We start from the raw sequence: 126,626 nt of genomic DNA, 5'->3' as shown, positions 1-126,626 counted from the left end.
TGAGGGCAGGATGGAAGAATCATCACTAAGCCTGTCACCATCCTGGGGTGGAGTCAGCTTTCTTAATGTAGCCCCGACATACATCTCCTACATCAAGGTGTACAAGGCCTACATTCCCCCAGGCACCGTGCCCAGTGCCAGTGACTAGATAGGCATCTACAAGATATGTCTGGAACACTTTTGGCTCAGATTTATGGATCATGGGTTGACTGGAATTGGGGGAATGACTCAGTTCTTGGGTTCTCAACCTCATGTTGGTAAAGAAGGGTGAAAAATGTCACAAATGACAGAGGCCATCTGTGTAAGCAAAACTCATCTTCTCCTGATCTTAGCCTTGCTCTCTCATGCCACATTAGTGTCCCTCCACTTTCCCTGTCTGTCATCATTCTTGAAACTGTAACAGCATCCTCTCTCCCCATTCAATCCCTCAGTCCTTTCTGCCATCCCCAGGTGGTAGTTCCATCACCATAGCCCTCTACCACGGTGGGCTTTCACAGGTGGAGGCTGCATGTGTTCAAGATTACCACATGTTTGTGTGGACTTCATTGTCTGAAAGTGCAACTGATTGCTCCTTGGTCCATGCCAGGGTCCAGTTCTAAGGTACAGGGAAGATGGAAAACCAGGAGGGAAGAGGCAAGGGGATAGAGACTTGGAGGAAGGTATGGGATCAGAAACAAAAGTTAGGCACAGAGGACAAGGAAAAATAAGTGCAAATAAATAAGAACCCTAGCGTTCAGCAGACATAGAATCCACAGGGCTAAGCAGAATCAGGGGCTTAGAGACAACAGGAACTGTCGAAGGACACTAGTCCTGCCTCCTACCAAAACAAAGGAGGAAGTCCTTTTAGGGAACCACGGGTAGGGAAGAGGTGTCCTAGATTGAGAAGAAGGCGGTCATTAGATTCTGAAGGACCTGGGTTCAAATCTCAGTTCTAATACTTACAAGTTGTTTGACCTTGGACAAATTACTTGATCTCTCTGTGTCTGTTATCTTAACAGTAACAGAGGATGCCTGACTTACAGGGACAATATGAGGTTTAAAGAGATGCAGATAAAGGGTTAGTATATGCCTGCTACATGGTGGGCCCTCAGTAAGTGCTAGCTATTATTATTATTATTATTATACAGGAGGGTAGGTTTGGGAAAGAGAGGAAGGTTGGGGCTAGGCAGAAAGGATGGAGAAGAGTATCCCAGGGAACAGAAATAGCCTGTGGGAGGTGGAGAGGAAAGTAAACAGTATATGGAACAGGGAACAAGGGACTGGAGCCAAGGACAGTGGGTGATAAGACACATCAAGGAGAAAGGGGAACTGCCAAACAAGCACTTGAGGGCCTGGGATCATTTTGGAGTCCTGGGTCCATTCCTCTTTCCACATCCAGCTACCTGTCCAGTCCCACAGCCCAGCTCTACTTGTTCCGATATGTGAAACCCCAGGGTCAGCTGTGTCGGCAGAGCCCCCCGTTTCCATTTCTGAAAGCCAAAACCCATGGTGAACTGATGACCCTGAGGGAGACTGTAGGTGACACTGACATCCTGCCAGTTGTCCCCAAGGCCTCTGTGCTGCCAGTGAAAACAGAACAACAGAGCTGCTCCTGGGCAAGGAAGTGGGAGGACAGCATAGCAAGGACCCCTTCTCACTTTACCCTCTGCTCAGCTATGTCCTCAACTGAGGACCTCACTGGGAGTTACGCATTAAGAAAGTCTCCATCTAACACAGACAGAAACATGGAAACAGGAAAGTAAGCCACCCACAGGCCAATGTCACTCAAGATTTCATAACTGCTTTTCAAGCATTCCTTCTCCCACGTGTGATGTCCTGTCCTAGGCTCTAGAGGAAGATACAAAGGGTGGAGGGAGGCCACTCCAGAGGAAGGGGAGGGTAAGGCACGCTTCCAGGACAGGTGGGAAGTGAGAGCAGATAGTAGGGCCCCAGACCTGCACCATCCAATACTGGAGGGGCTGCCCACAGGTGGTTCTTGAGGGCTTGAAATGCGACTGGCCCAAACTGAGATGTGTTGTGTGGATATAATACACAAAAGATTTTGAAAACTTCATATTTTAAAAAATTCAAAATTTTTTAATGATTTTTACATAGATTACATTTTGAAATTATAACATTTTGGATTGACTAGGTAAAATATCATTAAAATGAATTTCACCTGTTTCTTATTACTTTTTATAAGTGTGTACTAGAAAAATTTAAATTTTTTTTTTTAATTTTTTTTTCAACGTTTTTAATTTATTTTTGGGACAGAGAGAGAGAGCATGAACGGGGGAGGGGCAGAGAGAGAGGGAGACACAGAATCGGAAACAGGCTCCAGGCTCCGAGCCATCAGCCCAGAGCCTGACGCGGGGCTCGAACTCACGGACCGCGAGATCGTGACCTGGCTGAAGTCGGACGCTTAACCGACTGCGCCACCCAGGCGCCCCTTTTTTTTTTTTTTTTTTTTTTAAATTTTTTTTCAACGTTTTTAATTTATTTTTGGGACAGAGAGAGAGAGCATGAACGGGGGAGGGGCAGAGAGAGAGGGAGACACAGAATCGGAAACAGGCTCCAGGCTCCGAGCCAGAAAAATTTAAATTTATATGTGGCCTGTATTCTTATTCTGTAGGGAAGAATTAGAGAGTGGGCACAGATGTTGGCAAGGACTTCCTGAAGGAAAAGAAGGGACAAGGACAGGTGGGGACAACATCCATTCCCCAGACAAGAGAACAGACTTGAGGAAGGCTCAGGAGGTAACAATGAGTAACTTGCCTGTGATGTAGGTAATTTCTTACCTTCTAGAACCCTCTAAACACATGGAACCAACACAAGAATAGGAAGAAAATCTTTACATCTTACATAAGTCTGAGATGTACGAGCTCCTACCCTGTGTTCTGTTTTTACATTTTTCCGTTACTCTCGTTAAAATTACCTCTCATCAACTCAGGCTAAGAGATAACTTTACAAATGAGAACAGAGACTCAGAGAAGTTAAGTAAAGCATTCAAGGTGACATAGCTAGTAAGAATTGTATTGGAGATTTAAACTCATATATCTGACTCAAGAATAGATTGAGGAAAATTAGGGGAGCCATCCCTTTTGTCTGTATGGATTGAGAAAGATTTCTTCCAAGAGTGTCAGAGCTGGTGCATGAGATTGGTGGTGGGCAGGATTTAGTAGTGCAACCAAGCCTCCCCTTACTCACCTCTGTATAGCCTGTACTGATGCAACTTCCCAGTCCCAGAATGCATCAGCAGCAGCAGAGTGATGGGGATGGGACCTGAATGGGTGCTTCACAAGCACAAGCATAAACACCTCCTCATCCTGCCCCCTGTTGTATACCAGCTGGATGAGAATTAGCATGAGAGGAAGGACCCTTGCATGTGAAGCTACAGCTGGAGTGTCCAGTGACCAAGCTGAGGAGCCAAGTACAGGGGCTCCAGAAGACCCTGGCAGCCACCAGGCAGGAGCACGCAGAGCTGAGAATAGCCCTGCAAGGGGAGTTGGGCCAGGTGGGTGATGGTGCCTGGCTGCTCACCCAGGACTCAAAATCTGAACTCCATTAAAAGGGGAAAGAGAAGATGTTCATGAGCTTAAGATGGTTCTGGCATAAGGGCACCTGGGTGGCCCCATTGATTAAATGACCAACTTCAGCTCAGGTCATGATCTCACGGTTCATGGGTTCGAGCCCCGTGTTTGCCTCTGTGCTGACAGCTTGGAGCCTGGAGCCTGCTTTGGATTCTGTGTCTCCCTTGTTCTCTGCCCCTTCCCTGCTCATGCACTTGATATCTCTCTCTCTCTCTCTCTCTCTCTCTCTCTCTCTCAAAAATAAATAAGCATTAAAAAAAATTTTAAATAGCTTTTAAAGGGCAACAAGCAGAATTAAACTTGATATCACAGGAGACACCTCCCAAATGTAATGAGACTCAGTTCTTTGAGTACGGGAGGGCTGAGGTAGGGTGGAGATGGCTGTATTCACCAGTAAGGGAATGTTACCTTCCAGTGTCTTTTTGAAGGAAGGTGACAGAGAAGGGGGTGAGAACAGTCAAACTCTGGTATGCTCTACCGAAGCCCGTGTTCCATTTTTTGAGAGATAGTCTCAAACTCTCTCTTGTGAGAGAAGCTTCATTCCAGGGACTTTCTCAGTTTCATAGGTAGCTCATGGAAGAGAAGGACACCCTGAGCTGGCAACAAGGAGGCCATAAGGCATGCATCCTGGAGCTGGAAAGTGACATCTTGGCCATCAGTGAGAAAGTGCTGACAGAGAAGGTACAGTTGGAAAGGTGAGGGTACCTCCTCTACCCCCATCACTTCCCTTCATTTGCTGTTACCTCCAAACTCCAGCCTCCTGTTTCAGGCAGGTGAACCTGCTCTGTATTCTTATTTGTTTTTTTCCCTTTTTTTACCCTCACTCAGGGTATTTCAATTACTGGGGATATTTTCCCTTGCCTAGCTCTCTTCCATTTTTCCTAAGCCTATTCTATGTTACTCACCTTGAGAAGTAATCATTGTTACCACTTATGGTGCAGCAAAGGCTAAACAGGAGCTAGGAGCAGAGGATTTGGAAGAGGAGAATAAATAAAACAGCACAAGAGAGGATGGATTTCAGATATGACCACAGCAAAGAAGATCAGACTCCTTTCTCGCTGTTAGGAAATGTGAGAACTGGTGATCCAGGAATGTTATGGAATCTCTCCTCTGAAAAAAAGTATAAATCATAGAATCTGAGCAGCAGGAAGAGTGTAAGATACTTAAGAAGGTATGTGAGAGAGGATCGCTACCTCAGAAGGCAGCTTCTTTCAATAGCAGATAGCTATCATTTTTGTATCTCTTATATTGAACAAAACACCTCCATCCTATGACTTTCTTCCATTGGTCCTGGTTTAGACCTCTGGAGCCACACAAATGAATTTCTTTCCTTTGCTGGATAACTATTATTTCTATCAAATAGCACAAATATTGACCTCTTCCCATGCCTGTCCTTCAAATTTTCTCCAGGAGAAATCATACTAGTTCTTTCTTTCATTGAATAACATAATCAGTCAGGAAAGGACATTCTAGGAAAGAGACATTCTACCCAAGGCCCAGAGTAAAAAGTGAGTTGCTCCCTGAGGCTTCTTCAGTGCAGGATATGCTAGTTTTTCCCCAAGGAAATACTATTGCGAGGTAAGAATAGTTTTAACAATTATTAACGGTTAAACAACAAAAGAAGAAAAATACTTTGTGATGTGAAAATTATATGAAATTCAAATCCCAGTGTTCATAAATAAAGTTTTATTGGAACTTTAAGCCATGCTTATCCTTGTACATGTTGTCTGTCACTGCTTTCACACTACAGTGGCAGAATTGACGAGTTGCCACAGAATCCACATGGCCTGTCTAAAATATTGACTGTCAGCCCCTTTACAGAAAAAGTCTGCCAACTTCTGACCTAGATCCAAAGTTTATGATCAATAACAGCTGCCTCTTGTCTAGAAAAGATTAGATTCTGATCTCTTAATTGAGTGAAAACAACTAGGAAGCCATCTTAATTGAGTGAAAACAACTTGGAAGCAATCAGCAGAAACTTTCTTAAAGTGATACCTAGAGAGAAAAGAAAAACTGTTTCTAGATTGTGCTCTAGAACGAGGAATCTTGGGTACTCAGGGTTGACAACAGGATCACCTTCATCTGGGGATTTGAGCATAGCATCCCAGAAATAAGTGGAAGTCTGGGCACAGAGGAGCACCAGTAGAAGAGCTCAAGACAGAAGTCCGAGTCCTTCATTTCTTCTGTGGTGACCAACTGGTTACCTGACATTCATGTCCCCACACACCAGATGAGAGACATGGTGAAGGCCCTGACTCAAGAACAGGAGAAGCTCCTTGTCGACGGAAAGACGTGCAAACAGACAAGGAACAAAGCAAGGTAAGGGCTCAGAGTCAGTTTGCTTTCTCAATTGTTCTTCCAGTGTCTGTTGAGTCCCTTCTGCATGCTGGGCACCAAATGGGATGTAAATATAAAGAGGGCATTGTGTATGTTCTCCTAGGAAACATAAAATGTTTATCTAAATAGGGATTAGTCAAAGTGGAATATATTAAGCATCACTAGAGAAGAAGGAAATGTTATCATTCTCCACAGAGGTGGACGAGAGCACATCTCCTTAGGAACATCAGGAAGGGCCTTTAAAAAGGGGCATAAACTAGCAGTGCATTTTCAAACCTTTCTAGCAGCGAAACTCTCCTCCCCACCCCCTAGTAAACTTATGTGGAACCTCACTGATTAAATACAAGCAATATTTTATTGATATAAATTATTTTGATAAATCCAAATGTATAATGTTTACCTATAAAGTAACAAAAGTAATCAGGTAATTCTGATGAATGCCTCATCAGAATTGAAATTACTCAACAAATGTTTATTCAGCCCACTTTGGTATTTCTTGATACTTTAGTGGTCAGAATTGCAAGAACATCTGGAAGAGGTTTATAGCTTCTAACTTGTATTTTGTTTGTGTATGCCCACAGTTTATTTTTTCGTCTAGCCTATAAACTACCTGACAAGGCTGTATGAGTCATCTCTGTAATTGCCACATTATTTAAGCCATTTATTGAACACAACAGACATTCAATATATGTTGTTAAATAAATGTATTCAGACGTGCTAGCCATGGTAGGGATCTGGCTAAAGACCATGGGGAGAGTTTTCTCACAGATTTGGGACCTGATTGGGGCTGGGGTGTTGAGGAGACGCCCCTCTGGTTTGACATATATAACGCCTTTCCCCCACTGAGAGAGTTGGTCTTCCAAAGGCCCCGCTTGCAATATGACAAAGCCAAAGCTGCAATCCAGAACACGTTGTACCCCAAAGATTGGATTAGAGTGAAATTTTATTCAGTCACTAATCTGGTCAGAAAGCTTTTGATCTGTTCAATCCAAACTTCAAGTCTACCTGTCAACAGTTTGTAGAGAAGTACATTGAACTACAGAAACTCAGAGACTGTTTTATTAACAGAAGGTGTCATTTTAAGACAAGTAGGAGAAGCAAGGACTCAAAAGGAAGATAGTCATGTTTCCTGCGAATCTGAACCCACAGGTGTCAAACTTCAAACAGTATTGGGGTGGGAGGGTGGTAACAGCCTCTGGAAGAAGCTCCACAAGCCCACCATTTGGAAGAATCTGAATAACAGTCAAAGGGTCTCTCACCTCCCCGAAGAACAGGTATACCATGCATATTGACATCCAAACTGTAGCCACTAGATGAATGTTGAACTGTTTTTAACAGCTGAACTTGATCTCTAAGGCATTATGTTTGCCTTCTTTTAGTTCCTATTTCTAGGTTGTCATAAAGCTCAGTTTCATGGTTTGAATGAACTTTTATGTTATGACAGTATTAAATAAAGAATTCCCTGGTTGCTTGTAAAGTAAGTTTACTTTAAAATTGTAAATAGCACAAGGAAAACCTTATAAGTATGGTTTGAATGGGACTCGTTCTGTGTAGGTTTGCTTGGATTTCTGTGTTAACATGTGGGTTGGTTCTATTTAATCCTCTGGTATCTCTCTCATTTCTGACTCCTTCAGGCTTTTACTTGTGCATTACGGTATGTCCCCTGGCCAGCTCTTCCTGTCTGCAGATCATCTTTACATTTTGCTATAGAATTATGGATCTTCAACTTGAGCAGCCAAGCTGACTTGTGCTTCAAGGTAAGAGTGAGAGCCTATCATTGATGATAGACAAAGGTCAAAACTATAACTTTACTCTCATAGGTTGAGTATGCTGGAGATGATTAGCATAGGCCGAGCATAGTAGTTTGCTCAGTAAAGATTTGAATGAATAAGTGATTACATCCAGTTAAAGACTGAATACAGATGACATCTCTATAGATAACTGGATTGCCAACACGGAGCCAGTTAATTTAGATGCCATTCTCCACCAGCATCCACCTGCCTCCCTGGTGTTGAGATGTGCTTACAAGACCTTACTAACTGTTCTGCTTTCTTCATTTTCATATCTTATACTGAATAAATGAAATATTCCTCTGAAAAAAACATAAATGTATTCTATGAATAATGAACAAAAATGAAAAAGTGAACTTTAATATAAAGCTATGATTTAATACAGTGTGATAAAGTTGATAGGGCGTGGCAGCTTATACCCCTTGTAAAACAGGGATAATAATTGTAGGTATTTATTAAAGAGTAGAAATAAAATATGCAAAGTAATTGGTCATCTTTGGTGTTCAGTCAGTGATAGCTGTCATAGCTATGGTAACTGTACACAAACAAAGGAATGATATGGTATGATAGTGGGTAATTTTGTTATTGATAGCAAGTAAACAGGATATAAAAAGAGGTGGGTGGGGAGGTAAAGGTAGGTAACAAAGGTGAGCTGAAAACAATGTGGAGAAAACTTAAAAAAAACAAAAAGGAAATAGAATAATGACAATAATCTACCCAAATCCTAAATAGGATTTGTATCACAAGATACCTTTCCTGCTCCAATAACCAATGATGCAAAGGCATTTGTCCTGCACAACCACCAGAACCATACAAGATGCAGGTTCTGAAAATCCATCCTCTGTGATGTGAAAAACATTCCTTTTGTTAGTTAGAACAAAGGTCATGATCAGTAAGAAGTGGCACACAAGTCCTAATAAGGAAATCACAGACTATATAGAAAAAGCACATCTGGTAGAGTTTACCTGGGTCGGAAGTAGGTTAGAATAGCAGAAGCAAATTCTCAAACTTTTAAAGGATGGAATTTAAGTAGCCAGAAATGTCACCACGTATTTTAGAAAAAAAAAAAACTACATAAAAATAGATTCAATACTTTGAAACCAAAGATAACCTTTATTAAAAGGAAAATTAATTTCATCAAAAAATTATAGTAAAATTCTTTTTCCATCTTCATTTTGATTATCCTATAAACATGTGAATATGGGACCTATGTAACTGAATTGCTGAAATAATTAGTGTGAGCTTACCCGAGGGCTGGGGGCCTGTGGCCCCACACACATATAACTATGATAAAACTAGTTGTGATAATGGACTTTATTTTATTGAATACATGCCTCCACTTCCAGAAATATGAATGATATGAATAAGCAACAGGACTAGCCAAACTCCTACCCTAATTAACCCCCATACTTTCTATGACTTGAAATCCATAATTTTGCATTTTAAAGGGTTTTTACTTCAAAAGTCCCTCAATAAAAGACAAATCCCTCTTGATAGGGAAATCCTGACCATCAACTAACACCCTACCTGAAGTATGATACCAGCTAGCTAATAACAAACCCTCAGAGAATGGAGTAGGCACCTAAAGACAAGAAAAAAGGTGAGCTAAGGGGAGGGAAGAGGGGGAGGGCTTGAGCTGCAAAGAAGAGAAAAGAGAAGAAGCAAGAGGAAAAGACATAAAAGTGTCCTGGTTACCTTAGGACCTACATTCATTTGTAACCATTTTTTTGCACAGAGTTAGGCACGATCAGTATTGAAAGCACAGATTCTACTCTGGTTATAAAGGCCTTAAATGTTAGCCTGGGTCAGTGGGGTAGAGAAGGCTGACAGGATAAAACAGGGAAAAGAGCAAGACAACAGAAACCATTTGTTTCTCTGAAGCTTCCTCAGGCTTCCTCAGACAGTATTGGATCCTGGGGAACCCTTTTTCAAAGTCCCCCACCTACAAAAACAGAACTGGAAAGACACCTTGAAACAGAATCAAATTCTTTGAGTACCAGGACATTTGAAGTCAGTTTCTGGAGTTTTCTTTGAATTTGAATTTTAATTAGTAGATATCTAAACCCAGAAGATATTGTCTAAACATGTTTAACCTCCTTAATACCAAAGTAAAATCAAGCATTTAAAGGATGTCCTATCATTATGTTGAAAAACAAAAACTCACCAGGTCTCTGGAAGCTAGACTACAGTGAGGCTGCTGGTGTGGTGGGAAGGATAGGTTTTGGAATCACGCTGATCTTTGTTAGGATCCTGGTGCTTTTCAGAATTTCTTTAATTTCTTAATTTCTTTAACCTCAATTTCCTCATTTACATATGAAAAAGATAATATCTGTTCTGCAGAGATGAAAGGATAGAGATAATACACAGAAAGCACTTAGTATATAATTATATCTGGATAGAGGCACCTGGGTGGCTTAGTTGGTTGGGCGTCCGACTTTAGCCCACGTCATGATCTCACAGTTCATGGGTTCGAGCCCCACTTCAGGCTCTGTGGTAACAGCTCAGAACCTGGAGCCTGCTTTGAATTCTGTGTCTCCCTCTCTCTCTGCCCCTTCCCTACTCACACTCTGTCTCTCAAAAAAAAAATAAACATTGAAAAAAAATTTTAAAATAATTATACCTGGATATACTACCTTTAGCAACGTTGAGCTGTGATTATTATTAGCTCAATTCCAGGATACAGCCTTGACCAGAGCATGAGGTATTAAACACTGCTACAGCTTCACTCTGTTCACGTTTGGCTGCACTTTGATTCTAAGATTTCCAAGTAAAAAAATAAGAAAAGAGTAAATTCAAGTCAGGATGCTCAGGAGATCCTAACAGCTACAACTGAGAAAAGCTGCGAGTGTAGGATTGGTCTTCTAGAGCCTATTCGAATATAGAGAAGACCTGTTTGTTCTTCATCATCATGAACACCCTCATACAACAATCTAACGAACACTTGACTGTGGCTGTTTTAACACATCATGTGCTGAGGTACTTAACCATCCTTTACGTCTACACATCTCTAGTACGTGCTGCCCTTTTAGTATATTTGTGTTTAAGAGCAGAATCACCTAAAATGGATAACGTGCTGCTCTACCAAATGAGCTTAGTCACTGTGACCAGTAATCTGAGCTAAATTGTTTTTCATCTATAATACAGGAAAGCATCAGGATAAAATGTTTACATATCTAAAAATTGTTATATCAATACAGTTACACTTTATTGCAAGTTTTTATCTGGAACTTTGCCTCAGAAAACCTTAGGTATCATGACCTACACACCTCTTTTTCTAGCCTTTTCTAGAAATCTATATTTAAAACTTAATTTAGCTGGTAGAAATACACATAAATGTGACCACAATGACCAGACGCAGATGAGACTTATTAACAGATTAAGATCCACTGTTGACTTAAGAGGTTAGCAAATGATCCATGTCCCAGCTGGAAAATAGAAACTTGGAATACAGTGTATCCTCTGCCCTTTCCTTATGTATGTAAACAATTTCTTCTGTTCAGGTAAATATAGCAAAAGACAGTATAGAAAGATCAAAGATATGTTCTCTATTTCTGACATTGTAGCTTATTTAAGTAGTCCTACCGCTTAGCCCCATTTACATGGGTTTTAACACCAAAACTCACAGCATAAACAATAAGAATGCATAAACTACAAATGATGTGTCACTAGCAAATGAAGGAAACATCACACTCATGTAGAAATAAAAGAAAGAAAATGTATCAAAAAAGAATCAGGACTTTTTCAAAATGAGGTGTTTCTGGTGGGCTTTTCAAATTCCTATTTCACTGGCTGTTTTCCCATTTAAGAATGCAAGTAAATTATACAGTTTCACTGGATCACCATATAATATTCTCATAAAAGTTGGTGAAATCACAGATTGTTACTGTCAAAGATTTCTAATTTATAAGACAAAAATGTTGGTGAGCCAAACCAATGCAGAACCCGGTCTACATTCTCCTCTCCTGTTCTTTTCCTGCACTAGCAATACAATGCAATTTACATCACATATTTAGATGACATTTTACAACACCCAAGCTCCCACTGCCACATCTGAATTAATTCTAATTTTTAAACCCAAGTAATCTAAATACCTCGGATTTTCCAGAACTGCCAAGGGACCATCTAAGTAGATCTTCTCAGGCTTTCTAGCATTGACTCAAATAGGAGATATCTAAATCTTCTTGCTGGATCCTGAAAATATCAGACATCCACATGGCATGTAATGAAAAATGAGATGAATGGTGTAAAGTAACTGTCAGAAAGCCTGACACATTTTAAGTTTCAATAATTGGTATCTCTTGCTGCCTCTGTTGCTACACAAAATGACTAAAAAGCTGCCAAACTTGAGCTTCATCTTATCCTGTCCTGCCTCTGAATAGCTGTATTTAGTAACTTTTTTTAAGTAATGTCTACACCAACATGGGGCTTGAACTCATGACCCCGAGATCAAGAGTGGCATGTTTTACCAACTGAGCCAGCCAGGTACCCCTGTAGTAAGTAACTCTTAAGACATTTTCTACTTGCTGTCCTCATTTCAGATATAGGACATGGAATCCTATTTATATCCTGTCTTTCAAGAAATAAATGGCTATTTGGAGATTTAAAATACTATATACATTTGGAACTCCTGGGTGGCTCAGTCAGTTAAGTGTCTGACTTCGGTTCAGGTCATGATCTTGCAGTTTATGAGTTTGAGCCATACGTCAGGCTCTGTGCTGACAGCTTAGAGCCTGGAGCCTTCTTTGGATTCTGTGTCTCGCTCTCTCTCTGCCCCTCCCCCACTCATTCTCTCTCTCTTTCTCTCTCTCTCTCTCTTCCAAAAAATAAACATTAAAAATATATTAAAATACTATGTAAATTTCTGAAATTATTACCATTATTATAAATGATAAATTCTACTTTTAAAAATCTCCCTTTTTAACATGGCCCAGATTTGATTCACATGCTTTGACTGTCCTCACCAATCCCCTATCCTGTGACATTGATGACCTACTTTCAAAGCTAAATCTATTCCCATGATTCATAAAGATGTCTTTAGGTTAAATGGTAAAATACTACGTATGTGTAGAAAATACTTCAGTAGAGCAACTAGCAACAACATACTGAAGTAAAGGGAAGGTTGAAGGCAGGCAAATATATAATCCTGGTGTCTTTCTGAGAAGAAGGCCAATGTTTACTGAAAGGAATATGTTGTTGAGAAAAGACTTTAAAGTTTAAATAATCCACCCTTGTGCTCCTGACCAGTATTTACATTAGAAATTGATCACAAGTACAAGCCCCTTGAACAAATGGTCTTTTTGATATCAGAGAAAAAGCCTTATTCTTCTCCCTCCACTGCCTATAAAATTTATTTTATGGGGCCAGTTCTTCTCCTAATACGAAACGGAATTTCAGGTCACACTACTTTCTGTTAACTTTCAAAAGAAAAGAAAAAAAAAAAGCCCTCTGGTCACGTTAGTCCCACAAAAAGGACTTTGGACTTAATTTAAACTGAAGCTTCTTCCATCCCACTACAACATATCCAAATCCTCCAGTTGGGAAGAAGGGTCCTGGTTGTGTCTCTATGTGCTGCACCAACTTCTCCTGGCCTCTCTCCCCAGCCCCACTCCAGCTTTCCCCCGACAGCTGAGGAAAGCTGCTTCTGTGTCCTCCAGAGTTGAAACTTGCAGGGGGTAGTTAAGGAGTCAAGAAATGTCATTTTTTCTTTCTCTGGCCTAGAGAATAATTTAAAACAGACTCTCCTGGCCATTTCTGTGGGTCTTTGGACATGCTACCCTTCATTTGTGATCTCTAACGTGCAGTATCTTCGGTGGGGTAAATGCACTTCATCTGACTAGTCACACACAAGTTTTCCTTCAAATTTTTACATGCATGACACACTTTTAGCCTCTCTACTCAGGTCTCATCACTGCTCCATATAATCCAATCAGTCAGAAGTAAGACAGACCCAGTGCCAGTGGACCCACCCTTGACTGGGATGTTGCTCCTTTTCAAATGTAGCCCTTGTTTCCTTCCACCTCCTGGCAGGAGGATCCACCCATGCTCTTTGCCTTCTAGACCTTTTAGCAAGAATCAGACAACAGTCCCTGCATCCTCCAAACTGCAGAGGACAAATATAAAGTGCTCTCAGAAAACCTCAAAAAGTCATGCTCACTAAGCTTGAGGTTGGTCAAAACAATGTCTTACTCTGCCCTGAAACTGAAAAGGATTGTGGGCACCTGCCATAGGAGATGCTAAAACCTTCTGTAGCACTAATGTGATTCAAAAAGAAAGTCATGAGCAAAAAAGCAGGCAAACAAGTCACTGGTACAAAACTGAGTCCATTACTAGATCCAGTAAAAATGAAAATGTAGTATATGATAAATACTTCAGTTATAGTTTATTAGGAAAAAATGCAGCTTATTTAAAAATGATACTGATATCATAATCAGATCTCATCTGGAAAGAAAATAGTGTTAGCCCTTCTTAATGTCATGTTCAAAAGTGAAAAGAGCAATGGATTGAGGATTTAATGTAAAAAATGAAAATATTTAAAAAATAAGAAAGTATTAGAGTCAGGAAAAAACTCTTCAAAATTAAAAAAAAAAAAAACCAAGAAACTATAATGGAAAAAATTTACAGAGTTGAATTCATAATAATACAAATTATACAAAGACAAAAAATATGATAAGTAAGGTAAATAAAAAAGGGAAAAAGATAGAGAAAAGGCTTGAAATATATATGAGGCAGAAATATATAAAGAAATATATAAATATATATTATAGATAGATGAAGAATATGTATTACATATGTAAAGAAGTATATAAAAGAGGAAATGCAAATGGATGAAAAAATTTATGAAAAGTTTTTTGTAAAAGGTGCCACAGCTCACTAGCAGCTGAGAAATGCAGCTCAACACAACCCAATACCCTCATTTTTTCATATATTAAGTTAACAAAATATTTGATAATTCATAACATTTAGTGAAACGGACTATAAAAATGGTGAAGTTGTGAATTGCAGTACACATTGTTTCTGTAAATGGAAACAATTTTGGAAATCTGTTCTGTAGAAACGGACATGTTTCTTTCTAAGAGATAAATGATTTAGATACATGTGCTGGCCTAGAGGAATGTTCATGGTACACAGTTCAATGAATACAGCAATGAGGTAAGAAACATATATAATAATGATTCTATTCTTGTGACTAAAAGTATGGGGTACATATGTATATAAATATGTATAATTATATATGTCATATTTTTATGTGAGTATAGAAAGAAATGTAAATGATAGGCACCAAATTGACTTTTTCTTTTTATAATTTTGTGTCATTTGGCTTTTTAAAAACATAACTCCCATTTTTGAATTTTGAAAGAAAACACCATTTTGTGTGTGTTGTGTGTGTGTATAGTATAGACAACTAGTGCTCTAAGATTTCAGGGGAGAAAGAGAGGGATATGGGAGACATGTGGCTTGATCAGAACTAGAAGGATGGGTTTGGAGAAATCAGATAAACAAAAAGAAGTCTTTCAGACCATGGACAAAACAGGAGGAAAGCAGTATTATCTTGAATCACTTAGACTCACTTCAAATGCTCCACACCAATTGTAACTACATATTTGAAAAAAATCAAAGTATATATCCATGTGTTTGTGAACAAGCAATATTATTATGATTGCATGATCCTGCATTACACAGAATTTTTGTCACTACCAGGAAATTATAGACAAGATAATTAGAAAACCAAAGAGTCTTATATTTCTGAGTATTAAATTGACCTTACATTTTTCCCAAGCAAAAATAACTGAATTGCAACTCACAACAACCTAAATCAAAGAACTCCCTTTACGTTAGCATTCACCATCATCTCTATTCACTGCTGCTTTTACACTTGCGTCTGATCATCAATTTTTTTTAAAAAATTACTCATTGAGTAACCAATATGTATAAAGCTCTGCACACATGTAATCTGGAGCTTCTTGCTCTGCAGAGAATCAGAGTTATAAATAAAGAGATCTTTGTTTATGTAAATTTTAATCCTTTGATAAAGTTTCCTTGGCTCTGAGGGTTACATAAAACAGGTTATAGAAAAGATTAGTCACTTGGAACCAGAGGCTCCTCCCTTGCTCTTTCCTTGTTTGTTTGTTTGTTTGTTTGTTTGTTTTTTAACAATTAAGCCTTATATGGTTGTGGCTCTGACTATAACATCATATTAAAAAACTAAAGAAAAACTCAGTGAATAAGTATAAGTTAAGTAATAAGTAGTTCACTTGCTGAGCTTTCAGTGTTTTTCTTTTGTACTTTAACAAGGCATTTGTAAGTCAAAGAATTACTTACCAATTTGCTCACATATTAAACAAAATGCTAACATGTTGTTCGATTTTCTGGATAACTGTATAAGCTAAGAAAAGATGATACCAAAATAGGAATAAACTTGGAAGCAATAAACTTGAAGCAATGCTGTGGACAGGAGCATTAATTTCTATGAAACATTGGTTTTCTCCCATTGGCCACCAACATTTCTGAACAGTAGGCCAATGGGAGAAAACCAATGTTTACCAGTTAATCCACCTTGGTAACTTGCCAGCCATATTGGATGAGTGAAAGATCAGGGGCTATGTCATGTGGTGAAATAGTCAGATGCAGGTAAAATTTGGGATGAAGTAGAAAGGATGGTTTGGATTAAAATGATACAAATGCTATGGAATGTTTACAAACATCAGCTAAACCAGCTCCAGCACTGACGAGTTGTGATCTTTGACAAATTCATTTGCCTCAGTTTCTAACCTATTCTAAGGGATAATTATAGGACCTACCTCAAATAATTATAGGACCTACCTCAAACAAAAAGAGATTATTGTTTTTTCATTTAACAAATATTTGCTGAGTGCTTGTTCTATGTCAAATACTATCCTAGGTGGTAAAATGTCTAGAAGCTACTGTTTGGATCTTGAGGCAATCATCGTGGTAGAGTGTTAAGATGAAGGCTCAGACCCTAAGTTCTGTAAAATTTGAATCTTAGTCCCTGACCATGACAACGGAAGAACTGGTGCTTTCCCAGTAATGAATGGCATAGTAAAGGAATAGGAATAGGGGCGCCTGGGTGGCTCGGTCGGTTAGGTGTCCGACTTCGGCTCAAGTCACGATCTCACAGTCCGTGGATTCGAGCCCCGTGTCTGGCTCTGTGCTGACTGCTCAGAGCCTGGAGCCTGTTTCAGATTCTGTGTCTCCCTCTCTCTCTGACCCTCCCCTGTTCATGCTCTGTCTCACTCTGTCTCAAAAATAAATAAACATTAAAAAAAAAAAAAGGAATAGGAATAAAGGCCAAGATTTTACAATGTTATAGTGCTGTGACTTGCACTTTTGGACTTCAGTCCTTGAACATGCCAGGAAAAAGGTCTTATGACTTCTTAAGATACTTAGTTCACTGATTGTGATGCTTTCTTCTTTTCTTTATTTCTTTCTTTCTTTCTTCTTTTTTTAATGTTTATTTACTTGTGAGAGAGAGAGTGCACAAGCAGGGGAAGGGCCGAGAGAGAAGGGGACAGAGGATCCCAAGCAGGCTCCATGCTGACAGCAGAGAGTCCAATGCAGGGCTTGAACTAGTGAACCACAAGACATTACCTGAGCAGAAATTGGATGCTTAACTAACTGAGCCACCCAAGCACACTGCTTTCTTCTTTGCTAATGTAAGTCCTTATGGTTATAAATTTCTCTTGAAGTACCACAGGTTTTGATAAATAGTATTTTTCTTACAAGTCAATTCTAGGCCATTTTTTTATGATTTTTTTAACCTATGATTTATTTGATAGCACTTTTTTTTAAATATGCAAATATGTGGGGAATTTTATATATGTTTTGTTTCACTTCTAACTTGTCCTGGCTTGCTAATAGTATTGTTCAGATATTTTAAATCTTTCTAACCTTTTATATATCTGGCGTATCAATAATCAGAAGAGTGTACTGACATTTCAGTACTGTTAATTTGTATGTCAGGACCCACAAAATGGAGGTCACCCCAGGAACCTAGCCCATGTCACAAATGTAAACCTAAGTCCACCTACTCATACAGGAAGCACCTGTCAAAGAATCCTTACACCAATCACAATCCTCCAACCTAGCTTTAGCTAGCTTCCCTTACTTTAGAAAACAGGACCCTGTTTCTGAGTTGCCCCTTCTAAAGTTCTACAAAACTCCCTCTTGCCTCAAATCCCTTGGGAAGAGTGTTCCACTGCTTGTGAGGCACTGTAATCCCATAACCTATGAATTGGTTTTCCTTGAAAACAGGGCATCAGACTTGTCACTAAATTATTTTAGTTTTATCATTTTACAGTACAATAGTGGATGATATATTAATGTCTCTAATGTCTATCAATTGTGATTAATGTATTTTAAGTTTTAAAATTTATACATTTTCAAGGCATATTGAATCTTTTTCATTGTGTGATGATTTATTTTAGTTTTAGTAATTATTTTTTACCTTAAAGTCTATTTTATCTGATATAAATAACGATAAAAACTTAATCTCGGCTAACATTTGCCTGATATAAATTGTTTTCATATTTTTACTTTTGATCTTTGCATGTTGTTATACTTGGTGTTTCTTTTGTAAACACTATACATTTAGATTATTTGTCCTATTTATCCCCAAAATTTTAAGGTTTTTTTTTTTTTTTTTTTTTTTTTTTTTTTTTTTTTTTGAGAGAGAGAGAGAGCGAGCATGCAAGTGGTGGAAGGGCAGAGAAAGAGAATCCCAAGCAGGTTCCACACTGTCACTGCAGAGCTCGATGCAGGGCTCAATCCCCTGAACTGTGAGATCATGACCTGAGCCAAAGTCAGATGTTTAACCAACTGAGCCACTCAGACACCCCTTTATTTTCCCTATTTATCAATCTGTATCTTTTAACTGGTGAGTTTAGTCTAATTGTATTTTTTTTAATTACTAATATATTTGGACCTGCTTCTACCTTCTTAATTCATTATTTCAATTTTTTTCCTTTTACTAAGTTTGTTATTAATTCAGTTCAACTGGGTCAGGGGAATAAAGGACTCAAAGAAAGAGAATTCTAAGGAAAAATGAAACCCAATACATTACTAACGGGTTTGAAGTTATTGAGTTGGAATATTAAGTGTTTGAACTTACTGATCTAGAATGTTAACTCCAAAAGAGAAGTAAATAGCACATAGCAGTTACCCAATATATTAATTTTCTATATTCCTGTCATATTTTAATTTTTTGGACAGTTTGGGAAGAAAGTAAGTGATTGGAACCAAGAAAACTAAGCAAATAAAAAAGCAAAGCAATTATTAACCCCAGGGAAAACAAAAAGTTTGTACAGGAGAAGAAATGTAGTCTTAGTGTAATAGCAGCTATGACCAATATTTATATAGTTTTAACTATATAAGCATTGAATACATATTTAATCAAAATTATAATTGTATTGGGATGCTATCAAAAGTAGTATTATATGTATAGATATATGTATAATGAGTTATTTAAGAGAGTTACATCTTCCATAGGGAGAAGTAGGTAACAACCATAAAGCCAGTTACTTAGTTTAAAAAAAAAAAAAGCCAATTACCAGAAAAAAACAAAAAAAAACAGTGAAAAATATTAAAAATAGTTTTCTTTAATAAGGGGTATTTGGAAATGGGAAAAATTAACACGTGCTATATTTTTGTTGCAAGTTTTGTAAAACTTGACATTTATACATGTGTAATTTTGATACTTATAAAAATAACTTATTAAAAATTTTAAAACAAAATATAAAAATAAAAACTATGTGAACTAGTATACTTGCTCAATGACCAAAACTATGAATAAGATAGGAATTGGTGCATATCAAAGAGAAGTTAAACCATGGTAAATTTCCTGAATTGTTTGGGAGGGTGGTGAAAAAACATACATTTCAGAAAAGTATGTACATATGTATTGAAATGTAAGGATAATCAATAAACTTATAGAAATAGAATGTTGAGCTTTGCTTCCATTATTATATCAGATTAGAGCACTTAGAGACTGTACCACTGCACAATATCTTTTCAAGAACACTTCCAGCTTCTGGAAAGAAAACATAATTTTTTCAACATGCCATGGGTCTATACAGGTAGAGGAGGTGTATAAGAATGGTAAACTTTATGACCCTATCCATTCCCAACCTACACCTGGGTTGCCCTAAGGATGAAGACAAGAGCAATACTAGTATTGGGATGCTATACCATAGTCCACAAGCAACAGAGGGAAACTAAACATGAGTCTCCGTCATTGAGCCAAAACTCTAGAGAAAGGTTCCAAGTCAGCAGTGCCCCCGGGTGCCCACAGAAGCAGAAGAAATCCTACCTGCAGAAAAATGTTCCTCAATTTAGTTTCATGATTAAGATAAAATAATTAGCTCCACACACAGTGGAAAGACAGATACCTTTGAGTGAGAGTCAGAGAAATAAACAGAATCAGACTACTGAGAGCCACAGATACTGGAAATTTCAGGCACAGAATATAGAACAGTCATATATAAAGATTTAAAGAGGTAAGGGGGGTTCCACTTAGAACATTTAACTATTGGTAAATGCAACAAGCTAGATGAACCTCCAGAGAATTATGCTGAGTGAAAAAAAAGCCAATCCTAAAAGGTTACTTATTGTCTTATTCCATTTTTATAAAGTTCTTTAAATAATGAAATTATGGAAGTAGAGAACAAATTAGTGGTTATTAGGAGTTAAAGCATCATGAGGGTGGCAGAGAAGTGGGTGTGGCTATAAAAAGGAAGTATGAACAATCCTGTGGTGATGGAAATGTTCTGTATGGTCGTGACATTGTATTATAGTTTTTCAAGAAGTTACCATTGGGGAAAACTGGGTAAAGGGAACATAGATTTTTCTGTAGTATTTCCTAATACTACATGTGATCTTCCATTATTGCAATATAAAATGCTTAATATTTTTAAAGTATGAAAATTTTATATGATTTTCAGTGTCCATAAATAAAGTTATATGGGAAGTCAGTCAGGCTAATTTGTTTATATATTTTCTATAACCGCTTTGCTGCTTTAATGAGAGAGTTAAGTAGTCATGAGAGAGACCATATGTCCTGCAAAGCCAAAATATTTTTTATCTTGACCTTTACAAGGAACGTTTGCTGACTCCTGACCTAGGTAAATCAGATCAACTTACACATTGAAGTAAATTTATCCACTAAAATCAAAATCTAGCAGAAAATACAATATGATGTAATCCTAGCATTCAATCATTCAATGCTGCTTTTGTCCAGAACACATTTGTTTTTTACCTAAGATAAACAATTGCAAAACTAATCAATTTCTATAAAATGTGGGTGCAAAAGTCTGACTTGGTCAAATTTAAGAGAAAAGGTGAGGGGCACCTGGGTGGCTCAGTCAGTTAAGCGTCTGACTTCAGCTCAGGTCATGATCTCACAGTCTGTGAGTTTGAGCCCCGCGTTAGGCTCTGTGCTGACAGCTCAGAGCCTGGAGACTGCTTCAGATTCTGTGTCTCCCTCTCTCTGCCCCTCCCCTGCTCATTCTCTGTCTCAAAAATAAATAAAAACATTTTTTAAAAAAAGAGAGAAAAAGAGGGGCGCCTGGGTGGCTCAGTTGGTTAAGCATCCGACTTCAGCTCAAGTCACGATCTCACTGTCCGTGAGTTTGAGCCCCGCATCGGGCTCTGTGCTGACTGCTCATAGCCTGGAGCCTGTTTCAGATTCTGTGTCTCCCTCTCTCTCTGACCCTCCCCCATTCATGCTCTGTCTCTCTCTGTCTCAAAAATAAATAAACATTAAAAAAAATTTTTTTTAAAAGAGAGAAAAGGAAAAAAGAAGTAGTATTTCTGTAAAGGGGTCACTAATGACTAGGATTAACTTATGTCCAGTCTTACCCAGGTCAGTTCTGACTTGCTCTTATTGTCTTAGCATCATAGTTATATCCACCCTCCCTTTTGGTTTTAGAAAAGCCAATTTTGAATAACTTATATGGTCAACCTACCGACGACCTTTCCATCACTAAATCTAACGGACATCTTCCCGTCTTCTCTTATTTGACTTATCAGTGGCATTTGACAAAGTCTATGATTCTTTTCTTTTGGAAACTCTTTTCACTTGGCCTCCAGGACACCATATTTCCTGGTTTTCCTCCTATCTTATGGGTGATTTATTTATGTCTCCTCTGAAGGACCCCCCTCTTCTGCATGATCTTCTAACACTGGAATACCTCATGACTCAGTCCTTGGTCTTCTTCTCTATTTCATCTATATTTACTTCCTTAGGGATATTGCCTAGTTCACTGGCTTATAAACATTCCCCACAGGTGGACCATTCCCAAACAGATGTATCCAGCCTGGGTATTACTACTAAACTTCAGATATATGTCTACTCAACATCTCTAATGGATCTCTAGTGGACATATTAAAGTTAACATGCACAAAACAGAATTGATCTTCCCTTTGCCCCTTCTCTCCCTCAAAATACATATGTACATACATACATACACACATATGTACCCTTGTTCTACATGCAGATTTCCCCATCTCTTGTTCTTCTATTTAAGCAAGAACTATTCCTGGAGCAATACTTGCTTCTCTTTCTCTTCCAGCATATCTCTCCCGGCATTCAATGCTGATTTTGCCCAGAGGACATTTTTCTGAGCCAGGACAAACAATTGCAAAATGGATCACTTATTGTGGATGATGGGGCAAAGCCTGACTGGGGTGGGATTGAAAAGAAAGAAGAGCAGAAATTGTTCTGCAATGGGAGGGGGAAAAAAGCTCTTTCAAGGTCACTAATATCTGTAATGATTTTATGTCCAGTTTTCTCCACGACAGTTCTGGTTTATGTCTCTTGTCTTGGTGGAATACTTAATAGCATCATCCCTTTTCTATTTTAGAAATGTTTAGTATAATATAAAAGTATATGGTCAACCTCCCCAAATCCTGTTGATTCTTTCATCAAAATATATCTAGAATCCAAATACTTCTTCCTGATGCAAGGCACCATCTCCTCTCACCTGCTGCATTTTGTCTCTGCTCTTAGCCTTGCCTTCAGAGCAGGTCACTCTTATGTTCGAAGCCCTGCAATGACTCTACATTTCATTAAATAAATTCCAAAGTTCTCTCATGGCCTACAAAGCTCTACTTAATCTGTCCATCGCTTCCCTGATCCTTTCTCACCTCATATCTTATTATTTCCCCCTTGGGGCTCTGCTCCAGCCAGATTGGCCTGCTGGCATTGCCTTGTTCATGCCAGATATGTTCCCATTTAGGGGGCTTTGACTTACTGCCCACTACCTTGTCCTTGCCCTATCACCTATAATCTTTTTCTCCCAGACATTCATATAGATCTTTCACTCCCTTCATGTCTTAGCTCAAGTGCCATCTTTTCAATGAGACCTCCCTTTTCACTTTGATTAAAATTGTAAACAGCATACCTCTACATGTATTATTCATCCCACTTTTCTTGTTCAAAGTGTTTTCCATAAATTTAACACTTTTAAACATACAGCTCTGTATATTTTATTTATTTTACTATCTGTCTTTCACTGGTAAGACAGAAATTTTTGTTTGTTTTATTCACAGTTATCACCCAGGTGCCAAGAACTGTGTCTGGCTTATAACAAATGCTCAGTAAATATTTGTTAAATTAATAAATCAGTGAAAGTGTAATTATTTTTAAACTTTTAAATGACATCAGAATGATCATGCTTATTTCCATTTGTGTAACCTAAATGTACTTCTCTTAATTCACTTCATTATGTTCTTCATTATGGAAGTAAATGTTACTGAGCTTATTGAGCATATATAGCTAATTATGATTAATACAAACTTTTATGAAACTAAAGAAATATATTCAGACCTAGAAATTCACTACATTAAATTATTTAATAGGATCCATGATATTTGGGAGGGGGGGATAAAGCCATTGCCCTGGAAAGAGTTGTATTTATGTACCTATTTGATATCTCAATCAGAGTTAGACATAAATATAGACATGCAGATATAGATCCAGATGTGTACATACATATGGATACATATAGGTGTTAATTATACGTTAGTCTGTACGGTATCCTACTTCTTGTTCATTGCTAAGCAACCTCAGTGTAGAAAACGTAGTAAACTGAAATCTGTGTGTGATAAAATATGACACAGCCCCTCACAAGGTAAATTTACAAAAAGATTAATTTGGACTGGATTTGCAGGAACGGTTAACATGAATTGGCATCAGTGCGGCCAGGAATAGTATAAGAAAATCAAATTGTCAGGAGGGTCCCCAAAGTATAAATCACATCATGCCTACAGCAAAATGTTGCAGATAAATCACAGTGAGAAATACCACAATAAATCATTGAACTCCTTTGAACTATAAAAGCAATTTATTTGACTTTGAAAACAATATAAAATACTACCTTCAGTTTTGTATTCTTTCAAATACCACATAGAAAGTTAGTCAGAGATGAGCAATAGGAATAAATATAGCTGTAAGATATAACAGGAGTGAATCAAATGTTTCTGCCCTTAGGTAATAAAATAAAAGAGATCTAGGTTAGAAATATGTTCAGCAATAAGCACAGAAAACTAATAGTGGCTTAAGTATATAGATTTATTTGTCTTAAGCAACAAGAGGGCTGGAGACAGGCAATCCAGAGTTTTGAAAGGGGCTCAATTTAGCCTTAAGAGGAGGGTTTTTCCATCTCTCCCCTTACATCATTAGAAAATATATATTTATCTTCATATTTCTGATCTCATGGTCACAAGATGGTGTCTTTACCCCTAATCTCACATCCACATTCTGGACAGGAAAAAGGAGAAAGAGAAAAGGAGGAACTAGCAGTACCTGTATCAGGAGAACAAAGGTTTCCTGAATCTCTGGCTCACTTCCACTTACTTAATGGCCAGGATGTGTCACATGGCCACCTCAGCAGCAAAAGGGTATGGAAAGACAGCTATTTTTAGGTAGCACACTGTCAATTTACAAAATTGGGAATTTGTTCGTAAAGAAGAAGGGAGTAATGGATATTCAATAGGCAACAAGGAGCAGATGTGTTAAAAAGACAGTATAGAAAGACAAGAGAACTTCACAGAGAATAGGGTTTTGAGAAATGAGTACATTTAGGGACAGGTGAAAGAAATGGGTCATCATGGGACAGAGAACAAAAGGATCTAGAGATGTAAAAGGGAAATATGAATACTGGTAAAGGATTTATTTACGTTTTACAATATTGTTAGGTTTGTATAATATTTTGACACATTTCAAAATTACCTTTTTAATGTGAGGAAGATCATTACATTTTGATTCCATAAGTCATGGTTTTCTGATAATTGGCATTAACATTAACATTCCTATTTAAAAAAAAAAGGATAGTGTAGGTTCCTGGGGCAGATAGCTGGGGGAAAAGAAAGGAGGAAATCATGGTTGCCCAATTCTCCACCAACACCAGATGCTGTAACTATTCTGTAACCAGTAAGACATTAGATTACTTCAAAGATGTCAAAAAATGAATCATTGCACAGCCAGCTGATGTGTATCTTTAAATAAATGCCTCATCTTTCTGAGGAAAATCTTTTCCCTCTGTGAATGCAGTTTCACAGCCACAATAACAAACTTCATGTTATACAAAATGTTTTTTAAAACATTGTTCTTCAAAATGTGACCCATACAATAAATGACCTCACCAAAACCTAACCAGAAATCAGTTAAATTTGTGTCTCCCATTTTCTAATGATGAAATGCCAATTTCTTTTCACTTTTATCTTGATATGTTTGAGTCGGCATGATCAATGTGAATCATTGTTGCTACCAAGCATGATTTGATCAAAGATCATTTTGACAGCTGGAATTCCAAAGTTTCATGTAAACTTGAAAGTATTTTCCAGACTAAAAAGGATAAATTTACTTAAACTTTCATATAAATCTGTCTTGTATACAACATAATTTTTTTCTTTCTAAAATACATAAAATTATTTGATACAATCTAATGCTAAAAAAATTTTTTTTACGTTTATTTATTTTTTGAGAGACAGAGCACAAGCAGGGTAGGGGCAGAGAGAGAACGAGACACAGAATCCAAAGCAGTCTCCAGGCTCTGAGCTGTCAACACAGAGCCCCACGCGGGTCTCAAACTCACAAACTGTGAGATCAGGACCTGAGCCAAAGTCGGACGCTTAACCGACTGAGCCACCCAGGCACCCCTTAATACAACCTAATTATAATGTCAATATTTTATATCAACTAAAATGAATTAGCCACATCTATTTGATGCCATAATTTAGTCTTTTTTTTTCATTTTCAGGAAAATACGCTTCTTTATACCTTCACTTGTGTTATAGGAATTACAAGGGGTTTCAATAAACAAAAAGTATAAATATAAAGTGTTGTTCCTTACTTTTCCCTTAGTATAATAACCAGCTGTGGGAAATATTCTATTTATTTATTAGAAAACAACCTGAATTTCTCTTATCTTCAATGTAGCTGATGTTAAAATGTTGCCTTACACATCAAAATGGAAAAAGTTAAACATCAAAATAATTAAACAATAATTTCATCCCAGTGGCCTTTCTCCATTTCCTCTGGGAACTTGAGTTCCAGTCTATTCTTCTCTTTGCCCATCCTAAAGGGGGAGTAGCTTTCATAATATACAGGAAGACCTTTACCTTGGAAAATGAATGAAAGGTCTTGAGGGAACTTCCAGGCAGTCCCATGCTCCACCTAATTACATGTTCATTCAGGACATTTATATTAAGCACTCATTACTAATTAAAAATTGAGGATACAAAGGGAGACTAATAATCCCTGAGATTAAGGAGTTTATGTGGGTGGCGCATGGGAGTCAGGAGAGGTAGTAGGTAGTTTTAAAATAAGGTGATATGAATCTAAATTCAGCGAATGACAAGGTGCTATTGGAAAATATAGAGAGGACACCTAGCTCAGTCTTAAGGATATTCAATAAAGATTCTTAGGGAAGGTGATGGCTTCTTGAAACCAAAGGTCAGTGAGGATTTAGCGAGGGAAAATTAGTTGGAGGAAGAGCATCACAGAAAATGTTATGTGCAAATGCTCAGATAAGAAAGAACAAACCAGGGGCACCTGGGTGGCCCAGTCAGCTGAGCGTCCATCTCTTGATTTCTGCTGGTGTCACAATCCCATGGTCTTGGGAGTGAGCCCTACAAGCCCATGCTCAGTGTGAAGCCTGCTTAAGATTCTTTCTGTCTCTCTCAAAAATTAAATAAATAAATAAATAAATAAGCAAGCAAGCGAACGTTTGAAAATTAAAAAAAACAACCGAAAGAACATACCATATCCTGGGTGCTGCCAGCATAGTTCAATCTAGTTAGAGCACAGTGTGAGTGAGATTATGTGAAAATAAGAAGCTACAGAAGTAAACAAGACTGGATTGCAATGGCTTAAAATAACTAGTTCCTCCTATAAATATTTTGTTTGGTTGTCTAAGCTAGTAGTGGGAATTAGAATCATTATTGAACTGCCTACTATTAAGTTTATTAAATCAAAGCACAGTAATTGTTAGGTTATCAGTAAATATCAGTAATTACATGGTAGGTTTTCCTGTTTATATAGAATGGTTATTTCCAGAGTTCAAAGAATCAAACGGGGGTTCTAATTACCAGTTTTAGAGTGAGCTAGAGAAATTGTACCCTCTTAATATTATAATACAACCCAAGGGAAAATATTATATGAGATAGCAAACGCAAGAGTAAATAATGAAAATAGTGAATACTCTAATAATGTGCATATGGTAAAAAAAATATTTTTTTTAAAAAATTAGCCACTTCTCAAAACAAATGAATACCACAGAAAGGTGCTAGCAGTAAAATTAAGATTGGGAATATTTAATTCAGACTTCACACATGCTATTTACTGGAAAATTGGGAGGAACGTTAATTTATTTTGACAAAATGGCGAGCAACTCACTATAGTACTGGAAATTTTAGCCAAGGTCAAAACTGTAAACGGAAATAACTTCTGAGAGCAATTCACTAGTATTGCTTTGCTTTAATATGTCATGAATAATATGCTTCCAAAATACACAACCTTGGATTGCTAGGCGAAATGTAGGGAAGGATGATACTGCCTACGTCATTAAGAGTTTAAGAGCTGTCCCTATGCCAAATTTCTCGCAGGAATGAATAGTGAAAACTTCAGGGCAGTTCATTTATTCTGAGAGTGCTCTGTCCTGTGAGAACTCTGGTTTGTGTTTAGACAATTTGCCAAGCTTCTCTTGGCGACCCGTCTTCTTTGCTTTGTTTTAAGTTCTTTTTCCCCTTCCCCTTCTTCTTCTCTTTATCAAATCAACGTGGAGAAACCACAGTCAGGAGTAGTAACAGTAAAATGAAACCCCGGAATCAGAGATGTCTCTGCACTTCCGAATCGCAGCCGGAAGCGGATACGCAAGGAATTAAGTGTGAGCTACTGGGTACCCGTAGCTCAGAGTTTCACGTTAAGGCACAGGCACCGGAAGTAGCCGCCCAGCTTTGCTCCAGCCCTGTGAGTACAAATTATCCGGCCTGGGCAACCCGCGGTCAGTAAACCACTAGGAGTCTGACCTCATGGAGGCAGGACACCGTCTCTCGAGGCGGGGAAATTTGTGGTGGTTGGAGGTGGCATCGCGGGTGTCACCGGTGCTAAGCAGGTAAGCTGACCCGCAGACAGTTCCGCCTCTTCCCCGGCTCAGGTGGTGGCGATCAAGGCATCCTCCCGCCTCTCCCCAAGTCCTCGTTCCAGATTCCTCTATAGCCGCTGCCTTTTCTCCCGCCCCCTGCACTCCTTCTTCTTCTCAGTTATTAGAGACTGCGTAGTGGCCCTTGAGCGAAATTCTTAGTACCTCGCAAGGTTCGCCTTAGGCTCAGGGAGAAGTGGGGACAAGTTGTTGGGGGGACCCCAAAGCTGAGTGAACCAGACTGTGGTGATAGTTAACCTGAGCAGACAAGAGGGTTTAAAACTGATTAAGTACTTGGTCAGAACATTCAGCCTCCTTTCTTAATTAGCTGATTGAGTTCAGCTTCCAGGTAGATGCCAGAGCCTTAGTTTATCGTAAATAATTGATAAACTCATGTTGTTTCCTATACTTTGAATTTCCAAGATAGAAGAGGTTTCATCTCCAGTAATGTTTTATAAAACAACCAACAAGGGAATAGATGCAGCTGGGGAATAGTTTTCTGATTATAGTGAATAATCAGACCAAATATATACATGTATACATTCCAAAAAGGACTATTTTGTGGATATAAAGTAAACATAAGCAATCATTGAAGTCACAGAAGTAGTGCAGGAAATTCGAGAGTTGTTTTCACACTTTAAATCCTAGGTGTCTATTTTCCGTTTTTTCACAAAGTAAACACCTGTTATCCAGGTACTGTACTAAGGGCTGGTTAGTCAATTATAAACAGAGCCTTGTATTTCCTTTTTAGGGATTCACAGGCTAGTGGAAGAGACATGTAAATAAATCATTTCATCAATGTGTTTGCCAGCTTAAGGATATCAGTGGAGTTGGTAGGGCATGAATTAGGGGGGAGGTATCCTTTTGTCTCAGTGTAGAAAATGAGTAAAAGTTCACCAGGTGGACAAGAAGAATTAGATGGTTCAAAGGGAGGTGAGGATATAATCTTAGGTGGAAAGCATGGCAGTACTGAGAGCAGCAAAGCTTAAAGAACATGGTGCTTGGGAGGTGATCAGAGATGAAGCTGGGAAGGTTGGCAGAGACCAGAACATGAAGGGTCTTATAAGCCTTGATGAAAATGTAACAAGAACTGATGAGTAATGAGATGATTTTGAGCAGTGGCCTAATGTGATCAAATACATTTTGAAAGATCATTAGTTACAATGCTCTTGGGGGAGGGGTTAAAATGAGACTGGAAGGCCAGTTGAAAGGTGGTTTTAGTAGTACAAAGAAGTTTGAGGGGTGTCTGGCTGGCTCATTCTGTGGAGTATGCGACTCTTGATCTCAAGGTCCTGAGGTTGAGCACCATGTTGAGTGGCAGGATTACTTTAAAAAAAAGGTTTGAGAGCTAGATGTAGCAATGAAAAGAGAAAGTAGGTAAATAAATTGCAGAATATATACAGAAAAGAAAGATGGAGAGAGTGGTAATATTATCAAGTATTATAGAAAGTTCAAATAAGATGATATTAAAAAAGAATCTGGTGGGTTTTAAGGATGTATAGGTGAATGGAAGATGCTCAGGGTTTTGTTTTGTTTTTTTTTTTCTTTTTTAATATTTATTTATTTTTGAGAGAGAGAGAGACAGAGTACAAACAGAGGAGGAGCGGAGAGAGGGGAACACACAGAATCTGAAGCAGGCTCCAAGCTCTGAGCTGTCAGCACAGAGCCTGACACGGGGCTCTAACTCACAAACCATGAGATCATAACCTGCGCTGAAGTCAGATGCTTAACCAGCTGAGCCACCCAGGCACCCCCTCAGGGTTTTTTTCTTTATTGAATATTGACATACAATATTCTCTTACTGAGGTGTACATTGTAGTGATTGGATATTTTTATGCATTATGAAGTGATCACCTCAATAGGCATAGTTACCCTCTATCACTATACAAAGTTATTATACTATTATTGACTATATTCCCTGTGCTGTGTATTGCATCCTTATGACTTATTTATTTTATAACTGGAAGTTAGTTCTTCTTAATTTTTGTTTTGGCCACTCCCACCCCCTACCCCCCAACCCCTTCCCACTCTGGTAACCAGAGTTTGTTTGTTTCCTGTATCTTTGAGTCTGTTGTTTGTTTTTAGATTCCACAGATATTGAAATCATATGGTATTTGTCTTTCTCTGACTTATTTCTCTTGACATAATACCCTCTGGGTCCATTCATGTTGTCACAAATGTAAGGATTTCATTTATCTTATGACTGAATAGTATTTCATTGAATATTTATATACATATGCCACATCTTCTTTATCCATTCGTCTATCAGTGAACACTTAGGTTTCTCACCTACCTTGGCTATTGTAAATACTGCTGCAGTGAACATAGCAGTGCGTATATCTCTTTGAATTGGTGTTTTTGTTCTCTTTGGATAAATACCCAGAAGTGGAATTCCTGGATCATATGGTAGTTCTATTTTTAATTTTTTGAGGAAACTCCATAGTGTTTTCCATAGTGGCTACACCAGTTTATATTTCCACCATGACTGTACAGTGGTTCCCTTTTCTCCACATCCTCACCAACACTTGTGACTTCTTATCTTTCTAATTACAGCCAATCTGACAGGTGTGAGGTGGTATCTCATTGTGGTTTTGATTTGCATTTCCCTGATGATTAGTGATGTTGAGCATGTTTTCATGTGTCGACATGTGTTGGCCATGTGTATGTTTTTGGAAAAAATGTTCAATCTACCCATTTTTTTAATTGAGTTTTTTTTTTTATTCAGTTGTAGAACTTTTTAAAATATATTTTGGATATTAACCCATTATTGCATGTGTGATTTGCAAATATTCTCTCCCATTCAGGTTACCTTTTCGTTTTGTTGATGGTTTCCTTCTCTCCGCAAAAGCCTTTTAGTTTTATGTCATTTCATTTTACTTTACCTGAGGAAAATGGTTCAAAAAATATTGCTAAGACTGGTGTCAGAGAGCTTACTGCCTATGTTTTCTTCTAGGAATGTTATGGTTTCACATCTTATATTCAAGTCTTTAATCCATTTTGAATTTATTTTTGTATATGGTGTAAGATAGTGGTCTAGTTTCATTCTTCGGCATGTAAGCTGTCCAGTTTTCCCAAGACAATTTTCCATTGTATATTCTTACCTCCTTTGTCATAGACTAGTTGGCCATCTATGTGTGGGCTTATATGTGGGCTCTCTGTTTCATTCCATTAATCTGTGTGTCCATTTTTTTATGCCAGGACCATACCGTTTTGATTACTATAGCTTGGTAGTATGGTTTGAAATCGGGGAGCATAATACCTCCCACTCTGTTCTTTCTCAAGATTGCTTTGACTATTCAGGGTCTTTTTGTGGCTTCATACAAATTTTAGGATTCTTTGTTCCAGTTCTTTGAAAAATGCTGTTGGTATTTTGGTGGGGATTGTATTGAATCTGTAGATAGCTTTGGGAAGTATGGACATGTTAACATACTAATTTTTCCAAACCATGAGCATGATAGATCTTTCCATTTATGTATATCTTCTTAGGTTTTTTCATCAGTGGCTTATAGTTTTCAGTGTACAGGTCTCTTTGTGTCTTTGGTTAAATTTATTCCTAGGTATTTTATTCTGTATGATGCAGTTGTAAATGGGATTGTTTTCTTAATTTCTCTTTCTGATAGCTTGTTATTAACGTATAGAAACTAGACCAATTTCTGTATGTCATTTCGTTCTCTGGAACTTACTGAATTAATTTATTCATTCTAATAGTTTTTTGGTTGAACATGCTCAGTTTTAACGGTATAGTAGTGAGAGAAATAGAAAATGGTGGAGTTGAAGTGGAGGATGATTTAAGAAAATTCTTTCAAGAAGTTTAAAGTGAAAAAGAAAAAGGTTGTAGCTGAAGGAAAATGATGGGAAAAAAATGGTAAGTTAAGCCTCTAAATTCTTTCGAAGCTAATACTAAAATGGTTTTGTTTTCCCAGAGTATATACTGGCATATAAGATAGTTTAAGTAAATAAGGAATACAGTTGATGGTATTTGAGCCAACAAATGGCAAAATCAGAGTTTTCAAGCCAAAATCAGAATTTTGGAAAACTCATATTCTTCACTGTGAGCCTCATGAAACTTGAAGAATTTTCTGATGAGATTGTTGGTGATAATAATGAATGTGTTTTTTTGATAATGTAGTGATTTGAAATTTCTTAACATTTGGAAGATCTCTATAAAACTTAGTGAACCAATATTGTCCAGATGACAAATGTGATGTTACAAGATCCATTAAAAGTTCAGGATAGACCAATGGCTTTCACAAGAACAGAATATGAAAAATTCTTTGATATGGTTTCAAATTCTACATTGCAACTAATCTTTAGGAAACCACACGTGTTAGTGTAACATCAAAGAAGAATATACAGTTCTCTGAAAAGGCTGCATATCTGTGTGAGGGTGAACTGTCTTCAGATACTTCAGCCAGACTAACATATTGTAATAGTTTGAATGCAGAAACAGTTCTAAGACCAGACATTAAAGAAATTTTCAGGGGTGCCTGGGTGGCTCAGTCGGTTAAACGTCTGCATGATCTACAGTTCTTGAGTTTGAACTCCATGTCGGGCTCTGTGCTGACAGCTCAGAGCCTGGGGCCTGCTTCAGATTCTGTGTCTCCCTCTCTCTCTGCCCCTCCCCTGTTCATCCTCTGTCTCTCTCTTTCTCTCAGAAATAAATAAAAACATTTTTAAATAATTAAAAAAATAAACTTGCAAAAATGTAAAAGTGCCATTCTTCTCAATTTGTTTTGGGAAAAAAAGTATTATTTTTTATTAAAAGGATATTATATCTGTTTAACATGTATTGGATTTATTATTCTTTTAAGTGAATTAAATATTTTAATTTTTTCTTAGTTTTAATTTTAATGTGGCAAATATCACTGGGTTTTACTCACACAGACAAAAGTTCTTTGGAGTCCTCAGTCATTTTAAGAGTGTAAAGGGGTCTTGAGACTGAAAGGTTGAGAACTGCTAGGGCCATGGAGTAGGTAGGTCTTCCAAGTAGTATTTAATGGACAGCTGAAGTCAAATGCCAGTCTGCAAGGTGTGGTCCTTCCACCACACACTGAATATAGGACTGGAGAAAGCAGGTAGTTCAATCTGTGATTAGGAGTTTTAGGGTAGTTAATGGTTAAAGATAAGAGAGCAAGGAAGTAAAAGTTTGGGCAAAACATGAAATGATCTACAACGGAGTCTTGGCTGCATAGGAAGAAAAGTGAACCCAAGAGGATGCTAATGGTTTTGGACAGCAGGAAAGAGTCCAAAGACTAGATCACAATAAAGTTAGCTAGTAAGTGGACAGAGAAAACTATAAGGATATGGAAATAGACAAGCTATTCTTGTCTATTCTATGTGGTTCAAGTATGCAGAAGTAAGTAGAGTTAGCCCTCATTTTCCAGGCTAGGAAACTAACGTGCAGTGACTTGGCTGACTTGAATTCAAGTCTTAAAATGTGGACTTTGGCTACTTTTCACTGCATATAGTGCAATTAGCTGACCTTCTTGTTTTATGAACATGAAGTAAGTAGTGTATAAAAACAAATAAAAATATTTTTATTAAAATTCTTAAAAGGAAATATTTTTTAAAAACATACATTTTTTTACCTTTTTGATCTAATACGGGTTTCTGAAGTATTGGAGGAGTTTGATGTTGAAGAGCGACAGAAAACCATGTTAGAAAATTGCTTTCCCAACATTAAGGTTATAGAATCCAGAATAAAGGAACTGAAGAGTAAGGAACATGTAAGAGGATTTTTTTCTTGGCATGCCTGGGTGGCTCAGTTACACGTAGGACTCTTGATTTTGGCTCAGGTCATGATCTTACGGTTTGTGGGTTTCAGCCCTGCATCTAGCTCTGTGTTGACACTATGGAGCCTGCTTGGGATTCTCTCTCCCTCTGTGCTCCTCCCGCATTTGTTCTCTGTCTCTCTCAAACATTTAAAAAAAAAAAAAAAAAGGATTTTTAATGACAGTCCATTGTTCGGTCTTTTTTTAATATATTTTTTTAATGTTTTATTTATTTTTGAGAGAGAGAGAGAGAGACAGAGTGTGAGCGGGGGAGGGGCAGAGAGAGAGGGAGACACAGAACCCAAAGCAGGCTCCAGGCTCTACGCTGTCGGCACAGAGCCCGACACGGGTCTGGAACCCATGAACTGGGAGATCATGACCTGAGTTGAAGTCGGCCGCTCAACCGACTGAACCACTTAGGCATCCCCCCCACCATTGTTCAATCTTGATGAGCTTTTGCCTACTTTCTTTTGACCCCATCTGTACTCCCACCATTACTAAGGCCCCTAGTATATAAAGCTTAGTAACATTGGTTTCATTATTAGAAAAACTTATACTTTTTGAGAGTTTATTGGGATTATATAATTAGTTGGATTTAGCATTTTAGGTTTTACATTTCAAATTAGCATTAACATTTATATAGTGTCTACTATGTTCTAGGCACTGCAGAAGTGCTGGGATACAACAGGAACATTACAGTGAACTTGGCCTGGGAGGTCTCATTGTCATAGGGAATATAGACATGCACATGTATTAATTATATATACATGTGAAAAGCACAGTCACTGAAATATTATCAAAGCTCTGATATTAGGGATTTTGGAGGACCTCACAGAAGGAGAAAATGTTTGAACTGGGTTTAAAAGGTGGGTGAATTAAGAGTTCTTAACTAAGGACATTGTAGGAAAAGGAGGTTGCTTGTTTCAAAAACCCAAAGAAAAGCAGCATGTGGAAGAATAACATCATCAGAGGTACTGTGGTGGAGATAAGGAGAGGAGAGTGGCAGACTAGGGCAAACAAATAGGACTGTGAAGAGCTGTTTACATCATGCCAAGAAATTTATTTTACCATCAGTGGAGAAATAAAGAGAATTTATGTGAAGGCAAGGATGGTAATATATTTTTAGGAAGATAGATGGCAATGTTGAGGATGAAGTGGGGTGGAGTGAGTGATAGTGGCCAGCAACCAAACCAGAAGGTGGTTGCAATAGTCCAAAATGATAGAAGACCTGAATGAAGACAAGGACAGTGTAGTTGGAAAGAATGACCCAGATATGAGTGAGATTTTTACTATAAACTCAGCAGGACTCAGTAACCCATTGGATGTGGGAATGAATAAGGCAGTCGGAAGAAAGGTGTTGTCAGATGAGAAACAATATCCTCAGGTGAGCCTTAGGTAAGATGAGTAGTAGAGTTTGTAGTTGTTTCTCTACAGCAACTCTAATGTGGGAGTTCTCCGGAGAAAACAGGTAGGTAACACATTTGAAACACAAATAACTTGATAGGAAAAAATAAAAAGTACTAACTTTTCAGAGAAAAACATTAAAACTCTGAATCCCAAACCAGAATAAATTTCTAATACTTGTAGTGGTACATATCGCCTAGGACATCCATGTCATTTAATTTGCAAACTGAGGTGGGCACAAATGTATGCTGATAAATTGTGAGGCAGTTATATTAGCACCTTTGAATAAATCAGAGTGCCACCCATTACCATTTGAAGTGTCCTACATGAGATCATGTCTGTATTCTCTTATTTAAATGTCCTGAATATTCTTTAATGAATTAGAGATTTTTTATCTTCGTGTCTACTTGCAAAAATTTAACATTAACCAATGAAAAGAATGTTTGTTTTTACAGTAGCCAAATGTAAATTATTTTTTAAATTTGGTCAGTGTCTGTAACTACTGTTGATCAGATAAAATTCTAACCACATTATCTGCAGGAAGACATAGAGAATTTCTATGTGCAGTATACTGTATTGAATTATTGGCCTTATGTATTTGCAGTGCAGCTAGAGTTAAATGGATAATGAATGGCTCAGTGGGTATCAAGTGCTATCTTATGATTTGCCATATTTTATAACATGGCACAATGTTAACCTGTAAACCACTCCCACTCCACCAGTCTGGCATCTCTCATAGTTGTATGTGGGTGTGTGTGTGTGTATGCATGTATGCTTTTCTAAAGGCTACTACTTATATGTAGGTTTTCATTTGATATTAAAGAACAAAAACAGTGGATCTTGAATGTGTATTTTTAGCCTCAATGATATTAAAATTTAATATAAGGGTGCCTGTTAGTCAGTTAAGCATCCGACTCTTGGTTTCGGCTCAGGTTATGATCTTACGGTTCGTGGGATCGAGCCCTGCCTCGGACTCTGCACCGACAGTGTGAGCCTGTTTGGGATTCTCTCTCTGCCCCTCCCCTGCTTGCCCTCTATCTCTCTCTTTCTCAAAATAAATAAACATAAAAAATTAATATAAATAACCCTAAAACAGTATATGCTAGGATTTAAGGTTAACACACTTTTCACTTATATGAAAATATCAAGGAGCATGTTTGCTGGTAAAATGATTGTTATTTGTACTTAAGAAGAATCTAAATACTGTTTTAGTACTTCCAATGTTTTTATACTAAGACATATTGTAACCTTTTCTACCACACTTTACTCCCCTGTACCCATGGCAGACATTAAGGTATGATATGATTAGAATTACTAGATCTTAGTAACTCCCATTGAGATCAGAAATTCTCAATAAGGCCTGCCCCAGGTATAATATCAGAATGCTCAAATTTTATTTATTTCTTTAATTTTAACATTTATTTATTTTTGAGAGAGAGAGTGCAAGTTGGGGATGGGGGGGCGGGCAGAGAGGAAGGGAGACACAGAATCCTAAGCAGGCTCCAGGTGCTGAGCTGTCAGCACAGAGCCCGACACGGGGCATGAACTCAAGAATCGCAGAAATCACGACCTAAGCCAAAGTCAGCGGCTTAATCAACTGAGCCACCTGGGCGCCCACAGAATGCTGAATTAAAAAATTTTTTTAACCTGAGGTCAACATGCCTTCCTGAATATCATGAGATTACCTAAATTTTATGCAAAATCTGGTGTTAGTGTACCTTTTTTCTCCAAGAGAGAAAGATTAGTTTTCACCAGATTCCCAAAATGGTTCACAGACCTAAAATGATGGTGACTCACTGGATTGGATAATGGGTTCTCCGGTTTACTTTGATTTTCAATTGCTATAACAAAGTATTGAGTATCACGAAAGGCAACCTTAATGTATTTTTTTTTTTTTGCTTTTGTCTTAATGAATTTATTTAAAATGAAATTCTACCCACGTATAAATATATTTCTCCTCTCTCCTTCATGGCTCTATGTTTTTACAGTGCATTGTAACAGGAGATGGCAGTCAGTATGTAAGAACTTTTTGTGCTGGAGCTAAACCAAAATTGATACATGAAGGAAATCCTTTTGTATCAGGAACCCAGGATACAGACAGTGCTCAGGTAACATTCTGAGGTTGGATCATGGAAAAGGAACATGAATATTTCTTAGATTTTTCTATATTTGAATCAAAGTATTCCACTTAGAGTGTTAAGTTCTAAATTATAGAAGAGGTTTGTTTTATGATCCATAAACCAGAAAATAGTTAGTGTTTTATTACTACCTATTTCAGTTTTAGTTTTGGGTGATAATTTTTGTTTTTTAGTTCATGCTCATGTTCTGTGTTCTTTCCATTGTGCACTATCCCAGATGTAACGACTGAGCTGAAGGTTATAACTTTCTTTATACACATATTCATTACTGTACTTTGGGAATATGTGATTTGCAACCTAAATAATGGAGTATAATATATTAATATTTTTAAATAATTTATAAGGTAATTATCAATTTAAATTTACTTTGTTAGAAGTTCTATGCTTAAATTTGAAGGAAAAATGTTTAGAATGCCCAATTTTGTAATTATTCCCAAAACAAGGAGATAATATTGATTGCATTACAATTGTTTTAGCAAATGTGCCTTATAGACATTATTTAGGTCTTTTTTTTTCTTAATCAAACTACAGTGAACGTGGGGCTCGAACTCATCTCCCCAAGATCAAGAGCCGTATGCTTTACTGACTGAGCCAGCCAGGTGACCCTCAAGGGGTGTTGTTTTAAAGTCCTCTCTCGCCTTTTTCTTTCTTCTATGCATTATCATGAAATGCTATAGATAGCTGGTGGTGATTACATTTGAGAATAAAGTTTGGTTTGTATTTTTGTTTTTAGAGGTATGGCCTACATAATTGACCAATGAAAAGATATACAGCTGCAATTTCATGGTTGGTGCTACAGAAGTTACTCCAAATATAGAACCTTTTCTCTGGGGCAACAATGTAAGGTGAAGTTTTTTTATGTCCTGCTGTGAATATTTTTAAAATACTGTATTTATAAGATTTCTAACTCCCAAGCATAAATAACTGTTCCTTGCTTTAGTGTAAAACTGTAACTTAAGGAAGGTGAAAACAATTTGGGTCATATTCATGTTTGGATTTGCAGTTATTCCTTACTGCCTAAAGTCCTTAAGCAGCTAACATCCCAGCATAGATGTCATCATTGATGGGACATAATGCACAGTTCATTTGTCTAAAGGTTGAGAGACTGACACCTATGGATTCACAAGTGATTTCTTTTAGAGAAACTATCTTGTCTTTTTTGCCTTTTAGCATTTGAAGCTCACAAAACAGGAATATTGTAATTATGAGTGGGGTACTCACATGGTTACTAAGTGTTCTTGATGTTGAAAGTCTAAGAATTTTTGAGTTGGTCTGTCTTAGTAGCATTTTGATTCCCTGGAAATTGAGCTGAGTTATCTAAACTTGCAGCTATTTTTTATTTTCTCATTAAAGATCAGCATACCAAGGTGTACAAATGTGACTTGTTCTTTTACTTTAGAATGACAAAGCCATCTTTCACTTTTCTTCCCATGTGTTCTCATAAGGAACATCGTTTAGTTTGATCTAGGCGAAGATGGTGGCCTGAAAGTGGATGATCACATGCACACGTCTCTCTCTGATATCTATGCTGCAGGTGACATCTGCACTGCATCATGGCAGCCCAGCCCAGTGTGGCAGCAGGTAAGCCAGCATCCAGGATCACATCTTCGTATCAGAGATTCCATCTGACGGTAAAGGAGTTGCTACCAGCAAATCTAAATATCTGGTTTTCCAACTTCTTTACTTTAAGTAAGAAGCTGTCATAGCGTTTTTTGTGACAAAGAATTTTTCCTTTTCGGTAAGTTATTATATAGTGATGGAACAGTAGTTTAAGAATTATGGGCTATTACTTTGCTTGTCATTTTCAGATACTTACCAGCACTGTCCAATGGAACTTTATGCGATGACAGAAATGTTCTGTACCTTTGCAGTGTCCAGTCAGGTAGTCACTAACTACATATCTCTATTGAGCACTTGAGTTTAAATAGCTACATGTATTTAGCATCTGCCAGACTGGACAGCACAGCTTTAGATTAATAAATAATTACTGAGGTATAAACCAAGTTGATAAATGATGATCCTATGGGACCCTGATGACCCTATTCTGTCCCTGGGGAATTAGGATTGAAAAAATTTCCAATAGTAAACAGCCTTCCTCAGCTGAACACGTCCATTCAACTGGATGTAGACTTCCTCCTGCCCTCACAGTGTTGCCGCCCTCCTAATAGTGGAGCAGAAATCCTTGAAGAGATACTCAGACTGTGGTCATAGGTGAGGTTGTCTCAGGGGGAGTAGAGACACAGATAAATGAACCAGGCAACAGTTGGTAAAAGACCAGCTCCAAAGGTTGGGATATCACTCCTTCAGATCAACCATGGAGCATGAAGTCGTGAAGAACTAGATGTATTTTAAGAGGCAGCTTCATTACTTTGTGTGTTTTTACCTACAGCAGGGCTAACAATCATATAATAGTGCTTTCAGCCTGTTTCTAAAGTGCTAGGTTGTTTTCAGTTTCCTCTGGAGTCATTCTGTGTCACTTTTATGGTATATCTGTCATCAACTCTCAATTAGGAGTTGGGGGTTGTGGGATTTTTTTTTTAACATTTTAAACCCTCTAGAATAAATTATATCCTTAATGTGTCATATTCTGCTATAGGCAATATCCAAAAATAAACAGGTGTCTCTTGTTTTGAGTGAATCTAATAGACCTTGTCTCTTAATTTGCAGAAGCAATAAATAAGTACACTAAATAATTTGTTTTACATAGTCCAAGACACAAACTGAAGGGATTTTGAGGCTAGAATACATTTGGTAACAGTCCAGGCAGTGTTATATTGCAAGCCACTTCTATTAGCCATTTTCTAGTACTGTGCTCTGTTTACTCTGCTCCCTTACCATAGGGAGGCTATGACTTCATCACACCTACCTTGTTTACACAGGAGACTGAATTTAAAAAAAAAAATTATCACTTCTACCAGAAATGAACATCCTATCTGTGACTGTGGTATGATTTTTGCATATGAAAGAACAGTAGTCACACACAGTTATAAAGAAACTAATTGCTTAGCTTATTTAATTCTCATTTAATAGAAGGGATACATTTATGTCTTAAGTGAAGAAATCAAGGCTCAGTTAATTAAATAAAAATATAAAAATTAAATATGTAAAAAAGTTGACATTTAAATCTCTTAACTCCCGGGGTGCCTGCGTGGCTTAGTCAGTTAAGCATCTGACTCTTGATCTCCGCTCAGGCCTTGATCTCAGGGTTGTAAGTTCAAGCCCCACATTTAAAAAAATAAAATCTCCTGACTCTCAGGGCCAGTGTTCTATCAGGGATTCACAAAACTTGGTAGAAATATAACAAAAATACTGTAGAGGAGAAATTAATGATGTTTTAAAGGGAAGAATTAAAAATGAATTCCCAACATGGGTTGCTGAAATCTGGTAAGATTTCCTGAGACTAGACACCAGCTAGTATTATCGGTCTGTGTGACCATTGAGGTTTAACTGTATTGGAAGCCTCAATCTAAGGATTAGGAAAAGGGACGTATATTTCAGTGATACTTTGTCATTTCTTGTGTGATAAACTTACTCTGCAAGAAGAGACTGGTTATTAGCGTTATTCTTACCTAGTATAGCCTCAAATATTTTAGTTATTTTTGATAGAGAATTTATTGAAACATATAGAGTTGGTATTATCCTTTAATTTTAGGGCAGTAATTTAGATAGAATTCTCAAATAGCCAAGTCAGTTTTGGTTAGTGTGGACTGGTGATTGCTTCCATGGCAAACATAATCTAACTAGTCATCTGGCTAGCTAGATCTAACCAATCTCAAGGACTGTCAATATTGAACCCCTTTTAAGGAATTTTTGTCAGGTTAAGGTGCTAGCATTTTTTAAGTAAGGACATTGAAAATTATATCTCATAACATTTTTTATTTCAGATGAGACTGTGGACCCAGGCTAGACAGATGGGGTGGTACGCAGCCAAGTGCATGGCTGCAGCTACTTTAGGATACTCTATTGACATGGACTTCAGCTTTGAACTTTTTGCTCATGTAACATTTTTCAACTATAAGGTAAAATAGATAAGCAAATTAGTACCTTTTTCTGCTTTGAGTCTTGTAACTAATTACCTGATTTTCTCATTGAATAAGAATTTACATGGTTTTAATCATTTTAGAAAAATGACATGTTTTCTCATTTCTTGCAAATCAAACCTGGTATTAATGCTGGTCTTAAGGGAGAAAAAAATCTCTTCTGGAGTTGTTTCCCATTAGTGCATTTCTACATTTATTTGGGATTCAGTCTCACTTTTTAAGGGTGATAGCTACTGTACTTAAGAATGAACCAGGTACTTTGCCATACTTATTATGTACTCCTCTTTACATTATTCTGAGGTAGGGTTTTTTTTGCCTTTTTTTTTTTTTTTTTGGTAATTTAATGATGAGGAATACACACAAGGTTTAAGGAGGTTAAATAATTTGCCCATGCAAGATATAACTCAGTTCCTTATTAAATATTTAAGTCATGACTCTAATATATAGTCCAGATCCTACATATTTAATTTACTACATATTTTTAATTTTCATATAGATTGTGTGGTAGTGTCATCTGAACAATAAATGTAATGTCATTCAAATGTTTTCTGTGGGACCCTCTCCAATGAATGACACTTTTAGCTATAAAATTTTGTGAATAGATTTTTGTGCTAGTCATCCTAAAATAACACAGTGTAACTGCATATTATGCTTCCTTTTTGGTACTCATTAGAATAACTTTATTATCTCTGTATATAGGTTGTACTACCAGGAAAATACCATACATGGGGCTGAGGTTCAGATCATGAATTAATGCTGAGATGTACCAAAGGACAAGAACACATCAAAGTCATCATGCAGAATGGGAGAATGATGGGAGCTGTCTTAATTTTAAATCATATGGATCTTTCATCATATGAAGAAGGTCTGCTAGATCCAAATATTGATATACATTATTTTGATTTAAAAAGGCATTTCAAGAATTACATAAAGTTCCAAGTAACACAAGAAAGTCACAATAAGGTAAACGACCACATGGATTTAATGAAGTTAAGAATACAGAAGTCATAATGAGAGTAGTGGGAAAGTATTAAAATAGAAGTAAAATGGTAAAGATCAAATAATTTACAGATTTTTTTTTTTCCAACACAAATTGACCACTTATGTAAATGTAAGGATTTAAGTTAATCATTTCTGTGTAAACTGCTTTGGAGCAGATTTAGCTACTTTATCTACTTAGCTGACAACTTGGTCTGGTATACCAAAGTCATTCTTTGATTGTGAAATGTCAGAGAGGATTGTCGTTTCAAGAGGCTTACAATTTTACTTTAAGGAGGTAGCAAGATCTTACTTGCTAATATCCTTTTATGTTCTGATTGTATAGCTGTTATGAGCTGAAATCACTCTTTTCTGTAATAAGCCTACATAAATATTCCTTATGATAACATTAATATCAAAAGAATACAATTAGGTATATCAAGGGATAAAAATATTTTACATTAAAATTATTTTTCTCAAAAAATAATAAAATTACTTTTCTCGTTTTATACTGTAAATTTATATAATTCATGATCTTAAATATTGAAGTCTTCAATACTTCAGGCAAGTTCCATATGTATAAAATATTAATAAAACTGTCTTAAACTTTTAACTACAAAATAATGGTGTACACATGCATAACTATTTTCTTGGAAAATTTAGAAACACTCATCTCCTGCATCATCAATTTTTCTTTTTTTAGTCCCTGTATTCTTAGATCGCTGAAGCATGTTTGCAGACTTCTGGAAGTTACCTGAATTTTTTTCTTCCCTCCTTTTATCAGCTCCTTCAGAATGACAAGTTTCAGATGATTCAGTCTGCCAACAAAAACAAAGCAAACATTCCGATCAAAACTCAGCTGTTCCATTTTTTTCTTCAGATTAACAATCCCCCTGGTCCTTCTATATCCAGTAGCTCTTTAGTTAAGTGTCTAGTGGTCTCTTTTTTTTTTTTTTACCTTTAAATATCCACTCAAATATGAGCCCTATCCTAAAGGGATATGCTGTCAGAAAAACCCTAATCCATAGACACAATGATACATGGCATGTCTTTGCAGATGAGAGTATTTCATGCATAAGGGTCACTGGTTTTCGACATCTGCTACAAACATAGACTTCTCAACCAGTGTTGATCACAACCAATATTGTGAGGGCAGGGTGCATCACAAACTAGACAACACTAAAATGGATTTTTCATGTTCTAAAAGGTTGGAAATTCTAGTCTATATTAAAAGGTAAAGTAGTTTAAATTGTTACTTAATACTTCTACAATAAAACAAAGGTAATGTTTTCTCTCTTCCATGCCTAGATTCCTGCCTGTCTCCTGTGTTCATCTGGACCCAGCACAGTACCATTTAAAGCATCCCATAAGCTTTAATGTATTTTTTCATTATATAAAGAGTCAGTTACCTTGAAACAACTCTGTGTGGGCTTCTTTACTTGCATGGTAATAACATGCGCCTCATTATTTAGAAGATGAGCTTTAGGTCCTATTTTCAAATATGAAATGGTAGCGTAAGCTGTAAAACTGTAGTCTTCTCTATGGAAGATAAAGGCCAACAATTAGAAAGCTTTTAAGAAATTACAGAAAAACTAAAATTTATAAAAACAACCATAAGTGCAATAATTTTAATATGTGGAATATGAAACTTGTGAAAAATTAAAATACTTTCTGTAAGTTGTATTTTTTTTGACATACAATGATCAGTTAAAGTTTATTAGGTAAATTTTATATGGCATTAAAGAGTTTCACATGAGACAACTGGAAAACCACTTGCTTTGTTGCAGTTATGAGAAACATAAAGACAACACCAAAGGACAAGAAATGGATCTGTATATACTTAAGATACTGCTGTAGAAGAAAGTGTGCAATAATTTTCTCCAGGTCTTCACGAGGAAGTTGGGGAGGAGCAACGCCTGCCACTCTCAATTTTGCTGCCCCCTTTCCCATCCAAGAATCCATCAGTTTCAGTGGAGTTAGCTTTTCATTCAGGTCCTCTGCCTGCTTCAAAATCTTGATTAGATCTCTGCAGTATGCTGTTACATTCTTTACTTCACACGCTATAATGAGACAGGCAAATGAGATCTAGAAATTACAGCAAGGACAAGCTAGTCTAAGTAGTTAAACTGGTTTGAAACGAGTCCTCAACATGACCCACCCTAAACACTGATGTGTTATTTTGTTCTGAACCAAAATTAGGCTATTCCTCAAGTCTATCAGTAAACTAAGTTATAGTCTCAATAAGACATTGTTGAATTTACATGCTCGCTTCGGGAGCACATGTACTAAAATTGGAATGATACACAGAAGACTAGCATGGCCCCTGCGCAAGGATAAAAGGCATTGTTTAATTTACAGTGATGTAAAGAAAATCAGCTGGTTACCAGAAGGCCTTTGGGTATGCTCTAGGAATTAGTGTCTGCCAGACCTGAGATTTATAGAGAATCAGTCTATTCATCGTATTTACCTAATTTGTGCTCATTAAACAATACTCTGAAAACTATGGCTTCCTTGGTACTGATTTAGAGACAAGAACGTCCTGGTTAAATATTCCTAATTATTGATTCTAGCACCCTGATTTACATATCAGACTCTTATTCATGTGATCAGTATAACACAGTATAATAAACTCATAAACAAGGTTATCTAGCTGCAAAGTTAAGACTAAAGTGATCTTCACCCACCAAGGCATCAGAACTCTGTGAGGGGGAACTGGTTATTCCCGCTCTTTGGACACAACACACAGGATGAGAAAAGTTAAAATACAACACCAAAACACTGGTAAATTAGTATCTTATGAGTAGTTACGCATTATCTGGATCAAAAATGATTGGACTGTAATCTCTCCTTTACAATAAATTCTCTTCCTAATTAGTGACTTAGTGACTAGCCTTTTCTTACAAATAGCAGTAGCATTTAGAAGAATTTAAGCTTTTCCCTTCATTTAAACATTTAACATGCCTTCAGTATAGCAACATAAAATACATTCATTCACAGACCAATTTTCCTTTTGCCTTTGTTTTAAAACTTTGAGTTGTTACTTTTGAATCTAGAAAATGCTAGTCACAGCTTGCTTAATCCATTTTGGCGTCTAATAATTGCCCCCATGTAGTCCTAGCTATATACGTTAGCCTATAAAGATTTAAAAACAATGAACTAGGGAGTGTTCCAATCCAAGATGGCAACTTAGCAAGATCCTGAACTGGGTGCACCAAATCTACACCTATTTATAGGCAATTCCTCTTGAAGAACTGAGGACTGACTGAACTAAAGACCACACAGAACACCAAGAGAGACATGGTAACCAAGGGTACCCCACCCCTGATGCTGCAAACTGCAGTGAGGAGAATAGTAATGTACCAGGAGCAGATTCGTCTGCACTTAGACACAGAAAATAAAAGCCACGGCTTAAAAGAGCAACTAGAATATAAAGGAACTAGCCGTGAACCCTGCTAAATGGGAGGGGAGCTGCTACAACTCTCTCTGGGTTGGAAGATCTAATATGTGTCACAGTTTATGCACCCTCCCACGACCTTGACAGCATAGATTGGAGCAGGGTCCAGGCATCCTAACCAACCTACCACCTCAGTGAGCCCTGGGCCCCTAACCCACACCATCCCCAGCTGTCCCACCAAGACAGCCCCATGGTGGCGCACACCAGGAAGTCCTGGTCAACGCTCACTACAGCTACACCTGTCTCACCACACTGAGGCAGGCACAAAGCACCTTGGAACATTCTAGGCCCTCAGTGCTTTGGCTTCAGGAAGCTTTCTAAGGCACCCCAGTAGATGCCCATTTTCAGCTCCACCTGCCCTGCCAGGACACCCTGGCTTGCACCCACTTCAGCTTCTTTGCAGGGAACCATCTGTTCAGAGAGCCCTACAACTGCCACAGCCCATGCCCTTTCAACTACCAGCTGCCCTGCCAGGTTGCCCCCTGCACAAAGCACCCAGGGACCTCTCCAGCCAACAATACACCTCAGTTCCACCTGCCACAACCAGAGCACCTGCTGCACATCCCAGAACACCCCAGCTTACACCCACTTCAGTTTTAGCCATCCTGCCAGGGTGCCCTCTACATGGAGAACCCCAGAACCACTCCTGACTACACCCACTTCAGCTTCAGCTGTCCTGCCAGGACAACCTGTCTCTGCAAAGAGCCTCAGGAATGCCCCAGCCCACACCCACTTAAGCTCTAGCCATCCCACCAAGGCAGCCCCACCATGGGGTGCCCTGAAACCCCCAGCCCATGCCAGCCACAGCTCCAGCCAGCCAACAAAAGTCACCAGGCATATACAGTCAACACAGAGGACCACCACACACCAAGAGCATTCCTTCAAGTTTGGGAAAAGTAGCAGTTCTGCCTAATTCATAGAAATAAACACCATGTCAAGCAAGATGGGGTAACAAGGGAATATGCTCCAAATGAAAGGATAAGACAAAACCTCACAAAAACAATAAAACAGAGAAGAGCAATATGCCTAATGGAAGAGCTTAAAGTAATGATCTTAAAGATGCTCACTGGACTGAAGAATGGGAAAACTCAGCACTTCAACAAAGAACTGAAAAATATAAACAACCAGAGTTGAAGAATAACTGAAATGAAATTCATTAGAGGGAATCAAATAGTGATTAATGGATACAGAACAGATCAGTGATTTAGAAGACAGGGTAATACACTCAAAGCTAAACAGCAAAAATAAAGAATTTTTTAAAATGAGGATAGAACAGGAGCGCCTGGGTGGCTCAGTCGGTTAAGCGGCCGACTTCGGCTCAGGTCATGATCTCACAGTCCGTGGGTTTGAGCCCCGCGTCAGGCTCTGTGCTGAAAGCTCAGAGCCTGGAGCCTGTTTCAGATTCTGTGTCTCCCTCTCTCTGACCCTCCCCCATTCATGCTCTGTCTCTCTCTGTCTCAAAAATAAATAAATGTCAAAAAAAAAATTTTTTTTTTAAATAAAAAAAAAATAAAATGAGGATAGAACAAGGGATCTGTTGGCCAATATCAAGTGAGTAAACTTTCATATTATATATGAATATATATGCATATATATTTATATATAATATTTATATATATATAAATATTGGCCAATATCAAGTGAGTAAACTTTCATATTATATATGAATATATATGCATATATATTTATATATAATATTTATATATATATATAAATATTGGCCAATATCAAGTGAGTAAACTTTCATATTATATATGAATATATATGAATATATGTTCATATTATATATGAATATATATGCATATATATTTATATATGAATATATAAATATTATATATAAATATATATGCATATATATTCATATATACTGCTTTATACTTAGAATGTTACATATGAACCTCATGATAACCATAAACACAAAACCTGTAATAGGTTGAAAAAAAAAAGGAAAAAGTACAGTATACAGAATATAGTCAATGGTACTGTAACAGTGTTGCATGGTGACAGTAACTACACTTGTGATGGGCACAGCATAACTTATAGTTGTTGAATCACTATGTTGTATATCTGAAACAAATATAACATTGTGCTGACTCAAAGTAAAAAGAAATTTAAAAATTAGGGGTGCCGGGCTGGCTCAGTGGGTAGAGTGTGAGACTTTTGATCTTGGGGTTGTGAGTTCAAACCCCATGTTCGGCATAGAGATTGAAAAAAATAAGACAATAAAAAGTCAAAAAGATGTGAAAAAATATTTTAAAAATTATAAAATAGAAAGCCAAATATAACACCTCAGAAAGTCATCAATCACAAACAAAGAGAACAAGAAAAGAACAGAGAAGAACTACAGAAACAACCAGAAAACGATCAACAAAATGGCAGTAAGTACCTAGCTATCAATAATTACTTTAAATGTAAATGGTCTAAATGTTTCACTCAAAAGATACAGGGTGGTGGAATGGATTTTTATAAAACAAGACCCGGGGCGCCTGGGTGGCTCAGTTGGTTGGGCGTCCGACTTCGGCTCAGGTCATGACCTCGCGGTCCGTGAATTCGAGCCCCGCACCGGGCTCTGGGCTGACAGCTCAGAGCCTAGAGCCTGTTTCGGATTCTGTGTCTCCCTCTCTCTCTGACCCTCCCCTGCTCATGCTCTGTCTCTCTCTGTCTCAAAAATAAATAAATGTTAAAAAAAAAAAAATTTAAAAAACAAGACCCATCTATATCTTGCCTATAAGAGATTAACTTCAGGCCTAAAGATACATGTAGATTCAGAATGAAGAGACAGAAAAACATCATGCAAGTGGAAGCAAAAAGAAAAGCCAGAGTAACAGTACACATATCAGACAAAATATGCTTTAAAACAAAGACTGTAAAAAGAGTCAAAGACGGGTATTACATAATGATAAAGGTACCAATCCAACAAGATATAACAAGTGTACATATCTACACACCCAACATAGGAGCATCGAAATACATAAAACACACATAACCAAAGAGAGAAACTGATAGTAATACAATAATGGTACGGAACTTTAACACACCACTTACATCAATGGATGGATCATCCAGGCAGTCGGTCAATAAGGAAACTGTCTTTGAATGACACATTGGACTGGATGGACGTAACAGATATAGACAGAACATTCCATCCAAAAACAGAATACACAGTGCACATGGGACACATCTCTAGGACAGATCATATTAGAGGACAAAATAAAAATAACTCGATAAATTTAAAAGATGGAAATCATATCATGCAGCTTTTCCAACCACAACAGCATGAAACTAGAAATCAGTCACAAGAAAAACACAAACATGTGGAGGCTGAACAACATGATACTACACAATCAACAGGTAAGCAAAGAAAGAAGAAATTAAAAAAATACATGGAGACAATGAAAATGAAAACACAACTGCCCAAAATCTTTGGGAAACAGCAAAAGCAGTTTTAAGAGGTAAATTTATAACGACTACCTCAAGACAAGAAAAATCTCCAATAAACAATCTAGCTTTATACCTAAAGGAACTAGAAAGAAAAGAACTAGAAAAAGAACAAAACCCAAGGTAAATAGAAGAAAGGAAATAATGAAGATCAAATCAGAAATAGAGTCTAAACAAAGAAAAAGATCAAGTAAGCTAAGAACTGGGTCTTTGGAAAGATAAACGAAATTGCTAAACCTTAACCCCACCACTCATCAACAAAAAAACAAAAGAGGACTTCCACCCAGTGTGGAGCCTGCTTGAGATTCTCTCAAAAAAAAAAAAAAAAAAAAAAAAAATCCAAAATGAAAGTGAAGTAACTGACACCACATACAAAGGATTGTAACAGAATATGAAAAATCATGTGCCAACAAATTGGACAACCTAGAAGAAATGGGTAAATTCCTAGAAATGTACAATTTTCCAAAAGTGAATAAGGGAAAATGGAAGTCTGAACAGACCAATTACTAGTAATAATATGGAAGTTTTTTATTACTAAAAAAAAACTACGAACAGGGGAACCTGGCTGGCTCAGGAGTCCAGCTCTTGATCTCAGACCAGGGCTTGATCTCAGGGTTGTGAGTTCAAGCCGCGTGTTAGGCTCCACACTCGGTATGGATCCTACGTAAACAAAAACAAAAACAAAAACGTTTTTAACAATCAACAAAGGTCCAAGACCAGATGGGCTCACAGGTGAAATCTACCAAACATATGAAAAGGAGTTAATACCTATTCTCAAACTATACCAAAAACTAGAAGAGGAAGGAAAGCTTCCAAATACATTCCGTGAGGCCAGAATTACCCTGATGCCAAGCCAGACAAAGACAACACCTAAAAAGAAAGCTACAGGCCATTATCATCAATGCACATAGATGCAAAAATCCTCAACAAAATATCAGCAAACCACATTCAGCAATACATTAAAAGGATCATTCACCAGGATGAAGTGGAATTTATTCTGGGGATACATGGATGTCTCAATATTTGCAAATCAATCAATGTGATACTCTTTTACAATAGGTAGAGTAAAAACCATATGATGATTTCAATAGATGTGGGAAAAGCACTTGACAAAATTCAACATCTGTTTGTGACAAAAACTCAACAAAGGTTTAAAGGAAACATACCTCAACATAACAAAGGCCATACATGAAGTATCTAGAGCTAAAATTACAGTCAATTGTGAAAAGCTGAGAGCTTTTCCTCTAAGGTCAGGAGCAAGATAAGGATGTCCACTCTCACCACTTTCATTCAACATAATACTGGAAGCCCTAGCCACAGCATTCAGACAAGAAAAAGAAACCAATATTAGTAAGGAATAAATTAAAATGTCACTATTCGCAGGTGACATAATACTATACATAGAAAACCTTAAAGACTGCATTTACAAGCAATTAGAGTAAATGAATTCAGTAAAGTTGCAGGAAACAATACACATCAGCTACGTTTCTATATGCTAATAACAAAGTAGCAGAAAGATAAATTAAAAACACAATTCCATTTACAATTGCACCGAACATAATAAAATACCCAGGAATAAACTTAACCAAGGAGGCAAAAGACCCTGTACTCCGAAAACTACAAAACACTGATGAAAGAAATTGAAGATTACAAAAGCAAATGGAAAGATGCTCAATGCTCATGGATTGGAAGAATACTGGTAAAATACCTACTACACAAAGCAATCTACAGATTCAGTGTAATCTCTATGAAAATACCAAGAGCATTTTTCACAGAACTAGAAATAATCCTAAAATTTGTATGGGACCACGAAGACCTCAAATAGCCAGAGAAATCTTGAGAAAGAAGAATAAAGCTAGATTTCAAATCCCAGATTTCAAGATATACTACAAACCTGTAATAATCAAAATAACGTTGGGGCACCTGGGTGTCTCAGTCGGTTGAGAGTCCGACTTCGGCTCAGGTCATGATCTTGCAGTCTGTGAGTTCAGGCCCTGCGTTGGGCTCTGTGCTGACAGCTCAGAGCCTGGACCCTGCTTCAAATTCTGGGTCTCCCTCTCTCTCTGCCCCTCCCCAACTCATGCTCTGTCTCTGTCTCTGTCTCTCTCTCTCTCTGTCAAAAATAAATAAACATTAAGAAAAAAAAATAAAAATATAATGTACTGGCACAAAAACAGATCAATGGAACAGAATAGGCCAGAAATAAACCCATGCTTATATATATGGTCAATCTATGACAAAGGATGCAAGAATATCCAATAGTCTCTTCAATAAGTGGTATTGGGAAAACTGGACCACTTTCTTACAGCATACACAAAAACAAACTAAAAATGGATTTAAGGCCTAAATGTGAGACCTGTTACCATAAAATGCCAGAAGAGAACATAAACAGTAATTTCTTTAACATCAGCCATAGCAACATTTTTCTGGCTATGTCTTCTCGTGCAAGGGACACAAAAGCACAATTATTGGGACCACAACAAAATAAAAAGCTTTGCACAGTGAAGAAAATCATCGACAAAACTGAAAGACAACCTACTGAATCGGAGAAGATACTTGCAAATGATATAGTCGATAAAGGGTTAGTATCCAAAATATATAAAGAACTTATACAACTCAACACCAAAAAAATAATCCAATTAAAAAAATGAGAAGACCTGAATAGACATTCTCCCAAAGAAGACCTACAAATAGCCAAGAGACACATGAAAAGATGCTCACTAATCATTAGGGAAATGCAAATCAAACCCACAGTGATCAAACCACAATATCACCCCACACCTGTCAGAAGGGCCAAAAGCAACAACATAAGAAACAAGTGTTAGCAAGTATGGACAGAAAAGGGAACCTTGTGCATTGTTGGTGGCAATGCAAACTGGTGTAGCCGCTGTGGAAAACAGTATGGAGCTTCCTCAAAAAATTAAAAATGGAACTACCACATGATCCAGTAATTCTACAACCAAGTATTTACCCCCCAAAACCAAAAACATTAATTTGAAAAGATAGATGTAATCCTATGTTTAAAGCCAAGATATGGTAGCAACCCAAGTGTCCATTACCACAATGGAATATACACACAATGGAATATTACTCAGCCATATAAAAGATCTTGCCATTTGCAAAAACATGAATGGATCGAGAGGGTATTATGCTAAGTGAAATAAGTTAAATACTATAGGATTTTACTTATATGTAGAATCTAAAAAATAAAGGAATAAGCAGAAAGCAAAAACTGACCCATAAATATAGAAAACAAAATGATGTTTGCCAGAGGGGAAGGAGGTATAGGGATGGGGAAAATGGGTGAAGGGGAGTGGGAGTACAAGCTTCCAGTTATGGGATGAATAAGTCATGGGGATGAAAGGTACAGTACAGAGAATATAGTCAATGGAACTGTAATAGCATTGCATGGTGACAGATGGTAGCTACACTGGTACCTGGCACAGCACAATATATAGACTTATCGAATTTCTATGCCATATACTTGAAACTAATATAACATTATGGGTCAACTGTACTTCAATAGACAGAGAACTCAGGAGTGCCTGGGTAGCTCAGTCAGTTAAACACTGGACTCTTGATTTCGGCTCAGGTCATGATCTCACAGTTTTGTGAGATCAAACCCCATGCCGGGCTCTGTGCTGACTCTATACAGCCTGCCTGGGATTCTTGCTCTCTCTCTGCCCCTTCCCTGCTCATGCTCTGTCTCTCTCAAAATAAACTTTAAAAAATTAAAAAATTAAAAAAAACAAAAAACAAAACGTGAACTCACAAATGTCTTCACAACAGTTATCACACATTCTGTTGCATGCTTCTGAATTCCATACTTCATCAAAATGTTGAGCTATCAATACACGGCGACACCTGCAAACACATTGATATATACATTATTAAATGACCTAGTAAGTTTTAAGAATTCCTATTTCTTTTTTAATTATTTTTTTTAATGTTTATTTATTTTTGAGAGGAAGACAGAGTGCGAATGGGGGAGAGGCAGAAAGAGAGGGAGACACAGAATCCGAAGCAGGCTCCAGGCTCTGAGCTGTCATCGCAAAGCCTGATGCGGGGCTCAAACCCCTGAACTGTGAGATCATGATCTGAGCTGAAGTCAGACACTTAACTGACTGAACCACCCAGGCACCCCAAGAATCCCTATTTCAAAACAGAGTTATATATTATATTAGTTTCCTATTGCTGTCATAACATTACCACAAATCTAGTGGCTTAACACAAATTTATTGTCTTACATTTCTATACATGAGAAGTCTGATATGGGTTTTACTGGCTTAAAATCAGAGTATCAGCAGGGATGGATTTCTTCTGGAGGCTTTAGGGGAGAATCTGTTTCCTTGTCCTTTCTGATTCCTAGAGACTGCCTGAATTCCTTGGCTCATGCCCCACTTTCCTCCATCTCCAAAGCCAATGAATATCATTCTAACCTTTCTTGCTTCATTCCACAATTAAGTACCCTTATGATTATACTGGATCCACACAAACAACCCAGAGTTATATCCCTATTTTAAGGTCAGCTCATTAGCAACCTTAATTCCATTTGCAGTCTTAATTCCCTTTTGCCATGGAAGGTTAATTTACAGTTGCCAGGAATTTGAATGTAGACATCTTTGGGAGACTATTCTGCCTATCACATATTTTTTTCCATATATACTTGATAAACACTGCTTTCAGAAGTTGTCTGAGATTCCCTTGAGATTCAATATTTGGGAACTATTAAAAGAATCTTCCTGATAGCAAAGCAGTTTCTTGTATCTTAGTAGTTTCTTGTATTTGACTCTAAACCCCCAAATATGCTTCTTGATATCTATTGGACATCTAAGAAAATTTTCATTTTCTTACTTCTTTAACTAGATTATTGTACCACCTACAGGAAGAAATGACGTTTTCTGTCACTGTTCGATAGCTGCTTATCAGTTCAAAAATTTTGAGTCCGTTTTACATGATGGGCAATAAGAGTACAAAGATGACTAATACTGAAAAGCCACCAAGGAACTATATGCTCTAACTAAAACCATCCTAGAGTTAAATTTTATTTAGTAAGGAGAAATTTAACCCTGCTCTCAATTATTTCATCAACCCATCAGCTGGTAAGGTGGTACATGTTACAGAGCTCAGCTCTCAAAATGCCTATCATAAATACCTTTTCACAACTGGTAAAGCATGTAGCTGTATGTCAGTGCCAGAGAGAAAAGGCTTGAACTCACTGTGAATTTGTATCAAAATTTTCAATAAAAGTGGGGATGGATGAAATACATGAAGGGGATTAAGAGGTACAATCTTCTAGTTATAAATAAAATAGAGATGACAGGGGGATGTAATGTATAGTCCATAATATTGTACCAACTCTGTAGGGTGACAGAGGGTAACTAGAATTATTGTGGTGACCATTTTGTGATATATGAGAATACTGAATCACTATGTTGTACTCCTGAAACGGATACAATATTGTACTTCAATTATTCTTCAATTGAAAGAAAATCAGCATCTCAGTATACTTGTTTTACTTAAAGAAACAAAAGGAAAAAAAAAAACTCCAATGAAAGTTTTGGAGGATTATCAAATAGAGAGAGAGAATACATTTTCTGGAATTAAGGCAGATCCTGAGGGTTCACGTACTGGTTCCCACCCTTTAGACATTTGCTTTTACAGGTTTGTACTTGATATTCTACCAGTGTATTTACTTACTGAGCAAGTATCCAAAGTAATTTCCCAGACTTTCATGTTGTGCTTATTTTTAAATAACAAGTTATAAAAAGGTATGTGGCTTACTTGCTTATGTTTTGACAGTATGACACCATCTCATAAAGCTTCTGTTGTCCCACATTTTCCATCACCACCATTGAACTTATTCTGAATATATCTCCAAAGCCATAATACAAAATACAGTCCGCCCTCATGTCATCTCGACCTGTAGTGTGAGAAGTCTTGAGATTGCATAATTACTTGAAAATTTCAAAATATGCAAAAATAATATATATAAAATTAGCTGGCAATGCTTCACAGTCTAAATATATCACATCTAGAAATTTCAGATATGTGCAAGTTAATTTGTAACAGCTGCCCTGAAATTATAAAAGAAAAACCAACTAATGAGAGCTATCAACAGCTTTATTAGTAAAAAAAATATGTGCATAAATAATCCAATTATTGAAGTTATCAATTTGAAGCCACTAATTAAAAATTCAGAAGTTAAAGACAGACATCAAATTATCTTAGAAAACATAGGAAACAATTCATAACACTCCAATACAAGTAAAATAAGCACACAAATACATAAGTACCAAAAAAGTATAAAACTGTAAAAATGACTTCATTGTTCTAAAAAATACTAGCTACTAAATATTTAAAATACAGAATTATTAAACATATATAATGTGTTTTCTGGAAAAGCTTTGTTAAAAGTTCCCTCTGGTTAGAAGTTACACATACCTGCACGTCCACTCTCTTGGTAATAATTTTCAATAGATTTACTCATTGAATGATGGATAACAAATCTCACATCTGGTTTATCAATTCCCATACCAAATGCAACCGTGGCCACCACCACCTAAAATGTTTTAACATTTTATGTTAATTATATAAACTTAAAATATTTTTAAATGTTAATGAGGATGCTGTTGAAGATATATACTTAACCTGAATTTCATTGGCTGACCATCTTCTATGAACCTTGGTCTTATCTTCTGGTTCCATATTGGCATGGTATGCACCTGCCTGAATTCCCAGTTTCTGTAAACTAACTGTAACTTGCTCAGAGTCTTTCTGAGAAAAGCAATATATGATTCCTGTAATAAAATATGTCCAACTGTTAGATATACATACACACATATTCAAGATACTGATTAACACAACGCATGAGGGAAAAAGATTTAGGAAAAAATGCCAAGGTCTTGAACACATAATGACTTTTTGATATAATTCAAGATTTGATCAGCAGCTTGCTCTAAAACAGAAATAAGCCCTGGGCCACGAGTTTTGGTTCCCATTACCTCTTTTTTTCTCTCAAGTATGATGTGAAAAGTTTCATGTGCAAAGGAGTTTGGGAACCACTGCATTGAACAGGTTTCTCTCTTTATTTGCAGGACTGGCCAGAACCTCTAATGTGCTGGTATACCCCATGAAGCTCCAAGAGGATAAATAGCTGCAGCTTTTCTCAAACTTATTTGACCCTGGAGCTCCTTTTACCCTGGGTACTCATTAATGTCTCCTGAAAATCTGTAGAACAGCTCTGAAATGCTACCTTTACACAAACTCTGTGCTTCAGTAATGCTCATCTGTGCATTAATCCAGGAAACAGAAATACTCTCAACTCCATCTACAGATACCTCACTCAATGTGCACTATTTATTCTTTAATTGTCCTTTGCTATCAAGGACTATTTTACATCCATTCAGAAAGTCAGTGCTTAACTTTCTAATACACAGTGGATAATTAACTAAATGTGCTGTTGATAATTAGCATTATGCCATTAGGTCCACTAATGACTACTTAAAGCAATTAGGTGCAAATAAACAAAAATAAATAGTTTTAGGACTCTTATAATCCATCCCATTAGTAAATGACACACCCAATTTCTAAGATCACCAAGCAAATTAATTTTTTTTAATTTTTTTAATGTTTATTTTTGAGAGAGAAACACAGAGCATGAGTGGCAGTGGGGGGGGGGGGGGGGGAGGTTTGCAGTGCAGAGAAAGAGGGAGACACAGAATCCAAAGCAGGCTCCAGGCTCTGAGCTATCAGCACAGAGCCCAACACAGGGCTCAAACCTGCAAACCATGAGATCATGACCTGAGCCAAAGTTGGACGCTTAACCAAATGAACTACCCAGGCGCCCCCACCAAGCAAATTAATTTTAACATAACATTTTCAAATATCTTCTGCCATGCACTAATATTTTTGGTGGCTAATCATTCATCAGTAAATCAGTATGATATTACTTTTTGAAACTTTTCTCTCAGTCTTCAAAGTTGTTTTTGTATTACCTGATTGCCCTTTGTATCTCCCATTGATGAGCTTTACAATATCCTCGATAAAATCTTCAGTGTTGGAGGGCTTCTGCCGAATCTAAGAGAAAGCTAACTTATTACAAAGTAAATTAATGAGTACCATCCATGTAAACATTGACTTACAACTTTCAGGGTGCCAATCTTTTATAGGCATAGTGCCTTTTCCTTGCTCTTTCATTCACCTCTCCTGACCCTGCCACCTCCCAGGCTCTTCTAGATCCTTGGTTTTGAATTTGCCAGGAATAAGCAGGCACAGAAGCAGTGAACTTGTAAAGATGGAGACCTTTTTATTTTTTGATGCTACTTTTATAAAAACATAAACCATGGCATAAATAACTTGAATGGAGACTCAGAAAAATATTATCTATTCTTAAAAGGATATAATACACACACACACACACACACACACACACACACACATATTCAGGAAATTAGAAAGAAAAAACATGTCACATAATCTGAATAGAGTATTAGCAAATGGTATATTAATCTTGAACTATTTTGTAATTAACTTCAATAGAGATGTAGTTAGGGTCCTTGGCATCAATCTTCCCTCCATCCTTGCACAATAATGTGCATCAACTTCACAAGGCAATGTCTTTTATTTAACCCAGCAAAGGATTATGCAGCAAAAGAGATACAGAAGAAAGCACGAATCAATGAATATGCTTCTCATCACTTCCTCATTTTAAAAACTTTTAAACAGTTACCTGTTACTTATAAACATAATGAAAAGGTAACCTCTGCTGTAATCCTTCATGAAAGTAATACGTTGACATAAAAGTTACACACCTCATAATAAAGATTTGGCCGATTAAAAGAAGCTGTGAAAGTAAAACACTTTTCCACACACAGTATTTTCTGGGCATCCTTCAAAACATGGCTAGTTGCGGTTGCCGTCAGCCCGATTAGGGCCGTGTTAGGGAACTGCCGCTTCAAGATACCCAGTGCCTTGTAATCTGGAAAAGAAAACATACAAAGTGGCCCACTTTCTACATGTATAGATGTATACATGCAGTATATATCTAGCATGTGCTGCCCGGCCTTTCTGAGTAGGCAGGCTATAGGATACTTTTCCCTGGCTCTTCAGAAACACTGTTCTTGGCCACAGGTAGAACTCCCTGTTGAAGAGAGAAAACCAACACATTTCCAGTAAGCTGTGCACTGGTCTACAACCTCTGACTAGTGGATTTAAGAGGCAGTGGGAGTGGCCACAGTGTGTGAATCTCTCACAACAAACAAGAGATAAAAGAGGCCATCAGGCAAACTCCTTCTACCAACACTATCACGCAAGTGTGGCAAATTCAGACCAGAAAAATTTTGGTGAGGGCACTAGTTTTTATAGAATGTACTTCCAGGAAACCATTCTGGGCTCATATTTGTCATCAACACTTAAATCACTAGGTAAGTTGTCCTTATGTAATTAACTCTTTGCAGAAAGTAGAAGAGAACTGTGGTAGAAATTGCTAACTGCAAAGCTAGAGGACTATGAAAATAGAGGAGAAGGTCACTGCTGGGGAAGTCGTGAAGGTTTCAAGGAGGTAACATGTGAGTTGGGTCTTGAAGACAAGCAGAAGTTACTAGGAAGGGTAGAAGAAAACACCAGGCAGAGAAAACAGCACTTACACCGCAAATACACTGGCATGAAATTACTTAGCATATTCCAAAAACAGCAAGCAGGTCAGTCAGACCAACCCACAGGGTGTCGAGCTGGATGTATTACTGTCAACTCCAGTAAGCTGGTAACCACATTCCCTGTATGGATCCATGCTAGAACTAGACCAAAAAAGGAACGAACGTGTACAAGGTGTGGCAGGCAGAAGTGAACCAGTTGCCATTACTCTCTGAAGATCTTTCCAGGCAGATAAGATGAGGGACAGATAGATGCAGAGGGGCCCAGCCAGTTCTAACTTGTCCTAGTTTTTTTCCACTCCTCCTTCAGCTCTTATTCCCAACTGTAGGTCTTACCCATCACCAGTCCCCACTGGATGCCTGGCAGGCAGCAGGCTCACAGAGCTGACAGCTACTCAGAGAGAGCTTACCAGAGGCCTCTCACAAGCTTCCTGTCTGTGTACCCTCTGGCCCTGGCCATGCCAGTTGCAGACCTCCCTACAAGCTCCAGTTGGTCCTCCCACACCAGGGCTTCAGGAAATCAGAGACCATCCTCCACCTCCTTCACACCTTCTCTTTCCCTGCTCTTCACACAGTTGTGCAGGGTCTGCTTCCTAAAATAAATCCCTGATCACCTGCCATTCACAATGGCTCTGCTTTCCTGCCTGCACCTTAACTGATACTGTTACACTGAAGAGTACAGGAAGGCAGGTTTAAGTAAGACTGGGAACAACATAGTTGATTCTAAGAACTAGGACTTTATCCTATAGGAAATTTTTGAAGCATAAAAGGGATATAAATAGACTCATCTTTTGGCAGTAGTGCAAGGTATGGGCTGGAAGAGACAAAACATAAAGAAATGGAGATCAGTCAAGAGATGGCAGCAGCAAACCAGAAACCCACTAAGAATAGGAAACAAGGCATGACACTGAGGATAGAGCAGAAAGAAAAGACTGAATACAAACCCAAGAACCAAAGCCCGATAGGTCCTGGTAACTATTGGGATATGGGCTCTGGGGGATGCGGGGTGGGGAAAAGGGGAGAGAAGGGGAGGGAAAGAGCCTAAGATTCATCCATTTGTGCCAAGCATGTCTTCAGGAACTGAATGTTAAGTGGTGAACAAGACAAAGCCGTTTTGCAAATGGAATGATTCAAGCAAAGAACCAGACAAAACAAAAAGTAAACCAATAAATATGTTATTATCAGAGAGTGAGAAGGGCTCAGAGTGGTAAGCCCAGTGTAATGGAAGTATAACGAGGGAGGGAGGAAGAATAGGAAATCGGAGAGAAGTAAACAAAGGACAGACCACATGTCACCTTATGGACCTCAGTCAAGAATATGGAATTTATTCTAAGTACAAAGAGAATCTGCTGGGTAGTTTAGGAAGGGAAGTAACAGGATTTTATTTATACTTAGAAAAGATCACTTTGGTTGCTGTATGAAGAATGAACTGTAAAAGGGTAAGACTGGAATCACAGACTAGTTAGGGAATCATTGTAGTAGGTCAGTGGAAAGGAGCCCAGGTGTACCTAAGAGACAGCAGGACAAAGAGGACAAACTTGAGATTCACTTTAGAGGCAGAGTTGACAGGACTTGGTGATGGACTGGATCTGCAGAAGTAGGATAAACCGGGCGCCTGGGTGGCTCACTCGGTTGAGTGTCCAACTTCGTCTCAGGTCATGATCTTGCAGTCCGTGAGTTCAAGCCCCGCATCGGGCCCTGTGCTGACAGCTCAGAGCCTTGAGCCTACTTCTGATTCTGTGTCTGCCTCTCTCTCTGCCCCTCCCCCATTCATGCTCTGTCTCTCTCACTCTCAAAAATAATTAAAAAATTAAAAAAAAAAAAAAAAAGAAGTAGGATAAACCAAGGATGATGGAGTAGCTATTAACATTATTTGTTCACAACTCCAACTCCACCTTTTGATACACTGTTTGCAGTGCTGATGCAGGGAATGTGCACACTATCTTTCTGCTTTGCCAGCTGGCCCTAGACTACAAGGCTAAGGGAAGAATTAGGGTCTTGCTCCTTCCTTTTTGCTTCCTGTGGGCTTGCCTGTGTTCTCAAGAATGTTACCCAGCAAGGCTTCTTCATCCCTATACCAGCACTGTCTCTTTGTAGTAGCAGCCAAATACAGTTTTTCCAAACTTTGAAGAACCAGCTTCATCACAGGTCCACCTCACCTCTGCCTCCATTAAGAGGCTCCAGCACCAGGTAGCTGTGCCTCCTCAGAGGTCTGAGTTTCAGCTCCACAAAGACCCTCCTCTCAAGCTTATTAGTTCCAACCTTTTCTTCTCGCTCAGGAACAAGACAAGGATACCCACTCTCACTACTCTTATCCAACACAGTATTAGAAGTCCTAGCCAGAGAAATTAGGCAAGAAAAAGAATAAACAGTATCCAAATTAAAAGAGAATAAGTAAAACTGTCACTATTTAAAGAAAGTTTGCAAAACATAAAATGAATACACAAAAATAAGTTGTGTTTCTATATTACTAATAGACTATTAGAGAAATTAAGAAAACAATTCCATGTGTACCTGGGTGGCTCAGTCGGTTAAACATCTGTCTCTTGATTTTGGCTCAGGTCATTATCTTGCAGTTCGTGAGATAGAGCTCCACATCGGGCTGTGCACTGACAGCATGGAGCCTGTTTGGGATTCTCTCTCCACTTCTCTGCCTCTCCCCTGTTCACACTGTCTCTCAAAGTAAATATTAAAAAAAAAAAAAAAAAGAGGGATGACTGGGTGGCTTAGTCAGTTAAGCATCTGACTCTTGATTTAGGCTCAGGTCATGATCTCACGGTTGTGAGATCAAGCCCACGTTGGGCTCTGTGCTAGCAGCATGAAGCCTCCTTGGGATTCTCTCTCGCCTTCTCTCTCTGCCCCTCCCTGCTTATGCATGCTCTCTCTCTCTAATAAATAAACATTAAAAGGGGCGCCTGGGTGGCGCAGTCGGTTAAGCGTCCGACTTCAGCCAGGTCACGATCTCGCGGTCTGTGAGTTCGAGCCCCGCGTCAGGCTCTGGGCTGATGGCTCGGAGCCTGGAGCCTGTTTCCGATTCTGTGTCTCCCTCTCTCTCTGCCCCTCCCCCGTTCATGCTCTGTCTCTCTCTGTCCCAAAAATAAATAAAAAACGTTGAAAAAAATTAAAAAAAAATAAATAAATAAATAAACATTAAAAAAAGAAAAGAAAAGAAAAGAAAAGAAAAGAAAAGAAAAGAAAAGAAAAGAAAAGAAAAGAAACAATTCCATTTACAATTGCATCAAGAAGAATAAAATGCTGAGGGATAAATTTACCCAAGGAGGTAAAAGATCTATACACCTGAAAACTATAAGACATTGATAAAAGAAATTGAAGAGAACACAAATAAATGGAAACATATTTTGTGTCTATGAACAGGAAGACTTAACACCGTTAAAATGTCCATACACCCTGAGCAACCTACAGATTCAATGCAATCCCTATCAAGATTCCAATGGCATTTTTCACAGAACTAGAAACAACAATCTTAAAATTTGTATGGAACCACAAAAGGCCCCCAATAGCCAAGGCAATCTTAAGAAAGAATGAAGCTGGAGACATCAAACTCCCTGATTTCAAACCATATTACAAAGCTATAATAATCAAAATAATATGTTATTAGCATAAAAACAGAAACATGGATCAACAAAACAGAATAGAGAACCCAGGAATAAATTCACATATATATGGTCAATTTATGACAAAGGCATCAAGAATATACAATCAGGAAGCAACAGTCTCTTCAATAAATGGTGTTGGGAAAACTAGACAGCCACATGCAAAAGAATGAAACAGGACTTTACACCATATACAAAATCAACTCAAAGTGGATTTAAAAAGTCTTAAACATAAGACCTGGAACCAGAGCACTACTAGAAGAAAACATAGGGTATATCCTTTCTTCTGTTAACGTGATGTATCACATTGATTGATTTGTGAATATTGAACCAGCCCTGTAGCCCAAGAATGAATCCCACTTGATCATGGTGAATAATTCTTTTAATATACTGTTGGACTCAATTTGCTAGTATCTTGTTGAGAATTTTTGCATCCATGTTCATCACAGATATTTGCCTGTAATTCTCCTTTTTAGTGATGTCTTTGTCTGGCTTGGGAATCAAGGTAATGCTGGCTTCACAGAAGGAGTACAGAAGCTTTCCTTCCGTTTCTATTTCATGGAACAGCTTGAGAAGCATAGGTACTAACTCTGCTTTAAATGTCTGCTAGAATTCCCCTGAGAAGCCATCTGACCCAGGACTCTTATTTGTTGGGAGATTTTTGATAACCAATTCAATTTCTTCACTGGTTATGGGTCTGTTCAAGTTTTCTATTTCTTCCCTTTTGAGTTTTGGTAGTGTGTGGGTGAGTAGAATTTGTCCATTTCTTCCAGATTGTCCAGTTTGTTGGCATATAATTTTTCATAGTATTCTCTGATAATTGTATTTCTTCAACGTTTTTTTTTTTTTTTTTTTTTGTTTTTTATTTATTTTTGGGACAGAGAGAGACAGAGCATGAACGGGGAGGGGCAGAGAGAGAGGGAGACACAGAATCGGAAACAGGCTCCAGGCTCCGAGCCATCAGCCCAGAGCCTGACGCGGGGCTCGAACTCACAGACCGCGAGATCGTGACCTGGCTGAAGTCAGACGCTTAACCGACTGCGCCACCCAGGCGCCCCTTGTTTGTATTTCTTAATGTTGGTTGTGATCTCTCCTCTTTCATTCGTGATTTTATCTATTTGGGACCTCTCTCTTTTCTTTTTGAGAAGCCTGGCTAGGGGCTCAATCAATTGCTTATTCTTTCAAAAAACCAGTGATTCATTTATCTGTCCTACTGTTTTTTGGATTCTATATTGTTTATGCTCTAATCTTTATGATTTCTCTTCTTCTGCTGGCTTTAGGGTTTCTTTGCTGCTCTGTTTCTAGTTCCTTTAGGTGTGAGGTTAGATTCTGTATTTGGGATTTTTCTTGTTTCTTGAGATAGGCCTGGACTTCAATGTATTTTCCTCTTAGGACTGACTTTGCTGTATCCCAAAGGGTTTGGACTGTCATGTTTTCATTTTCACAGGCTTCCATATATTTTTTAAGTTCTTCCTTAATTTCCTGGTTGACTCATTCATTCCTTAGTAGGATGTTCTTTTCTTGTGGTTGATTTCAAGTTTCAAAGCATTGTGATCTGAAAATATGCATGGTATGATCTCAATCCTTTTATATTTGTTAAGGACTGTTTTGTGAACCAGTATGTGATCTATTTTGGAGAATGTTCCATGTGCACTCATGAAAACTGTATATTCTGCTGCTTTTGGATGAAAAGATCTGAATTTATCTGTTAAGCCCATCTGGTCCAATGTGTCATTCAGAGCCACTGTTTGCTTACTTATTTTCTACCTAGATGATCTGTCAATAGAGGGAGAAAAAGCATTTGACAAAATACAGCATCCTTTCTTAAAAAAAAAATCCTCAAGAAAGTAGGGACAGAGGGAATATACCTTAACATCATAAAAGCCATATATTAAAGGCCCACAGCTAATACCATCCTCAATGGGGGAAAACTGAGAGCTTTCCCCCTGATATCAGGAACACAACACAGATGTCCACTCTCACCACTGTTGTTTAACACAGTGTTGAAGACCTAGCCTCAGCAGTCAGACAATAAAATGAAATAAGTCATCCAAATTGGCAAAGAGGTCAAGCTTTCACTTTTCACAGATAACATGATACTCGACATGGGAAACCTGAAAGACTCCACCTAAAAACTGCCAGAACTGATACATGACACTATTTCAGCAAAGTTGCAGGATAAAAAATCAATTTATAGATATCAGCTGAATTTCTATACAACAGAAAGAGATATCAAGGAGTCGATCCCATAAAATACTTAGGAATAAATCTAACCAAACAGGCAAAAGATCTGTATGCTGAAAACTACAGAAAGCTTATGAAAGAAATTGAAGAAGAAACAAAGAAATGGAAAAATATTCCATGCTCATGGATTGGAAGAGCAAATATTGCTAAAATGTCGATAGTACCCAAAAAATCTATACATTCAATGCAACCCCAAACAAAATAGCATCAGTATTCTTCACAGAGCTAGAACAAGCAATCCTAAAATCTGTATGAAACCACAAAAGTCCCCGAATAGCCAAAGTACTGTTGAAAAAGAAAACCAAAGCTGGAGGCATCACAGTCCTGGACTTTAACTTTAACCTCTACTACAAAGCTGTAAACATCAAGACAGTTATGGTATTGGCATGAAAACAGACACAAAGACCAATGGAACAGAATACAGAACCCAGAATTGGACCCATAAACATACAGCCAACTAAACTTCAACAAAACAGGAAAGAGTATCCAATGGAAAAAAAACAGCCTCTTTAGCAAATGGTGCTGAGAACTGTACAGCAACTTGCACAAGAATGAAACTGGGCCACTTTCTTACACCATACACAAAAATAAACTCAAAATGGATGAAAGACCTAAATGTGAGATAGGAAACCATCAAAATCCTACAGGACAAAACAGGCAACAACCTATTTATCTGACCTCAGCCACAGCAAATGCTTACTTGACACGTCTTCGAAGGCAAAGGAAATAAAGGCAAAAATGAACTATTGGGACCTCATCAAGATAAAAACCTTCTGTACAGCAAAGGAAACAATCCAAAAAACTAAAAGGCAGCCAACGGAAAGGGAGAAGATATTTTCAAATGATGTATTGGATAAGGGTTAGTATCGAAAATCTATAAAGAACTTATCAAACTCAACACCTGAAAAACAAATAATCCAGTGAAGAAATGGGCAGAAGACATGAATAGACACTTTTCCAAAGAAGACATCCAAATGGCTAACAGGCACATGAAAAGATGCTCAACATTGCTCATCATCAGGGAAATACAAATCAAAACCACATTGAGATACCACCTCACACTGGTCAGAGGGGCTAAAATTAACAACTCAAGAAACAACAGATGTGTCAAGGATGTGGAGAAAGAGGAACCCTCTTGGGCTGTTGGTGGGAATGTAAAATGGTGCAGTCATTCTGAAAATAGTGTGGAGGTTCCTCAAAAAGTTAAAAATAGAATTATCCTGCGATCCAGCAATAGTACTTCTAGGACTTTATCCAAAGGATACAGGAATGCTGATTCATAGGGGCACATGTATCCCAATGTTTATAGCAGTGCTATCAACCAGAGCCAAATTGTAGAAAGAGCCCAAACGTCCATCAACTGATGAATGGATAAAGATGATGTGGTATGTATATATGAGCACGATGCTACATAAAACTATAAAACACTTTTGTACAGCAAAGAAAACCTATGGGCTAGGAAAAAATATTTGCAACTATATGATAAAATGTCAACATAAAAACTACACAAAGAATTCATTTATCTCAATAGCAAAAATACCTAAAAATTACAACTGAAAAATAGGTGGAGGATCTAGATAGATATTTTTTCTAGAGAAGACATACAAATAGGCAATGCGTAAATGAAAAAGTATTCAGCATCACTAATCATCAGTGAAATGAAAATCAAAACCACAATGAAGTATCACCTCACACCTGTTACAATGGCTATTATCAAAAATACAAGAAATAAGAAATGTGAGAGAAAAGAGAAACCCCGATGCACTGGTGTTAGCAATGTAAATTAATGTGGCTGCTACGGAAAACAGTACAGAGGTTCCTCAAAAATTTAAAAATAGGGGCATCTGCGTGGCTCAGTTGGTTAAGCATCCAACTTTGGCTCAGGTCATGATCTCATGGTTCACAAGTTCAAGCCTTGTGTTGGGCTCTATGCTGACAGCTCAGAGCCTGGAGCCTGCTTCAGATTCTGTGTCTCCCTCTCTCTGCCCCTTCCCTGCTCATACTCTTTCTTTCTCTCTCTCAAAAACAAACAATAAAAAAAATTTTTTTTAATTTAAAAATAAAACTACTTTATGATCTAACAATTCCACTTCTAAGTCTTTACCCAAAGGAAACAAAATCATTATCTTGAAAAGATATCTAAGCCACTATGTTCACTGTAGCATTATTTATAATAACCAAGACATGGAAAAAAATGTAAGTGTGCACTGATGTACAGATAAAGAAAATGTGCTATGTATATATACATACACACACAATGGAATATTATTTGGCCATAAAAGAGGAAATTCTATTTGCAACAACATGGATGAAGCTTGATAGCATTATGCTAAGTGATGTAAGTCAGCCAGAGAAAGACATTGTATGACATCACTGACATGTGAAATCTTAAAACAAACAAACAAAAAACATCTCAAAGATACAGAGAACACAATGGTGGTTGCCAGAAGTGAGGCATAGTGTGGGAAAAATGGGTGAAGGGAGTCAAAATGTACACACTTATAGTAATGCTCAATAGTGATAATACTGTATGTTAAGTCGCTAAGGGAGTAAATCTTGAAAGTTCTCATAAAGAGAAAAAAGATTTTGCAACTATGTGTATCGATGATGTAACTAAACTTACTGTAATAATCACTTCCCAGTATATGCATATGTCAAATAACTATCTTACACAACTAAGACTAATAAGTGCAATGTTATATGTCAATTATATCTCAAACAGTTTTTTAAATGGGTACACATTTCTTTTTTTTTTTTTTTTTTTTTTTTAATGTTTTTTATTTATTTTTGGGACAGACAGAGACAGAGCATGAACGGGGGAGGGGCAGAGAGAGAGGGAGACACAGAATTGGAAACAGGCTCCAGGCTCCGAGCCATCAGCCCAGAGCCTGACGCGGGGCTCGAACTCACGGACCGCGAGATCGTGACCTGGCTGAAGTCGGACGCTTAACCGACTGCGCCATCCAGGCGCCCCAAATGGGTACACATTTCTAATAAACAATTAGGAATATAAATCTACAGCTGAGGAGTAACAGGACTAGACATGGGAAAAACTGATTACAGCTGGCAGGTAATCTACAGAGCCAACACAAGTTATGGTAATACACAAGCAATGGTTCTCATCCTAAGTGATCAGCACTGAGGTTGGAAATATAAGGTAAGGGTCAGAAACCTAGCATTTCCACTAGCTACCAGGTAACAACTCTTTGGAGTAGTCTGATTAAGATGGTGGGGTCTTTTGTAGAAAGGACAGTATTTGTACTGAGGCATTTAAAACAAAATTTTAAAAATTACCTGTGTCCCAAATAATTCTGAAGGCAGTGAATGTGTCTTCAGGCCACAAGTCCACTAGGCCTGGGGAAGTGTAAGAAAAGGTGAAAGAGATCGGAACCATAGAGAACACTAACATTTGAGGTGGCAGCAAAGGAAGAAGGCAGCAGTGAGCGTGGAAAGCGTTCCGTCACTGAGGGAGGCGAAAGTGGCAAGGAGAGAGGTGAGTGCAGGAAATGCTCCTGAAAGTGAGCAGGAAGGGGAATGCAGATGAGCCCACAGCATTAAGCAGTGGGGAGTGAGGTCTCAGCTCACCCCTAAGCAGAGTGGCAGAGGCAGAAGCGACTCAGTGAAGTCAAAAAGGAATAAAGGTGAGAAGGGGAGAGAGTTTAGAGGAGGAGGCAAAAAGAAGAACAGAAATAGGACAATGCCATAAAGGGGTGGAAAAGGCCAAAGACTACTTGGGCTTCTAATGTTTGTTTTTGTAAAGTCTGAAGATGCAGGAGTGAAGACTTTGACAAAGTCAAAGTTAAGAAGGCAGGAAAGGATGAAGCGGAAGGAGTCATAGTAACTTATAAAGAAATGGTCCCTTTTGCCTTAAGAAAAAACAAAATAAAACAAAACAAGATTACTAATGTTTGGAAGGGGAAAGAGAAGACGTCCATACCTGCTGGCACCTACTTTCCGGGCTCTGGGAGACATCTGCTAAGTATGAGTTAGGACCTAAAGAAAAGTTAGCGGCATGAAAAGCTCATTGGAAGAAATGTATGCAGGAGACAAAACAGGAACAAGAAAAAGATAGCGGGGTACGATGAAAGCTGAACTGAGGTGGAAATTAATGCAGTTCTGCAATTTTTTCCCACCAATGCTTAGTACTGAAACAGCAGGCATAGAGAAAGCAGAAGCCTGGATGGGTCCAGAAGAAAAGTCTGGCACAGAGACTGAAGTAGGTAAAATGCCAGGCAATCCACGAGAAACACAACAGAAAAGTGGCAACAGAAGAGTCTGGAAGGAGGAAACAGTGGCCATCAGGTGGGGCCTAGAGCAGTGGGCAAATATAAGGACAGATTAAAGAGGACCCCAGGGGAACCATATGAGTGTGAAAGCAGGTTCAGAAAGAAATGAGGTTGAAATCACGAGCAGGACTTTTTATTTTTTTTTATTTTTTATTTTTTTAGGACTTTTTAAATCTAAGACCATCTTACACAGAATAAGTCTGAGTGATCTGCTTCTGGCCATGTAGGATTAAGTTGGAGAAGTAAAGAAACAGGTTACTCAAATATCCCACAGAACTTTAACCCTGAGGTGTTAGTTGAGTGTAGATCTGGAAGTGGATGCCAAAGACCCTGAAGACGACCTTGAAGGAGATCCTAATTCCTCAACAGATGTGAGAGAGAACCTGGATGTCAGTAAATCTTTATGGCTAAAGATGGGAGAGAATAATGTTTAAGAAACATACATTTCAAGGGATAAAGGCAATCAGACTAAGCACTACCATGGCGGGGAGTAGAGATTAAAATTCTGCCTCTTGGTTCCCCGTAAGTTAAGGCAAGAGAAAATGAGTAATAACTGGCTGAGAAAATAATTTTAATGGAAGCAGGGATTTCCATCATATAAGAAAACAGTCCCTAGAATCAAGGAGTTTTCTAGACACATCATACATACCAGGTCTGAAATCATGTCCCCAGTGGCTACAGCAGTGAACTTCATCCACAGCAATTCGGGTAAATCTCCTTGCTTCATAGGCTTTCTCTAGTCTTGACATGAACATTTTGCTTTTTGCAATTTTCTCTGGAGTCACATAAATTAGCTTTAGCTTGGAATTTTTATTTACCATTTCAGCATGAACCCATTTCACATGCTCCTGTTGGAAGGAGAAACAGACATAATGACGGAAATGAGCTAGCCAGTGGGGATGCTAAGCAGTAAATTAAGATACTCAATACTCAAAGCAACAGCCTTAAACTGTTTTTTGTTTTTGGGACAGAGAGAGACAGAGCATGAACGGGGGAGGGGCAGAGAGAGAGGGAGACACAGAATTGGAAACAGGCTCCAGGCTCCGAGCCATCAGCCCAGAGCCTGACGCGGGGCTCGAACTCACAGACCGCGAGATCGTGACCTGGCTGAAGTCGGACGCTTAACCGACTGCGCCACCCAGGTGCCCCAGCCTTAAACTGTTTTAGCAGATGTTGAGTTCATTAAAATTGTGACCATGTCCCAGTACTAAACTTCAGGGCAGCTGTAAATAGCATTTTAGTTATTTACTTATAACCAAATATTGATAAAAGAATAATCTCATTTGACAAAAAAGAGAAAAGTAAAAATGAAAACACTCCAATAGGCATTTACTCTATGAAGACATAATTCTAAGTTGTTCATATAAATGCCAAAATATGAGCTAAATGCAATAGGGATGGTTATAAAGTTGGGTTTTATTAATTTTAACATTGTATTTGTGATCTCTTCATGTATCTGAACAAAATCTATTCTTTATTAGCTACTTTAATGATGCTATCAAATCTATGCAATCTCTTTAGGTTTTATAAAGTATCTTATTCATTGAATTATGATTTTATAAAATAAAATATATACTTATATATAATAAAAAATAAATCCTAAAATCTCACAGTTATTAGGTTCTTAGTGCTCTATTTCATAAAATATTTAGCACATTAGGTGTCATATTTTTCCTTCTAACCTAATTAGGACCAAAAGAAGTGTAAAGAAACAATGGTGAACGTGATGGACAAAGTCCAAACTGCTTTCAGTATCCCAGCAAAACCATTTGCTAATTCCTCAAGAATCCTTAAGTTTCTTAAGGAATGACTAAAGTACATTAAACATTTCAACTGGTCCTAAATGTCTCAGAAATCTTAGGGGAGCAAACATAAGGCTATTTCCTCAGAAATGGAGGAGTTAAAAAAGAAAAAAAAACACCAGAATTTCTGGCAAAGTGGAGCAGCAAGATTAAAAAGATTTGTATTCACATCCTATGAACTGCTAGCGAAAGCAAACAGAAATTTGGACTTGACATATCCCTTCTCTTTATTTTCTCTCCAACTTTTCAGTCGTGATACAGTTCAAATTATTACTCTTTTTCAGTGTTAAAGAAGTACAGTACTAGAAAGCAATGTTCTCCACATTCATCCATTGAATAAGAGAGCAGTTAGGACATGACAGTTTCAATAAAATAGAAATAGATGGGAAAAACCAAGGAACCAGGGCTACCTGGAGATATGGCTGATGCCAGGTCTGAGAGGAAATATGCAAACTGAGCATGGAGTAACTTTACAAAAAAGCAAGGAGTCAAAAACTATGGGATGAAGAAAAAAGATTCAGGAGCCAACTTGAAGAGATGCTCACTGCTCAAAGATGGGGCTATTTCAGCACAAAAAACAATAATATGGATTAAGATCTATCAAATACGCTAGATACTCGTAGGTTTATAATGATACTTAAAAAAACAAAAAAGATCTTATTGACCACCTTTGGAGAATGCTAAGAAAACAACTCTCTGACAACTGGGAAAGAATGGGAAACAATTCTCAACCTGCAAAGGTTTATAAGGAAAAAGTTCTTTATAGAAAATGCCTAGCTAATAAAAGAAGGAGTGACAGAAGGAGAAATCACCACTTTGGAAGCCCCTAATTAGAGCTGTTACTTAAAGGCAGGCAATAATCATCAGTGGCTTTAAAGCCAATGGATGAAAAGGGGACAAAGAACTTGATAATAACAGAACAAGCAGTTATCACCTGAACCCACTGACCAAACTTAACATCACACAAAATAACCAGGTTATGATGTACCTCCTACTTATGCCATGGGGAATAAAGTCTTGAAAAAGAAAAGACCAAATACAGTCACGCTTTTAAGTCTAACTAAAAATAACAAGTTAAACAATATCACAAGAAGGTTATCAGAAAAACCAGAATGTAGCAAACTAGAAAAAGACCCTAGTTTCAATAAAAAAATTAAATTTGCATGGGGAAACAAATAAAAAATAAGGGGAATCTACAGAGAGATCAACAAAATACAACATAATGCATGAATTTATTCTGGACCGTGATTTTAAAAAAGAAAAGTAAGATTTGATGAGACAAAGGAATGTGAATTTGTTTGTTTTGTTGTTTGTTTATTCTTGAGAGAGAGAGAGAGAGACAGACAGAGAGCAAGTGGGGCAGGGGCAGAGAGAAAAGGAGACACAGAATCCAAAGCAGGCTCCAGGCTTTGAGTTGTCAGCACAGAGCCCAACACGGGGTTCGAACCCAAGAACTGTGAGATCATGACCGGAACGAAAGTCAGACGCCCAACCGAGCCACCCAGGTGGCCCAAAATGTGAATATTTTTTAATGTTTTAATTTTTGAAAGAGAGAGAGAGAGAGAGAGAGAACGAGCAGGGCAAGGGCAGAGAAAGGGAGACCGAGGATCCAAAGAAGGTCCACACTGTCAGCACAGAGCCCAATGGCAGTCTCAAACCCACAAACCCTGAGATCATAACCTGAGCCGAAGTCAGACACTTAACCAACTGAGTCACACAGACACCCATTTACTTGATGGTTTTAATGAATCAATATTAAATTGTTTTAGGTATGATAATGCCATTGCAATTATTTTTTTTCTGATATATATTAAAGGAGTTACAACTAAAATGATATGATATCTGGGAACTGTTTCAAATGAATAAACCAAGGGGAGGAGGCAGGGAAAATTCCAGGTATATAATTGAAAAAGGATTGGTCATATGTTGATAAATGTTAAAGGTGGTTAATGGGTACTTACAGTTTTATTATGATTCTCTCTACTTTTCTGCACTTTAAAAAATTTCAATAACATCCTTTTTAAAAAAGAATAGTTGGGAAATGCTTATTCAACAGATGAAAGTAAGAGAGTCCATTCCGAAACCAAAAAGATTCCATAGGGACAGGTTATCTTGTTAGTAGTGCACCATTTATATTTAATAATATTGTATAATTAGGAATTCTTATTTACTATTTTCTAATAGATAATATAAAACAGCTCAGCTGATGTTTACTGTAAAGTGCCAGATAGTAGATATTATTAGGTTTTGTGGGCCATACAGTATCTATCACAACTATTTTGCCATTATTGTGTGAAAACACATAAATGAACGAGCACTGTTGTGTTCCAATAAAACTTTACAGACTTCCTTATAATTTTCACACTTCACAAAGTGTTATTCTTTTAACTTTTTTTTAACCATTTAAAAATATAAAAACCAGGGCGCCTGGGTGGTTCAGTTGGTTGGGCATCCAACTCTTGATTTCAGCTCAGGTCATGACCCCAGGGCTGTGGAATCAAGCCCTGTGTCAGGCTCCGTGCTAAGTGTGGAGACTGCCTAAGATTCTCTCTGTCTCTCCCTGTGCCCCTCCCTTGCTCATGCTCTCTCTCTCTCTCAAATAAACCAAATTAAATTAAAATATATAAATATAAATGTAAAAACCATTCTTAGCTCACAGACCATATAAAAATAGGTAGTAGACTAGAACTGGCCCATCAACAGTACTTTGTAACTCTTGATATAGTTATTAGCTTATAATTTTATAACCAATTCAATTGTAACCAAGGCTCCTACTTTAGTGAAGAGTTTGGATTTTAAAAAAAGGGCATGCCTAGGTGGTTCAGTTGGTTAAGCATCCAACTCTTGGTTTCAGCTCAGGTCATGATCTTTTTCACGGGATTGAGCCCCACTTCAGACTCTGTGCTAAGAGCATGGAGCCTGCTTGAGATTCTCTCTCCGCCCCTCTCCCAAACAGACATTCACACTCTCTCTCTCTCTCAAAATAAATAAATTTAAAAAACAAATCAAAAAAAAAAAAAAAAAAAAAGAACCACAGAAGCATACCTTAGGACTAGAAGCATTTAACATGGTAGCTGAAATTCCTAATTGTTTTAAAACCATTAACTGGTCTTCCATAAGAGAGATCAATGGGCAAATCACAAGGGTAAAACCTAAAAGAGAAAGTATCTACTTTAAATTTTATACTACCTCCAGAATGAGTTTCAACCACTCACCTGAGGGCATCACAACATCAATATACTACCTATTTTTTTAGCCTCATTAATAGAGGAGATAGATATAAATAAATGATCATTAGTCAAATAAGCAGATATAAGATTAGACAGAAATCTCTTCCCTCATTTGTTACTATAAAGATAAAAGTAGATATGATTGTGAATTTTTACTTTACTATCATTTTTAACAATCAGTACTGGTAACCTTAGCAAAATAACATAAATCAAGTCAAGTAGTAAGCAGTTATATCAGAAAAAAGTTATTCCAAAGTTTCCAAAGAAAACATAAGCAACCCGTATAATTAAGAATGATAGTTACAAGACTATTCTTCCACGTACTGTACCAGATTAATATATGCCACATAGAAACCAGTGAACAGTTTATTGACTGGATGAAATTCTGATAGTGTCCCCTTTCTCTTATTATTGAAATTGTGCACAGCTGTAAGAGCTATTCTACATTATTAAAATCACTGACCTTATGTTTCTATAGTTTGTTCCTTAAAATAAACCAGAGAGCAGACCAATTAAAAAATATACCAGATTCGGACTTTATCAGGGATTTTGACATCTCAAATAGTCTCTCTGCTGTATTTTCATATTCTCCCTCATCAATGATAACTTCACATTACATTTAAACACGGGCAAGCCTCTCTCATCTTTGAAAAACCCTGGACACCTAATTTAGGGTCCCCTCTTTTTCCCTTCACAGCAATTCTTTCCAAAGAATGTCCTATTCACTACCTCCCCTTCCTCAACTCATCTTCCCTCTCTCTCTATTCCCATGTAAATTATGTCTCCAAATGTAACCTATTTCAGTGAACAATTTGTCCCAGCCTAGAATTTGGGCAACATTCTATACTATCCCTTCTCCTACCCCAAATCGAATGAATACCAAGTCCTACTGAATCTACCTCCTAATTATTTCTGGAATTCCTCCATCTTCTAAACCACAATTCTGGCAAGTCTCTTACCTATATAAAACCCTTCAATGGTTTCCCACTCATCTAAGGAAATTTTTATAATATCTTTCAAGACTCTTTCCATGTGCCTTGCCCCTCACTGCCTGCCACACTGAAATTCTTCCAGATTATTGATACTCCCTACCATGCATGTTCTTACTTTTGGGCTCTCAGAAATACTGCTCCCCTGCGTGAACATTCTTCCTTCCTCTCCTGTCTATCTTTGCCTACTTATCCTTCAGCTTTCAGCTCAAATGCCACTTCCTCAGGACAGCCTTCTCTGGACAGTCCCCAGACCAGATCTTTGCACTGACACCTGGGTGGCTCAGCTGGTTAAGTGTCCAACTCACAGTTTGTGAGTTCAAGCCCCGCGTTGGGCTCTGTGCTGACAGCTCAGAGCCCGGAGCCTGCTTTGGATTCAGTGTCTCCCTTTCTCTCTGCCCCTACCCTACTCGTGCGCTCGCTCTCTCTCTCTCTCTCTCTCTCTCTCTCTCAAAATAAATAAATTAATTAAATTAAAAAATTAATTAATTTGGGGCGCCTGGGTGGCTTGGTCGGTTAAGCGTCCGACATCGGCTCAGGTCATGATCTCACGGTCCGTGAGTTCAAGCCCCGCGTCAGGATCTGTGCTGACAGCTCAGAGCCTGGAGCCTGTTTCAGATTCTGTGTCTCCCTCTCTCTGTGCTCCTCACCTGTTCATGCTCTGTCTCTCTCTGTCTCAAAAATAAATAAACGTTAAAAAAAAAAAATTTTTTTTAATTAATTAATTAATTAATTAAAATAAAAAAAACTTTATCACAAAACTTTTATTGCAATTGCCTACAATTACCTCTATTTTCTAGTCCAGGTATCAATAAACTAAGAACTAGCTACTTGTTTGAGTAAATAAAGTTTTAATAGAATACAGGCATATCCATTTGTTTCCATGCTGTCTATGGCTACTTTTGTACCACAATGGCAGAGTTCAGTAGTTGCCACAGAGACCATATGAACCACACCTATCACATTTACTGACTGCCTCTCTAAAGGTAAGTTTGCTGACCCCTCTCTATCTATACCACTGCTAGTCCCCAAAGAGCAACCCAGCACCTGGGAGCTTGTTAGAAATGCAACATCTTGGGTCTCACACAAACTCAGAATCTGCATGTCAATCATGTCACCAGTAATCCTTACACACATTATAGTTTGAGAAAGTTCTGCTTTACACTATGAGCTCGGTGAAAACAAGAACCTTGCCCATTTTGCTCACTACTGTTATCTCCAGTGCCTAACACCCCTAGCTGACACTCAATAAAGATCTGGGACTAGACTCCAGGTCTATAGATTCCTTTTCTAGTACTTTTTGTCCCACAACATGTTTTTTAATTATGTTTGAAGAACCATATAAAAGAACCAATTCTGCTCAAAGTCTTTAACATTCCCTCTTTAAGTGAACCTTTTAAAATGTCTATTAACATTAAGATAAATGAAATTAAAAATGCACTTGATTTATACATAAGTATGGTTAGAAATTATTTTTTTTAAGACTTAAAAGAGAAATTCCTTGGGGTGCCTGGGTGGCTCAGTCGGTTGAATGTCCGACTTTGGCTCAGGTCATGATCTCATGGTTCATGAGTTCAAGTCCACGTCAGGATCTGTGCTGATAGCTTGGAGCCTGGAGCCTGTTTCAGATTCTGTGTCTCCCTCTCTCTGCCCCTCCCCCACTCGTGCTCTGTGTGTGTCTCTCTCTCAAAAATAAATAAACATTTTAAAAAAAGAGAGAAATTCCTTTGTTCAACTTAAAACGAATCTTTATTAATACATACCATCTGAACATAATGCTGGTAACTGGTAGCATAAGCTCTTTCCACCTCCTGTAGGCATAACAAGAAATACCTCCTTTCCAGACATTGTTACATTAATAGTTTCAAGCTGAAGCAGTCTGAACCTCTGCAGTTTGAAGACATTTTGCAGAACCTCTTTAACTTTACCAGACCAGGGAAAATCTAGACAAAAAATAATAATAAAACAATAATAATAATAATAATAATAAGCCAAATATATTAGAATTATTTAGGATTATAAATGCAATACAAACGTAAATGGCAGCTTTTATATTAGAGAAAAGCAGTTAAGAATTTATGTAAGTTTTAATATTACTGACAATTTAACCTTTATACTGACAATTTTGAGATTAGTTTAACTCCGAAGCTTAGGCAAAAAGATTTAATGATATATAGTAAGAAACAATCCATCAGAAAAAAAATGAAAATATTTGCCAGTTGAGAATTAACCTACACAGAAGAGGAAGGTCCTTGACCAGGCATTTGAAAAACAGTCTGATTGTTGATCAAGGAATTCATAGTATCATAAAAATCTCAAATACCGTCAAGTTAACAATTATGCGGAGTTTTTTATGTAAATATCTTGTTTAGAAGCAAAACCCCTGAAAAGCAAGGGCTACAAAAGCACTGTTATGAACTCCAGTATAAGTGATAGTTCATGATAAACATGAGACTTGGCAAGATCTTGAATCAAGGAAGGTGTTCACTAGGGCAGGAAAATGAACTAGACTTTGGCAAGTTTGAATTTTTTTTTAATTGTTTAACTTTTTTCTAATTAAAACTTAGAAAATTTAGTAAAAAATCTTCTTTTTCCAAGCATTGATTGATGCTGCTAGAACCATATTTGGAGGGGCACCTGAATGGGTCAGTCAGTTAAGCGTCCGATTTTGGCTCGGGTCATGATCTTATGGTTCGTGGGTTCAAGCCCTGCGTCAGGGCTCTGTGCTGACAGCTCAAAGCCTGGAGCCTGCTTCGGATTCTGTGTCTCCTTCTCCTCTCTCTGTACCCCTCCCCCGCTCATGCTCTGTCTCTCTCTCTCAAAAATAAACATTAAAAAAATTTTTAAAAAAACGAACCACATTTGGAAAAAATAATGAAGTGTGAATAATAAAAGCTTCATTCAAAAAGAACATGGGCAAAGAATGGTTTGCCTACTGGTTTCCCATGCACTTAAGGAACAGCCAGTTTCCCTTCCAAGTGCCTAGAAAGCACTGATCCAGGAACAATGATTTAACTCCTGTGTAAAGAAACAAGCAGAAACAAGACTAGCAAACAAAAACAGAGCAAACCTTCTTTATTCCAAGCAGCAGGTGAAGAATCCCATTCACTGCTTTCCCCAGCATCAGAATCCTCAAAATGCTGCTTTATTTGGTTTGTTAGGATGTTCTTTTTCTGAATAAGCTCTTGTTGCTTTTCCAGAAGTTCCTGAATTTGAATGTCTACTGCATGTAGCTCATTGGTTACAGACTCCAATTCTTCAGTTAGAGCTATGAGGAAGGAAAAAAAGATGCAATAATTAATTAGTTTTAGGTATCTCTGTTGATTTTTGGCTATTCCTCACCATCAGAAATACAGACAAACTTACAGTAGTAGAGTAAGGTGGTTAAGAGCATGTGTGCTGGAGTCACATAGACCTAAATTTTAGGTCCTCCTCTTAGCTCAGGCTAAGCACTAAACCAAGCCTCAATTTCCCCATCTGTACAAGGGGACAATATCTAGCTTTCATAGTATTGTTTTAAAGAATTAAGTGAGATAATATATGGAAAGTTTTAACATAGTAACTGGCACATAGTTATGCATTTAATAAATGATCATTATTATATTTACTGTGTTGTAGGGCAGTGGTCCAACAGTCTCCTAAGTCATTTAAGTGACCAAACTTTGAAACAAAAGGAAGCTTTTTTTTTGCTAATTTGAATCCAAGGTAGTTAACATATAATGCAATAATGGTTTCAAGAGTAGAATTTAGTGATTCATCACTTACATAGAACACCCAGTGCTCATCACAAGTGCTCTCTTTAATGCCCATCACTCATTCAGCTCATTGCCCCACCCACCTCCCCTCCAGTAACCCTCAGTTTATTCTGTGTATTTGAAAGTCTCTTATGATTTGCCTTCCTCTCTGTTTTTATCTTATTTTTCCTTCCCTTCCCCTATGTTCATCTGCTTGTTTCTTTTTTTTTTTAATTTTTTTTTTTCAACGTTTTTTCATTTATTTTTGGGACAGAGAGAGACAAAGCATGAACGGGGGAGGGGCAGAGAGAGAGGGAGACACAGAATCGGAAACAGGCTCCAGGCTCCGAGTCATCAGCCCAGAGCCTGACGCGGGGCTCGAACTCACGGACCGCGAGATCGTGACCTGGCTGAAGTCGGACGCTTAACCGACTGCGCCACCCAGGCGCCCCCATCTGCTTGTTTCTTAAACACCACACATGAATGAAATCTTAATTTGTCTTTCTCTGACTTACTTCGCTTAGCATAATACACTCTAATTCCATCCATGTTGTTGTAAATGGCAAGATTTCATTCTTTTGATTGCCAATATTCCATTGTATATATATATACCACACCTACCTTATCCATTCATCAGTCGATGTACATTTGGGTTCTTTTCATAATTTGGCTATTGTTGATAGTGCTGCTATAAATACTGGTGTGTTGTGCTTCTTCAAATCAGCATTTTTGTATCCTTTGGATAAATACCTAGTAGTGCAATTGCTGGGTCATAGGGTAGCTCTATCTTCAATTTTTTGAGGAACCTTCATATTGTTTTCCAAAGTGGCTAGACCAGTCTGCATTCCCATCAACAGTGCAAAAGTGTTCCCCTTTCTCCATATCCTCACCAACATCTGTCGTCTCCTGAGTTGTTAATTTTAGCCATTCTGACAGGTTATGAAGTAGTATCTCATTGTGGTTTTGATTTGTATTTCCCTGATGATGAGTGATATTCACCCCATAACTACTTAGCTATTATTTCATGAAAACATATTTGGGTTCATATGTTGGCAAGATAAGGCGTTGGTGATTATAAACAAGCTGATGTAACAATTAAAAGAAAAATCGAGTGTGCTACTGGAATTGACATTATAAGTCCATCATCACTAATTTATAAAGCAGACTTAATGTACGATTCTAATCAATCTGAGTATTAAAGTCAAAGTGAGATTCCTTTTGACACCATACCAATAGAAACCAAAAATTTTTAAAGATGTCCTTGATGCTCTCTAAAACATCAGCCTGCTTTAATCAGTGTCCAGCTTTAGTGCCCCAAATTTTCATAAGATGAAATCTCATGGCTATGATTTAAAATAGGATGTTATGGTGTTTTTGTATTATGCCAATACCAGAATTGCCTTCCCTGCATGATTCTGGTTAGGATTGGTCACAAGTGAACTCTGCTTCAGACCTGGAAGGTAAAAATGAAACAGCAGTCAGGTTTACATTCAGATGGCTGGCATAATGTCAGGTGCTGCTGGGGCTCATTCACATTGTCATGGATCTGCTGCTTCACCTTCCTGGCATAAAGCAGAACCCAATTCCACCAGCTCCTACTGAACCTCTTTGAGGCAGCAGCTTGGCCCACAGCTTCTTCAGCTTCCCTGAATCCCTGGCTATGTTCTTGTGCAATTTTCTATGGCAAGTGTACTAGCTCTTCTGCAGGGCACCAGCATCTGGAGTCAGAGCCTTGGAGGCGGTTACACAACCAACACAAGTCCAAGTGAAAGGCAGACAAGCTCCATTTTGTCCTCCTGGGTTTGAGCTCATCTTTACCCTCCCACACTCCATCTCCATCTTCCCGTTCCTACTGCTGGCACTGCTGACTTCAGGACTAGCAATGGACTGCTTAACCAGGCCCCATGATCATACAGGAACTGATCCCTACAATAAATCCCTTAAATCACTCATGATTCAGCTTCTCTGAGTGAACCCTAACCAATACCAAATGTTGTTCCAGAGGAAAAGAAACTTAAAAGCAGGTTCTCTAAATTGCTTCTATGCCACCTAGAATAGTCTCCGATCTGATTAGATTTAGGCATTAATGACCCTTGCCTGCAGTTCAATTGGTATTCCATGGCATGTAGTAGACAAAGTTATTTAGATTACAATCTAGACACCAGTAATTAAGTATCTAGAGAGGGAAAGGCTCTGGGTGACTAAGTGTTTGCTGTCACAGAATATTTCTGTTGAGAATAATGCAGTTGATTGGCCCCTCCTAAATATGCTGAAAAACCTGAGAGAAATGTAGGATCTGTATAAAGGAACCTCAAAGTCTCTATGATTGTCCCAGAAGAACCCCTTATCTCCTATAGGTACTGGGCCAAGACTACCGAATGTCAAAAGCCAATACAGGCTGAAAGTTAGACCTCTTGAGTCAGTTAGCTGAGTTGTGAATGGAAGGGAAAAGTTCTGGAAGGAAATTAAAAGTACTATTCCAGTAAACGTATGAAACGTAAGAAAGGAAAACAGCCTTAATGCTGATATGGAGAGAGGTTTAGTAATCCGAACAGAAGATCACACCAGCCACAACATTCCCCTAAGCCAAAGCCTAATCCAGAGCAAGGCCCTGACTCTCTTCAATTCTAGGAAGGCTGAGTGCTCACTTCGGCACCACATTTACTAAAATTCTACGAAAGCTCAGAAAGGTGAGGAAGGTGAAGAAAAGTTTGAAGCTAGTCGAGGTTGGTTTGCTAGGTTTAATCTCCATAACATAAAAGTGTTAAGCAGCAAGTGTTGATGTAGAAACACCAAGTTATCCAGAAGATTTAGCTAAAATAATTAATTAAGGTGGCCACAAGAAACAACAGATTTTTATTGTAGCCTTCTACTGGAAGATGCCATGTAAGACTTTCATAGAGAGGAGAAGTCAATGCCTGGCTACAAAGCTTCTAAGAACAGACTGACTCTCTTGGTAGGATCTAAAGCAGCTGGTGACTTTAAGTTGAAGCCAATGCTCATTTATAATTCCAAAAATCATAGGGGCAAGAAGAATTATGCTAAATCTATTCTGCCTGTGTTCTATAAGCCTGAATCTATAATTATGCACATCTGTTTATAACGTGGGTTATATTTGAGCTCTATTTGAGCCCTAGGGCTCAGAAAAAAGATTTCTTTCATTGACAATGCACTGGTCACCCAAGAGCTCTGATGAAGATGTTTAAAGAGATTTATCTTGTTTTCATGCCTGATAACACAACATCCATCTGTAATTCATGGGTCATTTACTTTCAAGTCTTATTATTTATAAAATACATTTCATAAGGCTATAGCTGCCACAGATAGGGATTGCTCTGATGGGTTTGGGTAAAATCAATTGAAAACCTCTGGAAAGGATTCATCACTCTAGATGCCGTTCAGAAAATTCATGATCCATGGGAAAATGTCAAAATATCAACATTAATAGGAGTTTGGAAGCAGTTGATTCCAACCCTCATGGATGAAGGGCTCAAGATTTCAGTGGAGTAAGTCACTGCAGATGAGGTGGGAATAGCAAGAGAACTAGAATTAGAAGTGGAGCCTGGGACACCTAGGTGGCTCAGTGGGTTAAGCGTCCATCTCTTGGTTTCGGCTCAGGTCACAATCTCACGGTTCATGAGTTCAAGTGCTGCATTGGCTCTGTGTTGACAGTGTGGAGCCTGCTTGGGATTCTCTCTCTCTCTGTTCCTCCCCTGCTCATTCTTTCTCTCTCTCAAAATAAATAAATAAACTTAAAAAAAAAAAAAGTGGAGCCTGAAGATGTGACTGAATTGCTGCCATCTCATGATAAAACTTTAACAGAAGTTAAATGAACAAAGAAAGTGGTTTCTTGAGATGGAATCTACTCCCAGTGAAGATGCTGTGAAGATGGTTGAAAGGACAACCAAGGATTTAGAATATTACATAAACTTAGTTGATAGAGCAGTGACAAGTTTTCAGAGGACTGACTCCAATTCTGAAAGATGTTCTACTGTGGGTGAAATGCTATCACACATACAGAGAAATCATTCGTGAAAGGAAGAATCTATTAATGCAGCAAACTTAAGTGTTGTCTTAAGAAATTGCCACAGCCACCCCACCCTTCAAAACCACCACCCTGATCAGTCAGAAGCCATCAACATTACAGCAAGACCCTCTACCAGCAAAAACATTACACTCACTGAAAGCTCAGATGATAGCTAGGATTTTTCAGCAATCAAGTATCACTAATTAGGTATGAACATCATTGTTTGACGTTCTATTGCACACTTAATAGAGAACAGTATAAACATAATGTTTATATGCACTGGACAACTAAAAAGTTCATTTGACTAGCTTTATTGTGATATTGACTTATTATTGCAGTGGTTGGAAACAAATCTGAAGATCTCTGAGGTATGCCTATATCACCAGAAATATGGTGGGAATATGTGAGGGAACAGACCCCAATGGTACTAAATCAGAGTGAATAGAATATTAAATGAAGCTAAATTCACTGATACAGACTCAATATGAAATTCTGGTTTAGTGCAGTAGTACAGTGGCCAGGAGTGGCTCTAATAATTTACTTCGTTGGTTGCCAGAAACCTGGCTCCAAAGATGAATTATTAGAAAGCTGAGATAGAATGACACAGGTGTAGATCTCAATGATACTGAAGGGCTAGAACTTTCTGGGTATACACTAAAGGAGGGGATCCAGAGGCTTCAGGAAAGGAGAATGCTACCCAGCTTCCCTGAAGAGCTCACAGTGACTGTTCTCTGTAAGCTAGGAATGACAGCGAGGGAAGTACTGCCTTTGAAGCAGATCAACAGAATCAATGAGAATAATGGATTTTCCAAGGTATGAGGGCTAATTCAGTTCACAACCAAAGAAAAGATATATGTGGTTGCTATAATAGGCAACAGAGCAGAAACAGTAATCAGAATAGTCTGATCCGCAGAGAACTCTGGCATTGGCTAGTTGATCATGATGTCCTTGAAACGGTTTACTTGATTTGAATATGCAGAATCCAAAGCCCTGATTCTGGTAAACTAAGTTTGACTTGAATCACTATAGAGTCAGAGTCTTTCAACCAGCTCCCAGAAAAGAACCAATTTATAGACCCAGAGTCCCCTGAATAGAGATTGGGACCCTGTGAGAAAAGACACAACTAAAAATTTATATAGTAAATCTTCTCACTAGTGTTCTCCAAAGAAATGTATCAGGGTAATTATGTATTGGGGAAAGGAAAATAGCTTCTCATAAATTACTGGACACTAACTCTGAATGGACAGTTCCTGGAAGACAAATGCCATGGTGATCCACCAGTCAAAACAGGGACTGGACTTATGCAAATCACGTGATCAATGCAGTTTTGCTCATGTCCATCATACAGTGGGCTCAGGAGATCCTCTAACCCATTCTATGGTTATTTCTCCAGTTCTAGATCATATTATCAGAATAGATACATTCAGCAATGGGCCAAATACATATATCAGTTCCCTCTTAGGAAAGACTAAGTGGAAGCCAGTATAACTGCCCTTACCTACCAAAACAATGAATAATGCTGTCTGTCCTATAGATCGGATTCTTGAGCCTAGGGATCAGGGTGGAAATGAGAGTGGCTCTTCTTACTATTACCACTTACTAGTGATCCACTAATAAAATGTTTGCTTCCCATCCCTGAAACTTTGAACCTTGTTGGCTTAGAGGTCTTATCAGGAAGGAATGCTTCTACCAGGGGAAAATGCAGTGGTTCCATTTAAACAGAAGTTGGTGGGATTGCAAACTGGTGTAGCCATTCTGGAGAATAGTATGGAGGCTCCTCAAGAACTACCCTATAACCCAGAAATTGCATCACTAGGTATTTACCCAAAGGATACAAAAATACTGATTCAAAGGGGTACATGCACCCTGATGTTTACAGCAGCATTATCAACAATAGTCAAACTGTGGAGACACCCAAATGTCCATCAACAACTGATGAATGGATAAAAAAGATGTGGTATATATACACAATGGAATATTACTCAGCCATCAAAAAAATGAAATCTTGCCATTTACAACGACATTGATGGAGCCAGAGTGTATTATGCTAAGTGAAATCAGTCAGTCAGAGGAAGATAAATACTCTATGATCTCACTCATATGTGGAATTTAAGAAACAGATGAACATATGGAAAGAGACAAAGGAAAAAGAGAGAGAAACAAACCGTAAGAGACTTTTTAATGTTTATTTTTGAAAGAGAGAAACAGAGTGTGAGCAGGGGAGTGGCAGAGAGAGGGAGACACAGAATCCAAAGCAGGCTCCAGGCTCTGAGCTGTCAGCAAGGAGACCAGTGTGGAGCTCAAACTCACGAACCATGAGATCATGACTTGAGCCAAAGTCAGATGCTTACCCCACTGAGCCACCCAGGCACCCCCATAAGAGAATCTTAAGGATAGAGAACAAAAAGGGTTGATGGAGGGAGGTGGGCAGAGGGTGGGCTAAATGGGTGATGGGTATTAACAGCACTTGTTGTGATGAACACTGGGTATTATATGTGATGAATTACTGAATTCTACTCCAGAAACCAATATTGCAGTGTATGTTCACTAAAACTAAAATTTAAATTAAAAAAAAATAATAAAAATAAATGGAAGTGGACTGCCTCTTGACCACTTTGAGCTCCTCATGCCAGTAAATCAACAGGAAAAGATGGAGGTTACTGTACTGGCTTGGGTGACTGATTCTGACTATTCAAGGGAAATTGGATTGCTACAACACTACTGAAATAAGGAAGAGTATGTGTGAAATGTAGGAAAACCTCTAGGGTACCTTTTGGTATTCCCACATTCTGTGATCAAAGTTAATGCAAAACTACAAAAGCTAAATCCAAGCAAACTGCTAAGGCAAGTCCACACACCGGGCAAGGATTTGTAACCAAGTGAGGTGTTGTTGACAGCAAAGAAGGAATACGAAAGTGAAGAACATAGTTATAAAATAACATCTAATGACCACATGACCAGGTGAGAAACAGAACTGTAATAACTATAAGCATCTCTTCCTTTTTGTTGTTGGTGGTAGGTATGTATGTATGTATCTAGGTCCCTTTTCCTATTTTCCTAACATCTAAATAAAATGTGCTAATAGTAGCTGACTTCATATCTCAGGAATTAAGTTAGAGGATTACCAAGAAGGATGTGATTTAGCAAGAGGAATGAGCATCATCCAAAGATGAGTAACAAGAACCTGTGCCCTTTTTTGGGGAGAAGAAGAGTTTGTCTTTGATTGTACAAGGGACAGTTGTTTCCTTGGGCAGCCAGATATATGGAAGGTAGTAGAAGTGAAAGAGTACCCTTGTTTTCCATATGTGGTAAGGTTAGTTAAGACCAGGTCTGATGACCTCACTGGCACAGGGCAGCATCAAGCCCACAACTCTGGCTGCTGCTAGATATCCTTGGGGAAAGAGCAGAGTCTGTAGCTCCCCCAGATGCTGTTGGTTCTCCTTCAGCTTCTCTGAACCCTCAGCCAAGCAGTATGCCAGTCCATGTGCATGTACACCCACTCCTGAATCATCCACACTGGAGACTGTGAGGCACTGAGACTAATACAGGTTCTGCTAAGAAACACGATTCATGATTCACAGGTTGCAGTTTGCCTCTGCACCCCCACTGTACATCACCTTCTCTTCCTTACAGTTGGCATGGACTTCAGTGCCACACACACAGGTGACAAACACCAGGGAAGAGCTTGACCACTTCACACAATCACATAAGGTTAAATCCCTCCAGTAAATCCCTTGTATCATGCATAGTGCCTCTGCTTCTCTGATCAAACCCTAACTGACAGAGAACTTCTGATCCAAGATGGCAACATAGAAGACCCTGAACTCATCTCCTCCACAGACACAACAAATCTACACCTATTAACAGAGCAATTCCTTCTGAAGAACTGCGAGCAGACTGAACAGCTTCTGCACAACAAAAGATAGAGCACATGAAAAACAGCAAGAGACATACACTGTAACAAAGAAAACTCCCAGCCCCTATGCTGCAAACTACAGTGGGAAAGGATACTATTGAAGGGCCGGGAGCAGGTTCATCTGCCCTGGGACACAGAAAAACAGCCACAGTTTGGAAGGGAAATTAGAATATAAAGGAACCAGCCTTAGGCCACTACCAAATGGTGGGGCAGCTCCTAGAACTCTCTCCAGATCTGAGGCGCTGGCAAGTGCCATGGTTAACGTTCCCAGTCCACCTTGACAGCACAGACGGGAGCGGGTTCCAGAAGCCATAGCTGGCCTGCTGCCTCTGCAAGCCCTGGTCATACTAGCCCTGAACCCCCTAGGACACAGAAAAAAAGCCACAGTTTAACAGAACTGAAATATAAAGGATCCATCCCTAGAACTCCACCAAATGGCAGGGAAGCTGCTGGAAATCTCTCTGGATTGAAGGGGCTGGTTGAGTGGAGAGTATACATTACTTTCCACCTTGATTACATGGATGGGAGCATGGTCTAGGCACCTTAACTGGCCTATTGCCTCAGTGAGTCCTGGTCCCCTAGCCCACACCATCCCAAGCCGACCTACCAGGGCAGCCACGGTACAATGAATGCCAGGAAACCCTTGGTCAGCACTCACCACAGCTATGGCCATCTTGCCAAAGTGACATAGGCCCAAAGCACCCTGGAACAATCCAAATCTGTACCATACTGGCTCCAGATGACATGCTAGGACACCACAGTGAACAGCACTCCAGGACCTCCTGGCTCATGCTCTCTTCCACTCCAGCCACCCTGCAAGAGTGCCACTTGCACAGTGTGCCACAGGAGCCACTGGCTTGCACACACCTTGGCTACAGCCACTCTGCCAAGGCACCCCCTACATGGAGTGCCCTGGGACTCCCCTCCTTCCCAAACCTTGCCTCTGTTCCAGCAGCCCCACCACAACCAACTCATGTCCACTTCAGCTCCAGCCACACCATTCGGGTGCCCCTTATGCTAAAAACCCTGGGACAGCCTGGCTTGCACCCACTTCAGCTACAGCTCTCCTGCCAGGGCACCATCTGTACAGAAAGGCCTGGGACTGCCTCAGCCAATGCCCACTTCAGCTCTGGCCATCCCACCAAAGCAACATCAGTACAGAGTGTCCCAGAAACCCTGGCCCACACCAGTCAAAGCCTCAGCCAGCCAGCAAAAGTCACCAGGCACACACAGTCTGCACAGAAGACAACTATACATACACAAAACCATTCCTTCAAGTTTAGGAGAAGTAGCTGAAACAAACACAGAAGGTCAAAAAACATGAGACAGGAGCATATGTTCCCAACACAAGAAGACAAAACCTCAGAAAAAGGACTGAAAGATGGATATGGCAAATCTAACTAATGAAGAATTCAAAGTAGTGGTCATAAAGATGCTCACCGGACTGGAAAGAAGAGTGGATGAATTCAGTGAAAACTTCAACAAAGAGATACAAAATATAAAAAGGAACCAATCAGAAGTGAAGAATAGAATAACTGAAATTAAAAAATATAGTAGAAGGAATCAACACATCACAGGATAGGTTAAGGGACCTCTGCAATAACCTCAAGCATAATAACATTTGCATTTTTAGTGGTCTCAAAAGCAGAAGAGAAAGAAAAGGGGGCAGAAAACTTTTCCAATTTCCCTAACCTGCAGAAGGAAACAGACATCTAGGTTCAGGAAGCACTGAGAGCCCATAACAAGATGAACCCAAGGAGGGCCATATCAAGTCATATAATAATTAAAACGGCAAACATTAAAGATTAAGAGAGAGTTTTAAAAGTAGCAAGAAAGATGGGGCGCCTGGGTGGCTCAGTCGGTTAAGCGTCCGACTTCAGCTCAGGTCATGATCTCGCACTCTGTGAGTTCGAGCCCCGCGTCGGGCTCTGGGCTGATGGCTCAGAGCCTGGAGCCTGCTTCCGATTCTGTGTCTCCCTCTCTCTCTGCCCCTCCCCCATTCATGCTCTGTCTCTCTCTGTCTCAAAAATAAATAAAACGTTAAAAAAAGATAAAAAAAAAAAAAAATGTACCAAGAAAGAAGCAAAAGTTATATGCGAGGGAAACAGCTTAGAGCCCAGAGCCTACTATGGATTGTGTCTCCCTCTCTCTCTGCCCCTTCCCTGCTCACACTCTGTCTCTCTCCCTCAAAAATAAATAAACATTAATAAAAAAATAAATAAATAAATATTAAACAAAAAGAGAAACTGAAAACCAAATAAATAAAATCAGAAATGCAAAATACATAACAACTGAACCACAGAAATACAAAAGATTACATAATAGGCTACAATGAAAAATTATACACTAGCAAATAAGACCAACTAGAAGAAATGGATAAATTCCTAGACACTTACCACCTTCCAAAACTGATCAGGAAGAAATAGAAACTGACCAATTACAGGCAACACAATTAAATCAGTAATCAAAGAACTACCAACAAAGGAAAGTCCAAGACCAGATAGATTCACAGGTGAATTCTACCAAGCATTTAAAGAACAGTAATACCTATTCTCCTCAAACTATTGGAAAAATGAGGAAGCAAAACTTCCAAATACATTCTACAAAACTGGCATTATCTTCATGCCAAAGCCACACAAAGATACTACAAAAAAAAAAAAGAAAAAAAAGAAAAAAAAAAAAAAGAAAACCAGAGACCAATGTTGCTAATAAACATAGACGCAAAAGTCCTGAATAAAATATTAGCAAAGCACATTCAACAATACTTTAAAAGGATCATTCACCTCAATCAAGTGGGACTTATTCTGGGGAGGAAAAAATAATTCAATATTCACAAATCAACCAACGTGATATACCACATTAACAAAATGAAGGATACAACTCATATGATCATCTCAACAGATGCAGAAAAAGCATTTGACAAAATTCAACATCCATTCATGATAAAAACTCTCAACAAAGTTGAGTTTAGAGGGAATATACATCAACATAATAAAGGCCATATAAGACAAACCCACATCTAACATACTCCAAAGGTGAAAAACTGAGAGCTCTTCCTCTAATACCAGAAAAGGCAAGATGTTGTTCACTCTCAACACTTTCATTCAACATAGTACTGAAAGTCCTAGAAACAGCAGATAATTTTTTTTTTTTTCCTAACCGGTACATTTTATTTTATTTTTCAATATATGAAATTTATTGTCACATTGGTTTCCATACAACACCCAGTGCTCATCCCAAAAGGTGCCCTCCTCAATACCCATCACCCACCCTCCCTTCCCTCCCACTCCCCATCAACCCTCAGTTTCTTCTCAGTTTTTAAGAGTCCCTTATGCTTTGGCTCTCTCCCACTCTAACCTCTTTTTTTTTTTTTCCTTTCCCTTCCCCATGGGTTTCTGTTAAGTTTCTCAGGATCCACATAAGAGTGAAACCATATGGTATCTGTCTTTCTCTGTATGGCTTATTTCACTTAGCATCACACTCTCCAGTTCCATCCACGTTGCTACAAAGGGCCATATTTTGTTCTTTCTCATTGCCATGTAGTACTCCATTGTGTATATAAACCACAATTTTTTTTATCCATTCATCAGTTGATGGACATTTAGGCTCTTTCCATAATTTGGCTATTGTTGAGAGTGCTGCTATAAACATTGGGGTACAAGTGCCCCTATGCATCAGTACTCCTGTATCCCTTGGGTAAATTCCTAGCAGTGCTATTGCTGGGTCATAGAGTAGGTCTATTTTTAATTTTCTGAGGAACCTCCACACTGCTTTCCAGAGCGGCTGCACCAATTTGCATTCCCACCAACAGTGCAAGAGGGTTCCTGTTTCTCCACATCCTCTACAGCATCTCTAGTCTCCTGATTTGTTCATTTTGGCCACTCTGACTGGCGTGAGGTGATATCTGAGTGTGGTTTTGATTTGTATTTCCCTGATAAGGAGCGACGTTGAGCATCTTTTCATGTGCCTGTTGGCCATTCGGATGTCTTCTTTAGAGAAGTGTCTATTCATGTTTTCTGCCCATTTCTTCACTGGGTTATTTGTTTTTCGGGTGTGGAGTTTGGTGAGCTCTTTATAGATTTTGGGTACTAGCCCTTTGTCCGATATGTCATTTGCAAATATCTTTTCCCATTGCGTTGGTTGCCTTTTAGTTTTGTTGGTTGTTTCCTTTGCTGTGCAGAAGCTTTTTATCTTCATAAGGTCCCAGTAATTCATTTTTGCTTTTAATTCCCTTGCCTTTGGGGATGTGTCAAGTAAGAGATTGCTACGGCTGAGGTCAGAGAGGTCTTTTCCTGCTTTCTCCTCTAGGGTTTTGATGGTTTCCTGTCTCACATTCAGGTCCTTTATCCATTTTGAGTTTATTTTTGTGAATGGTGTGAGAAAGTGGTCTAGTTTCAACCTTCTGCATGTTGCTGTCCAGTTCTCCCAGCACCATTTGTTAAAGAGACTGTCTTTTTTCCATTGGATGTTCTTTCCTGCTTTGTCAAAGATGAGTTGGCCATACGTTTGTGGGTCTAGTTCTGGGGTTTCTATTCTATTCCATTGGTCTATGTGTCTGTTTTTGTGCCAATACCATGCTGTCTTGATGATGACAGCTTTGTAGTAGAAGCAATCAGACAATTTAAAAAACTAGACAAAAGGCATTTGGATTGGTAAGGAGTAAAAAAAACTGTTACTATTTGTTGGTGACAGGACCCTATTAGAAAACACTAAAGAGTCCACTAAAACACTACTAGAACTGACAAACTCAGTGAAGTTGCAAGATACAAAATTTATAGAAATCTGTTGCATTTCTATACTCTAATAATGAAGTAGAAGAAAGAGAAATTTACAACCGCACCAAAAAGAATAAAATACTCAGAAATACACTTAACCATAAATATCAAAGACCTATATACTGAAAACTAGAGGACACTGCTAAGAGAAACTGAAGAAAACACAAATAAATAGAAAGATATTCTCTCCTCACAGACTGGAAGAATTAACATTGTTAAAATGTTCATAATACCTGAAGCAACCTACAGATGCAATGCAATTTCAACCAAAATTCCAATATATTTTTCACAGAACTAGAACAAATAATTCCAAAACTATGGAACCACAAAAGACCCCAAATAGCCAAAGCAATCTTCAGAAAGAAGAACAGAGCTGGACAATCCCAGATTTCAAGATATACTACACAAATATAGTAATCAAAACAGTACGCTATTGTCACAAAAACAGACACACAGATTATAGAACGGACAAGAGAGCCCAAAAATAAATCTACACTTATGTGGTCAATTAATCTATGGCAATGAAGGGAAGAATATACAATGGGGAAAAGACAGTGTTTTCAATACATGGTGTTGAGAAAACTGGGTGGCTACATGCAAAAGAATGAAACTGGACCATTTTCTTACACAATACACAAAAACAAACTCAAAATGGATTAAAGACCTAAATGTGAGACTTTACCATAAAACTCCCAAAAGAAAACTCATGCAGAAATCTTTTAGACACTGCCCTTAGCAACATTATCTAAGTTTTCTCAAGCAAGGAAAACAAATGCAAATATAAACTATTGAGACTACATCAAAATAAAATGCTTTTGCACAACCATCAACAAAACAAAATGGCAACATAGTGAATGACAGAAGATATGTGCAAATGATATCTAATAAGGGATTAACATCCAAAATACATAAAGAACTTACACAACTCAACACCAGAAAAACCCAAACAATCCAATTAAAAATTTGGCAGAATACCTGAATAGACATTTTTCTGTAGACAGATATGACAGACAGATGAAAAGATGTTCAACATCACTAATCATTAGGGAAATGCAAATCAAAACCACAATAGAATATCACCTCACACCAGTCCAAATGGCTACTATCAAAAACACAAGAAGTAGCAAGTATTGATAAGGATGTGGAGAAAAAAGAACTTTCATGCATATGTAAAAACAGTATGGAGGTTCCAAAAAACATTAAAAGTAGAAATACTGTATAATCTAGCAATTCTCCTTCTGGGTATTTATCCAAAGAAAATGAAAATACTAATTCAAAAAGATATACACATCTCTATGTTCACTGCAGCATTATTTACAATAGCCAGGATATGGAAGCAAACCAAGCATCCATTGATAGACAAACGGATAAAGAAGATGTGGTGTGTGTGTATATCTGTGTGTGTGTGTGTGTGTATATGTATATATATATATGTGCAATGGAATATTTCTCAGCCATAGAAAAGAATGAGAGCTTGTTATTTGAAATAAGATGGATGGACCTAAGAGGTATTAGGCTAAATAAGTCAGAGAAAGACAAATACCATATGATTCCATTTACATGTGGAATGTTTAAAAAAAAAAAAAAAAAAACTCATACAGAGAACAAACTGGTGGTTGGCAAAGGGGAAGTAGGTAGAGAAAATAATGAAATTGGTGGAAGGGATTAAGAGGTACCAACTTCCAATTATAAAATAAGTCACAGAAATGAAAAGTACAGCATAGGTAGTATAGTCAATAATATTACAACAATATTTTATGGTGACAAATAGTAACTACATTTATCATGGTAAGCACTGATTAATGGATAGAACTGAGGAATATGTTGTGCTCCTGAAACTAACATAACATTATATGTTAATTATACTTCATTAAAAAAATAATAAAAACTCTTTGCAAACTAAAAATCTGTTGAAAAATAATGCATCCATATATTACAGTATTAATTTGAGTAGTGGGATTTGGAGTGATTGATATATTCTACTTTGTGATTTCTTAGGTTCCCATAATTCCATCAAAAAACATCACCCTTCTGTACTACTGCTGGGAATGTAAAATGGAACAGTAAGTATGGAGAAAAATACAGCAGTTCCTGAAAACTTAAATAGAAGAAAGAGCATGTGATTCAGCAGCTCCACCTCTAAGTATATATACCCAAAAGAACTGAAAAAAGAGACTCAAGCCCATTTGTATTTAAACGTTCATAGCAGCATTATTCACAATTGCCATAAGGTAAAACAACCCAGATGTCCACTGACAGACAAACTGATAAACAAAAGGTGGTATATACATACAATGTAATGTTATTCAACCTTAAAAAGATACATATAAAATGGATGAAGCTCAAAGACATTATACTAAAGAAAACAAGCCAGACACAAAAGGACAAATATTGCATGAGTCCAGTTATCTTAGGTACCTAGAGTAGTCAAATTCATACAGAGTACAAGTAGTGTTACTAGCAATTGGGGGAAAGGGAGTAAGAGGGCATTATTGTACGATGGGTACAGAATTTCAGTTTGGAATGATGAAAAAGTTCTGGAGATGGATATTGGTGATGGTTACACAATAATGTGAATTGCTCCCATTGAATTGTATACTTAAAATTAGTTAAAATGGTACATTTTGGTATGTTTTACAATTTAAAAAAAAACACAAAACATAAAAATCAGAATTTTTAAAACAAATATTTTTATAATTTATTATTCTTTATTTTTATTAAGACTTTCCTCTTAGAGCAGTTTAAGGTTCACAGCAAAATTGAAAGTACAGAGAAAAACAATTTTTTTCAAAGAGCATGCAGTTAGAAACAAAACAGAATATACTATAAAATGTAATCATTTCCACTAACCTGAAATGGCTGCCATCCTAAAATTGAATTGGGATCCAAACTTCTTTCTAAAAGTGAAAGAAAAATCACAGCAAATTTTTTTAAACCATAATATTGATAATGCCTACCCAATAATTTATCACTACTAAGCATGAAAAATGTCAGAAAGTAAATTATATATTATAGTGACTTTTAAAATAAGGACTACATGGTTATTCCCACACTAATTTTTATAGCGAATTCTCTAGATTTCAGAGAAGTTTCCAAAATCACATAAACAAGTATAACATCAATGACACTTAAACACCACATACAAAGCAATTAGCAAAAAAGAAAGCTTTGAGGCTAAACAGTTTTAGCAATAAATTACTGTATGATCTTAGCAAAGTTAAACAACCTGTTCCTCTTCACCTCTTTCCTTATCTGTAAAATTGGGATGGTAAAACCTATCTTATAAATAACAGATTCAAACATCCCAGATTAGGTAAAATCCACCCACATAAACACTCAAATTAATCATTCAACATTTTATTGAATACCTGCTTTACAGTTACAACTTAGGTTCAATCTTAAAAGAAGAACTGGTATTCCACGGAGGGACTAGATTTCAGGAAAAAACATGAAAATATCAGAAGTGGGGGAAACACATGGTATGTAATTAAGGAACTTTAAATACCTATGAATGACTAAAACTTAAGACTACATACAGATGAACAAGTAGAAGGAGAGGAGGCTTGAGAGCAGGAATTTCTCACTATATAAACCACTTTCTAACAATATACCTCTGAGCTTCCTTCCATGTTTTGGTTTGAATGCTCTTGGTTTGCAGTCTGTCTTTCTGGTGTGTGCACAATAAACTTTTCCTGATTACTACTTCAATAATTCATTGGTTTTACCTCTGGTAATTCTAAACTTTTGACAGTCTGTGGTGTAAAAATGGGATCCAAAAGGGGTGCCTGCGTGGCTCAGTTGGCTGAGTGTCTGACTTCGGCTCAAGTCATGATCTTGCTGTTGCCAAGTTCAAGCCCCCCATCAGGCTCTGTGCTGACAACCCAGAGCCTGGAGCCTGTTCCAGATTCTGATGTCTCCCTCTCTCTCTCTCTCTCTGCCCCTCCCCAACTTGCCCTCTATCTCTCTCTCTCAAAAATAAATAAACATTAAAAAAAATTTTTTTAATGGGATCCAAAGAAGACACCCCCCCCAACCTCCCTTCCTCCTTAACTCTGAGGCCCCTATGGTGATGGAACCCACAGAGTCCATTTAATTCACTTTCTCACTGACCCTAGAGTTTGAAGTCAAGTCTCTCTTAGATCTGAGCTCTGTTCTCTCCATTTTGAGCTGACTTTAATTTGCATACCTGTATTTTGTTTGTTGAAGCTTCTAGGTAAATCTTCCTATTCTACTCCAAAGAGAGGAGGGCAGGGAAACACATGGTTCCCTGTGTTTTAGAACAGCTTTTAGAAAGCAGGGCCCCTCATATCTAAGAACTCTTAGGGAATCTAAAGGTAAAGATGTATTCTACCTGGTTGGTCTATGGACCAGGATTTTGTGCCTTTTTGGAAAAATGGGTGAACTTCTAGAATTGTAGCGACCACTGGAGGGCAACTTTAACTTAGAGAAGTGTATCTTAAAGCTGTGCCTTTGACAAGAGAAGATTTCAAATCTCTCAGAGACAACAGAATGCATTCTCTGATAAGCAGAAACTTCTAAAAGACACAATGACTGCAAAAATAGCTCTAAAAGATCTTTGCATCATGCAAACAAAAAAAAAAGTTACTAGGGGGAAAACAAACAACTTTGCTATCTGAGCAGGTAACCTCAACTTCCCAGAAAGACAATTTAGATCCAACTGTTCTTTTCTAAACTGGAGAATTTTGCAATATTATGGCTAGCAGCTCATGGCTAAACCTTTTTAAACAAAAGCTACAAGATCTGTTTGCCTCTGTCTGTATGTTTATGTATGTCTACGTATGCATGTTATAGATGGGTAATATTTTTCTAATTCCAGATGCTATTGCCAGAATATGTAAGGAGCTCTATTTAATTGGCTTAAAGAAAAATAAGCACTTATAAATTAAGTACTCCTGAAACCCTCAGACATATAAAAACAAACCAAAATGTTTTTCAAGTTCACATGACCTGATACAACCTTTGATATGTAAAACCTAGTTTAAGTTTGCTGACTTAAAAAAAGCAAGCATGTCTGGGTGTCTGGGTGGCTTGGTTGGTTGAGCATCCGACTTCAGATCAGGTAATAATCTAGTGTTTCATGAGTTTGAGCCCCATATCAGGCTCGCTGCTGTCAGCTCAGAGCCTGCTTCAGATTCTCTGTTCCCTTCTCCTTGCCCCTCCCCCATTTTCGCTCTCTCAAAAATAAAACAAAAACATTAAAACAAAAGCAAGCATGACTTCAAAATTTGTTGATAAAAAAAACAGTGTGATGGTTAGCTGTTTAATGTCTAATCCAAGAATAATTGGTAAAAATAAAAAATTTAAATAAATGTAAATAAAAAGTTTATAACAAGTTAAACTAAATCATGAATATTTGTTGAGTATCTAAATCATTTGCAAATGAGATAATATACTGAATCATTAAATGCAAAACATAAGTTTATCTACTTTAAGCTTTTCTTTTTTTTTGTACAGTATTGTAGTATTACTAATACTTTATTTAAGGAAACTAACTTTAAACTTTTACTGAAATAAAACTATACATCACTACCAGAAATGAAAACAAAAAAAACAAAACAAAAAACTGTCACTTGCTAAAAACAGAAAGTAACCATACCTATGACTGTAATAAACATAAACCAATAATATTTCTACCTGCTACAGATTGGAGCTTGGTAACTGCTCTTTTTGTTAAAATGAGTAATTAGCCGATATAAGAAAATTACTAAGGACATACAACCTCAACTAATAATTTTTCCCTGAAGCTAATAAGAACTACAGAAAGTTAAAAAGAAAGTATAACTATATCATTCAATATACTTTTCATCAAGTCTGAGGGCCAACTAAAACTGACCTGAGCAAATCAGTGTTTTGGAAATGCCATTTCAAGGTTGCTTAAAGTCTGCTCTCTGAATTGGTTCCCATCATGGCAGTCCCTCAGTACTACTACAGTGTCTCAAATCTACCTCAGAGTGAATGGTTTTCATTGTGCATCTCCCTTGCACTACTATGCAAGGCTCTTATTTATGTTTAATTTCTAGTTCCATTTGTATCATCTGCTACAAGATAACCTAAATCTAGTTCATCTTCTAGAACTCTTCCAATAAATTCAAGCTTTGGCAACTCTCCTTTTATTAATGACAAATTGCTTTCTATTGGCACCTGCCAACATTGTTTTACCCTAGCCTCACTTGCTCAGACAGTCTCAAAAGAGTCACTCAGACGTTAGTAGCCTAGGATTCATTAGAACAACCCCAACTTTTGGCTTTTTAATTTTTACAGACAGACAATAGATACTTGGGTCTATTAATAACTATATCCTTTGTCACATTAAAAACTATATTATAAAAAACATAGATCTCTAAAAGGTTTTTATAATTGTGTATGTATAAAGTTGCCAGTCCACAATTGCTTAATTCTTGTTTTTTACTAGGAATTAAAGATAAGAGTTAAGATGGGGCGCCTGGGTGGCGCAGTCGGTTAAGCGTCCGACTTCAGCCAGGTCACGATCTCGCGGTCCGTGAGTTCGAGCCCCGCGTCAGGCTCTGGGCTGACGGCTCGGAGCCTGGAGCCTGTTTCCGATTCTGTGTCTCCCTCTCTCTCTGCCCCTCCCCCGTTCATGCTCTGTCTCTCTCTGTCCCAAAAATAAAAATAAAATTTAAAAAAAAAAAAAAAAAAAAAAAGTTAAGAAATCTAATTAATATATTTAATTAAAACTACTAGAAAGAGTAAGATTAAAAGAAAACAACAGTCTATGAAAAGTAGTTAAAGAAAATAGAACATGTTTTTGGACAAGGAAAGATATGAAGAACATGGGTATGTTGTTTTCGTAAAGGAATAAAGGAAGTAATTTTGTCCAAAAGTAAAATGATTATTCCAGAATGAGAAAAAAAAAAAAAAAAGACGTAACAAAAACTGGATGGATATAAAGTGTAGAAGGTTTATGGAAAAGGGATCTTGAGAAAGGAATTTTTTGTGTGGTCTAGCTAAAATTGAACTGGATTTAAGTTTGTTTTTGCAAAACTGTTCCTACGATAGTGCTTCATCTGCAAGGAGATTCATGGAAAAGACTAAGAAGTACAGGTTTCTGTTAACTTTAAGATCATAACACTGAACTGGGTAAGAATTTCTAAAAATCTAATGAAAAACTGATTCATAAAGTTATTAACCCTAAGGTGAAGCAAAACAAGAATTACAGGAGACTGAATGAACTAATGAAGATGATTATAATTTTTTATGATTTCATTTAAAATATTGCTGGTTCTGGGGCACCTGGGTGGCTTGGTCGGTTAAGCGTCCGACTTCAGCTCAGGTCATGATCTCACGGTCCGTGAGTTCGAGCCCCGCGTCGGGCTCTGTGCTGACAACTCGGAGCCTGGAGCCTGCTTCAGATTCTGTGTCTCTCTCTCTCTCTCTCTCTGCCCCTCCCCCACTCATGCTCTGTCTCTCTCTGTCTCAAAAATAAATAAACGTTAAAAAAAAAATTAAAAAAAAAAATATTGCTGGTTCTTCAATGTCCTGCTTTCCAGATTTAAAAAGCTCCATTTTCTCCTCTCTTTTAAGCTATCTATAGCTTACAGTGATTCAGTAAAAACTACTTTTGTAAACAAAGGTTGAAACATTTATCTTTTTCTCTCTACCTGATCCCACCAGAATGTAAAACCTTTTATTAAATAGTCTTATTTTTCATGACAATATATGTATTTACTTAAGCTCGATCTGATCTCCTTGTAATAGGACACAATTAGACAAGTCCTTAGCTTGGCTGCTTAGCCTGAAGAGCCATGAAAAGTTCAATCTAAGATTCTTTATGAAAAAGTTCCAGCAAAGCAGATTTAAGAGCCTATATGGTCAGTCACTATTTTTGCTGCACTTATGTAAATAGTCAGGCCAAATTTATTGAAACTAGACTCAATTTGCAAACAAATTAGCCTAACTGTAGTTACCCTAATAGAAATGGGATGATGACAGAAAAATTATGATTGTGTTTTGGTAATACATCTAGTGCTAATTAATTCTCCTTAAGGTTTTATTTTCTACTTATAAACTGAACTGGATCCTGAATTCTAGTTTCCTCCAATATCTGGTTAGAACTCTCCAAACTAACATTTCCAATTTCCTCCCATTCTTGCAACTTGGAATCACTATGAAAATAAAACTGCCCTTTTCTCAAAGCCATGCAAACTAAAGCTGGACAACCTGATGTTAACTTCAGAGAAACCACCAAAGCAGCTCATGTGAGGAGGACAACGTGCCTGTTGCTATGTGGTCACTCAGCAAGATCACCAGTGACATTCAAACTGCAAACCAGGAAAATCTATCAGATTGTTACTCTTGCCTTCATCCATCTAAAGATAATTTGAACCCAACATCTAGAAATTTTCTCAACTGGTTTCTCTCCAAACTCAGACACTGAATTTATAATCTTCTTAAAATATTAGCTTTTATTTTTCTTTTGCTTCCACAGAAATGCCTCTCTTTAAATTACTTGATTGCTCACACCATAGAGGCTTAATTTAGGTGGAAGTTCACCTGCAACACAGCCACTTAAAACAAAACATCTTCACCTTCATCCAGTCCTGAGTCATCACAAAGATGTGACTGTTAATATATCATATTATGCTTATGTAAATACCTTTAAAAAGCTGAAATCCATTTGATTTATTTACTTGGTTAAATCTTGGCACCTGGGAATCTGCTCTGGGAAATTTTCAATCTTTGGCTATTGTTCTCCTTAAATCACCTCTAATGCGCTGCATACTCTCCAAGGTTTTAAATGCCTGTCAGCAGCCACTCACAGACCAAATGGTATCCATCAGGATCAGACAACTGTATGAAATCAACAATAACCACATAAATGATGAAGATGGTGACCATGTGGCCCTTAGCCTAATAATCCAACTAATGACAACAGCAAAAATGTGATTCTTGGGGCACCTGGGTGGCTCTGTCGGTTAAGCGTCCGACTTCAGCTCAGGTCATGGTCTCGCGGTTTGTGAGTTCAAGCCCCCCGTCGGGCTCTGTGCTGAGAGCTCAGAACCTGGAGCCTGTTTCAGATTCTGTGTCTCCCTCTCTCTCTCTGACCCTCCCCCGTTCATGCTCTGTCTCTCTCTGTCTCAAAAAATAAATAAACGTTAAAAAAAATTTTTTTTAAATAAAAAAAATAAAAATGTGATTCTTCAGCCTGAGTACTTCAATGGTAGAACCTGAAAATAACACTATACTGGTTGATCATACTCTCATCCTGCTGAGAGAACCAAAAGGGGGAAAATGTTAAAATCAAAAACAAACGGAGAAGAGCCTTGAAAATTCCTCAAACGGACAAAACCAGTTTAGTCAAAGTCAATTGACCTTATGTTGTTGTAAGACTAACTTGACCTAGGTAATTTCCTTTTCATGCCTCCAGAAATCATAAACAAAACTTGAAACGTTTCCCAAGGCTGATATGAGATAACCACTAACCAATTCCCTACCTTAAGAAAATGTTAATATTCGAATCACTGCGAGGAATAAAGTCCCTGACTTCTTACTACATAAGCCGCTTTATAACAATATACCCAAGAGCCTCATTCCCTTTTTGGCTTGAGTGCTCCTGGTTCCCTAGCTGTCTCTTTGGTGGGTGCACCACAAACTTTAATTACTACTTCAGTGATTCATTGGTTTTACTCCCGCTATTTCTTAACTTTTAACAGCACCCACAGCAAATATTTCACGGGGTCACAGCCAGTCATTGATACTGGAGTAACCGTCACTACGGTACCACAGGCTAATTCACCAGGCTCCCCAGCACCTGCTTTTTAAAGACAACATTAATTTAATAATACCCTCCACTGGGCCTATGCGTCCACCGTGCTGTTCACCAATAAATGGTGGTTGCCAAAAAACAGACTTTGGTAACCACGCTTCCTGCATGGGAAAGGCTAGAGATAAAAAGAGGAGCAGAAAGTTCAAGGTGCCCCTAAAGGCCCGAACTCCATTAGAGATGGGCGACGATTAACGCCGGTTTCTCTCCTGCCAATATATTGGTGAAAGGAAGTGATCCGCGATAGACCGGCCTCGCCCTCAGGAAGGAAAAAGAAAGGTTAGCCCATTCAAAGCAGAGTTACCCCCAGATCCCCACCCCTCCACACTCCACCCCTACCCCACCCCACCCGCTTCCTCGGTCTCCCACCTCAAAGCGCCCGGCTCAGGACCACTAGGTACTGCTTTCAGCCACTCTCCAATGAAAACTTCCCGCCACCAAGCTTTCCTTTTTCTCTAGCTGGGAGCATCCGCCCTTCCGGTTAGGTCTCCTCAACCAATTGCTAGTAACACTCTTCTCTAATTGGTGAAGGGGTGTGGCCACCATTTGCGTCACCGAACAAGACTAAGGATGATTGGTCTATATTGGGAGCGGATTTCGCCAATGGGAAGCTGTCTTGAGGCTAGGGTAGGGGTGGCTGCGTGTTTCCGGAAGACGTGGCGGCTCTCCCCTGGGTTGTTTCCCGGCTTCTTTTCTCCCCACTTTGCTTAACGCCCTGGGCGCCCGGAGGTGCTGTAGCCGTTCCCCTCACCGCTGCAGCCATGATCTCCTTAACGGACACCCAGAGTAAGCACTCGCCCCGGTATCCCCGCCTGGAGCCTCACACACCCGTTGCTCGAGCTCGTCTCGCTCGCCCGCCCCTCTGCCCGGGTCAATGAATGAAGCTCCGTGTTGGGGGCGGCGGCCTGCGGGACTGAGCGAGGGATGCGGGACTGGGAGGGCTGCCTTGAAGGGTCGGGGGCTGGACTTGCAGTGGCAGACCTGGTCTGGGAGGCGGGTCGGCGGGGTCTGGGGAGAAGTCCGATCTGGAGTGGGGGGAAGCCTTTGCTGAGCGTCTGTCTTGCACCAGGGTCTCGCCGCCCTCACCCCAGTGAGATGGACGCTTTGTTCCTGCAGATGGCCACAAGAGAAAGTTTGATGCGCGGTACCCGCGGTTCATCCTTGGGGACGTTTCTGCACATGACAAACTTGGGGTCCTCTACAAGTTACTGGCCGGTTGTTTGGGAGGCGGTATTTTAGATGTCACCTATTGTAGGTGTTTGGGTTTTTTTAAAATATGCTTACACTTAAATATTTTGAGTATTTCGCCTTTTGCCACCTCTGGAAACCTTCCAAAAATTCCTTGAAACGACTTCACTTTTCTACCACCTAATGTTTCCGCAGTAGTAAAAAGCCACTTTGTGTTCAGTTAAACGATTTCTTTCCTTAATGTTGTATATTGTGCTTTGTGGTTTGTTTTATTATTTTAGCATTTCTTTCTGCCTACCACAGAGTTCTCCAGGCTTATTTTATATCTAAGGTTAGCATTGCTGTTACCATTTCTTTCATTATAACACTTCTACTTTTCTCACGCTTTTGTCAATCTTAATAGTTTTTGTATTTACATATCTGACCAACAGTGGGTCCTATCTTTTAATGGTCATGATAGTCTTTTTGTCTCACCTTGCTTTATCTGTCAAGATTTTTTTCTTAATTATGCTTAACTTACTTTGATTTTCAAGATTTTAAAATCTAAACAGTCTATTGAAAATAGAGTTTCATTTAAAATGCTCTATATTAAAGTGGAGTCTTAAAGTTTGGATTCAAGTCATGGCTGAGTTGAACTTGACAGAGCTTCTGTTGTGTCCTATATACACTACCACCCCAATCAGGTGCTTTTCCTTCCAGTGGCTGGATGGGTCTACACCTTGGTGCCACCTGCACTGACCCCTTTTGGTCTGTTGGCCTGCTCTGATCAGAAAACATAAAGTCCTTTTTTGTTTCTTTTTTTCCTTTTTTCTTTTCTTTCTTTTTTTCTCCTTTTTCCCCCCCTTACTGTTATAATAGAAACTAGCAATTGTATAAAGGCATCTTCTTTTATTTTATCAAGTGCTTTCATGTAAATCATTACACTGAATTTTTATTAGAGCCCTATAAGGCAGGGAGAGGTATATCTCTTCTATAAATTAAAAGAGGCTCAAAAGAAATTCAATGTGTGGTCATAAGGAAAGTGACAGAAGCAAGGCTTGATCCCAGGTCTCCTGGCTCAGAAACCTTTGTGTTCACTGGACCATACTAGCATCTAAGAAGACTTGACATAAATCTTATTTGAGATCTATCTTAGAATGATGTAATTCTTTCATAGCAAGAATAGTTGCAACAGTAGATATTTATCCTACACAATTATGCATTGATTTTTTTTTTTTGAGAGAGATTGTGTAGGATAGTGAGATCCTATTCTGTTTGTGATGCAGTGTTCTGTTCCTCTTGACTGAGACCCAAAATTAAAATTAAGTTGTTTAGAGGAAATTAGGAGAATTGTATACCTAAATTGCTGGAATTTATTTCTAATTCTACTAATTAGAAGAAGTACTTAATCTCTACACAGTTATTCTAACTATAAAGTATTATTTTTTTTATCTGAGTCTGATTATTACACAGATTAAAACTATGAACTATTATCCTTTGCACAGAGATTCTCTTCTATTGAAGACTTCTTATAGGGACAGGTGCCTGATTTACATTCTTCCAAAATCCAGAACCAGGGGATTGAGTTGGAATATGGGCAGAATAGGTAGGGAGTGTTCCCCCTTATTAAATTGATGAGAAAGGTTAAATTATACTCTTTGATGTTCATTTGCCATATGTTTTAGTTAGGACAGTGGATTGGAACACAAAATGGTTAGTGAACCAAAAGCTCTTGGATTTCAAATGGTGTTTGTGTGTGTGTGTGTTTAACTGCAGAAATTGGCCATCATTCAAGTGATTTGCCGAGATTATTCTGGAATCCTGATTCTGGGAGAGGGTGACAGAGCACTGAACAGAATCAATAGCAATTCATGATTGTTTTAAGGGATTCTATAATAGCACTCTCCCCACCCCCTCCATAAAAACACAAGATTTATTGAGGGGATAGAGTAGGGTATTTCCCATGCTGCCTGTAAATCTTTACATCATTATGTCACTTTGTCTGAAATTCTACCATAATATTCAGTTGAGTGGTTCAATTAGCTGATATTCAGTCGAGTTCTTTATAATGAAATTTTCTGTTTTTTAAAAGGCATAGGAAGAAAGAGAAAGCTAATATTAAAATTTTTAAATAAGATACCAAAATGTTAGTGATTGCTATTGGATTAAGTGTATCTTTCCTTATAAAGTTTCCACAATAAGTTCTCTTTTTATTTTAGACAAATTTCATTAAGTTGTTTTTATTAGATTGTTCTTTAAAAAAAAAAAAAACACACACACATGGGCAAGAGGAATGCAAATTTGATAGCTGCAAGAGAGGAAGGTAAATTTGTTTTTCTGGATATGATCCTGGTAATGAGCGGGCAACTCCATGTAGGGCTTTACTAACCAGAGGGCTTATGAATGCATAAGCCTAGGGAAGATGGGAATTTGGGAGATGAGAAAAGGGCACAGTGAGACCAGAAACTTTTGGCCCATTCAGGTCCGGAAATAACTTGGCAAGTACCAGTTTGGGCAAATATGTCACAGGCAACTGTCTGGATGAAATAGTTTTGGTTCCCCTGTTATGGTTTTAAGCTGTGGAGTCTAGAAACAGGGTTTGAATTCTAGCCTGACTCCGCACAACCACCACTCTTCCTGCCCAGCTGTCCCCCCACCTCCAAGGCACCACATACATACATTTGCTGATCCTATGAACAAAGATGAGTTCCTAATCTGTGATACGTGGGGCGGGTGCTACTTTTCACCTCACATTTTTGTTAAAAGAATTACAATATATTTGTATAAACATTTCAGTGAATATGAAACCATATCCAGATATTACCTTTTTTCACAGCAGTCAATTTTTAATACTTCTACTAACACCTACTTAGTTGTGTTAGGTAACAAACTAATCCTATTAAAGTTGAGTCACCTAGAGATGCTTCTCCCAGAAGCTCAGTATGCTCCAGTGCCCTTGAATTTAATTTAATCAAACCTATTTAACCTAAAAAAAAAGGTAAGAAAGTCCTGTAGGAAGGGGTATGATGTAATAGGTAAGCATAGGACTGAGTCCAAATGGTTAGCCAGAAGTGTGACTCCAGTATATTAAGTCATCTCTCTAAACTCCTCTTACTCGATCTCTAAAATGATGTAATGATACCTACCTTGCAGTAGTATTGGGAGGATTAAGTTATGTAAGGCATGCAAAGCACCTCCTAATGGCTAATTCATGGTAAATTCTCAGTACATAGTAGGTGTATTTCTATATAATTCCTTTCTGCTGAACAAACCTCTCAAAATTTTTATGTAATCATTAGGACAATTTATGAAAAGTTGGAGGTTAGTCATACTCAAGTAACTCAGCTGTTGATGACTAAATCCTAACTACTAAATAGTTGTACAATGGAATTTTATTTGTTCTTTTGTCCATGTTTTCCTCTAGGAAATTATGTCTGACAGCTAAACAGTTATTTTGGTGAATTCTCTTAAGGGATTTAAGCATGAAAGCATTAGCTTCACATTTTCATAGGATTTTGTGTCTGTGGAATACATTTATCAGTGTATTTATAGACTAGTACCTGAATTCTTTTAGACTAACTTTGGGAGAAAAGGTAGCTGGAATGGAAGGCAGTAGATAACTGCAAATTGAGGACACGGGGGATATAGAAAAGGTATATGATAGAAGTATTCAACTCATCAGAACATTTTACAAGTCTTAATTTTTTTTTTTAAGTGGCTGTGACCTATATTTGGGCTTTCTGGAGCCACAGCCAAAAAGTTAAGTAACAGATCAGAAATCATTAATGGTGTATTTAAAATTGAGTTTCCAGGGGCGCATGGGGGGCTCAGTCAGTTAAGCATCCTTCTTCCGCTCAAGTCATGATCTCTCAGTTCGTGAGTTCAAGCCTCTCATAGGGCTCTGTGCTGACAGCTCAGAGCCTGCAGTCTGCTTCAGATTCTGTGTGTCTCTCTCTCTGCCTCTCTCCCACTTGTGCTCTGTCTCTCTCTCTGTCTCTCAAAAATAAATAAACATTAAAAAAATAAAATAAAATTGAGTTTCCAAAAATATGGTAGTTTTTGCTCTGATTGATTATTTCAAGCAGATAGTAAGCGTCTAGGTAAAATAAGGATTGGTGAGTATTTCCTGACAGCAAAACTAAAATGATCAAGGTGACTTAGTGGCTTATGCTTTTAGCATTAACAGAAAAGGACAACTGTAATCTTAGAAAGTTAGGAATCTTCAGACTGAAAAGAGAAGACCAAGAGAATGTGAAGGTAATAAAATTATTAGTTTTATATACAGGATGAACATAAACTTCAGTGCTTATGCTTCATTCACCATCAGATAGTACCTAGAAGAGATACAGGCATTTCGGAGTCTTTGAATAAAAAGAGTAAAACTCCAGAATATTAATATTAAGTACAACTGTGTTCTTTGAAACTCTGGAGTGCTGCTTTTAGGACTCGTACACTAAACATGTGATTGGATTCATGGTTTAGGTAATTTATAGAAGATAAACCCATACCATCAAGAAGTTAAAAGTGATACATAACCTTCTGAAAATTAACTTTTGAGGAGATGGCAATGTGATTCTCAAAATACTATTGTTGTGAGAAGTGTATCATGGAGTGAAGTATACGGTGCAGACCCACTGTAACATTTCCACTGGGTTAAAGAAGGAGTTAGATGAAAAGAAGGAAGAAGTAACTGGAGATATTGTGCATTATCAATAATATCATAGAATATGAAAGAGATAAATAGTAAAAGTAAACTCATATATTTATGCCTGGTGCCAGAGGAGTTCTTGGGAGGGAAAAAATTTACAACCCAAGATTTAGAATCCTGATTATCTTTCTCTGTTATGCATATGTTTATGAGAAGTGCTGTCTCTCATAAATTCATATTTTATATGTTGAGGTTATTTGCTGATGTTACTTTGTTATAGACCTTAATGAATGTCATAAAGTTAACCTGCAATGTTAGGAACCTATTTTCTTATATCATCCAAAAGAAAAACTGAGAAACTTTCTTACTTAGTTTATAGGGATCTTAATGTAACTTTAATTTGTCTCTACCCTTAACTGTATAATTTATATTGCAGAAATTGGAATGGGATTAACAGGATTTGGAGTGTTTTTCCTGTTCTTTGGAATGATTCTCTTTTTTGACAAAGCACTACTGGCTATTGGAAATGTGAGTTTTTCAATATATATTTTAACTAAATTCATAAGGAAATTTTAACTGCAAATGAATTATTGCCTGCTGTTAGGTTGGGGGGAAACAATTCCCTATTATTCATGTAAAGATTCCTGTTAGCTTCTCTGTTTCCATCAGAAGTGAAACCTGTTTTCTGTTTAAATAAAAGGTAAACACTTAAAGAAGTTTTTGCATAACTACTCTGTTAAGTGTTTGATGTGTGATATACAATAGATTAAATCAAGGCTGCCTCTAAATAGGAGTTCAAAATAAATGACTTGGTAGCCCCCATGTCTTGGTAAATTTATAAATATGTTTAACTTAAAACATATGACTTTAGACATTTGGTTCAGTAGCATGAAATAGATTTTTAAAAGCCATTTAAACCTCTTAATATATCTGTATATTAAGAGTTGACTTCCTAAGAAACATGTATATTGTTTATTTGGACTGTACTCTGTTTTCCATGTGTGGAGGTTGTGCAAGAGTGAAATATCTTAGAAGTGTGTATTACTGTTGGGCTTGTAATTGGAAATTGGAAGATATAAAGGGTAACAAAATTGTTCAAAATCGATAGGTTAATTAATAACATATAAGTAGCATTGGTATCTGAGAATACGAAGTTTAACCATTAGGTTCAATCAATATTTGTATGAAAATTTTTCATTAAACACAGTTATGAAATGGGGCACCTGGGAGGCTCAGTCGGTTAAGCCTTCAACTCTTGATTTCTGCTGAGGTCATGAACTCAAGGTTCAAGGGATTGGAAACCACCACCACCATCACCCTGTGGACGCTGAGCCATTCAGCCTGCTTAGTATTCTTTCTCTCCCTCTCACCCTCCCCTAATTATGTGTATGTGTGCACACGTGCGTGCACGCTCGCTCTCTCAAAAAAAAAAATAAGTAAATAAAAATTAAATAAAAATGTTTCATCCCATTAAAAAAAAAAAAAAAAGATAGGAAGGAAGGCAAGTATTGGGAATAAAGCCTGGGAAAAAACAAGCTTTTACTAGATCACCATTTCTTGTTCACTATCTGAAAACATACAAAATATATATTTGAGAATGTGGCTTTTATTTTTATTTCTGCTGCCACCAGATATTCTGGAATTAGTAAGACTAATTCCTCTTCCTGGCTTTTCATGGTTTCTTCCATCATCTTGGCCATGTCAGTACTCCTCCCACCCACAGAACACCTCTAGCCTAGGGTGAAGTGTGCAAAACCAGGAATACCTTCGGGTGACATATTTATGGGCAGCCTTCTTTTTTTGCCCTGCCTTTCATCTGCTTAGCCAAGCCCTCTCCATCTAGTTTACCTGGGAAAACCACTGCATGTACACATGCCCTTCGGTAACATCTAATCTTTAGTTCTCTTTTCTGCATTTAATCAAGATAGAAGAGGACTGAGAAGACTGGACTACAACTACAACATTAGCATGCTTAGCACACTCCTTGGTTCTGCCTCTTCGTGTGCACTGTAGTTTTCTCCAGCCAGTTGCCCACACTAAGAGCCAGATGTATTTCTTTTTATTATATTTAGCTTTAACCTTGCTTTTCAAATTTATGCAGTGTGTGTAACTGCTTTTTGTATCTTGCATTTTCTTTCTCTCCTAGGTTTTATTTGTGGCTGGCTTGGCTTTTGTAATTGGTTTAGAAAGAACGTTCAGATTCTTCTTCCAAAAACATAAAATGAAAGCGACAGGATTTTTCCTGGGTGGAGTATTTGTAGTCCTTATTGGTTGGCCTTTGATAGGCATGATCTTTGAAATTTATGGATTCTTTCTATTGTTCAGGTAAGGCAATTTTTTTATTTTACCTTTTCTCTTTCAATGAACCAGTACCTCAAATAATTATTACAAAAGCCCAGATATTTGCATCAGCATGAATACAAAGACCATAATTTTCTCAAATGGATTTTTGTTTACATTGAATCTTTTATTACAGCTTTAGATAATTCAGTCAACTATAAAAGTGTTTATCAAATGTATAAATAGTATACATTATCTTGTATTTTCAATGCAATAAAATTCATTTTATTGGGATTTTAAGGCACTGTCTTTCCTATTAAGGCACTGTGTCTGCTATTTTTATCAACTAAACAGTGATACAGGGGCACCTGGGCGGCTCAGTCGGTTGGGCGACCGACTTCGGCTCAGGTCATGATCTCGCAGTCTGTGAGTTCGAGCCCCGCATTGGGCTCTGTGCTGACAGCTCAGAGCCTGGAGCCTGTTTCAGATTCTGTGTCTCCCTCTCTCTCTGACCCTCCCCCGTTCATGCTCTGTCTCTCTCTCAAAAATAAACATAAAAAAATTAAAAAAAAAAAATTTTAAACAGTGATACATACATACAGCATTTTAATACATAGAACCTAGTACTGCATAGTTACTGCCACTTGATGACAATCCTTTTAGTACATACTCATATTAGAAAATTTTGTGCTAAATGAACTATGTTAGATTTTGATCAGTTAACATTTTACAAATGCTAGTTACTAAGTGAATAAATAATAGCATGCAATGTGAGAAAATACCTTTATATAAGGTAAGTTTATTTATTCAGGAAATGTATATCCTTTGTCTTCTATCTGCCAAATACCATATTCTTCATGGGAAGACATGAAAATGAATTGAGTGTCAAATCCGCCTTAGAAAATCTCTCATTTCTGATATGGGCACTAGACTATAAATATCCAGTAGTAGGGGAGCCTGGGTGGCTCAGTCGGTTAAGCATCTGACTTCAGTTCAGGTGATGATCTCATGTTTCATGGATTCGAACCCCGCATCAGGTTCTGCACTGCTACAGAGCCTACTTAGGATTCTCACTTTCTCCTCTCTCTCTGCCCCTCTCCTGCTTGCACTTTCTCTCTGTCTCAAGATGAATAAATAACTTAAAAAAAAAAAGAATATAGTAGTAGTAATAATAGTAGTAATGCTGTTACAAATGTATAAGCAAAATACTATATGAGCATAATTAAGAAAGATCAAATCCAGGGAGAGGAAAGAAACATTACCACTAAAGGTAACATTTGAAATTTGAAGTCTCCAAAACATTTAAAATTTTAATAGGATCCTTTCTTTTTACTTGGTTAGCAATTGATTTTGATAATAAAGAATATGTAAGTTCTGAGAACCTTTTTTTCCTTCTTCCTAGGGGCTTCTTTCCTGTGGTCATTGGCTTTATTAGAAGAGTACCAGTCCTTGGATCCCTCTTGAATTTACCTGGAATTAGATCAGTAAGTAATCATGTATTAGAAATAAAATTTTTAAACCTACAAAATAAATACTGTGATGTTCTTTACTTCTAGAAATACAAGTAATTGATGTTTTTATTATGATATAAATTGTTACATTGCCATAGATTACCATGAATACCAGAGAAAATAATCATTTCTGACCTTATAAAACCTGGAATTTTGTTTCACTATATCCATTTAATATTCTTGTTTTATTTATTTTTTTTTAATGTAACTCAAATTTATATGCTGCCTTTCTCGTTGAAAGTTCTGATACTTTTCAATTAACTTTTATATGATCTCTAATTTTAGAAGCCATTATATAAAAAGGACATCATTATTTCTAGTAAATATTATTTTCTTTCTTAGTATCACCAATAGCATGCATTAAGACAATTAAATCAAGCACTAATTATACTGGAAGTCAGATGATAAAATGCTGTTCCCAACTCTGTTCCACAGTTTGAATGATCTCATCAAATCTGTTCCTCCAAGATGGGCCATCAACATCCTAAAGTTGTTTACAGACATTTGTAGATATTACTAACAAAGTCCATAGCATTTACTGGATTCTCAGAGAGCTAAAGGATGGCTCACCCACAGAAGAATAGGTACCACTGTAAGACAAAAATCTCATTTTCAACCTCAAGTCGATTTTAGAGTCAGAATATTACAGCCCAGACAACCTTGATGTTTGAAGTTACTTTTGGAGAGAGAATGTTGTGCTTTCTCTACACATAAATTTAACTGAAAATCCTAATGAATCCATGGTACTTTCAAAGCAACATTTAGTTTTAGTGCACCCATTACCTATTTATAATAATATAAAAGGTTGGAATATGTATATTCTGATTTCATTTGCATTAATCTCCAAACTCATACTGTAGTAAATGTTGTTTTTACTTAGAATGGCTTTTGAATTTACTGAAACTTCTAGTTATGCAGTTGTAATCATTATTCATGTCCTTAATTTAAGGATCCTTCATTGTTTGCATAAACACCCAATGCTGTCAGTTATGTTTCCTCTCATTATTACTTTCTTATAATAAATTCTTAAGTAAAAGTGTGAATAGTGAAATGAAAAGAAGGGTTAAATGATTGCTAGAGTTTGATAGTATTGTGACCACTTGGGTTACACAACTTTTAATATATCCACTAATTATTTTGTTTCAATATTTGCATCACCATCTGGAATGCTGAAGAAGGCCCAATTGCTTTATATTTGGGGTGGAGTAGCCAAAGTAAATAACCACTTAACATTAATGTGTGTTAAAATTTATATTCTGTAATTATTAATTTGTGCTTGCCTCATTACATCTATTTTTAATGTCATTGCCACTTTCAGTCTGAAGTCCAGAATACACATTTAAAGTATTTTTAGTCAATAGCTGTTGTTAATTGTTGAACTTAATGGAGTTAAATCTGTTTGTTCAAAGACTACATAGGCCCAGAAGAGATCCACAGTAATGGTCAGTGGAAATATCTTATTGGGTTCATTAATGCATGAATGGCTGACATTTCAGCTTTTTATTTTTTTATTGTTTTGTTAAGCTAGCAGTGTTACCTTCATTTTATCCAGTTTTTTTATTCATTGTGTTGCATTTCTTGTGTTGCACCCTTAAAGTCATATGCATAACATGTCATGCAAAAACAACCTTAGAAAAGAAAAAATTTTATACACATTTACATGTCAGAAGATTGTGGTGAGTAGTACTGGATTAACCATTGTCAGTCACACCTTAAATTGCCACGAATCTTACGAAGTTGGGTTTTTTAAATCAACATATAAAATGTTGATATAATGTTTTTGTAATGCTCTGGGCTTTCTTTTAATTATCTGTTTTTCTTCTCCTTGCAGTTTGTAGATAAAGTTGGAGAAAGCAACAATATGGTATAACAACAAGTGAATTGAAGACTCATTTAAAATATTGTATTATTTATAAAATCCTTTGAAGAATATTCAGCACAAAATTAAATTACATGAAATAGCTTGTAATGTTCTTTACAGAAGTTTAAAACGCATAGTCTACAAAGTACCAATAGCAGTTAACAAAGAAGCAATGAGAACAGGCTTCTAATCAAGTGATCTGAGAAGTCAGCAAGCAAACTAAAGGAGATGAACTCTAGGTTACAGTACTTATTGAAACTCTTGAAGGCGATTTTTATTGTTTATCCACAATGTGCGAAGCACAGCCATCCTTGGAGAACTGTGGTGCCTGTTTCTTTCCTTTTTATTTTGAAGGTGCAGGAGCACGCATAGGCATTTGCTTTTTAGAAATATCCACTGGAATGGCAAAAATATTTCCAGTTGCACTGTGTCTCTGAAAGTGATGCATGAGTTAGATTGGATTATGTCATTTTAATGTATTAAAACCAAGGAAAACCCAGTTTTGATGTATGAATCACTTTTTTTTGTAAACATATGGCTAAAATAAAACATTTGTGGTTCTTCTGATTCTTAATATTTTAGAGCCAGATGAAAACTGAACTAGATATTCACTGTTGGAATACGCAAAGGTCATTTATTCTTTATAACTGAACACTCCAGAACTACTCATAAGTCTTGAGAGTCTAACTTGGTTATCTATATCCTACATTACATGTAAGCATCTAACAAAAAGCATTCTTAACCATGAAGTAGTCTGTTACATTGAATAGTCTTTTATTTAAGATACTAAATGATGCAAACCAAATGGATTTTTCCATGTCATGGTGTAGTTTTCCTTTCTTTTTTGTTTTTGTTTTTGTTTCTGATTTTAGCAGTGGTTTTACTGTTTTGCTTTTCATAAATAACTATTGGTAATGTTTACTTTAAGATGTAATATGTTAAAAGGTTAAACTTACAGGTATTTGTTAAGGGCTTTTCATGTAAAATTGAGTTTTCCTTTACTTTTAGCTTTTTCATAACATAAACATCAATACGCATGACGAATGCTTCATAAGATGCTTTGTCTTGAGTTTATGGAGAAAATACCAGAATTCACATGCTAAAGTTAGTTTACTGTAATTAAATGGGCTATAGTTTCTTAAAAACATGACACTAAAAAAATATGTTGTTTTTCCTACTATTGATGTTTGGCAGTAAGAAACAGTGGTTGTTTCTTGGTAGTTTTCCAAGTTGACAGCTTTTCTGGTAGATGTAAGAACACATTTCAACAGCCACAGTACTATTTGTTTTACCACTAATGATTGCATTATTTACCTTTTTTTTAACAGTTGCAAAGCTTTTTAATGCACAAAATCATAATTGAAATTTGTGATTTTTATTTAGAAACATGTCTACAAAATATATCATAGCTTATATTATTTTTAGTTAAATCTCAATACACAGGGAACTCCCATTCTTGCTTGTCGAAAGAAGGAAAGACTTGGTATGTAGTTTAATGGTTCAGTCTTGTGGATTACTGCCTTTTGGTACTGGCATTTGACTTATGACATAATCTGTGAAACTAGATGATATTGACAAAATGAGACTCCTACCTCAATAGTTCATGGAATAATAAGAGACCTAGTGTTGTGTCTAATGTTCTTCAAAAAAGTAATATCCTCATTTGGGAGAGTGTCAAATATATACATATTTTGGGGATCGACTTATACAAGTTGCCCTGTAGGACTCTTCTACATATTTTTGACTGATCCATATTATTTTCAGTGGCTAGATAATTCTACCTTTTTAGAACAAGAACAGTATCTGTTAATGTAAGGAACATCTGTATTATTTAACTCCTTTGTAGACATGAATTTCTATCAAAATGTTCTTTGCACTGTAACAGATAACTTTTTCAAAATCTTATTTCAGAAGCATTATTAGAAGTTATGTAAAGGATTTGATAATTTCCCAGTCCTTAGTAAGATTGAGAGGCTGGAGCAGTTTTCAGTTTTCAAAGAGTCCACAGTTAATCTCAAATGTGAGTTTGGGACTGCTCAGCAGCACTGTATATTTCTTATTCATAACCACTGATGAGGCTCTATTTTTAAACATATTAGTCTTCTGACAGAAAGCACTGTACATTGTATTGTTTCTTCCTTTCCAAAATTAGCCTTCTGTCTTTGTGACAAAAATGTACTTTGATCATTGCTATAAAGATGGAGGAGAAGGTCTAATACTACTTAGCCTTAAGTGTATCTGGCATTGTTCAAATGTATTTTCTGTAACAGAAACATACTTGCAATGTTTTTCTTTTCCCCTTATAAGTTGTAATTCCTGGAATACTGCTGCTTTAAAGAGTCTCACAGTCAGATTATATGATCTAACAATTGAATATTGTAAATACACTTGTCTTACCTCTCAATAAAAGGGTACTTTTCTATTAATTGGTGGTTGTCTTAGCTCCTGCTGCTATAACAAAATTCTGTAGACTGGGTAGCGTAAACAGACATTTGTTTCTCAGTTCTGGATGCTGGGAAGTCCAAAAAGACAGGTGAGGGTAGACTCAGTTAGTGGTAAGGACCACAGCTGCCTTCTTGCTGTGCCCTCGTGTGGCAGACAGCTTTAGTCTCTTCATCTTTTTATAAGGACACTAATCCCATCATGGAGAGCTCATCTTCATGACCTCATCTAAACCTAACTGCTTCCCCCAAAACCCAACCTCCAAATACCCTCATATTAAGGGTTAAGTTCTCAACATAATGAATTTGGGGAGGATACATATTCAGTCCTTAAGAGCGGTCAAATAAATCTTTATAATGAAATCCTAAAAAATTAGTTTAGCATTGCACAATAGCTTGCCTCATTTTTTTTTATTAGCCTTATATGCAGTTTCTTTTCTATAAAATGGTCATTGCATTTTTCATTTCCAAATTGTTTAGATGTACTCAAACCTTAGGTTAAAAAGTTGGCAGTTAGAAACTGGAGAAATGCGGGGCGCCTGGATGGCTCAGTCGGTTGAGCGTCCAACTTCGGCTCAGGTCACGATCTCACGGTCCGTGAGTTCGAGTCCCGCGTCGGGTTCTGGGCTGATGGCTCAGAGCCTGGAGCCTGCTTCCGATTCTGTGTCTCCCTCTCTCTCTGCCCCTCCCCCGTTCATGCTCTGTCTCTCTCTGTCTCAAAAATAAATAAAATGTTAAAAAAAAAATTAAAAAAAAAAACTGGAGAAATGTTTAAATTATTTTTCTCAAAATGGAAAGAATAGTAACAATTCGTAAGTATTTTGTGACGAAACCACTTCTGCGGTGTTTTGATTATAAATTTTGGTAAGACCAAAAATCACTGCCTATGTCTATCACTTAAGGTACCCAATAAGTATTTGTTGAATCCAATAATTGAACGTTAAGTCTTGACTATTGTCCGGCAAACCAGAAGTCTTATATCTGTTTATTTTTCTAACCTTGTCCTCTGTGCTAAAATGTTCCAACCTCTACCCTTCTGTTACCTGTACCCATGAAGGAGATTGGACACAGAAGTAGGATGCCCCAAACCCAACAACTGGCACACATTTTTTTTCTTTTTTAATAGGCTTCACACCCAGCATGGGGCCCAACATAGGGCTTAAATTCACTACCATGTGATCAAGACCTGAGCTGAGATCAAGAGTTAGATGCTTAATGGACTGAGTGATCCACCCAGGAGCCTCTGGCACACTCTTCCACAACCTTGTCTTTATTAGCTCTCAAGACCAGATCAAAAGTGCACCTCTGTCATATCTTCTTTGACCCACTATACTGAAACATCTGGTCCATCCTTGTCCTCTCATAGAACTTTCCACTTGTTTTGTATTATTTGGTTATGGAAAAGAGATTCCCAAGGTTCAAAACCTTAAGTAAAAGAAAGACAGTAGACATTGGCCAATGAATAGGGAGTTTTATTTTGGATAGCAGGTCTTTTCTGTGTCCCTGAATCAGAAACTGGTAACCCTTTGAGAAAGATACTTCTATTTGTGAGACAGCTGGCCTACGTGGCAGACTGGCCCTGGCATAGAATAAAGCCAAAGTAGAAGATTGAACCAATGACCTCATTCATATATACCAAAATCCTCTATTCTGTCATCAAAGAAGTAATTTGGATATTTTATTAGTATAATAGCCATATTATCCAAGTAACTTTACCCAAAATAGATGTGTTGCCTATATGAACACAATAATCACTAACCTTGTAAAAATATGATTTAAACAGTGACCATTATTGTATAAATGGGCTGGGCACACTGCAGTCGATTGGAAGAATTCAGATGGCATCAGTAATACAGGCAAAATGGTCTTCGTTGAATATGTCTTTAAAAAAGGTTTAACCAATGGGTGCCTGGGTGGCTCAGTCAGATGAGCATCCGACTTCAGCTCAGGTCATGATCTCACGGTCTATGAGTTCAAGCCCCGCGTCGGGCTCTGTGCTGACAGCTCAGAGCCTGGAGCCTGCTTCAGATTCTATGTCTCCCTCTCTCTCTGCCCCTCCCCTGCTCATTCTCTCTCTCTCTCTCTCTCTCTCTCTCTCTCTCTCTCTCTCTCTCTCTCTGTCAAAAATAAATAAACATTAAAAAATTAAAAAAAAAAAAAAAAAGGTTTATACAAGTTGTCTGGTGCCTGGTCATAATATCAGCAGAACAAAATTGAATGGTTTTATTCCTCAAGTGTTTTTTGATCAAGTAACTTTTCTTAGCCTATCTCTAAGTTTAGATATGTAAAAGTCCTAAAATGTTGTGATTTAACAAAAAATATATTGGGAGGCAATGCCATTTTAGAACAAATGCATTATGCCGCTTTTGATAAGACTACAATATTGATAATATGTCAAAACCATTCTCTTCGTTTGTGCGTATTACACTGAAAATGGCAGCTTTGACGTAAAGCATCTGCTTGTGAATTCATCAGCTAAACCTTTATAAACAAGCCACATCATACATTTTTCCTTCAAATTATAAATTCAAAACATGGTTTTATTGGTGATTCACTTTCCTGTCCCTCTTCCTAAAAATGTTTCTGTGTTTTTGGTAGGGAGAGGGGGGAAGAGGCATTTTATTTGTTTGTTGAGTGACCTAACATTTGGGTTTCACTTAGGACTTCATTTGAAACAATATATAATTTTATTTAGTTTATTGCTCATTTTTGGAAGTTGCTACCATCCCTTGAAATTAAATCCTAAAATCTAATATTTAAAGAAATATTATGATTTTATCCAGTTTCGATGGTAATCTTTTAGTCCTTAGTTTTTAATGTTTTCCTTCTTCTAAGACCTTGGGAAACACTACAGGAGCAGCTTTGTCTCCTTCTTGCTTGACTTATGCTTTAAAGGGAATAAATATTCCTCGAGTTTCTACCTATAGACTACTTTCTATATTCCATTCTCATTTACTAACCTAACCTTATGTTCATGTCTTCACAGCTGGCAAGTCTAAATATCAAGTGCCCAAATCCTAATCTCTCTTACACAATCTATTTGCAGATAGAGAGCATCAGCCCCTCAAACTTCAATCCCAAATCAACTGTATCTGTTCTCTCCCCGTACGCTCCCTGATATTTCTATTGCTAGCCATTTTCCCAGCCACACAGACTCACAAAGTTTCATTTTTGTCACTTATATCATCTAAAGCTTTACTACTCAAAATGTCTCAGGATCAGTAGAGTAACATCCATCAGCGTCACCGGGGAGTTTATTAGAAATGAGAATTTCAGACCTCACCCTAGCTGTACTAAATCAGAAACCGCATTTTTACAAGTTTTCCAAGTGATTCATATGCATTTTAGTTCCTGAGGAGCACTACTCTAACTTTTAGAGGAAAGGGATTATCTTGCTTATCTATGGTACCTTAGCATATGGTGGGTACTCAGGTCCTTGTTCAGTATCTGCCTATGTATGTAACTGTTTCGACTGAATATTGATATACTTTGCATCCTTTCCCTCTTGCATTCTACACATTCCTTTTTGAAGTTACCTTATGTTCAGCATCATTAATGTCCCCTTCCCCTGGTCATCTCCATCAGCATACATGTTCGGTAAATGGTTTCTTAATTGTTATTCAGACACACCAACAAACCTGATTTTAGCAGGACACTGCAGGTGGTATCACCATCCTGGAATCTGACTTTAGCCCTGTAGGCAGGCAAAATTGCCCCCAGAAACTTAAACTTACCACAACCACTTGGGCACTAGAACATGCTTCTCCTAATTCCCACTTTCCTCCATCTTAGCTCCAGATTTCCCATCCAAGTGGGCATGTCTGATTGGTGAAGCCTGTGTCATGTGCTCATATCCTAGCTGACAGGGAGGCTGGGAAAGTGAGTGCCTGGCATTTTCAGCTTGTACAATAGAAGGAAGACTCTGCCTCCCACCAAGATTCTTATTCCATAATTCATAATTTAGAAAACTTTAGGAATTCCCTAAAAATGAAAGGGTTCAGATATTACTGAAAGGCCTAAAATTAATAACACACTTCCACCATCCTCAAGCATCTACTCTTTTTAAAAAAATTCACTTTTTCTTTCCCCCTTTTAGTGAAATGTAGTGAAACTAACCTAAAAATTGTGCACACTTGTCTTTCTTGCCTCATATCCTATTCACTTTAGACCCACTCCAATATAGCTTATGGCCTCAAAAGCTATCACATTCCCAAATCCAGTGCACACTTCCTAGTGCTCATCTAGCTTGACCTTCCAACATTGTTAGATATTCTGCTGGCTTCCATGGCCTCATGATCTCTGGAAATTTCTCTTTTCTTTTTTATTGCTTGACCTCAACTTGTTTTGCTGGCTCTCCTCCTGTTTATCTCTGTATGTTTGTTTTCATAGCTCTGTCCCTGTTTCCCTTCTTCTTCTTCTTCTTCTTCTTCTTCTTCTTCTTCTTCTTCTTCTTCTTCTTCTTCTTTTTTTAATTTGTTTTTGAGAGAGTGCAAGCGGGGGGGGGGGGGGGGGCAGAGAGAGAGGGACTGAGTATCTGAAGCAAGCTCTGTGCTGACAGCAGTGAGTCAGTGAGCCAGATGTGGGGCTTGAACTCATAAACTATGAGATCATGACCTGGGCTGAATTTGGATGCTCAACCGACTAAGCCACCCAGGTGCCCCCCTGCTTCTCTTTTGTAACTCCTCTTAGTCTCTAGATGTTCTTGTTCAATTCCAATCCTTTTCCTTCCTTAAAATTCATAGAATTTTTAAATTTGAATTCTGCCTTTAGAAAAAAGTCTCGGGGCGTTTGGGTGCCTTACTTGGTTAGGTAAGTGAGCTTTGGATTCCTATTGGAGAGACACTAAAGATGTTTGTGTCTATTGGTAAATATGCTTCGTGCTTTATTAAAAGGCTGTACTACGCAGGTGCCTGATGGCTCCGTTGGTTAAGCATCCGACTTTGGCTCAGGTCATGATCTCTGGGTTCGTGGGTTTGAGCCCCATTGTCTCCCTCTCTCTCTGTCCTTCCCCCTTTCACATATTCTCTTTCCCTCTCAAAATAAATAAAAAACATTAAAAAAAAATTATAGGCTGGTGACCTCTTTGCTGAGCTCTGTAGAGTTTTGCATTTCCAACTGCCTACTTAACATTTCAACTTGAATGCTTAATGCATATTTTAATTTTAATATTCAAATTTAATTTCCGTCTCTTTAACTGGCTCCTTATGAAGTCTCCAATTTCAGTAATGGCTTTATCATACCCAGTGTTTAAGCCAAAAACCCAAAATTCATCCTTGATTTATTTTTCTTATACTCTCATATCCCATTTATCCACAGGTTCTACATTTTCTATCTCTAACATCTATCCCAAATTCATTTACAGCTCTCCATTCCCTGCAAGTACCACCCAAATCTAAGCCATCATCACTTTTGCTTATAACCATGTTTGCACATGAACTGGTCCAATTCTTCCTCTCCAACCTCATTTCCAAGTGCTCTCGCCTATCACCCTGTGACCAACTTAGCTTTGGCCTCATTGGTCTCCTCCCTATTCCTCAAACAAGCCAAGCTCTTTGTCATCCCAAGATTTTGCTTTTCTTTACTCTGCCTGTTACACTAATTCTCACTCTAACTCATCTCATGTCTGACTCTACCTGATCCTTCCAGACCCCTTCAATTGTTGCCTTCCTAAACCAGCCCACCACTTACCTTATCACATCACCTAGCTTATTTTTACTTTATAAAGCATTTAACAGTTTTAAATTACCTTATTTACCTGTTTACTAGTTGACGGTATTTCTCCCCTGACTGGAAGATAAGCTTGATCACAGCAGAGAAGGTGTCTTTTTTTTTTTTTTAATTTATTTTTCAACGTTTTTTATTTATTTTTGGGACAGAGAGAGACAGAGCATGAGCGGGGGAGGGGCAGAGAGAGAGGGAGACACAGAATCCGAAACAGGCTCCAGGCTCCAAGCCATCAGCCCAGAGCCCGACGCGGGGCTCGAACTCACGGACCGCGAGATCGTGACCTGGCTGGAGTCGGATGCTCAACCGACTGCGCCACCCAGGCGCTCCGAGAAGGTGTCTTTTTAATGCATGGCTGTGTCCCTTGAACTAAAAGAAGAAATGTCCAATATATAGTAGGCTTTTAATAAATGTTTGTTAAAGAATCGAATGGATACTTAGGTGAAGGATTGATGTAAAATTCCATTGAGATCCCCTAACCTTTTCATTTCTGCCCAAAGGATTCATCTTTAGTCATCAGTGATAGCTTTGATAGCTAGCTACCCAAAACAAGTTTGCTTACTGTATTCATTTACTTTTGATTCAGCCTGGGCTTGTTAATCATTGTCTCTACTACTAATAACTACTTTGGGAAGCTAGTGGGAAAAGCAAAAAACGATGATTCTGATATATTCAGGATATCTCCTGGCTGATGTGGTCAGTATCTAAATAAGTGATGCCCACTCATCAATCATTTCTCTACTTCCTGCAAATGAATCTCCCTGGAAAAATCATCAGATCCTCTCAATCTTGAATACTGACAAGAAGTCCCTATGGACTCCCTAACTCTACTGAAGATCCGGAGGGGTCCTAGACACTAAGATTTAAAAGCCCCACTCTCAGAACAAGATTAGAAAACTGACAGGCAAAGTTGTAGTTACCTCAGGTTCTGGAAAGGAGCAGAACATGAAGGTAAGTAGAAGTTTTACTTACTTCAGACTTTTAAGCTATTTTATGAAACGCTTTATAGTTTCTTACCCATGTTATCTTTAATAAGCATTTTATAGGCTAACAGATATTTAAACAATATGCCTTAAAATATCAAAATCATTTGATTTTACTTCAAAAAAATCAGTCATTTGAGTGAATTAATGGAAATAACATATTTCTACTTTTTCTTACAAAGAGAACTCCCTTGCGGATTAATTACAAGGTAGACTAGGGAATCACCCTCTCCCCCACATGCTAAGTGTTATTAAAAATAATTATCAAAAATAGAGCACGTCGAAAAGTAAGAGGTTTGTAATTGTTCGGGTGTAATGGAGTAGAAGATCCTATAGGCACAGAAACTACTTTCTTTGATCTTTTCTTGTAGGGACTCAGAAGTCTGGTGGCAACAACCTTGGCTCTTTTTCTAGTGTTTTCTTTCATAGGAAATTCCAGTAGCGCGCCACAGGTAATCAAACGCAAAAACCGGGGCTCCTGGATGTTCTTTCCCTCCCTTCCTTCTTTTCTGTTCTTTTTTCTCTTCTCCCTCCCTCCCTCCCCCTCTTTCTTTCTTTTTGCTAATAGAGGACTGGGCTACATTGTGTTATTAACTGCTTTTCTCTTCTACCTGGGTTGTAGGGACTCTTTGAGAGAAGGAACTGGACTCCCCAATCTATGCTCTATCTGAAGGGTGCACGTACGTTCCAAATACTTTGCTCTCCCTACAGCAATAAAGGAAGATCTTTAGGGGTGTAAGAATCCATGGGATAGATGCGTGGGGAGAAAATAATATCGAGTGTGTTCCCTTAATAGCCGAGGTCATCCTGCAGGACAGAGTGGGGGTGGGGGGTGTGGCAGCGGAAGAAAAAGACTCCCTGATTATTAGAAATTCTCCATCCTCAACTGGAGGGTTGCTGGCTCTTGCCGCACAGGAAGACTGCAGACTGGCCTGGGAAACACCCCACCGGCTTGTGAACCCGACCACCGCTCCAAAGCCCATGCGCCGCGGCGGGCCGGGCGCGGGCAGGTACCGGCTGGGTGCAGCAGGTGCAGGAAGTGCTCGGGCCGGTCCCGGCTTGGCGCAGACAGGCATGGGGGCAGGGCTCGTCTGGGGGCGGGCAGCGCAGGGGCGGGGCGCTGGTAAAGGGCGCTTGGGGCAGTCCGGGGGTGCGCGACGAGCGCCCGAAAACCGGCTGTCCCGCGCGGACCCAGGCCGCCGCCGCGGACCCACCCCTCCTGACCTGGGGACCCGCGGCGCGGAGCCCATTTTAACCGCGATTGTTGAGTGTTTAGCGGGCCAGCTCAGCCCCGCGTCTCGCCTTTGCAGAGGGGCGCCGCTTCATCTCGGACCAGAGTCGGAAGAAGGACCTCTCGGACCGGCCGCCCCCGGGTGAGTGAGCCAAGGAGAGGGGGGCGGTCCGGAGACTGGCAGCAGGACTCAGCGGGCAGGGCGCGCTCGGCCAGGCGCCGAACAACTGCGGCTCCGCTCCGGGAGGGACGTGGCTCCGAGGCCACCCTGGGGGAGAGCCAGCCATGGCTGAGTCCAAGCTGGCAGCCAGGGCACCGCGCACTGGTGCGCGGCTGAGGCTGGGGCTGACGCTCCCGAAGCTGAACTGGGCCTCGTCTGCTCCGACCGCCCTCTGGCCGACGGGTGTGCAGAGGTCTTGGGGGGGGGGGGGGGGGGGGGGAAGGGCGTCATCCAGAGACAGGCCAGACCTGGGCTTCACGTTCGAGGAGTCAAGGAGGAGGAGGAGTGAGAACTGTGCAACTGCCCCTAAATGTACCTCCCCGTTTTTGGCAAGACCTTTACACGGTTTCCTCTTCAATGTTCTTGTTATTAAAGTAGTGATTTTCCCGGACAAATATACGCTCCTATAAATTACTAGAAAGGGCTCTAAAGCAGCTCAAAACCAGAAATAGTTCATAGGCAGGGGCCATTAAGAGTAGGTCCAGGGACTGTTATTTTCCTTATGTGTGGCCAAGAATATAGATTATTATTTCAAACTGCTCTGAACGAATGAGAGAGGAAGTAGTCGAGACTCCAAGGAGGATCCATCCCATCCAGATGTTTCTGCCCAGACATCCCATGTTAAGCTCTGAAGGGAAAAGTTACTCAGGGTCCTTTATCCTAATCCACCCTCCTTTCATGGCATTGTCTGCAGTATATTTAAATACCTTTCCATATATGTAATACACAGCAAAACCAATTGTAAGTAACGTCCAAGGGAAGTGTGAAATGCTTCAATTCATAAAAATCAGTCCTCTGTGGAAGGGGCATCCTTGGCTAAGGCATCAAAAACCTATTTTATAAGGGTTTTTCTATTTATAGTATATCAGAATAGGGTTTATCTACTACAGGAATATTTAAATGCTAATAAGAATGTGTATACACTTTTATTTCTCCAGAAAGACGAAGCCCAAATCCCCAACTACTAACTCTTCCAGAGACAGCAGCTCTGCTACTGGCTTCCTTGCAGAGACCACAAGAAGGTACAAATATAGTGACTGCTTTCAACTGCGGGACAGGGAAGCTTTGATCACTTTTGGGATTCTGTGTTGAATACCAAGTTGCCTTTGTTCAGATTTTTGAATATAATTAACAGTTGCCCCCCTCCACAAACAATTCAGACATCTTTCTTATATAAACACTAGCACACTTCTCATTAATGTGAGTCCCCAAGAACATGAAAACATTTCCTCGAGGACACTGGGGAATTTCATATTGATTTCATAAACCAGAGCCTATTGTGACCTTATTTTCACTTAGAACTCTAGCACTAAAAATGCTCAAAGTTCAACCTCATTATATACAGTTAATAAAACTGAAGCCAAAGAGGTTTAAAAATGTTAAATCCAATTGCTCACTATTAAAGACTGGGCCAAATGAAATTGTTGACAATGAAATAGTTTTTACTTGCATATGTAGCAGTATCTTATGGCTGATCCTAATAGATTCTAAGCCTGTGTAATTTTCATTATACTATACAGCTGCTTCTATATGAAGATTAGGTATAATTTTCAAATAGACACACTCTGGACCACCTGGGTGGCCTGGTCAGTTAGGCATCTGACTTCAGCTCAGGTCATGATCTCACGGCTGGTGAGTTCCAGCCCCATATCGAACTGTGCTGACAGCTCAGAACCTTCAGCTAGCTTCAGATTCTGTGTCTCTGCCCTTCCCCAGTTCGTGCTCTGCCTCTCAAAAATAAATAAACATTTCAAAATTTTTTTTAAAAATAGAGACACTCTGTCCATGTAACATTGAAACCACTAGTTGAATTAAGGCATCTTGCTACTAGATAAGTCAGGGCTTTGGAGTATGTAACAGACTGGGTTCAAATCCTTGTTCTGCTGCTTTACTAGCTGGATGACCCTGAGTCTTAGTATCATTATTGGAAAAAAGGAATAATGATACCCATGTGCAGGGTTGCTATGAAAGCTAATTGGAACAAGGTACATAATTTTAGTTACTATTAACAATAGAGGTCATCAAAGCATTATTCAGACCTAGAATGTTCCCTCTCAAAAATTGTAATGATGCCATATTGTGACATAATTTAAAATTTTAAATATTTAAAAAAAAAATATATATATATATAGCAAGTGGTCTGGTGATCAAAGCACAGGCTGCTGGCCTTGTGCTCTGACACGTATGCTAATGGAGAAGACATATCCTTGGTGCCTAGTATTGGATGGGCCATATGAGGAGGAAAAAAGAGCAAAACATATTTTCCAGCTTCAAGCTTATGGTTTTCTTGCGGAAAAAAAAATACTGATGAGAAGCAAATGCAAGAGAGTGGGATTGGAGGTCTTCTGAACTCAGTGCAAGGCCGAGGTCAACGTGGATGGGTAGTGGGGATTATAATACTTAATTGAGCAAATATGCATTTATGCCTGCTAGGCGCCAGCTAACTGGCAGGCAGAGAAGAAAGCAGATTAAGGGGAAGCAGGAATGAGAACAATCTTTGCAGCAAAATGATAGGGTGAGCAGTCTGGAATAACAGAACACAGGAGGAGTGGTTATGTTAGAGCTAGGACGACCATTTACTGCTATTATTACTACTGCCCAGAGCTACTAGTTGTTGAGGGCTTACTATAATGCAGGGGGCCAGGTGCTGTTTCAGCATATGATATAGGTCAATACTTTTAGCCCTCATAGTAACCCTGGGAGGTAAGGACATTATTATCCACACTTTCCAGGTGAGGAAATAGAGGCACAAAAAGATTAAGTAGCTTGCCCACTATTACATAGCAGGTACTTACTAGAAGCGAGATGAAGAATGAAGATAATTTGTCTTTGTTTGAGAATCAGTAAGAAGTCCTCTGGATTCACAGCAGAATGATGACATGGTGAAGGAGGATGAATCTGATTATGGCACAGAG

The 126,626-nt window shown here is 38.0% G+C and overlaps 4 protein-coding genes, 2 non-coding genes and 1 pseudogene across 17 annotated transcripts in view; 6 read left to right on the top strand and 1 right to left on the bottom strand.

Annotated features, from left to right (window-relative positions):
- Nucleotides 1-6,629: 6,629 nt before the first annotated feature.
- On the top strand, nt 6,630-7,669 carry LOC131484039 (small ribosomal subunit protein mS23-like; annotated as a pseudogene).
- Nucleotides 7,670-28,116: 20,447 nt separating this feature from the next.
- LOC131519885 (pyridine nucleotide-disulfide oxidoreductase domain-containing protein 1-like) lies at nt 28,117-44,100 on the top strand. Of its 7 annotated transcripts, none has more exons than XR_009265846.1 (7): nt 28,143-28,323; nt 37,514-37,633; nt 38,397-38,503; nt 39,198-39,244; nt 41,548-41,682; nt 42,403-42,666; nt 43,990-44,100. XR_009265846.1 is itself a non-coding variant. In XM_058743435.1 (6 exons), exons 3-6 carry the CDS (start codon nt 38,447-38,449, stop codon nt 42,436-42,438), a joined length of 351 nt encoding a protein of 116 aa, XP_058599418.1. In that variant the 5' UTR covers nt 28,143-28,323; nt 37,514-37,633; nt 38,397-38,446; the 3' UTR covers nt 42,439-42,492. The 7 variants fall into 7 exon arrangements, 1 of the variants encoding a protein (XP_058599418.1); XR_009265845.1 differs by having other exon boundaries at nt 39,122-39,244; nt 42,403-42,568; XR_009265847.1 differs by having other exon boundaries at nt 38,397-38,508.
- Nucleotides 42,668-102,140, bottom strand: RECQL (RecQ like helicase). Of its 3 annotated transcripts, XM_058743434.1 has the most exons (16): nt 102,015-102,120; nt 94,694-94,740; nt 79,747-80,578; nt 78,462-78,659; nt 77,155-77,334; nt 74,218-74,324; nt 70,020-70,218; nt 58,387-58,553; nt 57,571-57,652; nt 56,225-56,373; nt 56,018-56,135; nt 55,358-55,496; nt 53,346-53,437; nt 44,522-44,741; nt 44,091-44,220; nt 42,668-43,499 (listed from the first exon to the last, which is right to left on the bottom strand). In XM_058743434.1, exons 5-16 carry the CDS (start codon nt 77,237-77,239, stop codon nt 43,341-43,343), a joined length of 1,647 nt encoding a protein of 548 aa, XP_058599417.1. In that variant the 5' UTR covers nt 77,240-77,334; nt 78,462-78,659; nt 79,747-80,578; nt 94,694-94,740; nt 102,015-102,120; the 3' UTR covers nt 42,668-43,340. The 3 variants fall into 3 exon arrangements, with proteins under 3 accessions (XP_058599417.1, XP_058599415.1, XP_058599416.1); XM_058743432.1 differs by lacking the exon at nt 79,747-80,578 and having other exon boundaries at nt 102,015-102,140; XM_058743433.1 differs by lacking the exons at nt 79,747-80,578; nt 102,015-102,120 and adding an exon at nt 101,995-102,013.
- Nucleotides 44,943-45,045, top strand: LOC131484160 (U6 spliceosomal RNA). Its single transcript, XR_009248070.1, has one exon. It is a non-coding gene; the product is annotated as a U6 spliceosomal RNA (small nuclear RNA).
- TRNAK-UUU (transfer RNA lysine (anticodon UUU)) lies at nt 48,262-48,334 on the top strand. Its single transcript has one exon. It is a non-coding gene; the product is annotated as a tRNA-Lys (tRNA).
- A 126-nt stretch (nt 102,141-102,266) lies between the features above and the next one.
- GOLT1B (golgi transport 1B) lies at nt 102,267-115,538 on the top strand. Its single transcript, XM_058743431.1, has 5 exons — nt 102,267-102,431; nt 107,897-107,988; nt 109,607-109,785; nt 111,143-111,224; nt 113,083-115,538. Exons 1-5 carry the CDS (start codon nt 102,407-102,409, stop codon nt 113,119-113,121), a joined length of 417 nt encoding a protein of 138 aa, XP_058599414.1. The 5' UTR covers nt 102,267-102,406; the 3' UTR covers nt 113,122-115,538.
- Nucleotides 115,539-122,207: 6,669 nt separating this feature from the next.
- SPX (spexin hormone) overlaps nt 122,208-126,626 on the top strand; it is a 9,304-nt gene continuing 4,885 nt past the window's right edge. Inside the window, exons 1-5 of one of the 4 annotated variants that reach the window (XM_058743430.1) lie at nt 122,208-122,228; nt 122,632-122,712; nt 122,883-122,940; nt 123,571-123,633; nt 124,650-124,733. In XM_058743430.1, coding sequence (XP_058599413.1) covers nt 122,223-122,228; nt 122,632-122,712; nt 122,883-122,940; nt 123,571-123,633; nt 124,650-124,733 — 292 coding nt within the window. In that variant the 5' untranslated portion in view covers nt 122,208-122,222. Of the gene's footprint in view, nt 122,229-122,407; nt 123,271-123,319; nt 123,634-124,649; nt 124,734-125,231; nt 125,779-126,626 lie in introns of those variants that run through there. The other 3 variants (XM_058743428.1, XM_058743427.1, XM_058743429.1) reach the window with 3 other exon arrangements.

Source organism: Neofelis nebulosa, chromosome 8, assembly GCF_028018385.1.
Source record: "Neofelis nebulosa isolate mNeoNeb1 chromosome 8, mNeoNeb1.pri, whole genome shotgun sequence".
NCBI classification, from domain to species: Eukaryota; Metazoa; Chordata; class Mammalia; order Carnivora; family Felidae; genus Neofelis; species Neofelis nebulosa.
Note: the sequence above shows the minus strand (reverse complement) of the source record. Positions and strands in the feature narration are given on the sequence as shown.

Coding starts and splice junctions, on each gene's coding strand:
- LOC131519885 (XM_058743435.1), top strand. CDS start 38,447: ATGGTTGGTGCTACAGAAGTTACTCCAAATATAGAACCTTTTCTCTGG. Junction 38,504..39,121: donor CTTTTCTCTGGGGCAACAAT/GTAAGGTGAAGT, acceptor AACATCGTTTAG/TTTGATCTAGGCGAAGATGG. Junction 39,245..41,547: donor CCAGCCCAGTGTGGCAGCAG/GTAAGCCAGCAT, acceptor TTTTTATTTCAG/ATGAGACTGTGGACCCAGGC.
- RECQL (XM_058743432.1), bottom strand. Junction 74,325..77,154: donor ACCAGCATTATGTTCAGATG/GTATGTATTAAT, acceptor TTTCTCTTTTAG/GTTTTACCCTTGTGATTTGC. Junction 70,219..74,217: donor TAAATGCTTCTAGTCCTAAG/GTATGCTTCTGT, acceptor TCCTTCCAACAG/GAGCATGTGAAATGGGTTCA.
- GOLT1B (XM_058743431.1), top strand. CDS start 102,407: ATGATCTCCTTAACGGACACCCAGA. Junction 107,989..109,606: donor CACTACTGGCTATTGGAAAT/GTGAGTTTTTCA, acceptor TTTCTCTCCTAG/GTTTTATTTGTGGCTGGCTT. Junction 109,786..111,142: donor GGATTCTTTCTATTGTTCAG/GTAAGGCAATTT, acceptor CCTTCTTCCTAG/GGGCTTCTTTCCTGTGGTCA.